The 144,179-nt window shown below is 40.5% G+C and overlaps 3 protein-coding genes and 1 long non-coding RNA gene across 8 annotated transcripts in view; 2 read left to right on the top strand and 2 right to left on the bottom strand.

Moving 5' to 3' along the window:
• AFG1L (AFG1 like ATPase) overlaps positions 1-49,053 on the bottom strand; it is a 64,556-nt gene extending 15,503 nt beyond the window's left edge. The window contains exons 1-10 of one of the 2 annotated variants that reach the window (XM_083371771.1): positions 48,940-49,053; positions 43,406-43,629; positions 37,556-37,607; positions 36,789-36,890; positions 35,172-35,302; positions 27,330-27,429; positions 22,465-22,523; positions 12,875-12,957; positions 8,444-8,514; positions 8,087-8,187 (exon numbers count right to left, since the gene is read on the bottom strand). In XM_083371771.1, coding sequence (XP_083227897.1) covers positions 8,087-8,187; positions 8,444-8,514; positions 12,875-12,957; positions 22,465-22,523; positions 27,330-27,429; positions 35,172-35,302; positions 36,789-36,890; positions 37,556-37,607; positions 43,406-43,629; positions 48,940-49,039 — 1,023 coding nt within the window. In that variant the 5' untranslated portion in view covers positions 49,040-49,053. Of the gene's footprint in view, positions 1-8,086; positions 8,188-8,443; positions 8,515-12,874; positions 12,958-22,464; positions 22,524-27,329; positions 27,430-35,171; positions 35,303-36,788; positions 36,891-37,555; positions 37,608-43,405; positions 43,630-47,931; positions 48,044-48,939 lie in introns of those variants that run through there. The other variant, XM_083371772.1, reaches the window with a different exon arrangement.
• Positions 49,054-58,980: 9,927 nt separating this feature from the next.
• SNX3 (sorting nexin 3) lies at positions 58,981-93,818 on the top strand. Of its 3 annotated transcripts, none has more exons than XM_083371804.1 (5): positions 58,981-59,367; positions 86,333-86,428; positions 86,798-86,922; positions 88,870-89,005; positions 93,675-93,818. In XM_083371804.1, the coding sequence occupies exons 1-4, from the start codon at positions 59,206-59,208 to the stop codon at positions 88,973-88,975; spliced, it is 489 nt and encodes a 162-aa protein (XP_083227930.1). In that variant the 5' UTR covers positions 58,981-59,205; the 3' UTR covers positions 88,976-89,005; positions 93,675-93,818. The 3 variants fall into 3 exon arrangements, with proteins under 3 accessions (XP_083227930.1, XP_083227929.1, XP_083227928.1); XM_083371803.1 differs by lacking the exon at positions 93,675-93,818 and adding an exon at positions 89,222-89,540; XM_083371802.1 differs by lacking the exon at positions 93,675-93,818 and having other exon boundaries at positions 88,870-89,540.
• NR2E1 (nuclear receptor subfamily 2 group E member 1) lies at positions 92,496-122,644 on the bottom strand (the record flags this gene model as incomplete). Its single annotated transcript, XM_083371787.1, has 9 exons — positions 92,496-92,658; positions 93,815-93,920; positions 94,757-94,906; positions 95,289-95,385; positions 100,369-100,515; positions 102,387-102,622; positions 104,865-104,952; positions 112,895-113,040; positions 122,620-122,644. The coding sequence occupies 9 exons, from the start codon at positions 122,642-122,644 to the stop codon at positions 92,496-92,498; spliced, it is 1,158 nt and encodes a 385-aa protein (XP_083227913.1).
• Positions 95,448-105,717, top strand: LOC310645813. Of its 2 annotated transcripts, XR_014493592.1 has the most exons (5): positions 95,448-95,637; positions 100,269-100,482; positions 102,217-102,501; positions 102,623-102,696; positions 105,456-105,717. It is a non-coding gene; the product is annotated as an uncharacterized lncRNA (long non-coding RNA). The 2 variants fall into 2 exon arrangements; XR_014493593.1 differs by lacking the exons at positions 95,448-95,637; positions 100,269-100,482 and having other exon boundaries at positions 102,499-102,696.
• Positions 122,645-144,179: the final 21,535 nt, after the last annotated feature.

Genomic DNA, 144,179 nt, shown 5'->3' with positions numbered 1-144,179 from the left:
GGAATCATGCTCCATTGATGTTAGACTTTTGTCTAATATTGTCCTTGTCCTTCCCAGTCCTTCCTTGCAATTCTCTGATCAAATTTGGAGAGCAGGCATCAGCCAGCCCCTATTTATATTTCACACTTAAATTAATTTTATGATGTTTTAACTTTTAGAAGGGACGCGGTGGCTCAGTGGGTTAAGACGCTGAGCTTGTCGATCAGAAGGTCGGCAGTTTGGCAGGTCGAATCCCGAGTGCCGTGTAACAGAGTGAGCGCCTGTTACTCGTCCCAGCTTCTGCCAACCTAGCAGTTCGAAAGCACGTAAAAATGCAAGTAGAAAAATAGGGACCACTATGGTGGGAAGGTAACAGCGTTCCATGCGCCTTTGGCGTCTAGTCATGCCGGCCACATGACCACGGAGACGTCCTCCGACAAGCGCTGGCTCTTCGGCTTTGAAACGGAGATGAGCACCGGACCCTAGAGTCGGAAACGACTAGCACACATGTGCGGGGGAACCTTTACCTTTACCTTTACCTTTTAGAAGTTAATAGAGAAAAGAAACTGTTGACTTTCCTGCAAGTAATAATAACTTTTGTGATTTACAAGTTGGTTTTCCGTCTTTTTGCTATCTTAGAAAAGATGGATGATGTGAGAGTTTCTACTGATAATCCTTAATGGAGGAGTTGTTGTTAGTTGTGAAGTCGTGTCTGACCCATTGCAACCCCATGGACAATGTTCCTCCAGGCCTTCCTGTCCTCTACTATCTTTTGGACTCCATTTAAGTTCACGCCTACTGCTTCAGTGACTCCATCCAACCACCTCATTCTCTGTCGTCCCCTTCTTCTCTTGCCCTCAAACTTTCCCAGCATTAGGCTCTTCTCCCAGTGAGTCCTTCCTTCTCATTAGGTGCCCAAAGTATTTCAGTTTCAACTTCAGGATCTGGCCTTCTAAAGAGCAGTCAGGGCTGATCTCTAGGACTAACCAGTTTGATCGCCTTGCAGTCCAGGGGACTCGCAGGAATTTTCTCCAGCACCATAGTTGAAAGGCCTCAATTCTTTGGCGCTCAGACTTTCTTATGGTTCAACTTTCACAGCCATACATTGCAACTGGGAAAACCATAGCCTTGACTATATGCACTTTTGTTGGCAGGGTGATGTCTCTGCTTTTTAGTATGGTGTTTAGATAAGTGCAATGGTGTGATAGTTTGAATATTCTTTGTCATTGCCTTTCTTTGGAATTAGAATGTAAACTGACCTTTTCCAATCCTGCAGCCACTGTTGAGTTTTCCATATTTGCTGGCAAATTGAGTGTAGCACTTTTACTGCATCGTCTTTTAAGGTTTTGAATAGCTCAGCTGGAATACTGTCACCTCCACTAGTTTTGTTGTTGCTCAGATTTCCTAAGGCCCATTTCACTTCACATTCTAGGATGTCTGGCTCAAGGTAAGTGATCACCCCATCGTGGTTATCAGAGATGCTAAACTTGTTCTTGTATAGTTCTGTGTAATTCTGCCACCTCTTCTTAATCTTTTCTGCCTCTGTTAGGTCCCTGCCATTTTGATCCTTTTTCATGCCCATCTTTGCATGAAACGTTCCCTTCATATCTCCAATTTTCTTGAAGAGATCTCTGGTCCTCCCTATTCTATTGTTTTCTTCTATTTCTTTGCACTGTTCATTTAAGAGGGCATTCTTATCTCTTCTAGCTATTCTCTGGAATTCTGCATTCAATTGGGTGTATCTCTCTTTTTCTCCCTTGCCTTTTGCTTCCCTCCTTTCCTCAGCTATTTGCAAAGCTTCCTCAGACAGCCATTTTGCTTTCTTGCATTTCTTTTTCTTTGGGATGGTTTTGGTTGCTATCTGTTGTACAATGTTGCGAACCTCTGTCCATAGTTCTTCAGGCACTCTATCAGATCTAATTCCTTAAATCTATTTGTCACCTCTACCGTATATTCAACAGGGATATGATTTAACTCATACCTGAGTGGCCTAGTGTTTTTCCCTACTTTCTTCAATTTAAGCCTAAATTTTGCAATGAGAAGCTCATGATCTGAGCCACAATCAGCTCCTGGTCTTATTTTTACTGACTGTATAGAGTTTCTCCATCTTTGACTGCAGAGCACAGAGTCAATCTGATTTCTGTGTTGACCATAGGGTGATGGCCATGTGTAAAGCCATTTCTTGGGTTGTTGGAAAAGAGTGTTTGCTATGAACATCGTATTCTCTTGACAAAATTCTATCAGTCTGTGCCCTGCTTCATTTTGTACTCCAAGGCCAAACTTACCTGTTATTCTGGTTATCTTTCCGCTTCCTACTTTAGCATTCCAATCCCCATGATGATAAGGACATCATTTTTGGAGTAGGATTTTACTAACATTAGGCTAGCTTCAAATTCATTCATGGCAATTCAACCTCATCTATCTGTTAGCCCATTTTAGTCTACAATCTAAGTGATTCCTTTTTCAATTTAACTGCCAAGTTAACAAAAGTACAACTGTCATTATCTCTGCTCAAGTTATTTTTAGAGGTATATATTAAAGCATTCTCAGAAATAATGAGCAATAGATATTTTTCTATTAGTGCCATATTCGGACGGTGATAGCTTTGAGTGTTTTTACATCTGAAGAAAGTGACAGCCTTCTCCTTTGCTGTGGAATTATTCATCAATAGCACTATCAGCTTAAAAAATTCATTATAAAAGAACAGAAAACTGAAGGAAGTACTACTATTTCTGAAATCTGTCCTGTGCCATTTATTTAGAGCTAAGAAAATGTACATCCAGACCTACTTATTGTTCTAATAGGCAAGACAATTATTGGCTTTAGCACTCTGGTGTTCCTTTATTTTATTTTGAATGGATTTCTGTTTTATTTATTTATTTAGAATTGATTACTTTTGTTAAGATGGCAATAATAAGGGTTAATTTGAATATTGCAAGCTGATTTTATAAGAAGCATCTCCAGCATCATCATTTGGACGGAGAATATAACCATGGAGGCAGTTGTGTTGATTTTGCAATAATAAACATTTTGCAATTATTGTCAACGATAAAAACATTCCTTGTAGAATCCTTTTTTAAAATTTACTGTAAGCACTTGCATAATTAGAGTGTTCTAATATCTCAGGGGCTGCCACAAAGAAGAGGGAGCCAAGCTATTCTCCAAAGCACCTGAAGGCAGGACAAGAAGCAACTGGTGGAAACTAATCATGGAGAGAAGCAACCTAGAACTAAGGAGAAATTTCCTGACTGTTAGAACATTTAGTCAGTGGAACAACCTGCCTCCAGAAACTGTGAATGCTCCAACACTGGAAGATTTTAAGAAGAGACTGGGCAGCCATTTGCCTGAAATGGTATAGGGTTTCCTGCCTGAGCAGGGGGTTGGACTAGATGACCTCCAAGGTCCCTTCCAACTCTTCTCTTCTCTTCTCTTCTAGTCCAGTCCAGTCCAGTCCAGTCCATGCCATTCCTATTCCTATTCCTATTCAGCTCTAGATGCATTTCTTAAGGTTGCTGGTGAACAATCCCTGTTTTCAGATTATGCACCTTCTTCAATACCAATAAAACAGCAAACAAAACAATAAAATATAGATCTCCAAAATTATAACCTTCACTTATAACGTATGCATATCCTGTTTTAGAATCATAACCTTGGAGGGAATCATTCAGGCCACAGAGTCCAATATCCTGCACAGTTTAGGAATCCAGATTAAAGCATCCCTGATAGATGACTGACAGGCATGAACTTTAAAAAACACCATACTCACTGAGGAGGAGCCCAGATTTGGCTGGGATTGATATTAGCTACTATTGGCTAATGCTCCCCACCATAAGTAACCATCTCTTTTCCATCCTATTCCTGATCTATGACTTACACACACACACACACACACACACACACACACACACACACACAATTTAACATATATACATATGGTTAGGTGCATGTCTTAATGTTTGTGCTTTTGTTTTTAAAACAAAACAAAACAAAAACTGTACAATTCCTTAGAGTAGTATTGTTAGAAGGAGCTTCTATAAATGGAAAAAAGGAAATGAACAGGTATTGGTTCCCCTTATACTTAAGACCATTACTAAGTGTGCACCGGTTCACTCTGTTCTTACTGCGATACTGTAATCTTTGCTCATACTTAATTATATCAAAAAGTTATTGCTACCATCAGAGGGCGTATTTGCTACACAGACATATAGTTTCAAGGGTTTTGCTGCTTAAAGAGATAGCTACAAAAGTATAGAGAAGGATGTTATTATCAAATTTTCTGGGCTTATTTAAAAACCATCTATATTTCAGATGGTAAATTTGTAATAAACATAGATTGGTAGCTTTAAGTTAAATTACACATACTAAAGAAAACCTTAAATCTATGGTCTGATAAGAAAACGCTAGTTTTCAGTGATCATAATAACTTAGCTGTTAAGTTGTTGCAAAAATGTAGTTACGAGCAAATAAACATTTATTATTATAATAAATATATACAGCCACATTCAGTCATCGCTTCCCACATAATTATTTGGAACTCCACAACTAATTATGTCAAGCCACTGTCAGCTTTGACCTCTTACGTTCAATTGTTTTCTATGAAATTAGGAATAAGATTTTTTAAAAAAACCCTCACCTATCAGAGATTCATAATTTTAATTTAAGTAACTGTGATTAGCTGTAACTATGATTGAGAGAAACAAACATAGAAATGCTGCTCTGACAAGCCCTTATGAAGAAATATTCCAAGTCAGAATTTGGTGGATAGAACTGAGATTTTAAAAAGTAGATGTTTTCATACTCCTTCGGGCATATAGGTGCAAAAAGACTAAAGCCTGATTCAGTTACTTCATGCTTGTCTAGTTCGTTTAAGGAGTCAGAATTCAATCACGTATTAACAGCCTAAGTTTCCACACATAATTATGAAGTAGAAATATAGCAGAAACTAAATATCAGCAGACTTAAGGGAAAGGACCACATTCTCACAAGGGAGAAAATCTGGCATATCATTAATATTAATCTCAATTTGTACTTTCAATTCTTATGTTTTCTAACACTTTACTTTTATTAAAAATAGTGTGTTTATGCTATTTTAAAGAAAAAGTCAGCCTCTGTTGCTGAGCTTACAGACACAATGCCCTGAAATGCAATGGACTTCATAAATACAAATCTTGAGCAAAAGGAATTACTCTTTTTTTAAAGAAAAATCTTTCTGAACCAGTCTTCTGAACAAATGAAAGGAACTAATGTCACAAGGAATTTTTCCCCTAAACAGTGAGGCAGCATTGGAGGAATACAAAAAGTCAACTTACATCCCGGTTGTTCACCAACCACTCAAAGTTACAACAGACTCCCTCCCAAAGAGATTTACGACCCAGTTCTGAAGTACCATTGTCACCTTCCCGCAGTCACCTGACCACATTTTGAGTGCTCAGCAAAATAAACCCATATTTACAGCTGTTTGCAACATCCCATGGTTACATGACTGCGATTTACAATGTTTTTGCCAGAAATCAGCATTTACTTCTAGTGTCTGGCAAAACCTGGCCCACAGTGAACAATGGGTTTAATGGCCATAGTGTTAGCCACTGCCACAAAAAAGTCATAAAATGGGTCTAGTCAGATGTGAGCTGCCTTACAAGTGTCGAAACTTAATTGACAGGCTCAATTATGGTTGTATGTTAAGGATAACCTCCACAGCGTTATATATTCTGATACTTATTTTCAATTTAAACATGTATTTTGACCATACTCTATGCAGTGTTGTAAGTCCAAGATAAAGCCCCTTTTTTCTGTAGGCACTTGAATGTCAAAAGCAGGACTGGGCGATATGATTCCTGCCTGTTGACTGTCCCTAACTTCTCTCATAGTCTCACTACTCATCAAGAGTGCTTCCCCAGGACCTATTTTTCAGTCAAAGCAACTTGTATACATACCATGGGCAGCAAGGAAGACAGACATGCCCTTTCTTTGCATGTCCAGAGCCTTCTTCAAAGAAGAGAAGAGAAGAAAGGTGGGCACTTGAAATTGCTATGTTGCAGCTAACCCTCCTAAATGTCATAAAAAGGGGGGATAAAGAAAAAAAACCTGACCTCCAGTAAATGTACTGGTTTGGCAGCACAAAATGATTTAGGGAGAAACAATTGCCAGAAGGGAGACCAAGATATGCGAACATGACTTGAAAGCAACTTTAGGAAGTGAGATGAGATTAGGAGTTTAGAAGTTCATCTACAGAGTTTAAACCAGAATTATTTTTGTTAGGCATAATTGTAGATAATTACAAGAAACAGTGTATATATTTAATTTTACATATATTTGGAAAAATGAAGATCTACCAGTGGAGGAAGTGTTAATTAAAAAAAATCCTAGAGTGTGCAGAAATGGACAGATTAACATTGAAAACGAAATAGAAAGAAGATTCAGTTTACTTTAGAACATGAGGTACTTGTTATAATTGGCTAGAAAAACGAGGTAGAGAGAAAGGAACTTAATATGTATTAGTAAACTAGAAGGAAAGTGCAAAAGTTGGGTTGAAACGTAACATTAAGAAAACCAAGATCATGGCATCCGGCCCTCTCAATTCCTGGCAAATAGATGGGGAAGAAATGGAGGTAGTGACAGATTTTATTTTCCTGGGCTCCAAGATCACCGCAGATAGGGACTGCAGCCAAGAAATTAAAAGACGGTTGCTCCTCGGGAGGAAAGCCATGGCAAATCTAGACAGCACACTAAAAAGCAGAGACATCACCCTATCAACAAAAGTGTGTATAGTCAAGGCTATGGTCTTCCCAGCTGCAATGCATGGCAGTGAAAGTTGGACCATAAGAAAGGCTGAGCGCCAAAGAATTGAGGCCTTTGAACTGTGGTGCTGGAGAAGACTCCAGCGAATCCCTTGGACTGCAAAGCGATCAAACCGGTCAGTCCTAGAGGAGATCAACCCTGACTGCTCTTTAGAAGGCCAGATCCTGAAGTTGAAACTCAAATACTTTGGCCACCTAATGAGAAGGAAGGACTCACTAGAGAAGAGCCTAATGCTGGGAAAGATTGAGGGCAATAGAAGAAGGGGATGACAGAGAATGAGGTGGCTGGATGGAGTCACTGAAGCAGTAGGCGTGAGCCTAAATGGACTCCAGAAGATGGTAGAGGACAGGAAGGCCTGGAGGAATGTTGTCCATGGGGTCGCGATGGGTCAGACACGACTTCGCAGCTAACAACAACAACAAACCAGACATTGAAACCCAGACAAGATGTTGCTGATAATATTTTAAGCACTTGTGATTATAAAAAAACATATATATAGTTGTTGTTGTTAGTTGCGAAGTCGTATCCGACCCATCGCGACCCCATGGACAACGTTCCTCCAGGCCTTCCTGTCCTCTACCATCTTCTGGAGTCCATATATATATATGAAATATGCCTCAGTTCAGACTAAGTCAGCTTGTTTTATTGAATAAGCTGTGGTTTACAAATCATAATTGCTAGGTTCATTAAACCACACAAGCTGTCTAGCATGATATGCAGGTCAGAAGAAGGGGTATTATTTGTATTGGCAAGGTTCAGTATAGATATAAATTATTTATTTTTCTGTTCTTTGGCTGTTTCATCAAAACATTATACTGTATGTTCAAACGATGTTTTTGCCTTTAGCTTCACCAATCTGGCTTTCCAAGAAGCAGAGATTTTGTTGTAGCATTTTGTGACTACCCACTGACCTTGACAACCAGTACATATTGTTCAAAACCCGGATGTTTTCATAAGCCAAAGAAGGTTCAAAACCCTTCCATCTTCTTGCAAAATATTGTCGCTTGCTGAAAACCAAATGCTCTAGGAGATATTTTGGTCCGATTCATGAAAACAGCTAAGTCCGAGGTATTAATACATCAACTGTTTCTTTTTTTTAAAAAAAGGCACTGACATTAAATATCACAGTTTACTTTGAAGAGAAACATCCTGTACCTGCTTTTTCATCTTGTTAAGTGTTTATAGTTCTACTCTGCAATTCAGTTGTGATGGTTGCTATAAACTCAAAGGAGATCTGAAGGCTTATTTGGAGCAGGGATATGATCAAAACAGACCTGAAAAGCCCAACCAGGCTTGATGGTGTACTCACTTTGTCACACAGCTCTTCAAATGTGAAGTCTGCAATGGTTCCACATGCTTTATTCACTCTCAGTCCTCTGCCTTGTACTTTTAAAATCCTTGGTCTAGTTACTATGGGAACATGAACAAAGACTCAATCTTGTCTGGATAATTACTATAAAACTCATCTCTTACAGATAGGAAATGCATAGCTTGATGAATAATAGCACATGATTCAACACATAAATTAGACAAAATGCTGATACAATGGCTGCCACTTGAGTGTGGCATCAACCCATACACAGCAGTAGAACTTATTAATTGGTCAGTGGAGATTGGGCATTGTGTTCTAAATGTATTCTCTTTCAAGAGAAATTAACTTACGTACAATCATTTTGTTTTTGAGCCAGCTCATCAAACAACTTATCCATGACAGCCTCCACATCAGCTTCACTTGTGCTACAGTGAAAAGAATAATAGAATATGAAATTAATAACACTTGAAGCCAACATCAAACAGCTGCCTGAGCTTGCTTAGCTTTCTGCCCATATAAGAGAGAGAGGGACACACACACACAGAGAGGATGAACAGGATGTTATGTTGTAAATACAAACATTAGATTTAGAATTCACTTAAAAAGCGGAGAACATTAACTCTCAGGTAGATAATTTCATTTTATTTACATTCATTGAAAGACTTCTATATTTAAAGCCGTCTCCATTAATATGACAATGCAAGCAAGGCCATCCATGCTGTAAATGCACACAATGAGACAGGCAGAGTTCTGTATCTTACAAAAAAGGTAAAAGCTGATTTGACATCTGAGGGGGAACCCTTTGGAATTAGGTGTATTCATAACACACACAACACTTGAAATAGATTGGAGTAAAACCAATCTCTCCTCTGTTAGCTACTGGAGTCCAGAATCAAGATTACAACCATAAGGCATTTTAGAACAGGGGTCCCCAACCACCAGTCCGTGGACCGGTACTGGGTCACGGCATGCCAGCAACCAGTTTGCACAAACAAGCAAAGCTCCATCCACGGGATGCAGGCAGCATACAAAACCATGCACCCTCCGGTCCGTGAAAAAAAGCTCTCTCCACGGAACCGGTCCCTGGTGCCCAAAAGGTCGGGGGCCTCTTTTTTAGAATATCTACAACTCTTCTGAATATAATTTAGTTGATATATTCAAGGAGTTTATCGAAAGAAGTCTTTTTTACTTTTAACCAAGTCACCCAATATTTACAGTTCCTTTTACCAATTAAAAAAATAAATTATGCAATACTTTGCCTAAAATTTAGAATGTGCTCAAAATTTAGAATGTAACAGCAGTTGCTGAAATTTCCAAATCAGATGCCTCTGGGATATCCATTGGTAGAACTAGAAGTTGTGTTTCAACCTTGCCATTATGCAAACTTAGACAGCTGTCCTGAGCTGGACTACCCTTTTTGCCATGTCAGTGTATATATTATTATATCCTTGTATTTTTTACTTCGTGGAAGTAGAGAACTATTCACTTCACAGGAAATTTTTATTTCCTCAACTGTCTATGAGGGGTCTTTGGTCTCCAAGGACTGGACACAACCACAGCCTGGAGTTTTTGAGGATGTGCTGATGTCTAGAGTCCCCCCCCCAAATCTTCTGAGCATCAATACTGCAAATGAGCATGGCTGCAGCCATTTTCCTTCTCATTTTAGGTTGCTACCTAGAACAGAGGGAGGGGGGTTGCCCAGGTGCTTTGCTAGTCAAAATAATCTTTTGTTCCATGGGAACCAAGGTCATCGGCTGCTCCCGAGACTAGGGACTGGGAATTTCATAAAAAGCCCAGCAAACAATCATATTGGGGAATGTAGCTGCTTACATAGCTTTTGTGGGTGGGACATTTAACTCTGTATTGGAAATTTGTTGCTTGTGTATCGAGACTTGGTTTCACTCTTGACCATGCCGATACTTTATAACTAATAAACATGTTCTTTGAGGAACTTGCAAGCCTCAGAGTTCTGCTTTATTCCTTTCTGTCTGTCGAAACCATGACATTGAGCTTAAAAAAAGAGAAATGTTAAAGACAGGATATATTATATCCTGGTTCAGCTGCGCTGGCCGGCATCTGTTCCAATTTCGCCGTTCTGCCTTCCCCCACCCGCCCCACCTGCCAATCATCTCTGTCTTGCAACGTGCGGCTGTCTGACGTCGTTGCCAGATCACTCCCACCCGCTGTCCTGCTTGGCCGCGCTGTCAACATGCCGTATAGTTACGCTAGTTGGTAACCCTCTGTGTTTGTTGCACCGGTCGCGTTGGGCTGTTGTCCCCTCCTTGATCTCATATTGGGTTCAGATCGTGGAGTGATCAAGCAACGACACTGGACAGCTGCGCACTGCAAGACAAAGATGATCGGCAAGCGGGGCAGGCGGGGGGAAGGCAGAAAGGCAAAATTGGAATGGATCCTGGCCAGCACAGCTGAACCAGGATCAATACAGTTAATTATGGGAGTGTGAGGGGTGGGTAGACCTATGACACGTTCAATGACTAGACCGTTAACATCTAAAGGGCTATAAGAATGAGTGCCGCCAGATACTAGCACACACTTTGATAACGTCAACAGTGGTTTGATGAAAGCTTAGTATTTAATAAAGTCTTTTTTTTTGTCCCGGAATTTAGTTGTTGTTGTGGAAAAATAGGAGGAGAAAAGTATATTGGGTATGCTTGCCACCTTGAGTTATTTGTAAAAATAATAAAGGCAGGTTACAAGTAAATATATAAATAAATCCCAACTTCACTTCCTCACACACTGCCACTTAGAAAAGGGTAGAAGAGAACAATTTTCTTCTTTTCTCTTCATCCTTAGATGGCAAAATATCTTGGCCGCTCCCTGATAACCAATACTGAGAGGTATAATTTTTATTTCTTTCATTAGATTTCCATTTCATCCTCCTTCAGGATTTCATGCAGCATATATACGATGCTCCCTCCTTCATTTTTCTCAAAAACCAAAACCTAATCACATTGACTGTTGAAAAAGGAAGTGAATGGCCCAAACTCATCCGGTAGCCTCTACTGTTGAGGGTAAACTGGACTGGGTATATCCTTTGTCTTAGTCCAACACTTTAGTCATTTGTCACATTGGTTCCTAGATGTTAAGAGTGGCATCACCTTCACGATTCCTTCCTATTGCAATCTTTCATGCCCGTACAAATTACGCTTGGTGACAACTATTATGTATTAGGCTGATAATGATAAAAATCATGCTTGCTGGGAATTGTAATCCCAACATATCTGGGACAAAATGCACATAAGAAACATTAAAATTAGCTTCCTATAATTCTTGCGTATGAACTGGCACGCAATGTCGTTTCATTGTATTCTTTCTCCCAAGCATCTACAGTATATATACTACACTGTAGTAAGATGCAATCTAGCCTCAGCATATCTTAAAATGACTCCTTCCCAAAATATGCTGTGGGAAATCCATTGGTGGGTTAGATGGTAATACAGTTTGTTTAGTGACTGTTTGAGGTTACAACGGCACTGGAAAAAGTGATTTGTGATCGTTTTTCACACTTATGACCATTGCAGAATCCCTATATTCATGTGATCAAAATTCAGATGCTTGGCAACTGACTCATATCTATGATCACTGCCATGTCCTAGGGCAGGGGTAGGCAACCTCGGCTCTTTTATGACTCATGGACTTCAACTCCCAGAATTCCTGAGTCAGCTATGCTGACTCAGGAATTCTGGGAGTTGGAGTCCATGAGTCATAAAAGAGCCGAGGTTGCCTACCCCTGTCCTAGGGTCATATGATCACTTTTGCAACCTTCTGACAAGCAAAGTCAATCGGTAAACCAGATTCACTTAGCAACCATTTTACTAACTTAACAATCGCAGTGATTCACTTAATAACTATGGCAAGAAAAGTTCTAAATGGGGCAAAACTCACTTAACAACTGTCTCGCTTTGCAACACAAATTTTGGGCTCAATTATGGTCATAAGTCAAGGACTACCTGTATTAAAGACACTTATTTATTGCTTACCATAAATATAGATTTGTAGAATATTTAAATAGTAGTATAGATAGTCCAAAGGAAAGAATACAGAGTTGGATTAAGAATGCTTTTTTTTTTGCTAGTGGAGAACAATTTTTTTTAAATCCTTAAAGTCATATAAAACAATACCATAATAAAAGCCAGAAGAAGATTTATTTTTCTATTGAGTTGATTAAAACCACTTTCCGTTTTAGATATTAGAACAACTTTATATCACATATACTTGTATTCCCAAATTGCTCCAAGGGTAAACTATCATTAGGGGAACAGAAATCATAGCTATACAGATAAATTGTACTGATGGTTCTATTATAGCTTCATTTTTATCATTATCAGAAATACAGAATTCTGAAGTCACTCAACACTCTAGATACAAGTAGATCATCTGTCAAAATAAGACAAAGTTTTGAATCCACAAATGTTAACACCAAATAGTAAATGAGTCCCTATTTGTATAAATAATTACTTTACTACAATAAGGATGCTCGTTTATTTATCAGGGAATTAAACACTCTTTGCAAGAGGATATTCACTGCTTTATAACCATCTGTCACTTCCATTCTGCAAGCACCACACCTCCCCCCCTTCTAATTAGTCTTAATTCAGTCACACATTTGAAAAAGATGTTACTGGAGATACTGGAAATATCTGATGGTATGAGCAATGTCTTTAGGGTTCATAGCAGTTGCCTACTTGGTCCAATTTTCCTCCCCGTCTAAAAGTTGCCGTGACTGTAATAAAATGCACCGAGCCAGTCTTAGTTTCTACCTACAGGTAATAAAGCTTTCCTGCAGCAGGCAGTGCACGCTTCCTGTAGTCTATTCCAGAATCCAGTTGGATGGTGTTACAGTGTTTCTGAGCAGAGAAACAAAAGAAAGGTGGCATTACTTCTCTTAAATCAGATGCTGCAGATGTTACTTTGCGCTTGTTGCGTTCTCCCCCCCCCCGCCAAAAAAAACACCTGTGCACAAAAATAAGCACTTAGGTAACATCACTGGCAAAGAAAAGCGCATCCGAGGCAATAACCTGTATAAATAAAACTTGAATGTCAGAAACTTGCTCACAAAAGCATATGTGCTTTTAAAAATAACAGCTGACACCGGGGCTCTACTACATTTATTACCAAAACAATAAAAGAAGTGCAATATGAAACATTATTTTCTAAATAAAAAGCGGATTATTTTCTTCAAAAGTTTAATCGGTGCCCCAATTTGCACTTCGTTATATACCTTCCTGCCATCTTTCCTTTTTTAACTTTTAAAAAAAATAATACATCCTACAGAAATAACACATGTATTAATTTGGTCTCTCTTTGGGTAACTGACTTCTCCATCATAGGACTGATTAAAGCCTACAGGCATGATTGCATTCCACACTCACTAATCACCATCAGGGATTCCTAATCAGCAGCTAAAGAACTTTTAACGGGAGTCTTTGTATTTTTGCCCTTAATTTTCAAAGCTACAATCCTAACAGTTGGTTTACATTAAAATCTTGACAAGATAAAAGCCTACTCTCGTCCCCTCTGAAGTGGTAGCATAGTCAAATGGTAGAGCTGCATGTAGTGCCAAAGAAAGAATTCAGTTTCAGATATGAATTATGACTTCTTACCTCATTTAGCCTCAATGCTATGAATTATTCAGCCATTCAAATTATGATGTGTTGGTTTATTACATATATATATATATACATATATATATATATATATATATATATATATATATATATATATATATATATATATATATATATATATAGCATAGCATGTTGTGTGTATCATTCAATCAATCCTTAAATTTAATTAGGATGGTAAAAAAGCTCTCTCTCACACACCAAGCATACAAAAAAGGTATTTTCTTTTGAAAGACAAAACATATTTGATAAAGCTTTCCCCTCAGCTTTAGAAAAGGTAGAACTAGTGTTATATGAGTAACAAACACAGTGGTGTTTAAGTTAATATTGCTAATAGTGCTATTGAACATATTTTTTTTCTCTATAAAATAGCAGTGAAACTCAAGGGACTACTTATTTTAAATGTCTTGGGACTTTAGTAGAAAATGAGTTAAGTCCCATCACAAAGTCCACATTCCTGCTTACACTAACCATGCAGAAACACAAACATCTTTCAAATATATCAAAAGAAAGCTTCTTCCTTTATGTTGCGATATATCAGATGTAGCAGTGCTGTAGTATAATGTCTTGAGTCATCAAACGAACAGGCTTGCTCTTGCTAGCCTTTAGATCAGGGGTATCAAACTGACGGCCTGCAGGCCGGATGCCTCACACACAGGACATGCCCACTCCAGCTCCGCAAAGGCAAAAAACATCGCAATACATCATGTGATGCGATCAAGCTGACACCTGTGCTCTAGACTGTGTCTGAGACTCTGCAATAAATATTCCCCAGGTTAATGTTTTTCCAACTTGGCAACTCTAAATATGTTGGACTTGCTGGGGGGGGGAATTCTGGGAATTGAAGTCTACATATCTTAAAGTTGCCAAGTTGGAAAAACACTGCTGCAGATGTTCCATGGTGAAAAGTGGGCAGAGTCAAGTTTTCCAGAAGCGAACCAGCACATGATAACAGTGCTAGCACAGCACTAGCACCTCTGCTGTATTTCTAGAGAAATCCAATAATGTTTTTACAGTTTTTGAAATACTCTCCAAAGAAGACTAGAAAACTTGTTTGTCAGTGATGCTGGATTTCTAAAAGTAGTAACAGAAAGTACAGATAATGCAATAAATCAAATAAGAATTTAATTTACATCTTGCAGTACGTTTTCCCATTAAACGCATACATCTGATTTGTCAAACTTCATTAAAAGAAAAGGAAAGGAAACCTAGTCCTCAACGGACATTTTAGATTGGCCTGGAGTTGTCCTAAGCTGTGACCATGAGCAATGTTAACTTGAACTTAATCCAAGATGTGAATCAACACAAGAAGGTTCAGAATATATGGGATACGCTGGAATTAAATGCCGTGGGGATAAATAAAATTTACTGAACAAGTATAATTTTGGTTTTGGTTGGGAAAACAGCATTTTGGGAGCTAATCCTAATCCTATTGATGTAGATGGGGGTCTGAGGCTCCTATGGTGGCACTTCCTCTTCCTTGTCTCCACTCTACTGTAGAGAAAACTATTTCCATTGAGGAGTTGCCAAACTACCCATGATTATAGTTTGTATAATGTACCAACACTATAGATTAAAATGGATGAAAATATACAGCAGAAAAATGTAAACAACTACCTGAATCTTAAGAGAGAGCAAGACATTGGTTTCAGAAACTTTGGTAAGTAACAATTTACATACAATACAGTAAAAGCGTTAGAAAAGACATTATGCTCAATTGTGATTCAAATAGCTATTAAATTTTAAATGCATTTGATTTTTACATTATAAAGGGCTGTTATTTAAGAAATTTTTGTTCAAATTTCCAGGATTCACTGTTGTAGCTCTAGTTATAAGATTGTGGTCTTGAAAGTATCTTGAGCAGAGTTATTTTTATATGATTTTAGAAAAGATTTCATGGGCCTTATAAAGTGTCGGCTTGATGACTGGATTAGACCCAGAGTTTAGAGATACCTCATTTTTGCTTCAGCGGCTAGATTTCTGGAACAGGGGAAATCCTGGAAAAAGTATTTTTATTAATGCTGTTTGACTGGGAAGTGACTGAAAGTTAATGGCCATACGATTGTCAAGAGATAAATTTTCCTCCGATTAACCAACCATTCCCAGATTCTTAACATAGTTTGGGGTAGAGAAAAATCCGTTTATTTTGTTACTGTTCTGTTCTGTTCTGACACTATATACACTGTCTTGAATATGGCTTATTGTATAAAAATAACATATAAACATTCAAATTAGCTGGTCAAACCATATCCAATTATACTTCCTGAGTTTTAAGTATTTCTGACCAAATTAGAAAAAAATCCAACAAAATTCTGTTGCAAACAAAAAAGTTCCTTCTAAGACTAGAATTGTTTAAATCAGGTAAGCCTTGGAATGGAGGTCTACTGAAGGAAGTGGGACTTGCAAATACTGTTCCTCCCTGTCTTTCACTAAGTAGTGCATTCTGAGTAAACTATTAAGTAGGATGATTTTCACAGTGCAATAAGACTCTGGATCCAGTTGATTCCTTCCTTTTCCCTTCATGTTTTGTGATACTAATCTAATCCACTGTTTGCCTCATTGTCTGTCCTTCATGTCTTTTACCAATTAATATGACTCCTGAGAATCTTCCTTAATTCTTCTCTTTCTTTTGGACTTAAAATACAACTGGTGATCACACACTTCTACACATAGCGTACGCTGTGCAAAAAAAGTGCACGTGAGTGTATGTTGGAAGGTAAATGCATCTTTTAATCTAATCAAGAGACCAAAGATTCTGATTTATGTGATAACCAATGTCACAGGAAAAAGATTATGTTATGCTTTGCTCATAACAAACAATAGGAGAGTAGCAATATATTGTTTCCTATTTATGTGTTTGACCTTGTGATGACTGTGATGGATATCATTAAGGTAAAAGTTCTTTAAAATAAAGATCTTTCCTTTCTCAGGAGAACATACATCTCTGTAACAAAAACAGAAAAAGAAGAATCATCCAGCATTTTGTGAAATAAAAAACTTGGTCAAACTATTGTTCAATGTGCACTTAGTCTTTGTCTTCATGTTCTGATGTTGTTCAAACAGCAGACTTAAAAGAAAATAATGTCAATGAATCCTCCCAGGCACTATACATGACCTCTAGGGTAATTAGCAATCACTGAAAAGCAACAAGACTAAAATGTTCTATTCTTTATTACTGTCAGCTCTTATCTTGATCAGCATTTTAATAAAGATGGTTCGTTCCTAAGACAGTTCTATGAATCAGTCATAATTACATCCTGACACACAGTGAATAGTAAAGCAATACTAAATATCACTTCATCAACCTTTCTAACCTTTATGCAAGTATTAACAGTAAATAATTTTTACACAATCCAACAACAGAAAATCTGCATATATCTTAGCTTTGTAGAGACTCTACCCCAAGTGAATTTCCTGTGACCTATATCAGCAAAAACACAATTGGGCATAATTATTCAAGCTTCAGAGATATTCAGGTGTTGCTTTTTTCAGAATGTACAACTTCAAGTACAAAAGGCTACTTGTTCTATATAATAAGCCCTCAAAGGGTTAAATTAAACACTCGTTTCCTTTTCCTAATAACAGCAACTCTAAAGCATGGTTAGCTCATGCTGAAAAACTCATGGCATTCCTTAACATAACTGTTTAATTCTATATTTTTGAATATCAGAAATCTAAAAAGACATCCTAAATGGATTAAATCTTTGAGCTAAGAAAGATCCACAGCAAGCTGATAATTCCATTTGCTAACTTGCAGAGTTTGATGACAAAATGAAAAAGATTGAGCCCTTTATGGCTAATTAAATCATATTAGCATTTCTTGAGATTTGCAGAAAGTTTTCAAATTGCTTGAACTATTGTTTAAACCATTGATTTATTTATTCCTTATATATTAAAATAATACAGATCTGTACAGAACGAAAAAGGTTTCTTTTACAAAACAGTATTGTTCTCTGGAATCTCAGCTGAATACATTTAGCTTCTGAATTAGTTTCTAATTCAAATTGGATACTTCGCTAATTGTTCCTCCATAGAAGCATATCCAAGACTCTAATAGCAATTAATATATTGACAAAGATTGTAAAATTTGCAAGGTAAAAAATAAAAAGTGCAACTATGAGGTCGTTTGTTTTTTCAAGGTTTCTTGGGACTTCTTTTTGTTCAGATACAACATGTAAATCAAATCTTGATCTTTCATGCGATATTTTGAATTATCCATAAAAGCATTCACATTTTTCACACAAGAAACAAATACAAATCTATTTTCAGATTTCTTAACATTATTCAAATAACTAGAAGTGAATACAGTCAACAGAATATGTTAGAATAAAACCGGCAGACATTAAAAGATATAAATACAGGTACGTAAATACACTATTCTGAGGTACTTCTACTTAGAATGAAATATGCTCACTAGATTTCCACTCTTTAAACCCGAATTTGCACTTTTCTGCATTTAGTCTTTCCTTCTGCCAAAGTTTCAAATAGGAAGGGTGGAAAAAAATATATGAAGAAAGACGTGTTGATTTTGGAAACTAGCTTTCCCACAATAAAAAAGTGATTAAGATCTAAGCAAAGGCTAAGGATGGCTTATGCCTAACTCTGATGAGGTCCAGTACCTCATTACCCACAACTGAAAACTTCTGCTGCATTTTGTTTCAAGGGAATCCAAAAGTCCTTGCTGTAAAGCAGACCGAGGGTGGGGGGGTGGGGGGGGTGTTTGCTGGGGGGTGGGTGGGTGCACATTGCATTCAGCCTTTCTGTATCACAACCATTATGAAAGAAGTATAAAACACTGCCTTTATGCTGCCAAGCCACAATGACTCCTCTTACATCAAAGCAGTTTTGCCACTTGGATTTGTTCCTTCCAAATTTATTCAAGCCAAGGGCAGGGAGACAACAATTCATACACACTAATTGTACCTAATTATCTATTCCTTCCCCCCCCACCTCCCTCAACTTTCAACCACCCTTATTTGCTATTTGGGTTTCTCACAACCTCTTCTTGCCCTGTCCATCCAGCTCCACAGTAAGCCTTTGAAGAAAACAGTTGTGGCTTTTTAAAATATTCACCGTGTAAGGTTCAAACTATTCCCATTATTCGGCACACAATTTAGCTGCTAAACGTGAAGACTTTTTCCTCAACCTGGCAAATGTCTAACAATTCTGCCTGAAGAAAACGGGTCAGTGATATGCTTCTCTTCTTCGGGAGCTTCTCTTCTCCTGATGCTTTCTTTTCATGAGCTCAATGAAATGTTTATTGGATTAATATTCCTCTCTGCGGACCTTCCATGAGCCCGTGATAAAAGCGCTTACAAACTTTATTAACTGGCCGAGACTTTGAGGAATGGGCCGGAGAGAGAGAAACGGGGGATCAGCTTTATTTCACACTGCACTACAAGCAAAGCCAAGTGCCATATGCTAATTAAGCAAACACATCCCAATACCTGAAGGAAACACTATGAGGTAGCCCTTCCAAAATGTGAGTTAACTTGTTTGAACCCAAGTGTTAATTTGCTGAAGAAGGATTAAAGGAGTCATTAATATTAAAATAAAAAGGGAAGAGAAGGGAAGAGTTTTGCTGCAATTATTTTAACATTAGGCGACCGTTTTGTTTTGAAAAATGAAGAACGGCCAAACGAGGACCCAGGAAAAAATAATTGGCACTTGCATACACATGCAAGGTACTCTTCTATAGTTTCAACCTAACTTCATTTAATCCAAAGGTTTGAAAAACTGTTGCCTGGTTCTTGAATACTTAATTTGTGTTGTGGTTCTAAAAGAGACAAAACGAATAGATGCATTCAGTGCGCTCTTGATTCCCCTTCTATAGGAAACCTTTTAGAGGAGCAAGTGAAAGACTCGAGTTCTAATTTTGCAGGCTAAAGCGTAGGTGCTTTCAAACAAAATGCTTAAGATGAGATCACATTAAAAGCAGTCACAGAGCAGGCTATGTAGTGATCGTGGATCTAAGTCATAACCTATCCTAGCATTTTATTATATTCATGAGTCTATGCCTGCATGTGTATAGACACACAGAGCCTCTTTTTTTATTATTATATTAAGCCCAGGGATTCCCAACAACGGAACTGCATTATATATCCCAAAAGTAATCCATTTAATTAATACAGAGAAAAGAGAAAGACAGAGTCTACAACTGCCACAGCTTGGGAAAGAAAGACTTCTATTGAACGCTTGCTTGGCTTCTCACTAAGAAAGAAATCAAAAGGCCTAACATCTTCAGCACTGAAAAAGTCAATAGATAAGTGAAGACATCACAATATCAAAGACTTAATCCCAGGAATTCTGACTCAGGTGACAGCTTAGCAGAGGTCAGGGTGCTGACACTGACCACAAAAGCAACTTTAAACTATTCAGTGTACTGAAAGCTACTAGACTATCGCCGCCTTAGAACAGAATTAACTGACAAATCAGTTTAATCACCAGAATGACTTTTTTAAAGAAATCAGAAGAAACAAATTTGTTCAGACTTACACAGGTGGCCTGACAAAGGCAGAACACATAATCAGAAACACTTTATATTTTCTCACTGGTGCTAAAAGATGCCATTTTGCCTTTAAATGGCTCAGAATTTGCCAGACTGTAGAAAGAACCATTCTTGACCCAACAGAATAGTAGTTAAATATACTTTATTATCACTTACAAGTTTGAGACTACAAAAATAATAATTTAATAAGGATAAAGCCAGCAGTGTTGCAAACAAGCCAATAAGCTAATCTAAGATTTATTCAAAGACAATTTTCATAAAATGAAATACAACTGATTTCCAGGGAAATGTGCAGCTGCATTACTATTACTTAAATGACGATAAGAGATGTAGAAGTTCAAGAATAAACAGAGCTCAAGTGAAATTAGGTCACTATACAGACCACAAATCATGAAATTTAAAGAAAAAAACAGTGTTTCTTTGGGTCCTACAAATGAAAGATGACAATTAACATAATATGTTAACTCAGAAAAAAGATGCCCCACTGATTTCAGCAATACAAAAGTGGTTGCATGTTTGCAGACTTTAGTATTTTCTAAAGCGATTTCATGAATTTATATCATCCATAGTAATCATTTGCTGCTGATTACTTTGACCGTATGAAAAGCTATGTACTTATTTTAAAATATTATCCCTTCAATCTCTTATTTTATATGGACATGATCCAACCAAATGAAGCATTTTAAAATCTCAGTAATTTTCAAAGAAAGGATTTAAATAAAATGTAATACCATTTCCTATTTAATTTTTGTATTGACCAAAATCATTGTACACATATATATACATACACACAGACAGACACACATATAGATAGATAGATAGATAGATAGATAGATAGATAGATAGATAGATAGATAGATAGACAGACAGATATATAGATATAAAAATATAAAAATATTTCAATGATTCCTATCTCATCAAAGTTAAAATAAAAAAGTGCATATTCAGTAATAGGCACATTACTGAGTATCAGAGGTGGGGAAAAAAATTTTTTTCCCATACCGTACTGAAATACTAGATTATTATAATAGGTACCAGCAATCAGTAACAAAAAAATCCAGTGCAAGGTCTCTTAAACCTCTGTGAGTCCCTGTTGAGTTTACACTGAATTTTTATGAACTGAATGTAGGTCGTTCTTGACTTGCAACCACAACTAAGCCCCAAGTTTCCATTGTTAAGTGAGTTTTTGCTCCATTTTTCCTTTCTTAACACAGTTGTTAAGTGAATCATTGCACTTGTTAAGTTCGTAACACGGTTGTTAAGTGAATCTGGCTTCCCCATTGACTTTGCTTGTCAGAAGGTCTCAAAAGGTGATCATATGACACCAGGATACTGCAACCGTCATAAATACATGCCAGTTGCCGAGCATCCAGATTTTGACCACATGACCATGGGAATGCTGCAATGGTCATAAACGTTTAAAATAGTTGCAAGTCACTTGTTTCAATGCCACTGTAACTTAGAACACTCACTAAAACAAATGATTGTAAGCTGAGAACTATCTGTAGCTGTTTCTGTTGTAGCCAATGAAATTTGAGAAGCCGCAATCTAGCCATGCATCAAACCAACCCCACAGTTACATAAATTCTTTCCCCTTTGCTTCTTTTGCATTTAACAAGAAAACATGGGTTCAGGGGACCATATTCACCATAGGAATTTTTTTAAAGTTAGTTCTCCAACAAAAAAAATGAGAAAGCAAAAACAAAGCTATGTTAACAAAAATAAATGCTTCAAGGGTATTATGTTATTTTTGCCAGAAAGATTGTCTGATCCCTTCAAAGGAAGAATGGCTTACTAAGTTATGGAAATACACATAGATGTCTAAATTAACGTTCCCATTTTAAAAGTAATACTTGGATTAATATCACATCAAAAATGTGGATTTCTCAATATATGAATTTATATTTTGGTTTTATAGTATATCAAATATAGAACAAATATTTAATAAAATGGTTGAAATTATAATTCATACTGGATCAAAATTTTGATATTTATTTTTGGTTTAAAGTTTAACAGTGATTTTTACTCTGTAAAATGATATAATACATACAATTATTTAGTAGTAATATTATACTTGAAAATTTTATTTCTATTATAGTTCCTCATTTATTTGTCTATATTTTACTTTTTATTCTTTCTTCTGGGTTTTTCATGCTTGCTATATATCTTCCCCAATGCTTAATAACTTTTTAAAAATATTTTTTTAAAAATTTATTTATTACCTTTAGTACAGCAATGAATGGCACAAAGTTAACTCTCTGAAGCCCATTTTTATAGAGATCTGAAAGAAAACATATTGCATTACCATTGCTGTGTCCTTTTCCCAAAATTCTGTTATATTGCTTATGTTCAAGTACCAAAAAGAGAAAAAAATACATTATTAATTTCACTCCTATCTAAAAATGATACAATTGACAGCAGAAGCATTATATCAATTTGAATACAATTGCTAATACTATAAACGTATCAGAGATTGATAGGGAGATACTGTAACATACAAGAAAATTAAAGTTATTGTTTCCATAAAATTCACAGCAACATTTTTTTAAAAAAAATAGAAAATGCAATTGTATTTGCTGTACATTTTTATCATTACCTATTTTGTAGCAATTTTTTTTCAAAAATGCTACAAACAAATAAATAATTAAAATGGCAGGCAACATTGTAATACCACGATCTTTGGCATTCAGAAAGCAAATCTTTTATGTCATTTTTTAAAAAAAATTATCAAATTTCAATTCCGCTGGAGTCATGGGTCCCAGATTTTGGACACATTCTGTAAGCAAGCCCATTTGAGGTGCCTTGGCTGAAAGGTTTTGCCCTGTGATGAACAGTTTCACACAGGTTTTAGTAGCACATAGAGCAGTATTGTCACTTGGCAGAAACGAAATACTAGAGTCACAATTAAAGGTAAAGGTAAAGGTTCCCCCGCACATGCGTGCTAGTCGTTTCCAACTCTAGGGGCTGGTGCTCATCTCCGTTTCAAAGCTGAAGAGCCAGCACTTGTCCGAGGACGTCTCCTTGGTCATGTGGCCGGCATGACTAGATGCCAAAGGTGCACGGAACGCTGTTACCTTCCCACCGTAGTGGTCCCTATTTTTCTACTTGCATTTTTACGTGCTTTCGAACTACTAGGTTGGCAGAAGCTGGGACGAGTAACAGGCGCTCACTCTGTTACGCGGCACTCAGGATTCAACCCACCAAACTGCTGACCATCTGATCGACAAGCTCAGCGTCCTAACCCACTGAGCCACTGCATCCCTATATAGTGTCACAATTACTGTACACCAATTCTTTAGCAACTAATCTGATCCCTGTTTATGTTCAAAGCACAATTCAATGTGTATAATTACACATATGTTATAATTCTTAGTACAGTTTGATGAAGTTAACACATCATTTTATTTTAATGAGTGGACTCAATTACTAAACTATGCTTTTAAGAATGGCATATAAATGTAAATGCAAATATTTCTAAGATTTTGAAACAGATCTAATTAAGATAGTAAGACTAAAAGGTAAAGGTAAAGGTTCCCCCGCACATGCATGCTAGTCGTTTCCGACTCTAGGGGCCGGTGCTCATCTCCGTTTCAAAGCCGAAGAGCCAGCGCTTGTCCGAGGACGTCTCCGTGGTCATGTGGCCGGCATGACTAGATGCCAAAGGCGCACGGAACACTGTTACCTTCCCACCGGAGCGGTCCCTATTTTTCTACTTGCATTTTTACGTGCTTTCGAACTGCTAGGTTGGCAGAAGCTGGGACGAGTAACAGGCGCTCACTCTGTTACGCGGCACTCGGGATTCGACCCGCCAAACTGCCGACCTTCTGATTGACAAGCTCAGCGTCTTAACCCACTGAGCCACCGCGTCCCTTAGTAAGACTATATAGGCTAAAAAAAAAGGCAGAATAACATACTACATAAAATCTGTTTGGCCAGCAGTTTTTTCATTCCAATCAATGATCCACAGCAGCTGTTGACTTACAAATATATTTAGCACTAGTGGTTGGCTTAGTTCTAGTTCGGGGCCAAGTCCTTCATATTCCATCAACCGGAATCAGCAAGATCAAAATTGAGGTACAGGTAGTCCTCACTTAACAATGGTAACTAGGACCAGAATTTCCATCACTAAGCAATGCAACCGTAAAATGTGACATCATGTAACCATATCACTTAGCGAAAGCCATCTCAGCACTCTTCATTGCCATTGTTAAGCAAGTATCATGAGTCACGAGAGGATCTGCTGGTTTCCAATGAGCAAAATCAATGGGAAAGCTAGCAGAAGTCACAATTCCAGGATAGCTTGCAAGCAGATCAGCAGACAGCTAAGTGCAGGCCATGGTACAGGCATGGCCAGGTGGGGACGGGGAGGGGTCACTGCTACTGAGCATGGGATGATGCACAGATGATCAATGCAGCCTGAGCACAGAGATGGCTACTTCCAGGTGGAGGAGAGAGCACAGGTGGGTGGTGCGGCACTGCACAAGCATAACAGGCCAGCCACGCTTGCATGACGGAGTGTGGACAGATGCATCGTACAAGGCATGAGATCCCTAGGATTGTGGGGATCATTGAAGTTGACAAAGAAGGTCAACAAATGGTGATCATGTGACCACAGGATGCTGCAACCATCCTGATTGATTGCCAAGCATCCAAACTGCAATCACATGACTGCAGGGGTTCTGGGATGGTTGGAACCTAGAAGACTGGTTATAACCACCACTCCTTCAGCACTGTTATAACTTCAAACGGTAGTTTGAAGGGGGGTGTGAGGTGTTACCCCCCGTCGATAGGGCGTCCTCCTGGATTCGCGGCTCAGTTTTGAAGACCATATAGGAGCCGTGACCAGGGGGGCCTATGCCCAGGTTCGCCTGGTGCGCCAGTTGCGGCCCTACCTGGACTGAGATGCCCTGCGCACAGTCACTCATGCACTCGTGACCTCCCGATTGGACTACTGCAATGCTGTCTACATGGGGCTGCCCTTGAGGACCACTCGGCGGCTTCAGCTGGTGCAAAATGCAGCTGCGCGGGTTGTGATGGGGTTTTCCCGATACTCCCATGTAACACCTCTGCTCCGTGAGCTGCATTGGCTTCCGGTTGCCCTCCGGGTGAGATTCAAGGTGCTGGTGATGACCTATAAAGCCCTAAATGGCTTGGGTTCGGGATATCTGAGGGTACACCTGCTGCCGGCATCAAGCTCCCTTCGTCCTGTGCGCTCCCACAGGGAGGGCCTTCTCAGGGTGCCGCCAGTAAAAGATTGCCGGCGGATAACACCCAGGAGGAGGGCCTTCTCTGTGGGTGCACCTGCCCTTTGGAACCAGCTGCCCGTAGAGCTTAGGACTGCCCCTGACCTTCGCTCATTCCGCCGGGACCTGAAGACTTGGCTCTTTGAGCTTTCTGGCCTGGACTGAGAGTATTAATTGGGGTTTTAATTGGATTTTAATTGGGGGTTTATATTTTTATATTTATTCAAGGTCTAAATATAATCATTTTAACTGTTCTTAATTTTTGTAATTGTTGTATTGTTATTTTAAAAACCTTGTGAACCGCCCTGAGTCCTACGGGAGAAGGGCGGTATATAAGTCTAATAAAGATAAAGAAAGAAAGATAAAGATAAAGTTGAATGAATAGTTGTTAACCAAGCGCTATCTGTATGCTGGAAATAGTATTTTAGCAATATTTGAAAGGTCCAGGTTCCCATCCCAGCCATCAGGACACTACTTTAAGATTATAGTTTTGTGCCATCTTAAACATTAAACATAGGCCGTGGCCTATTCGGAACCGGGCCATGCAAGCAGTGGGCTGGCATGCATGCACACAGCTCAACTTGCATGAGCAGTGGGCCAGCATGTGTGTGCATGAGCACACGGCTCAACTTGCACAAGTTGAGCTGTGCATGCATGTGTGTACATACTGGTGCACCATTCACACGGCCTGGTTCCCCTCTCTCTCCCCAGCCAGGATACCAAGCCGCAAATGTTGAGGACCGCTGGACTAGACCATTGGAAGCATAATCCGAAATGGAAAAAAAATACAAAATGCTTAAGTGGTGAATGGATTCTGTTATTATTGCCTCTTGCATTCTCACTGACTAGTATTGTGAATTGCCCAAGTAGCTTATATCTGTGATCTGAGGCAACTTACAAAAACATACCTAAATCAATATATAAATACCCACATATTTTGTGTCTTTCTGTGTACTTGCTTTGGAATAAATATTATTTACTTCAAATTAAATATTCTATAATACTTTGCATTCTCTGTGCTATTTTTCTACCATAATTTACTTTTTCCTATTTTATATTTATATTTTTTATTCCATCTGTCATTAAGGAGTTAGGGGAAATACACGCTTTCCCTCCCCCATTGTACAGGGAGAAGCTACATACCACTAACTCTGCTGAATGAATGAATGAATGAATGAACGAACCTTTATTGTCAAAGTACAACCATGTATACATTGAGATTGGCTGAGCCTCCCTTCGTGCCCCCCCCACAACTCACAGTGACAACAAACCCATCATCTTGTTACACCACGTGAGCTAATTGCACAACACACCGGCCTCGCAAGTCAGTCATACATAAAATTATAAAATTATTTCCCGTTCAAGAGCCTAACAGCCCATGTTAGTGGGTACATACCACTAACTCTGTTGTTCTTCCTGTAACTTCTCTGCCTGCTACTTCTGTTTCTTACCTTTTCCTTTCAAAGGGCAATTGTTTCTTCAATGCTTTAAGAAAAGAGTAGTTGAATCTACCCTTGATTACTCCAGGAAGGGACTGTTGTTCAGAAAAGGAGAACTGTGCTAACAAGAAAGCATCTTTCTGAGATGGCACTTCATCTATCCATAACTGATTACTTTAAATCCCACTCAATGTAGATAAATATCATTTATTTTTATGACTTTTAATAGAAACCAAGAAAGAATTTAATGGATGACATGAATTCGGTTTTAACATTAACACTTAAAAGTGCAAACATAGTAAAAGAAGATGGATGTTAATCAGAAACAGATCCCATGGACAATTTAAGGTATCCTAACTGTACTTTCGTTGAAAAAGCCAGGATCAACATATTATTCATTATTACCTTCTGGTGGCCTGTTTGATGTGGCTACAACGATGACACCGTTTTGGAACAGGTTTTCAAAAAGCTGTTTGAGAATCATAGCATCAGCAATATCTGTGACCTGAACAAGACAATACTATTATTGTCAAAAGCAGATCTTGACTTGTACAATTGACAAAGCTGCATCCAATTTGCTTTGAGTTTTTGTTTTGGGGGGGAGGGGTTGGTCTTGTTTTTAGTCAGAAGAGAGGTCTGTTGGTTCAGAGGGAAAAGATTCTATGTTGCCACTTGCAGAAAAAATGTGGGAGGGACAGGAAATAATAAGCAGGGAGTATGTAGCAATCTTTTCTCAAGACAAGTCTTTATTCCAAATTGCTAAACGATTCTGGTTCAACTTCCATTCTAAAGCTCCAGTTGGGGAAAAAGGAGATTTAAGATTAAAAAAAGCTCATTAGTCTGAAACACATACAAATACCCAAACCTGCCAGAAGATCAGAAAAAGAAAATACACACCAGCTGCTCTACATTTCTATTACCTTTCCAGAAAAGGTTCACAGAGGTGACTTTAAATGGCCATGGGACTTTTAGAAAATAGGACAAGTGGCCAAGTATACATCATCAGCTGCTGTTGAAAATAGAATGATATGACATAGATACTATTGTGCGATTGTTACACAAAACAATTCAACAGATGGCCCATCACAAAAAAATAAGCAATTTCATTGTTCTTTTTAAGTGCCTTCTATTACTGTCCATGAATAATCAAAAAGGCACTGCAGTCAGTTCCAGCACAGTCAGCCTCTTCTAACCTTCACAGACATAAATCATTCTCTCTCACACAGAGACACACACTCTCTCTCTTAAATGAAGAAGGGGAGCAACAATTCATGACAAAAACAAAAAACAAAAAACTTTTGTCTGAGGATTTTCACTTCCCCGCTAATTGTTCATCCAATTATTACAGCTGTGCTAAAGACACTAATTTTATTATATGCAGAACTTCACTTAAATATGTAAATTCAAAACAGATGAATGCTACTAATGTAAAAAAAGGACATGATAAAACAGGGTGAGGAAAAAAACATTCCTCACAACTATTCCCACCCTGAACCTAGCAGACTTCCACACAGAGTGTCGTTCTCGGCTTCTGCCTTTGGAAACTGCTGTACCTCAATCAAGTTATACATTTTTTAGGTCACGGGTGTCAAACCCGCGATGTCACGTGACGTGTTGTGACTTCCCCCCCCCATTGCCGGCGGATGGGGGTGGGCGCGGTTTTGGCGTGACGCCTCCGGCCCGCAGGCCAGCAGTTTGACACCCCTGCTTTAGGTAGTTGGCCTTGACTATTTTCTTAGAATGAGTAGGCAGATCACTGCAAGTATAGAGAGGCACTGAAGAAAAGTGCTATCTAGCAAATCAAAACTTGGCATCTTTGAGCCTGTCAATCAGAAACAAAACAAAATCAGAAAGGCATTAAGGTAGCCAAAAGCAAGTATCCATTTTGATGAGACCTCTGAAACGGGCAAAATAAGACCGGCAGAAGAAAAAGGAGTCTTCTGCTTGAGAAATAGAAAACTATACGCAACAGGACGTATTTAATTTCCCAAAGGAAAACTTCCCATAAAAGCATAGCCGCTTGGAACGTTGAACAGAGAAAGATTTATGACCGGAGAAAACACAATGAGGATATAGTTGGTGTTTAGCTCCTGCAGAATTTTAAATCTACTTGTCTGCCAAAACTGATTATTTTTTTAAGTTACATAATTAAAAAAAGCAAGAGTCATTTGGTATACTGGATGCCAATTTATGGCCTTTTGATCCTCTGTAGCTTTTTTGGGGGGGGGAGACAAACGTGAAAGCATCTGAAAAGCTCAGGTTCTGCCGTCTTCAGCATTCAGTGGGAATGGATGCTGAGCAAAAGGATGGATGTGAACAAAAGAAAAGAAATTACCAATAAGAGATGGGTGAGAATGGAGAGAATGGTGAAATTTCATTTGCATTTAAGGGGAAAGATTTGTATGACCCAGAGCTGCTTTCTTCTCACATAAGTTTTTTTTTTTAAAAAAATTCTAAATAAGGTGTGTGTCTAAGTACTTGAACCTCAGTTTTCCTCTGATTGGTACGATTTCTTGGGATGAATAGTAAATATAAGTATATATAGGTAATAGGCAGGGCTTTTTTTCTCATAGAACTCTCAGAACGGAGTTCCGGCACCTTTTTTGGATGGAACATTGTAGGGTAGGCAAGGCAGGTTGTATGACATGTGTGAGTTCCGGCACCTTTTTCTTTTACAAAAAAAGCACTGGTAATAGGTAATAATTAGCGTTATCACAAAAACAGGAGTGTAACAGTGCAATCTTAAAGACATGTTTTACTCAGAGGCCCCCCTGCATTTAATGAAACTTGTTCCTAGTAAGTATTTAAAATTGTTCTCTTCGCTTTTCTTACAAGCACTGCCTACAGTATGTAACAATGTTAATTTACTATTTGCAAGCGTCCTGGATCCCAAACCTAACCACTCTTTTCGTGCTATTGATATGAAAATAAAGCTATTTCATGTCTGGAATGCCTGCTGTTGTTTTTTTTAAAGTAGAGGTATAGACCGTGGCATCAGACTAAGGCCGTGTAACCAAAAGGAGGGCTCACAGCTAGTCCATAAGATGAGTTTGATTTCCTCAGTTTCACCTCTGAAATGACAGACGTGCATCGTGTGAACTGAAGGGTGCCACAGCCATTAGCCCCCACCACCTTGCAGGAAGGCTGTGTACCATTTTATCTTGAAAAGTGCCCGTGGGGGATTTCATGTGCTAAGCTAAATAAGAATTTGTTCTTCTTTTTGTTTCTTTAAAGGATTTCATGCGCTAAACCAAGAATTTGTTCTTCTTTTTGTTTCTTTAAAGTATTTCTTTTAGATTTTTTTAGATTTAGATTTTATTAGATTTATATACCCCCTTTCCCGAAGGACTCAGGGCAGTTTACAGGGCGTTTTAAAATCACATCAATATAAAATACAAAGTTAAAAGAGAATTAAAAGATTAAATTATCCCTGAAACTGTTGGGGATTGGGAAGAGAGAGAGAGAGAAGGAGAAAAACAGGGGCAGGCGGGGAAATGATATACCAAAAGCACCAGTCAGTCACATTTGTATATAAAAGGTTTCTGCTATAAAACTGCAGCTCTGCTTCTCTTTCTTGAATCTAGAGAGAGGGGCAAGTGTTTATGGAGATTTTCAGTCAACCAAGTCATGGTTGTCGCCAAAGTGCTTTCTTTCAAAAGGCAACTGGATTTTCTTGTCCAGTTCTCTTTTGAAACAAAGCACCTCAGAGAGGGGCAAGTATTTTTGGACTAACAACTATTTGGCATTACCACTTTACTCTAGACACTTTACAGTTGTCTTCAGCCCAAGCAAACTCAAGGCTCCAGACTTAGCAAAGGACAAATTTTAAGAAGAAATCCGCAGCAGGTCTCATTTTTTTTCTATGTTTTGAACCACCTAATATCATTTATTATTTATTTGATTTGTATACCGCCCTTCTCCCTAAGGACTCAGGGCGGTGAACAGTGACAAAAAAACAGAATGCACAAATATAGATATTGAAAACAAATTAAACCCTAATTTTGCCCAAATGCAGAAGATAGTTATCTAAAAACAATAATTAAAAAAAGAACCCGTCAGACCAGACCGGATTGCTTAAACAGATATGTTTTTAGGTCGCGTCGGAAGGAGCGAAGGTCGGGAGCCATCCGGAGCTCAACCGGTAAACGGTTCCATAGGTCAGGCACGCTCACAGACAACGCCCTCCCCCTGGGAGCCACCAGACGGCATTCTCCGAACGGCGGCACCCTGAGGAGGCCCTCTCTGTGGGAGCGCACTGGACGGAGGGACGTTGATGCTGGCCGCAGGTGATTCCTAAGGTACTCCGGACCCATGCCATGTAGGGCTTTGAAAACCATTACCAGCACCTTGAATCTTACCCGGAGGACAACTGTGAGCCAATGCAGTTCACGGAGTAGAGGTGTAACATGGGAGTATCGGGAGACTCCCAACACAACTCTCACGGCTGCATTCTGTACCAGTTGGAGCCTCCAAGTGGTCCTCAAGGGCAGCCCCATGTAAAGAGCATTGCAGTAGTCTAAACGAGAGGTCACGAGTGCATGAGTGACCGTACGTAGGGCATCTCGGTCTAGATATGGCCGTAATTGGCGAACCAGGCGAACCTGGGCAAAGGCTCCCCTAGTCACAGCTGTTATATGGTCTTCCAAGGAAAGCTGTGAATCTAAGAGGACTCCCAAGTTGCGAGCCCTAAAAGGAAGCCGAGCTTAACAAAGTTACCAACGGTTTCGTAAAACGTTAACAAACCACTAAATGAATACCCTACTGCTTTTAGTGCATTTTCAGAATGTCTCGCCAATATTCAGCGACAAGTACTTGAACTATGGAAAGTGAAGCATCGTGGTTTGTTCTTACACCAGTGAAAGGAAAGTATCAGGAGAATGCTAGTTTGCTGGGCTGCGGAATCTGAAAAGTGATGCAATACTCCACAGCTACGCAACTTCGAAGCACACAGTACATGGCATGACTGGGAAGACAGAGCAGCAGAGTTGTATCTGGTGCTACTTTTAAATAATGCAAAGGTTCATGAAGCTTCAGTTCGTAGGACAGGAATCTACTGCGCTATATCTTAAAAGAAAAGAAGAAATAGATGCATTGTGTGTCTGTGAAACTATGAGGAAAATAAAGAACATACACTAATAGGTTTGAGTAAAGGTGGTCTGTTCTTTTAAAGTGAAGTTTATGAATACACTCAAAGAAGTTAAGGGTGCATTTCATTATGAATGAAAGGGCTACACTGTATATATTTGAAGAATGAATTAATGTGATGTAAGTCGAGGTGAATGCATATGAAAGTAGGAAACCCTACTAGGTTGTTAGTAGTTGGAACTTACACTCCAATAAAAGTTGGTAAGGGAAAAATAGGGATAAGTTCTAGGAAAAAAATGTGCAACAGTATGGGTGAAGTGCAGATTTAGTGGAAAAATCGTTTTGTTGGGTAACCTGAATAGGGGAATGAAAATGAGATGGGAAAGTAAAAATGATTGGGCCATTCAGAGATGTAAGTAGCAATAAGAATGGATATTCCTTGGTGAACTCCAGGATCAGGTTCCGAATGTGAGACATGTGGTGGAGGAAGGAGAGCTGAGCTGAGCTGTGTTAAGCTGAGGAACTGGAAGAAAATGGCTGAAGGTTTTATGGGGGGAAAAAGTATAAGTAGATTAATTTAGCAACAAAATGAAGTGAATAAAGTGAATAAAAGGAAATAAAGTTAAAAGAATTGTGTTACCGAGTGCTACAGAAGTATCTGGATTTAAATTAATAGAACGTATGAAAAAATGCAGGGTGTAAGGATGAGGAATGAAAGCTGCTGTGGATGAGAAAAATACACAGAAGAGTTATTGCTAAAACGATGAGAGAGGTTCTACACTGTGTAGTGTGATAAAATCATTGTTGTAAGAAAGTAGTAAAAGAAGGCAATGAAAAGAGGCAAAGCATGCTAAGAATTTTATAAGAATAATTGTCTTGGACATGGGAAAAGAGGACTAAACAAGGAGTTTCTTCTAATGTAAATTCAACTATCAATAAAAGTGATAAAAAATATGGTGGATACCAAAGGGAAATTTACGGTAAAGTCTAGATTTCAAATTTTCACCTCCAAAACAAAATGTGAGAGAAAAGCTATTTTAAAATCAGACAATGAATCTTGATAGGCATTGTGGCATAAATTATTTTTTATCTTTGCATTTGTTAAGTACAAGATGAAATATTTTGCTCATATATTTCTTATAATAGATTTTTGTATAATAGAAATTGAATGTTGTTCCTGTTATTAGTATAGTTTACCCAAAATTCAGATCTACCATCACTACCTTTGAAATATCTACTCATCTATGTAATTCATTAAAACTGTGTTTCATTAAATTTCATTTTTGTGATACTCCATTAATACACACTGGCTATTCACTCTAAAGCTTAGCTCAGTTGCCCATTCAACAGTATCCAAGGCTTAAAGTCAAGGTATATTACAGATACTACATCTCTATAGCCCACTATGCCAGTTTTGTATCAAAGGAGGAAATTAGGCTAGACTGGTGTAATTTGCTTTTGGCTAATTCAAGCTACTTATCATATTCCCTATTCTCTACTGGTCATTTACAAGTGGCCTGTAGCTCAGTAGTAGAATATGCTAGGGACACAATGGGATTATAAGGACTTTAATGATGAACTCCTCAACAGATTTATCACCTGTCAGGAAACAAACACATTTGATTGCCTTGTGCCACCTTGATTACTATTAACCCAGGTGTGAATTTTCACATGCCAAGTGTGTGTGTGTGTGTGTGTGTGTGTGTGTGTAGTGATATATCATAGAACGGAAGTGGCAAGAGTAAGATTCCACATGATTACGTCCAATCAACAAAAAGGAAGTGCTGATCTGGGATTCTTAAACTTCCAAACTGAAACCAATTTGGATGACAACTATATAGTGTTCTTCTGTCAACTAAAAATTGCAGAAAATCCTGTTTTCAGCTTTAAAGCATAAATATGCACCCACAGAATAAAAAAGGCCTTTGTGGAATAAGGAAGTTATGAAATGAAAATGCTTCAGGAAGCCCAGAAAAAAAGAATGCACTTCGGTTCAGAAATACATTCACTGCTCCAAGCATAGCGATTTTGTTCTCCTTCCAAAAATAATCTATATACTGTTCTGTAACTGCAATGCAAGAAAATTACAAAGTAGCATCAGTACTGTCCATAATAACTGAGACACTAAGAAAATCAAAATACTGGATGTCATATTTCAATGGCAATGTTAAAAGAAGAGAATCGGTATGGTATAGAAACTAGGAAACTGTGAGTGCTAGCCCCATTTTAGGAAAAATACACCAGCTGGGTGACCTTGGGCCAGTCTTAACCTTAGGAAGAAGAGAACTGCAAACTACTTCTAGAGCTGAGACTAATCCAAGCATTTGCCAGGAGTCAGACAGAACATTCCCCAAAACTGGGACGTTAATATATCTGAAGCCAAGACATGAGGACGTGTTACAATGGGTGCTGCTTTATGATTTTAATTTCTAGATCTTGAAGGATTTAATTAACCTATTTTATTTTAAAAAGAAAACAAGTTAAAATAATATAAATAAATAACCTATGAATGTCTACTCGGAATGAAGTTTTGACTATTGAGAAGGCTACATGTACGTATTATACCTTTGCTTACACTGACAATTTTAATTTCGAGCAACATAGGCCATAATCTACGAGAATGTGGGTAAAGTATGGGTGGTAGAAGCTCAAATATTTCCAAAATATATAATTAAAGCAAAGACTCAATTGGACAACTCTTAATATGAATGGTGTGTGTATGTATGCATATATATGTGTATGTTCATATGTATGTGTATGCATAGAAATACATCCACATACTAATAATACAGAGACACACTTATTTAGATGTACAATACATATGTTGTGTGTGCAGAATGTATGATTAAATAATATTTTAGAATTGAATGTAAGTGTAATATAAACCAGACTGTGCATTTTCAAAAAAAGATTCCAGTTTAGCAAATAGCACTGATATAACCATACCAGCTACATGCATCTAAAATTTCATGTATTCAAGATCATATTAACTGTGACAAATTTTGCTTGTCCAAGCATACGAGTAAATAAATACTTCAATGAGAAAATATAAAAAAACACCTACAGCCTAGAAAGTTAACAGCAGTACAAAATATTGCTATCAGGCATGTTTTTCCCCAGGAAAAGAGGAATGTAAATCTCTTATAATATATTCTTACTTACCTGAAATTCATCAAAACACAAGAGACAAGCTTCCTCACTTATTTCATCAGCTATAGGAGCTATTGGATCATATGATTTAGCCATTAATCCAGCTCTTCGTTTTGGCAGACTCTGTTTAAGGCAATGTATTCCTGAAGTGAACATTTTGCAAGATACTTAGTAAACATGCTGGAAATAGACTCTCAAAACAACGATTATATTTACATGTTAACAGAAGTAAGTTTTGACATAGTAATTCTGTGCTAATTCCATTCGTTCAATTTTTGGAAAAGCAATGACAACTACAAGCATCCTCCCCCCCCCCCAGTGGGCATCCTTGATTCATGCAACATCCGTCAGCTTTTTGCCTCTTTGCAATATATACAGAATATCATAAAGGTGGTCAAGATAATACCCAACAAGGTATATTATTCAGTTTGTCTTTCTTCTCTGTATAACTATATATAAAAAGCACATTGTCTATGTTGATATTGCTGTATACTATTGAGAAACAAATGTTAAGTTCACAGACTAGAGCAAAAAACAGAGAAACGAGAACAAGGAAATAAAAGAGAAATCTGACAAAAGACTAGGAAGCTTTAAAGACTAAATGTTAATATAATGGAAAATAGAAGATCGTTGTATATTAAAATAGATAACTAAATCTTCACCTGTAGTTTCTAAATAAGTGAACAACGTGTACATTGTACCATCTATTTCATTTACTATATTAGGCAAAAAGCTGTATATTTGCAAAGAGGAGAGTTTATTATGGAAAAGGTTTTTTTTTCTGGCACTGAGAAGGACGAGTACATGTTTTGGCCCATGCTAACTTTCCCCTTGTTTAGGATCACAAATGCTGATATAAGAAGAATGGAAATATTCTTTGATATCACAAAAATTCAGCCACTAGTCAGAACAATGAGAATTCTAATCTATCATCTCTCTATCTCTCTATCATCTCTCTCTCTCTCTCTCTCTCTCTCTCTCTCTCTCTCTCTTTCTCTCTCTCTCTCTGTTTGTGTGTGTGTGTGTGTGTATACCTACAGCATTTGGTGGAAATCAGTTACTTTTTTCTATCCTGTTCCACCTTCAACTTGACATTTTATCTTTTTGCTATTCAACTTTTAAATGATGGCCTTATGGCAACTGAAAGACCAATAAATACTGTACATTATAACACTAGTTCACTCTTCACTTGCAGGGGACTATTATAAAAGGTTTAGGTATTTTCACAATATTGTTCAATCTCTCTCTATATAATTGTGGCAAGAGCACATATCACCACATTCCAGCAGATGCTCTGAATTTTTAATCGTGCAAATAAGTACAAATGAATTAAATAAGTGATTGACTGTCCACTGGTACTTACTCACTCAAGGGAAATGAACCTACTTCCTCAAATCCTCAATGTTTTCCCTCAATTAATTCCTAGGGGTGTTGCAAGACAGCTCTATTCTAACTGAAAAATCAAGTTGAAAATTTCCCCATACTGTCTACATTAATTCCTTTCTTTTCGGCTTTTAATTGACAGTCTTCCGGTGGGTGCCAGACAAAGAATTAAGAAGAAACAGGATGACAGATAACATGGAAGATACCTGTAACATACTGTATTGTACCAGAAAGATTTAAACTTACTTTTGTGCACATCAAGCATGAAGCCATGGAAATGGACTCTCTTTTTTCTTTCTACTTGTAGATGAGAATAAAATATGTCCATCACCATTGTCTTTCCTGTGCCTTCAAATAAAAACACACATAACCAACAGGTTGTTAATTTAAAACACTATGTACTGATTACAGTAATGACTGTTCATTAGCATTGAGCTAATGAAATCATAATCGTGATCTGAACAGTACAAAATCATTATCTTTGATGCAAGACTTCAACTAACATGGGCAGGATCATTTGTATTATATGAATCTAAAATATATCAAAATCAAAAAAATGCAATTATTGTTTCTATCTGAAATATACCGAGCATTATTCCCTAAAAATAAATGAGGACGCCTCAGTTCTTTTTTAAAATAGATTAGTCGTAAATACATCTTTTGGTCAGACCAAGTATTCACCTCAACTAACATCCCCCTTCCACATAACAAGGGCACCAAAACCAGTGCCCTTCCTGCCATATGCAATCAAGGCTCACATGGTCCAGGGATCCCAGATCACAAAGCACACTATGTTGATCCGTTTCATTACCTGACATTGCTCTGAGCTTTGATTTGCTCTGTAATGTCGAAGCAAACTAAATACAGGTCATTAGTGGCTCAGCCCAGGGTGCTTTGTTCTATTGCTCTCATTGGAAAAGAAAGTTGGCTTATTAGCTAGCTATAAATCTGGGAAAGTGTGCAGATATGCTTAAAAAAATTGGCCGTATTTCAGTTAAAATCTTTCAACTTACCAACATCACCATAGATATAAAGGCCTTTTGGAGGTTTACGTCTTGTAAAAAGCTGCAAGTTAAAAAAATGATTACATTTTATTCGCCTTGGACAACAGCAAAATAAGAAAACAACATGATATATTTATTGCAAAGTCAATATAGCTTGCAAACTCTCAATTCAGCTATTGCATTAAAAAGAACAAAGCCTGCTCTGCTGCTGAAAAGCTCAAATATTATTTTGGTTCATCAAGCACACAATAAGGGAAATTGGGAAGGACAAAAAACCTAAATATTCTTTTTAATATCTTTTCAAGCCCAGTAGGTTGAGCATTTCGAATAATTCTATAGTGAAAATTATAAACTACATGTAAACATTTCATTCACACACACACACACACACACACACACACACACGTATAATCACATTTTGCAGCTCTTGAAGGTTTGCAACAATGATAAAACATCACAGTGAAAATATCCACAGAAAATGCAATTAAAATTAGGTGAAATCAAAATAACACAACCCTCACAGTTCACTCAAAACCTCAAAGAGTAACCCAGTTTCAGCTAGCCTTCTGGAAGCTTATTATTGATGGAACCAATCTTACTCGCAAGGGGGTACCATTCCAGAGGAACAGGTTGTCGTGTAAAAACAATGTCTCCACACCCCCAACTTCAAGCACTACTAGCAGTTTCTCTTGAGAGAGACACCAGTTAAATCCAATTGGAGGAGACACTGCCGAAGGTGCTAGGCCATGTATAATTTTATAGGTTAAAACTAGCTTTTGAACTGATTCTGGAAGCCTACTGGCAACCAGTGCAAGGCACGTAGTACCACTATTGCGCAAACACACTATTCAGTATCTATGACACACAGGTCTCTACATCTTGCACAGCTACAGGTTCTAAGTGTTCTTCAAACCCCATGAGGTAATGCATCATGATGAGGGAATGATTCTCTGTAGCAACTGCTCTAGGTCACAACAGCCAGAATGGACAAAAGTCTTCTGGGCACAACCTGTACTTGCTCTCAGAGAAAACCAGAAGCACCCTTCCTGTAAGCCCCCCCCCCAAGTAACAGATTCGTTCTCTCAAGAGTAGTGCTACCTCTTTCAAGAAAGACTACTGAAAACAATAGAAGGTGATGGACAAAAAGCAACTGGTGTTCAATTTTAGACCATTTTCTCTCATCCAGACTCTGATAGCCTCTAGACAAAACCTTCCCAGCATTCCCCACTGGGCCAAGAGTAGTAATGTATAATTAAATATAATCAGCAAACTGACCATACCTCATCCCAAATCTCCATATGGCCCCACTCAGCATGTAAATATTAAAGGAGGGAGGGCAGCACCTCCCAAACCCATCTCTCATCTTCTCCCAACAAATACAACCACTTTCTGAAGGAGCAAAACCTTTGTCAAACAGTAGCTACAATTCTTGCAGATGCTTCAGAAAGATACCATCACTGATGGTATCAAAGGCTACTGGGAGGTCTGAAAGGACCAGGCGGTGCACTGCCCCTATCTAAATTTCAACAACGGTTATTGCCTCTGCGTATCACCATAGTCCATACTTGTGTTCAGTCATATTCATTTTTATTCTTCCTCCGCCAATGCTCTAGGAATTGCTTATGTGGCCTCATCTCCTGAAAATCCTCAGAAAACCAAGGAGCAACCCAGCATCACTTTTACAGAGAGAGATTGCTTAAGGGACAATTTCTTTTAGACCCCAGTCTCCTCCTAATGCCAAACAGGTAATTGCTAGATTACTGGGAAACTTCCCCAAGAGTCTTCTGGGAACTCTCCAGATCCATCAGTCATCTTCCGTTCTGCAGAGGTCTTAGGTGGCAGTTAATTTCACTTGGACCAGGAAGAAATTAAGACACACAACTTGGTAGAGGTACTGTCCTCCATCTTCAGATAGCCCCATAACTGCACCACCACAAGGAAACTACATACAGATAATAGATAATTCCACAACTGCCCTGAAACCCCAAAACTAGAAAAAGAAAAGATCCAGATAATAATTATCTGTTGGGCCAATGATTACTTGAGATAAGCCCATGAGGCAATGAACTTCATGGCTATATACCCATCTCTGTCACAAGTCACTGGAAGTTGGGCAGCATATAAATTAATACATTTATTTTTTTTTCTGTTCACAACAATGTCCCACAGGTGCTTCTCAAAAGACAATTGGACTTTCCCAGTTTCCTCCTTGAAAACCATTTCACTTCTCATCCAAGAACCTCCTCAGTTCAGAGTATAAAAGAAACATGGGGCTCTCTTCTTTCTTTTGGTCCAGTTACTTCTTCATTGTTCTCATTTTCTTTTTTTTGTCTCCTTCTCTGGAAAATTACTTTTTCTTCTTCCTCATCCCCGTCTGACTTCCCCCCTTTTTTCTTTTCTGCTGTACAGTATTTTCTGACAATTTGTAAAGCAATTTTTATGTTTAGGAATGGTTTGTAGATGCAGAGTAAGATCATGAATTTTATAATGAAATACCTTACATTAAAGGAAATTCAGTTTAGTAAGTTATTATTTTGGTCTAGTCTCCTTTTGTGAGGGAGAGAAAAATATCGAGGGTATGAATGCGTATTCATCTATGATACTTTTCAAGGGTTGAGTTAACTAAATATAAAAATAGAAGCTAATGTCCACAGTCAGCGAGGAATCTGGAGCTAAAAGGAGGCTGTATATTTCATTCAGGAAGAAAACAATATGAAACATGTTTCAAATCAACAAGAAATTATTTTGAGGGGAAAAAAGATAAAGGTTTTAGTGTGGCCTTCACAGTTCCCATCTGAATAGCACTGAAAATCTATGGGAGATCTCAAGGACAAATGTACATAAGCTCCAAGAATATTTCTGAATTAGCAGAATTTGTAAACAAGAGTGGGAAAAATGCCAAAAGCTAGAAAAGAAACATCAGATATGAGCTGTTTATTTCTGCTAAGGAAGTGTTAAAAAGTTCTAATTGAAAAGCTATCCAAGCTTTTTTTTTAATGTGCTATGTTCATTGTTTTCTTAATCTAAATCGGTAAATAATTCCACACAAATAATACATATCCATTCAAATTTCCAGAAAGATGTCACATTTAACTTTGTAGCACGGAGAGGTTATACTAGCTTCTAGTCACCTAAGAATTTGCTGAAATATACAATTTAGGGATGCCTAATATATTCAAAAAGGGTTCATTCTAGTTGTAAATTAAAATACACAACACAAGACACTTAGGATGCTTGGAGTTCTCCAGACTCTTGGATATGATCCTAAGAACCCCCTGGAAAAGTGCTATCAACCCATAATTTTTATGGAACAGAAATAGAAAAAATATTTAAAACTTAAGGGAGCAATTAGTGCAAATATACAGATAATCCTCAACTTACTACAATTGAGCCCAACATTTCTGTTGTTAAGTGAGACAGTTGTCAAGTGGGTTTTGCCCCATTTTATGATCTTTCTTGCAACAGTTGTTAAGTGAAACACTGCAGTTGTTAAGTTAGTAACTTGGTTGTTAAGTAAATCTGGCTTCCCTATTGACTTTGCTTGTCAGAAGGTTGCAAAAGGTGATCACATGACCCCCTGGGACACTGCAACCGTCATAAATCTGTGTCAGTTTCCTAAGCACCTGAATTTTGATCGCGTGACGGTGGGGATGCTACAACAGTCATGTGAAAAATGGTCATAACACTTCTTTCAGTGCCATTGTTACCTTTGAATGGTCACTAAGTGAAATCTTGTTAAGTCGAGAACTATATTACCTATATAAATTAAGTTTTATTAAATTTAGCTTGAAATCTTGCTCTGGACCACTTCTCTAACATTATCATCTCCTTTCCCATCTCCAACATGTCAGAGGAAAGACTTCAATCAGAAACAGCTTGTGTGTTCATGCTAAAAGGTTTTTGGTTGCCAGCAAGATGCTGGCTAAAAGTATCAGCTGAATTCCTTACCCATAGATAAGGTTGGAGGGGAGATTTCCACAGAAAAATTCCTTGAGGAAGTGAAGCTTTAATGATCTGTTTCCAAAACTGACCTGGGAGCAGGGGGAAGGAGATAATAAATCTCCCCTTAAAATAAACATCTCTGCCTTTTTTAAATAATACATACAAATTTGCATATTCCACTAGATCAAATATACTTGAAATGCTAAAAAACGTTAGCAGTATGGTATATATAAAATTGTGAGGGGCAAGCAAGCAGATCCAGATATAAAATGTTCAAGTTAACTATTGTATTCTATCTATAATTGAAGAATTTCTCCACATTGCTCACCCTCTCTTGGGTACACACAGATAAAGTCACATGACATCGGGAGGCGGGGCCATTCTAGGTCTCTTGCAGCTGTGCAATGACTCAAGGCTAACTCGCCGCTTGATCCCTCCCACTTGCCTGCTGCGGATTTCCCAACAAAACTAAATGATATACTTTTTCTAAAGTTTATGTCTTCAAAAATAATTCCTACAGTCAGGGCTTTTTTTCTCATAGAACGCTCAGAACGGAGTTCCGGCACCTTTTTTGGATGGAACCTTGTAGGATAGGCAAGGTGGGTTGTATGACATGTGTGAGTTCCGGCACCTTTTTCTTTTACAAAAAAAGCACTGCCTACAGTATTTACAGCGATTACATCTTTAAATGATATTTTACTAAAAATTAAAAAACACCAATATATTCTCCATTATACCACATTCTGATATGAAGAGATCTGTTTTTTTACAGAAGGACCTAGGAGTCAAACTGCAACTTATCCAAGAACTGCAATTTATCTAGCAATAAATATGAACAAGTCCTTAGCTGGGGGAAATACTGTTGTTTACTGTTTGGAATTGCTAAATAGACCATTGATCTAATAGGCCCCCTCATCACCATCTTTGTCTGCTGATTTCTACCCAATTCATTTAATCAATGTTGCCTGATATTCTTACTTCTTGGCTCATGTTCATTTCTTTCACATTATCCTATAGATTAATGTTTAATCAATAGGTATTAATCTGGATGAGGCTTCTGATGTTTTCCTCTGTCTAGTCTAGTACTAGGGGACAAAACTTGCAAGTTTTCACCAGAGTCCTGAAAAGAAATGTTAAAAGCAACTAGAATAAGTACAGCATAACACAAAAATTTGAACTATTTTCTTCAGATTACGGTATGACTCTGCCACCTTCTGGCAAAGACCTCTTTGTAGGTTCAGGATACTACCTTCCACACTACACATATTAAAGACAGAACAATCCCAAACATTCTGTAGAATCTGTACATTCTTGGGGACATAACAATGAACAGTGTAATACAGGTAATAGTAATACATCACTTAAGTATATTTCAAGTTGTAGAACAGTGACAGATGAGCTTTTTGTCTAGTAAATTGTTATTAGTAACTTTTTCCAAGTCATTTTTATTTAGGAACAGAATATAGGTTGCAGATCAATTTGGGATTGGAGTACTTCCCATGAAAATATCTCAATCAATAAAATTTTCTAAATTTAATTGCATTGGGGAGAATAAAAATATCAATGTTTCTTTTTATAACTTGAATATCATCAAGTAATCATTACTATTTCTGATACTCAGCCTTGTTTTGTCTTATCTTCTTAGTCTCAGCCTCTTAGGCAGGGGTGTCAAACTTGCAATGTCACATGATGTGTCGTGACATATCATGACTTTTTTTCCATTGCCGGCAATGGGGTGAGTGCAGTTTCGGCATGACCCATCTGGCCCGCAGGCCGGCAGTTTGACACCCCTGCTCTTAGGCATGAACTGGAATTATTAAATAACATAGTTTACAGAGCTGTTGCAATCAAGTTCAGAAAAATCACTTGAACCAGACACAAAAACTGCTACAGAAATGCTTAATGGCAGAACTTTACCTTTGAGAATATATGTTTTGGGCTGAGGTTGTACCCTTTAAGACTTTCATGTAGTTTCTGCAGGCACCGCATGACTTTCCGTTGCTGTTCATCATTCCTCAGCTGCTCCACTTTGGTAAGGAATTCATAATGTTCTAAAGGTCCATTGCAAACCAATAAGGCTTTCAAATTAGCATCTGCTAGACCACCAGCAGCAGCTTTCTCTGCTACCTGAACTGTATATGCTGTATGACATGAGATAAACATTTATTTACTTTAAAAAAGAAGAAGAACTAAGAGTCAATCTTATTCTTCTATAATTAGTTAGTGGGCTGAAATGAGAAACTCTGGTCGAATCCCTTGGACCACAAAGCTCACTGATTTATTTGTATCCCACCTTTATTATTTTTATAAATAACTTACAGTGGCAAACAAACTTACAATGCACTTTCCTTCTCCTATTTTGTCCACAACAATCCTGTGAGGTAGGTTGGGCTGAGAGAGAGTAACTGGCCTAAAGTCACCCAGTTGGTCTTCCTGCCAAAGGCAGGACTAGAATTCACAGTCTCCTGGTTTCTTGGCCAAGACCCTAATCACTACACCAAACTGGCTCTCTTAATGTCATCAGTGATGACTTTGGGCTAGTGATTATTTTTCCCAGTGCTTCTCAACCTTGGCCGCTTGAAGATGGGTGGACTTCAGTTCCCAGAATTCCCCAGCTGTGCTGGCTGGGGAATTCTGGGAGTTGAAGTCTACCCATCTTCAAGCGGCCAAGTTTGAGAAACACTATCTTCTTAGTCCAATTTACTCCCCATTAGCATATAATTTGTGAGCCTTCTGCAGCATTCAGAAGAACATGAGACATAAATAATAAAATTTATTATAAACTTTGTTTCTATTCCAAGACTCTACATATGACTTAAAACACATAGAACACCCATAACCTTCAATATGCGCAGTATAAAATAATACACAGTGATAGCATGGCCAGAAACTTCTGCACAGGTTTCTGATGTGTTTTCCACGAACACCACAAGCATGCAAAGCAAAAAGGGGTTTCAACGCTTCACATTACTAAATGCATGTTCAGCGCACTACAATTCATCAGTCTCACTTTGATTTCAGATCAACGTGTACAACTGTAGATCAATATATATATATATATAGATAGATAGATAGATAGATAGATAGATAGATAGATAGATAGATAGATATAGATATAGATATAGATATAGATATATAATGCATCCTTCATTGGGCCGTTGAGATGATAAATTCTAGGACAGACATGTCAAACACAAGGCCCGGGGGCCGGCCCGCGAAGTGGTTTCATGCGGCCCGCGAACCCATCCTGGAAACAGTGAGGGAACGGCCCCCACTGCCTTGGCCCTGGCCTAGAGAACCTCCTTCTGCCAGAGACCCTCAGATCTGTCCCACTCCTGCCCAGGCCCCCATAGGCACCCTTGATGCAAACGATGTAGAGCTGGCCACGCCCACCCAGTAGGCCACACGCACCCTGGCCACGCCCACCCTGGCCATGCCCACCCGGCCCCTTGAGGGCAACCGCAATGTTGATGCGGCCCTCAATGAAATTGAGTTTGATACCCCTGTTCTAGGACATCACAAAATAGGGATTAACACATAAATATCAATATTCTATATATTATTAGAAAACAAGAGTTGTTACTTTTTCATAGAAAAGTAAAGGTTTCCCCTGTCCAGTTCTGTCCAACTCTAGGGAGCAGCGCTCATCTCCCTTTCCTAGCCAAGGGAGCCAGCACTATCTGAAGACACTTCCGTGGTCTTGTGGCCAGCATGACTATATGCCAAGGCACACAGCATGCTTTTACCTTCCCACCAAAGTGGTATCTATTTATACACTTGCATTTGCATGCTTTGGAACTGCTAGTTGAGCAGGAGCTGGGGCAAGTAACAGGAGCTTACATTGTATGGGACTCATGTGTCAAACCCTGGCTGCCAGCTTTCCATTCTGGTTTTGTTGTTCTCTCTTCTATAGACAGAAAGGATGTAGAACACTACAGGAGCCCCAAAGTTCTTCAGATTCTTTTCTAGATCTTAAAAAGCCACAGCGCGCCTATTCCTTGCAGATTTCTTTTTTTTTTCTCTCCCAGTAAGAATGACCAGGAAAAATAAATGGCCTTTCTAAGCTTTGGCAGCTATTCCTCAACATCCATCTTTCTGGAAATAATGCTGCCAAGGTAAAAACCACTGGCTCCTTCGTATACTAGAGAAAATTGTCCTCTCACAAATCAGTGCATTACAAGTCCATAAAGAGAATGGCCCAAATATTCAGTGAATTGGAAAGGAAGGGGGGAAAAGCCTAGAACAATGTTCTCTACCTTTTCTTCATCACAGACCCCTTTAAATACCTTTTGTGGTCACGGACACCCAAGACTTAACTCAAGTTTTAAATCATAACATTTCTTCAAACCTTGTGACATCGTGGTCGCCCAGGGGCTCACAGACCACAGGTTGAGAACCACTGGCCTAGAATTTAAACTGAGTAGTATAAACTAATTATCATATGAGGACTTTGATTTCTGTATAATACAATGTTTATGTTCTGTATGCGTGCGGATTCCCTCATCTACAATAAAGAGGTTAATCTTGCTAACCATGCCTGTGCACCTCCTCATCAATAAGTAAATATCTGAATAAGGAGTTGAAAGCCTAGAGAGCTGAGATGATTAGCTATCTCTGTGTGCAGCATGACCTTAGTTGCATCATGTATGCTGTTCAAAATTCTACCTTCTTGCCTCCTTTTCAGTTGGGAACCTTGATGCTGCCTACTTCTCCTGCTAGAGACCGAAATAGTTATTCTTCCAGTGATTAAGTATCACTTCTGAATATCATACTCCTGATGGTCATTCTCATCCACTGGGTTGGTTCTGCTCCTAACAGACAGTTGCTTCCTGTACCAGCTATCTCTGCTATTTATGTCCCCCCCCCCCAAATTTCACTCCTTTGTACTAAAGTATAGCCATTTTTTAATCCTAATTCATTTCCTTTGAGCACTACTACAGCTTTTATTTCTTACATATATACAAGTATTTTTTCAAATTTTTAGTATGACAGATCTGTCCCTACTCTAGTAAGCAGCTAGTAAGAACAAAGGAGAGGGGAAAGGAATTGGTAGAAAAGGAGAGAATAATGAAGAGACAGGCACATGCTGAATAAATTAGATTATGGATTAGAATGACACTACCTTTGACTCTTGCTCTTCTCAGAATAAGAATGCATCTTATAATAATTGCCACTGAGGTATTAAGTTTGGCTGGCTGGGGAATTCTGGGAGTTGAAGTCCTCACATCTTAAACCTGCCAAGGTTGAAAAACACTGTACTAGATGTAAACTAATTCTGCAATTTCCCATATTCTTAAGCAAGAATGCATATTCTGAATTGGCTAACACTGACGCAGATACATCTGAAGTGTGAAAGATTCTGACATAGGCACCCTAATCTAGCTTTTATAAATTCCACATTATTTAACATGCATTCTTATTTTAAAACCTAGACTCTTATGAGCAAACAGATTATGTAGGATGGAATTCAGCCTGTCCAAAGTAGGCAAGAAAATGAATCTGTTATCTAAAAGGTTTCCCTGTGTGACAAGTTAAATATAATTTTGAAGATTTGTAAATAGTATTCTATGTTGGTACAAATTAAAATTAATCAATAGAAAAGCACACATTATCCAAGTCAGTTATAGGGCATCTATTTCCTAGAGCAGTATCTACTAGCAATACTAGTGTTAACTTCAAGACAAAAACATATATGCAGATACCAAAATGTTGTTTTCACTCCATAATCACAATATGCACTAACTGAATTATAGCACATAGGACTTATTGCTATGCATGCAAATTTATAACTTCCACGAAGTTTTTAGCATGCATCCCCTGCAACAAAAGATGCTTGAATATATGTATTTATCACTTGTGTATATAATCTGACAGCTGTTAACCTTGACAGTTCACCAAAACAGCTGCAAAGTACATCTATATTTTGTGAAAAAATGTTAATTGATAAGAGTATTTTTCTGTACATAATTTTTGTGACAGTAAGGTACAGGCTGCAGAATCCATCAGTGTAACGCTTTTCAGCATTGGCACCTTCCCATTTGTCAGTAAAAAGGTTTACTGATGAGTCTTCGGTGGAAGGGGTTATTTTTCCCCCCACATCTCAATCAATTCTGGGCCACACAGAATGAACAGTCTCTTGTACGGATACTCAGCCTTATTAGAGACAAACCAGCAGTTCCTGATGTTCAACCATCTACTCTTTTGCCATTAAGACAAGAGCTCCACAACTATAAACTATAAAAATAATCCACAAAGAGCTCTGCGTGTTCTGACATCAATGCTCAGTCCTTATTCTACTTCGTCACAAAACCAACATTATACAGCATATTAAAACATAATCGTTTGCTTGATCCTCCTGGTTTGTGTGTTAAACTTTGATTCACTGATGTTAACATAACTAAATTTGTATACCGCAGCATCTGGAAGAGCTTTGAAAAACCAACCTGAAGTAGGGTTTTCTCTTTGCCGGGAACCAAAGAAGGATACGTACAACATCCTATTGGCAAATTGTATATAAAGAGACACTTGTACACACTAACAAATGTTTAAGGTAAAGGTAAAGGTAAAGGTTCCCCTGCACATGCGTGCTAGTCGTTTCCAACTCTAGGGGCTGGTGCTCACCTCCGTTTCAAAGCCAAAGAGCCAGCGCTTGTCGGAGGACATCTCCGTGGTCATGTGGCTGGCATGACTAGACGCCAAAGGCGCACGGAACGCTGTTACCTTCCCACCGTAGTGGTCCCTATTTTTCTACTTGCATTTTTACGTGCTTTCGAACTGCTAGGTTGGCAGAAGCTGGGACGAGTAACAGGCGCTCACTCTGTTACGCGGCACTCGGGATTCGACCCGCCAAACTGCCGACCTTCTGATCGACAAGCTCAGCGTCCTTTATATTCTTTAAATCAGCTCTCCATTACAAATGAGAAATAAAATTGAAGAACATCCCTAAAAGGGCATAAAATCCTTAGGCCAGAGGTCTCCAACCTCGGCAACTTTTTAAGACTTGTGAACTTCAACTCCCAGAAATCCCCAGCCAGCTCTGCTGGCTAGGGAATTCTGGGAGTTGAAGTCCGCAAGTCTTAAAAGTTGCCGAGGTTGGAGACCCCTGCCTCAGGCCGTACGTTTTTAAAATGGAGAGAGCTAACAGAACGGCCTGCCTTTATTCTTAACTTTTTTTTTTTGCATTCACGGATATTCCAAAACTTTAAATAAAGACGCTAGACGTTCCTCTTCGAAACACGCGTCAAACTTCCCGAAAAGCCGATGCCGGGAGATTCAAGTGCAGGAAAGAAAGCCGAGCCGCTCGCTTTAACTCGCCACCCGCAGGGCTGGGAGTCACGACCAGGGCTTGAAAGGAAGGGAGCCGTTTGATAGTTGACCTTCCAGCTGAGCCCTAATCCTCCCTACAGATTTGCGAGCCAACTTCCTACGTCCTGGACCCAAATGCCACTAACCTTTCCGCGGGGCCCAGCAAGTTAGGACGAGAGCGGCGGGTCGAATGGCAGCTTTTATCAAGCGGCGCCCAGTAACCAAGGGCGACACGGGAGCCGCCATCTTGACGTGCTGCCTCTCCCCCTCCCCCCTTCTTTTTCGAAGATAACTTTATTGGCAGCAAATACAGCCGCTCCTCTCCGCCAAAGCCTTCTTTCTCAGCCTTGGCTGATTCCATTCACCTTCACCTTAAACCAGAGACTCTCCCTTTTAGGCGGACTACGAGCTCCAGAATGCAACACGTGACTCCGCTCGAAGAGACTGCAGGCGGCCGGATGCAAAAGGCATGCTGGGAAGTGTTGTATTTCTGCTGTCTTCAATTCGGCCGGCTGCGGTTCTGTGATTTTTGCCGGCTGTGTATTGGTTTGGTAAGAACCAGAACTGCATTGTTTTAATACGGCATTTTTATGATCAGCTATCCCTCTGAGTCCGTGAAAGAGCATAACGATTGAGGTTCTCACGATCCTTAACACGGGGTATAACTTGGCATGTATTGAATATTACGTGCGGATGTACTACGGTACTAACGAGTAATTCCAATATTTTATATCCGATTTACTCGAATAGAAAAATAATTTCTCTGGTGTGGCTTCAGCATCTAAACATGCCCTGCATGTTTCTTTTGTCAGTTAGACTTGTACACAGTGCTTGCATTTAACTTTATGTATGCAGGGACCAATCTATAACTCTTTGTTATACTGAAGTATTGCCGTGGGTGAACCTAGTTAGTGTGTACAATTCAGTGAATATGATGCAAAACAAGCCCTATATGTGAAATGAACTATACGATAAGTCTATATTTTTAAGGACCTTAAGACATGGTTTTGTCAACTGACCTGGGGACTCCATGATAGAGTGGAGCAGATGGTTATATGATGGTTAATTGGAATGCACTCTTTGTATTAGTTTTTTTTCTTGCCATATTTTTATCTTTTTAATTTAGTTTGGCTGTGTTTTAATTTGTTTTCATATATTAGGATTGTTTCATATGCTACTCAGCGTCACTATGTGAGATGGGCAGCAATATATACGAAATAAATAACCTTACTAATGTAAAACTCATGACTGTGTGTGTGTGTGTGTAATTGGCTGTGTTTTTATTCTGTTTTTATTCTTAATTGTTAGCTGCCTAGAGTTATATGTATAAGAAACCATATAAATGTATGTTTTTATTTAATAAACGGCCCATAGCATTCACAACACACCTTTATAATACCAAATCAGTTAAGCTAAAATGATAATATAGAACAGTGTGGTTTTCACCATCTCTATTTACATAAATAAAGACGTACAGTTGGCAAAACAAACTAGTTAACAGTCAACTAAAATGAAAAACTTTATGTTGTGAGTAGTTTTTTTCCCCTCCGTCATGTACCACTTGCTTCCCATTCTTGTATAGTGTTTCAGTATAATCCATCTTTCTTTTATGTTCTTTGAAGCGGTTGCTGTCTGTGCACTGGCAACTTTTAATGGTTTGGAATCTCCTTTTGAGTTCAGAGATCTTTTGGACCACTTTTCCTTTCCTGACTGTTTCCATCTGCAATAGCTTTACAGATCTTGTTGCAGTACTGCCTCATGAGTCTTCTGATGTGATGAAAAGTAGTAAGGAGATGGATTCCCAGGTGGTGCATTCCAGAGGAGTAAAAGGCAACTCAGTCTAGATGTTATGTGTGAAAGAAAGGAGATGAAGTCACAGACCTTCTCTAATAGTTTGCAGAATATATGGTAGATCAGGGGTATCAAACTGGCGGCCTGTAGGCCGGATGCCTCACACATAGGCCATGGCCACCCTGGCTCTGTGAAGGCAAAAAACATCACAATACGTCGCAGGACAGGATCGATTTTGACACCCAGGTGGTAGATGCAGATAGTAAAGTGCTCAGTTTGCCATGTTTTTGTCTACAGGTGTGAAACAATAACAGAATTGGTTTGGGGCCTGATATCAAGCAACTCTCTAAAACTCTTCCTTGAGGTCCTTCCTGAGATCTTTACCTTCCTTTGCTTTCCTTCTTTTCCTTTTCCTTCTCCTCCTCCTCCTCCTTCTCCTCCTCCTCCTCCTCCACCTTCCACTTTCCTGTTCCCCCCCCTCACTTAGTTTCTTTTCTTCTATCTCTTCATCTTCTGTCCCTTTTCACATTTATCTTTAGCTACTTCCTTAACTTCATTCCATACTTCAGGATTTCAATATGATTTGTGATTCCCCCCCCCACTCTTGAAAATGGAGGGTAGATGCTCAGAATCATAGTGGCTGGCTTTCTTATTTTGCTTTAGCTTCGTAGGAATTTACACATGAACAGTTTGTGATCTGTTCCACAGTCGGCAGCTGCCCATATCTTTGATGCTTTTACTAAACTCCTCCACGTAATTATAGCAATAATGTCAATTTGGTTTCTATGTGCAGTACTCCTCTGGTGGGTATCATTTTTTTTTCCTGTCTGGAGATGGTAACTATGAATAAATCATTAGAGTGGAAGAAGTTAATAAGTTAGCCTCCTGCTTTAGTTTTGTTTTCTAAGCCATACAGCTACATATTTGTCCTTAATATTTCTAACTTTGGCATTCAGTCTCCATTCACAAGCAACACATCTTGCTTGCATGTTCTGTCAATACTGTATATTATGTATCGTTTCCATTGATTGTATTAGTTAACAATGATGTACTTTTTAATTAGTGAATAGTGACTGTATTCTGTGAGTGTGATTTTAAAATTAAGAGCTTTACTATCTCGTTGATTTCACTGAAAATTAAATGCACTCTTAAATTCCTAATAAAACCAAGACATCTTAAGCCTGATTAATTTTGTGAACTCTGTTTTCCTATTCCTTTTCTCACATCACTTATTTATCTAGAAATGGAAAAAGGATATAACTGAAGCACATTAATAATCTAAATAAAATTTAGAACAATAGGATTCAGGATTATGTTACAAAACATAAAATGTATTGTATAAATGTACACACAGGTACTTCAATGAGACTTGCTTAAAAAGGTAGATATAAGATTGTACTGTTACTAATTGTATCAAATAACATTTTTATATGATTTAAAAATAGCTTTCTTTTTTGTGTCCTTTTTTGAGCTTTAATGAGTTAGCTCACTCTCAGATGTTAAATTCATCAACACCTGGACCCATTTAACAATGAACTCCAGTGTGCAAATCACTATGAATTGCACAGACATCTCAAAAAGACATTGCATATTTGCTAAAAACAATATTTTTAGATACTCAACAGAGAATAAACAACTTTGGCAAAAAGTGATTTAAATAACAAATAACTTCTCTCTATAAACAGCTTAGCTCCTTGAGAACAATGAATAAACAAGGAGACAAGAGTCTTTTTTCCTCTTTGGATTATTAACTCTCATCACGATATGAATGGGTGAAATGTCAGGAATAATTGGAGAAAATCACAGCATAATCTTCGGCAAAAACATCTGATTTATTTAAATTGTCACTACTCATTCTTAATAAATCCTTCCTTTAACCTTTTGATCTGCAATCCAGCAGGCTAAAAACTGAATGTTTGTGGTGTGATGCACATCTCCTGCTTTTCATACAACTGCATATTTTTGCATGCTGAATACAGAGTCCTTATTGTGAACTCCTTTGCTCAGGCATTGACATGACCCCTCTGTCATAGCTCCAATCACAGTGCTAGGGAATTCATATCAGACATGATACTGGCTAAATATAGAAATGAATCTAAAGAACAGACTGAGAATAAGTATGTCATCTTATCGACGTTTACTTTTTCTTCTGTACATGTTTTCACTGCAAGCACATTTTTAACTGTGCATCTGTGAGAATGATACACATGCATGATCCAGCTGTACCAAGTTTTTCCGCACCAAAGAAAATATTGTCAAGAGCATACAATTGAAATTCAAGGGGGAGGGGAGGTCACATTGTTTTTCAATGGCCTAGTGGCTACGTGTCCAGTGAATCCTAGGGAGACATATATATTCCAGTTTTTAAATTTATTATATATGTATGTATGTATGTAGATATAGATAGATAGATAGATAGATAGATAGATAGATAGATAGATACAAGATAGATAGATAGATCTTTGGTCATTCGGATTTTTTCCCACGTAGAATTGAAGGTATAAGAGCAACGTTTCGTCGAACGTTTCGTTGCTCTTATACCTTCAATTCTACGTGGGAAAAAACCCGAATGACCAAAGATCTACATACAAACACCATATATATATATATATATATATATATATATATATATATATATATATATATATATATATATATATATATATATATATATATATATAATGTGCCAGCTCATATTTGTGTAAATTTTTGGCTTGCTAACAAAGAATAAAGGGAGACTGATCTGATCATTTCAAACTTATTTGTTCTCATCAGTCAGCCATACCCTTCTGAGATTTGAACCTGGGCCGACTGCGTCTTAAGCAGTTGTTTTAACCCCTCAGGAGAGAGAGAGAGAGAGAGAGAGAGAGAGGGAGGGAGGGAGGGAGAGAGAGAGAGAGAGAGAGAGAGAGAGAGAGAGAGAGAGAGAGAGAGAGAGAGAGAGAGAGAGAGAGGGGCCTAGGGGTTAAAACAACTGCTTAAGACTCAGTCGGCCCAGGTTCGAATCTCAGAAGGGTATGGCTGACTGATGAGAACAAATAAGTTTGAAATGATCGTATCAGTCTCCCTTTATTCTTTGTTAGCAAGCCAAAAATTTACACACACACACACATACATACATACATACATACATACATACATATATATATATATATATATATATAAAATTTAAAAACTGGAATCCCAGGTGTAGAAGCGTCAAGCAGCTGCTAGGCGCGACTTTTAAAAATCAACCAGAGACCGGCCTTTTCCAACAAAGCCGGAACCACTGTGATTATACACGAGCGAGCTTGTCATGAGAAGGCCACACCCACATTCCACAATTTGACCGTTATTATTACCAAATAAGTGTATGTACTGACTCCCTTATCATTTAGCCCTTGCTCTGATGATGTCAACAGCTTGTTGATGAAAGCTCAGCAATAAAGAAGAATTTTTTCTTATATCCTGGAGTTCAATGTATATATATATATTCTATTGTATAATCTATTTTATATTGTAATTCTGCACATGGAAAGTAAATCCTAGGTGTAAATTTGTCAAATTTCATTTTTATTTCCAATCATTCTGTAGCGTATTTGATAGTGTCAGAGAAGTAGCATGTTACATTAGGGAGAGTTGTGAAATTTAGAAGACTAAGAATGCTATCATAAAATGGTATTGTAGATTGTAGTTCATTTGATAAGACACATTAAATATTATCCTAGCATATTTCTATATCCATGGTTGTGACCGTGGAGGGTAAACAGTAAACACTGCAGTCAAAAGGATACAAAATTGGATGATTTAGATTTAGATTTAGATTTTATTAGATTTATATACCGCCCTTTCCCGAAGGACTCAGGGCGGTTTACAGGGCATTTTAAAATCACATCAATATAAAATACAAAGTTAAAAGAGAATTAAAAGATTGAATTATCCCTGAAAATAAAACCCCAGTTAAAATTCTCAACCTGGGTCAGAGAGCTCAAAGAGCCAAGTCTTCAGGTCCCGGCAGAATGAGCGTAGGTCAGGGGCAGTCCTGAGCTCCACGGGCAGCTGGTTCCAGAGGGTAGGCGCACCCACAGAAAAGACCCTCTCCCTGGGTGTTATCCGCCGGCAATCTTTTACCGGCGGCACCCTGAGAAGACCCTCCCTCTGCGAGCGCACTGGACAAAGGGAACTTGATGCTGGCAGCAGGTGTTCCCTCAAATATCCCAGACCCAAGCCATTTAGGGCTTTATAGGTCATCACCAGCACTTTGAATCTCACCCAGAGGGCAACCGGAAGCCAATGCAGCTCACGGAGTAGAGGTGTTACATGGGAGTATCGGGAAACCCCCATCACAACTCGCGCGGCCGCATTCTGCACCAGTTGTAGTCTCCGAATGGTCCTCAAGGGCAGCCCCATGTAGAGAGCATTGCAATAGTCTAAACGGGAGGTCACGAGCGCATGAGTTACTGTGCGTAGGGCATCTCAGTCCAGGTAGGGTCGCAACTGGCAGACCAGGCGAACCTGGGCAAAAGCTCCCCTGGTCACGGTGAGACACTAATAATTATAGTTATGGCCTTTAATAAGACAGATGTTGAATACAAGATATATTCTTCCCAGCAATCTCATGAGGGCCCTATCAGGTTCCATTGTAGGTTGTATAAACAACTTACAAATTTGGCTATTTATGGTGATGCTTAACAGTGTGTGAACCCTTTTGAATTTTCAACATTTCTGTATAACTATGACCTAAGTTATATTGCCCACAAACGTTCTAAAACTAGATAAAGAGAACCCAATTAAACAAATGAATTAAAAACTTGATTTTTTTACTGAGAAAAATACAGGGTCTTTTCGATTGTAGCATGCAAATTGTGGAATCTCTGTCACAAGGAAGTTTCTCTCATCTTCTGTTCTTTTTAGATGTTAAAGTGACCAAGAAGATGTTAACGCAACTGGTTTTATATCGTAAATTATATGGTGTTAGTATGGCTTTGTTTTACTGCTAGTGACTTTTTAACTTCATAAGCAGCCAACTTTTTATAAAAGCTTTCAAATTAAACTTATTCAGATGAAATATACTGTGCAATAATGGTGAATATCTGTAGCTCGGGTGTAGGATGAGAATGGAGGTTCATTCTCTGAGCTTGTGGGGTGGTTTCCGAATGTTTTATTATCAGGCTAAGTAATGTCTTCAGCAGAATTTAGGGAAATATACTGTATTCTAATTGCACTGTCTATTAAAAGGAAAAATTCAAGATATATTTTGTTATTTCCTCTATTCTCAATATATGTGTATATGGATGTAGATACAAACATACCACTTTTTCTTGCATTTTGGTTGGCAGTAAACTGAAATGTATTTGAACCACAGATTTCAATACTACCAAGACTCATGAAAGTGCCTTTTTGTTTTTTTAATGTAAATATGGAAGAACATCTTTATTGTGGCCAACAGCCAAAACATAATACAACTCAATAAGCAAATCCTAAATACTAGAGGGAATTCTTAAGAACATTTAATTACACTTAAAACAATAGAATCACTTGGGAATAAAAGCAGTCTCAATGACTGGGAAATTTATTTAGATGTGGGGCTATGAATTCTGAATGTCTACCAGCATAAAATGGGCAATATAATAAGACATATATTATGATTTCAACAGCCCTTTTGCCACATGGCAAAACCTTAGCCCAAATGGGATGGCCTTCTATTTCCTTTCTAGGGTGGCTATAAGGCACAGTAAACAGCCAACATTTGCAGTACCTTTTTAAGCCAGAGTTAAGTAAGTAAAAAATACATTTTCCACATAGAGTTGAAATATGCTAATTTGAGGTAGGTGAGCAGTAGTAGTCATTCATTGCAATTAGAGCATTAATCACAGGACAAAGTTTTATTCCAGCTAAACTTCTATTAACAGGGATTTCATTGGCATCGTTTCCTTGGAATCTATATCTAACTTTTATGATAGACTGATCATGTTTATAGGTAAGCAGTAGCAATCTTCTCTATATAGAGGAGTTTGCATCATAGATTGAACCTAGAAATTAGATCAAAAGGTACATAAAGCAAAGTCCATGGTTTAAAAATTTACTTTTCTGCCAGATGTTGTAAAATTAGAGCATGAACAAAGAGGGTGTAGTCACTTCTAAGTCAAATTTTCTGAATTCATCCAATCCAGGAGCATAACAGATAAGATGCTCGATATTGCTAATGATGCTGAGGAGGCTGCTAGGCTGGTAGTTAAATTTCTGAACCCCTTTTTTAAAATATGGGAACTATCAAGGCAGGTCCCATTTAGGAATCAGCACTTTTCAGTGAATGAACCATGTTTCTTGAATGATAGTTTTTTCTTGTATTGAGTTAATTTCTTAGGATGTTTCCTCCTGGTGAGTATATCTTGATTCATGTGTAAAGAAAGATTATCTCTATGAGTAGTAAAACAAATATCCAACTCTCTTTGGCCTTCCAGCATTCTTGATCAAATGATGATTGGTGAATACAATTGCTTCTTTTTACAAGTTTATTTTTATGTGTTACAGTGAGAGCTGATGATAGAAGCTGAATCTGTCAGTTGTAAGCAGTAAAAATACCAGCTTTATTTTCACATTCTAAAATGGTGGTTCTAAGCTGTAGCACTTCTTCCACAGTAAATATATCACACATACTTTCTCTTTTTGCTGGGTCAGGCCCAACTCTGATTCATTTCTAGGAATCATGTTAGGCTCAAAATGAATATTTCAAAAGTTGCAATTTTAAGATACTCTGAAACTGCTCCTTCTCCAAATTGTATATGTAAAAACACTGATTCAGCCCTTTTTTTTCCTGAATTGTGATGAAAGACTTAACTAAATTTCCTTCCTCAAAATCCAAAGGATGCTGTATGAGCATGCTGAACTTAGCATTCTTTGAAGAGAGGTGTCATAGATGAACTGCGTTCTGTGGAAGTTAATTGTCTTGATAGCAGCTACTCAAAATTATTTTAACAGCAATCAGCATGTCACACTTCTGTTGATTTCCGTAAAAGATTTTTAAAGCAGATGGAAAAGAGTACAGTAGGAATCAATTGGCTAGATTCATAGATCAATCTAAAGCACTAACTTAGAATACCGGTAGTACATGAAATCAGGCACTGTTTTGCAGTGTGAGGCAATACAAGAACATTCATAAACTGGGCTGTGTAAATTATCCAGATGAATTTCTGAATCAAAAATAAACCTTACTGACTTCCAAGTGAGTGAATAATTCTGAACTGCTTCAGGCAATTATAGAGGTGATGATGGTATTTTATCATTTTTTCCAATCAGGTAAATCCCATTACTATATATTTACTGGATACTGCTGTTTAGTTACTGTATTTGAAATATACAAGTACTTTATATCATTCGATGACCATATATTAATTTTACAAATAGGTAGCAGAATTAGATTACCATATTGATTTCACATTTTTCCCATTTTTTAAAAATACTTTTAACAACAAACAGTAGGAATTGAACAAGGTATACATAACATGCATTCTTAACTGTGGTTACTCTAAACTACAGTCCAGCATAGCTCGGGCCTCCCTACAATAAACTTTGGGGGGCTGGGGGCTGTGCATCGCAAACTGGAGAATGTAGCCTTGTGCCAGGCAGAATTAGACACACCTAAAACCTGTGTCCCCTCTTCTGCATAGGACTAATCGCTGCTGCATTCTCTGCTGCACTTAACTGAGATTGGTAGGTTGACAATCCGACAGACCTTTCCACGTTCTATCCCAGGTTAATGACATCTCCATACATTACACTTACGGCTACAACCGAGACTTTTACGTTGCTCTGATTCAAAGCATCCTAGGGACAAAGTGAACAAGACAAAGTGACTTGGGAGGCCGGTGTGTGGTGTAGTTGGTTCACATAGTGTGGTGGGATGGAGGGTTTGTTGTCACTGTGTGTTGGGGGGGGAGAGAGCACAGGGGGAGGCTCAGCTAATCTCAATGTACACATGTTGTACTTTGACAATAAAGGTTTATTATTATTATTATTATTATTATTATTATTATTATTATTATTATTATTATTATTATTATTATTATTATTATTATTATTATTATTATTATTATTATTATAGCCTACTCCCTCACCCCCACCCCGTTCTCCCCGTGGCGTATTTCCAAATTTAGATGGGCATCCCCGAGATCGCTTCGGCTTCCGAGTCGTCCTTCCTTTTTGCCTCTCGGAGATTTCTAAAAAAAAAACAAGCCTTTTAGGTTTCTCTTGTACTCTTTGACTTTCGCTGGCCGGGACTAGAGAGCAGTTCGGGAATTATAGTTCGCGAGCTGCTCTCCGGACCTCGTCATTCAGGGTAACCCTGGGCAAAGGGAAAACTACAGGTTCCAGGATGCTTTGCGTACGCGCTGGGCTGCTCCCACCGGGCGCGGGCGGCGGCTGGGCCAGAGCGGGTGGCGGGGGCGCCGCGGCGGCAAGTCGCCCGTAAATAAGAAGGCGGGAGGGAGGGAGAGGGTGGGCGGTTGCGTTCCGGCGCCCGAGCGACCTTCTCTCCCTTCCTCGGCCCTGGACCCCGCCCTGGTCTCTCTTTCGGTGGTGGCTTGTCTCGGCCAGGCTCCGCTACGCCCGACGGGACAGACGCAGGCAGGAGGGCGAGGGAAATGGCTGAGACCGTGGCGGACACCAGGCGCCTGATAACCAAGCCGCAGAACCTCAACGATGCTTATGGGCCCCCGAGCAACTTCCTGGAGATCGACGTCACCAGCCCCCAGACGGTGGGGGTTGGGCGGGGGCGCTTTACCACCTACGAGGTCAGAGTCAAGGTGAGAGATCTCAGCGAGGCGGCTCTCTCGGAGGGCTGGAGAGAGGGGACTGGGCTGGTTTTTAGAGAGGGGAGACGACCCAACAAGGTCTCTGGTTTCTCCAGCTGGGATATCGATTCAGGTTTGCAAGGGGGTAGGGCCCGTTATTCTTCCCCTCCTTATACTGTCAATACACGACTTTCCTGGGGAAGATTCGCCTTAGCTCTCCTCTTTTTTTTTTCATTTTTATTGCCTGCTCCCAAGAAGGAAGGTTTGATGTGGTCTTTATGGGCTCAGCACTTTTCATGCAGGTTTGTAGATAAGTTGCCCCGTTTCCAAGTCCCCAATGGATTGCTCTCCCTTATCACACACTGGCATGCTTCATCGAGGCTAAGAGAGATTCCTTGTTGCAAAAGGTGACTGTGTGTGTGTGTCTGGGGGGGGGGGGAATATTTAATGTACACAGTTTAATGTCCTCAAAGTAATAGAATCCTACCTGAGTAGCTTTTAACTCCATGCCTTACTCTACCGTGCAAAATGAATTAGATAAAAGCCACATGTAGCAGGATTCTTACAGCTTAGTCAAGACCCCAGTTATTAATGAATTTTCAAATGCTTGAAATAAAAAAAAATGCATAGTTCAGTGTTTGTTATCTCTTCTGCCCCAAATGTAGTTTGCTTTGGCTTTGCATTTGTCTGTGCTGTAGCCATGTGCTGATCTGGCATAAGAATTATGCAAAGTAGAAACACAGCTGATTTCTTCAACTTCTGTGCAGTTTGCGCCCTTAACTGATTCTTCGATGCTTGGGTTACCCTCCGTAGGAGATTATCTTTCCGGGAGTTTTTAATTTGTTCTCCAAGGAAAAAAGAAAACTTATCACAAATTTACATGTTTGCATTCTAACTTCTATTTGTATGTAACATCCTCATACCTATCCACACTGTACTAAGGAATCCTGTGTATTTACTCAGAAAAATGTACAATTGTAAATGATTACAAATACAATTTTCTAAAAGTGAAATATTAGTCCATATTACTATAATACAACATTATACTAAAAAGGGTAATACAGACAACCTTGAGTGTGTTACATTATAACTATAATTAATGTTTATAAAACAGTAAAAATATTGAATGCTTTAGTAACGTATTGCTATTTTATGGCAGTCTTTCAGTAATCTTTATCCTTCACTTCAGGGAATAAAGTATTTTTGCCATTAAAAAAAGAATTTTCAGGGCCTTCAGTACTATTAGAAAATTTTAGGAAAGTTTTATAGTGGTGTGTCTGTTGTTTGACTATCTTGATATCATAACTTGTCAGGATTGCCTCTGATTATGGAAAGTTAGCTTTGTTTTTTCACTTCACTCTAGTGTGTCCATAGTTCCTTTTGTACCACAAAAGGAAGCCCAGCCTGACTTTGTTAAGGATGTGTGTTGTTCTAATGACTATCTCCTTTGAATGGTATTTCTCTGCTTGGCTGCCTGCATTTTTGTAAGTTAAAAACTAATCAGGAGAATGTATTCTGTTGTGTATTCTGTTCATCTTATCTCCATGATCATGAAGAGATAATTTCAAGGCTATTTGGTTTTTAAAGAGTGTGTCAACTCACTCTTGGTATGGAAAACTTATGACTTCAAAGAAATTAAATAACAGATAAGGACCTACACCTGGATCATACAGACTGCTTCTTAAATATGTTAGTAACTTGTTTTGATAACTTATTCTATACTTCACCTCCTAAACACCAAAGCTTTAGATCAGGGGTGTCAAGCTACTGGCCCATGGGCTGGATGCGTCATGGCGAAACAACGCCCACCCCATTGTCGGCAATGGAAAAAAAGTTGTGACACGTCATGTGAGATTGCGGGTTTCACACCCCTGCTTTAGATTATACATTTAACTATTTTAACATGCCATATGCCATCATGGAGAGTTGTACAGTTCCTTAAATTATAAAGTAAATGTATTTTTAGATGTTTACCTTTTTGTAGGTTTGATATGAAGCAAATATTGCTGGCATTGATCCCTGATCATTTCTACTCAATGCATTTCTAGAAAAGTTAAAGATGGTAACATAAGCCAAATCTGTTGACTGGTGTGCTTCTTTCCTGAAATTAGAAAGAACTTGGAATGTATCTTATCTCTGTATGTGAGTGGACAAAGGAGATTAATGTGTATACTTAAGGCATGCCTATATCAGCTGAGATAGGGTCATCTGACTCTGGACAAAGTGGCACTTCCCTGGATTGAGCTGGTGAGCAATTTGGGGGTCCTCGAGCAGTGGTAACTGTGCTTGAGGGGGCTTTGCACAGATTCATTTAGTGCACCAATTGCACCTTTTCTTGGACCAGGAGGCCTTACTCAGAGTCACTCGTGCGTTGATCACCTTCTATTTGGATTGCTGCAATCAGCTCTACATGGGCCTGCCCTTGAAGACCACTTGGAAACTTTAACTGGTCTAGAATGCAGCAGTGTACACAGCAATGGGGTCCCTACGGTTTGCCTATGTAATACCGTACTCTGAAATGTGAGCTGCATTGGCTTCCAGTTTCTTTCCAGGTGCAATTCAAGATGCTAGTCGCTACTTTTAAAGCCATCTAGTATTGATGTGTGGCCTGTCACCTTTGACACACACGTCACAGATTCACCATCTCTGCCCTAAGGACATCTACCTATGCTACTAGATCAGATAGGGTGGGCACACTTCTAGTCCCCCTAATTATTGCCATCTTGTGGGAACTTTCTCTGGCAGGCCCTACTTTATGGAACAGCCTCTCCCCTGAAATTCAGCAGGTCTCTACCCTCTTAGCCGTTTGAAAAGCACTGAATACCTACCTGGCTTTACTTCCAAGTGCTGGGATAAGATAAAGTAACTACACATCAGAAGTTTAACTTGGTTTTGCTTTTAACTTATTTAGTTTTTATAGTTTTAATATGCTGTTTTAACTTTTGATTGAGAGCCACCCATAGTTGGTTAAAAGAGGAGCAGTTATATTCAGGTACTCCTAAACTTACAACCGTTCAGGTTTGTGCCTGTTCAAAGTTGCAATGGCTCTTTAAAAATGTGGCTTATCATTTTTCACGCTTACGGTCATTGTAGCATCTCCCTAGTCTTGTGATCAAAATTTGAGTACTTGGCAACTAGCGTGTATTTATGATATTTGCACTGTCCTGGGACACGTGACCGCCATTTGTAACCTTCCCAACTGGTTTCCAACAAGCAAAGTTAATGGGGGGAAGCCTGTTTCATTTAACAATCACACGATTCACTTAACAACCTCAGTGGTTTGCTTGTGGGGAAAAAGTTTGTAAAAATGGGGTGCCACTTAAACAATTGTCTTACTTAGCAACAGAAATTTTGAGCTCAATTGTCACAAGTTGAGGACTACCTATAAATGTTTTAAATCTACAAGGATAGGGTGGTTGGGAAAACCCGTGTCTAACAACTTGAAAGAATTGCTTTGTGCTGACAATAGGCAATACTGCATGAGGTGAACCAAAACTATAATTTGCTCTAAGAGAATACAGCATGTTTATAACTTAACACGAGGAAATGCCAAGATGGCAATTTATGATGAAGCCTTGCCGTGCTTTCTTCTTAAACACTGCTACTGAGATATTTGGTCATACTTGTTCCAGGAAAACCTTTGATCTTAAACTAATCCGATAAATGATACTGTTCAACTTCTTCAAAAAATATTAACCCCATCAAAGTTTATTGTATTACTTTCAGAAAATACTTCGGGAACAATGTTGCAGGAACTGTGTTTTAATTGGTAAGTGCTATTTATATGAATTACTAATTAAGCATTCCAGCAGTTAATTTGGTGTGACAGATCAATGCCAGCCGCCAAATACCTGTACAATATGCCCTGGATTGCTACTGTTACAAATCCTGACATGATTAATAAGAACAAAAATGCAACTTTCAAAAGGAGCAGTCCTGAGTGTCACCACCATTAAGCAGCATTAAGCAAATCACTGTAGTCATAAAGTGAATCCATGGTCACTGAGTGGACCCATTGGTTGCTATGGGATGTTTTGCTGAAAACAAGTAAACTCCAGTTTTTGGCAAAACGTCATAGATTGCTGTCATGTGATTGTGGGAGGCTGTAAATGTGGGCTGGTTGCTGAGCGCCTGAAATGCAGTCTCATGATCCTGGGGAGGGACTTCAGGACTAGGTCCTACGTATCTTTTTTGCGGGGAATCTGTTGTAATTTTGGGGTTCCTAAGCAGCCGGTCATTAATTCGAGGACCACCTGTACTGTAGATCAGACATGTCAAACACAAGGCCCGGGGGCCAGATCCGGCCCACAAAGTGGTTTCATGCGGCCCGCGAAGCCATCCTGGAAACAGTGAGGGAATGGCCCCCCACTGCCTTGGCCCTGGCCCAGAGACCCTAAGATCTGTCCCACTCCTGCCCAGGCCCCCATAGGCACCCTTGATGCGAACGATGTAGAGCTGGCCACGCCCACCCAGTAGGCCATACACACTCTAGCCACGCCCACCCAGTAGGCCATGCCCACCCTGGCCACACCCACCTGGCCCCCTGAGGGCAACCGCAATGCTGATGCGGCCCTCAATGAAATTGAGTTTGACACCCCTGCTGTAGATGGACTGTGTAAATTACTGCATTGAAATCTTAGATTCTGCAAAAGCCAACATAACTTTTCTATAAAGTAGTGGTATATAAAAGCATGAGAAGTAATAAAGGTTGAAAAATTAACACAGCTGTAGAGAGACTTGAAGAATTCTCCAATTAAAGATTGAAGTTTATTTACAAGTAAGGCTTAATATTAATCTCTGAGGGAAATGTGTGTGTGTGTGTACATATGTAGCGGGGCTGGCTGAAAGGCTTTGCGGGAGCCTGCCTGGGGAGAGGAAAGCTCAGATAGCTGCTGCCGGTTTTGGGTTTTGGGCATGGCAGGCGTGGATCGGGCGGAAGGAAAGAAAACGGAGGAAAGAAAGGGGGGGAGTGGTTGCTGTTGCTGTTGTCAGGGAGAGACCAGGTGAAGCCGAAGTGGGATTTGAGGTTTTAGTTCATTCCTTTCTTTGAAGAAGAGGAAAGGAGAGAGTGAGAGAGAGTGAGAAGGTAGAATTTTATTGCTTTCTTTCGCAGGGGGGGATATCCTGAGCGGAGGCAAGACAGAAAGTGAGGAGAGAGAAAGCTGCTAGGGTTGCTAAATTCAGATTTTAACAATAAAGGAAAGGGGGGGAGGGGTTTTGATATCGACGAGACCTGAGGCTATGAGCGATGACAGAAGAGAAGGAGAGGCTGGTCGCTACTGCTTTGGAGACTAGGGCCATCCGAACTTTGATTACTGTTACTTGTGCAAGTGATAGATATTGTGGGGAGTTGCCCTTGCAGGACGAGCTGTTACTGCAGAGCGCTGACTACCTTTGTTCATGTTTCCATTGATGCCTGGAGCCAGGGTTTTCCCCACCCCCTTGTTTCCAAACGGTCGCTGTAAAATCATTGACTATTGCTGCTACGACGGCCTGGGGCTGTTAAACAGGGCTAGGGGCTGGTCATCTTTGTTCCGGAAATCCCCCCCCTGACGACCATCTTCCACTTCCTCACTTCGTGTGAGCTCCCGCTAGAAAAGACACTTTATTAACACCTTGAGAGTGCAGCTGCAGAGCGTGACGGAGGGGAGTGGGGCCGGGAGGGTGTGGGCTTTGGCAGCCTCTGAGGGGGTAATGCTACACGTGGGGGTTCATCCGGGATTCCCTGTCTACTCCCCCTTTAGTAAGGGAGGGTTGGTCTCGTGTAGGGATATGAGGATATGAGCCAGGTGAAAAAAATGGACTCTAATGCGGCTATCAGGTGGTGCGAAGAGCAGAATAGTGAAGTAAGGATGTGCGTAGTAATTGATGTTCCTGGCGATGTTTGGTCAGAGGAGTGAATTTTACAGATTTTGTGGGTTCTTATCCTGGATCAGAGGGTGTATGTGATAGATATGAGGGTGGATCGGGATTCCCCCCATTTTTATCTATTGCTGGAATGGGAGAAGAGTATTCTGGAGTGCTTTCAGGTTGAAAGTTTGCAACTGACAGAAGATGTCAGAGTAGGGGTGAATTTTCTGACAGTATGGGGCACACCTTCGGCCAAACCGCTAGGCCAGAAGAAAGAGAAGCGTGCTTCCTTATCCGCGGGGATAGCAGAAATAGGGTTCACACAGGCGGGCGGAAGTTTGACTGCCATCCAAAACCTGACGGGGGTTATTGCATAAGGGCTGGATATAGGAAATTACGTACTTTTTCGGGGATGCAACCGGTGCCAGAAGGGGAAGAGGAGTATGAAGCTTGGATGGAGCAGGCAATACAAGCAGTTGAGGAATGGGATATACCAGACACCCAGAAAAGGCAATGAGTTAAGAGTTTAAAGGGCCCTGCTGCAGAAGCTATTAGAAGTCTAACACTGAGCCGGGGACATTTTACTGTGCATGACTATCTCTCTTTGTTGCATGATGAATTTGGATCTGCCGAGATGGTCTCTAGCTTACTGTTTCACTTGGAACACATGTATCAGAAGAGGAGCAAGAAGCTGTCTGAATATAGGGGTCTGAATAGATTATTATATTAGGTTGTAGAGAGGGGGAGATTAGATTCAACCGAGGTGGAACAAGCCAGGATAGAACTACTCTCCCGGGGTGCTTTGGCTTTGGACCCTGTCGGGAGCCAAATAAAGGTCAAAGCTAGAGGGAATGTTTGGGGGTATATCACGAGCTTATAAGGAGAGTGCGGGCAAGTGAGGTAGTGGAGGAGGCTAAGGAGGCGGCAGCCGAGTTGCCAGTAGGACGGCTCTTAGGCCCAGGAGTGGGAAAGGCTAGGGAGGATGATGATCGGTTAACAACAATACAAGCCCAGATACTGGATTTAACTAAGATAATGGCTTCCTGTGGACAGTAATGGGTGGCCTGCCCCCGAACCGAGGTCGGGTTGGGCCAACTGATGGGGGGATGGGCCCATCTGCCCTGGTTAATAATTCAGTGGAACCAGTGGTTTGTTACAACTGTGGGGGTGTGGGGCATTATAGGTGTGCGTGTACAAAACCGTACAGAAGATCAGGGAACCCAGTGCAGTCGGGAAACTGTCAAGGGCCCCAGTGAGGGAGCTAGCTAGGTGCCCGGTGATATCAGTCAGCCCCGACGAGAGGGTTCCCTTGGAAACCCTCATCGAAAATGGGAGTGATGGGAGTACCCCCTTTAGTGGGAAATCTCCGTCCCCTTGAATTGACAGAAGCTGGAGCCACGCGGCCCCAGCAACAGTCTTTGGAGTATCAGGTGCGGGTCGTTGAACCAGACACTGGGTTTCCCACTACTGGGGCTCCCGTGCAGCTGGTGGGCCCTTCTCCAGTCGTGTCAGTGCAGGTGGAAGGTATTTACGCTAAGGCCCTTTTGGATTCGGGTGCGCAAGTCACATTATTATATAGGGATTTTTATGACAAATATTTGATGTATATGCCCATACTGGAACTGGGTAATATGAAGATCTATGGTATTGGGACTGAGAAATTTCCCTATGATGGATATTTACCCGTACGGCTGACGTTTGGGCCTTCTGTTGCCGGGTGTACGGAGACCTTTAATACTCTGGCTATTGTGTGCACTTGCCTGCCGGGAGCTAGTCAGGGTTTATTGGTTGTGGGGACTGGTTAGGCAGTTACTCACCCCAGTTGGGGAGCAGGGCTGGGAGGGCCTGGGCTTTGGCAGCCTCTGAGGGGGTAACGCTACACATATATAATTCCTCACTGAGTTTGCTTGCTCGTTAAGTGACTATTTGAAGTTATGATGGTGCTGAAGGAGATTTGCAAGCAGTTTTTAAGGTTGTGACCATAGCAGGCTCCTTGCTACTTGGATACACATTTATGATGGTTGCATTGTCCCATGGTCACATGATTGTTGTTTGTGACCTTCACAGTGGGCTTCCAATGAGCAAAATCCAGGGGGAAGTTGGCAAGAAGTTGTGAGTTGCAGTTGGACTTTAACAATTGTGGGTGATTTATTTAATGACCACAGCATATGTTGGGATGGTCATGTAATGTTTCACTTTGTGACCACATTGCTTAGTGACAGTTGCCAGTTCCAAATTTTTGTTGGTAAGTGAAGACTACCTGTAGATTACTTCCAGCTGTACAAATGTCTTTTTTTAAAAGAGAAATATTAAATATGGCTTTTTCAAACTCTCTATTTTATCTTAAAATGACATGATTTGATATTTCTTTTGTGATATTTTCAATGTTGATCACTGTGTAACAAAGGCAAGTTGAAACATAGTGTACAAGTGGATAAAATCTCAGCAAGAAAGCATGGGTTCATGTTATTTTGAAGTTGTAAGACTGTAAATAGAATGTGGAAGTTCATTTAATTAAATCAAGGATTTTTAACATCTACCTCAACAAATGGTGTGTAAAAGCTGTAGATACCCTGCTGTTAGAGCCACTGAGTTTCAGCATTTATATATCCTGATGATAATGTAAAAATAGTGTTTCATTATCAGATAGTTTGTTTCTAGTGTATGATTATCGTGCTATATTAATTTCAACTGGACAATTGCTTGTTTGTTCCCAGCTTGGTTATATACTTTAGATTTACATGTTACAATCTAGATGATGTCTGATTTCTTTTGAGGAAAAAGCTTATTTCCAGTTCAACATATATTGGCTGAATGTGAGAAACTGTTCCTCCTGAATTAAATATATCCTGCATTCCTATTTTTGTTGGGTTCACAGACCATTCCAAGTCATAATATGATTTAGTTAAGGTTTATCCTGTTGAGTAAGTCCAGCCATTGTGATTTGTAAGGCAGGATTGTGAAGCCACCCTGCTGATTATATTGCTGTCTATGCTGCCAAGCGTCTACGGATGAATGACTGCTGAATTTGCTCTTCCTCTTTCTTGAGTTATCAAACTGTCATTTTGTTCTTTCTTTGATGTCATCTATGACTAAAACTTGTGGGATACAAGTATCTTAGAATCCCAAGGCTAGAATTAATTTGTAGGCTACACTTGATTTCTGAGAGCATTGGAAGCTTTGTGAAAATAACTAGCATCAAGTACATGAATCTGTAGATAGCTTGAGTACATGTCTTTCACAAAGGACAAGGTCAGATATCTTTCCTTCATTTAACTAAAAGTTATCATTGAAACCTCTAATGGAACCTGCCTTTCTTTAGCAAGGCTTAGATCAGATACTCAAAAGCTATTAGGTATTATATTTAGCACTTCACGTATATTAACTTTAATATAAAGGAAATGGATTTACTCTTTCATGCTCAAATGTTTTTAAAAGGTAGTTACTGTCTTAATATGCCATCCAAAATATCTTCATTGATAAGTTGTTTTAGTACTCTTACCTGAACTCCTCTTACCCTTTTGGCTTCTTATTTTAAGGAGTCCTGGGGAGATAAAGAAATTAGCAATGCACTCCACTTGTACTTTAGAATTTTTAGCTGAAATGGAGAAGAGCTGAAACAAATTAAATAGCAGATGGTGACTAAAATAATAGTTCGTGCATTGCTTTGGGTTTCTGTTGTGATATAATAACTATGGCTTGCTTGCTTTCTAATGGAATTCTCCTTTTACAAGGTCATCATTTTAAAAATGGAGTTCCTGTTTTTTCAAAACCTTGGGATTACTAATGGAAAACTGGTGATATTTGCTAGTTAAGAGTCTTTACAACGGTAAACAGTTACAATTCTATATATAATTATTAATACAAAGATTGTGCATGCATGCGTACACATATACTGGTATATATAATATGCTTATATGTTCTTTTTTAATAATTTATATATTTTTGTGCTTTGTTCATTTTGTTTTTGTTGTTCTGTTATTAGTTTAAAAGCAACAATAAATAAAAAGGAATCTTTGTATTCTACCATCCAAAATTCAAAGTGGCAGAATGTTCTAGAGCAGGGGTCTTCAAACTTGGCCCTTTTATGACTTGTGGACTTCAACTCCTAGAATTCCTCAGCCAGGCATGCTGGCTGAGGAATTCTGGGAGTTGAAGTCCACAAGTCATAAAAGGGCCAAGTTTGAAGACCCCTGTTCTAGAGCATTTCAGATCCTAACAACCCATTGAATTTGGCTGTATATTCCATAGATGGACTGAAGTTTTGAAGGGAAGTTTTTGAAGTATATAGAGCCATTAACTCTCTTCCTCAGCTCTCTACAAAATATTTTTAAAGCCATGCAATCTTTCTAGTTTATAGAAGTACATATATTCATAAATGCAAATATTACAGTCTGTCTCACTTATTGGTAAAAATGATCAGATTGCACTGCAAGTCTATATTTGACTGAATGTCATCTTACTCTATTTCTGTTATTTCCAGCTGTAGCCAACAAAGCTACCTGAGCATATACAATCATAGACAAATAATGAATGGTACTATAAGAATTATTTGAATTACTAGTTATTTAACTCCAACAAATTGGGGTTAGCTGTTGTTAATAATAAATTAGAAGAAAATAACAGTTAATCATGTTAAAACTCATGGGCAAACACTTAAGATTGTGCGTTGCCATGTTTCCTGTCAAACTGAGCTTCATCAACCTCCTCCAATTTTGTGCTTTCCAGCTATATAGAAATGCATCCTGGTTAGCAATCTGGGGAAAAAGAAGTCCCTTAATTCTGAGGTGATTTCATGCTATTTGAATGTGAAATCTGTTCTTGTTTGCTTGTATCCTGCCTTCATTATTTTTACAAATAACTCAAGGCAGGGAACATGTCACACACACCTCCTGTTTTCCCCACAGCAACAACCCTGTGAGATGTGTTGGGTTGAGAGAGAGAGTAACCTAAGGCCAGTCACTCTCTCAACCCACCTCACATAGTTAGGTCACCCAGGTGGCTTTCATGCTAAAATGGAACTTGAACTCACAATCTCCTGTTTCTAGCCTGACACCTTAACCACTAGACCAAACTGGCCCAATCTGTGCTCATTCATCTACTTTATCAGTTATATTAAAAGACTAGCCTACAATTGAAAAGTTGGAAAATTAAGCGTTTCTCATCATTCTATTTGTTAATTTCCAAATTGAGCTCTAAAATTTGAAGGACAAATAGTTCCTGCTAGGTGATTGTCCCTGAACCAAGGCTGCTTCGTATTCTGTTTATGTGATTATTCATAACCACACCTGCTGAGGATATGTAACAGACCAGCAACTTACTAGGCTTGAATTGATGACAACGGTTATGCCCATTTCTCTTACCAAAAAAAAAAAAAAGAGAGAGAGAGAGATGATGGCTTTTATTAACTGATTTGATTACTACATACACTCTCTTGCTTGCAATTAGTCTTATTTGGAACCTACTTCAGTTAGTGATGGAAAGAAATGCAATTAGATAGAGGGTATTTCTGGCCAAGTATGGTTAGAGCAGGAATGGGGAACCAAATCCAACTGGACTAAAATGATGATGGGAGAGCAGAAATGTGGAATCAAGCAAATGCAGCGCCAAAGTGCTGACAGCATTTTGAAGTGTTTCCAGAGGAGGTGGGTATACTCACCTCTTGTTGTTTCTTGAATAACCTTGTCATGGTAGCTCATGGCTAAGAAAAATAGAAGTTTGGCTTTTAACATCCCTTCCTATGACCAACTCCTAATTAAATCATACCTTAAAGAAAGACCAAAACATATAGTAGTGGAAACTTCGGTTGTGTACAATTGAAATCTAATCTGGAATAAATGGTTATTGGATTTGAGAATTGAAAAAAATACTGTACTCTACATGAAATAATGCTGTTACGGAGGGGATGATCACATGTCTTTCTTCTATACGGATTTGTCACTATAGGGATAAGTGTACCTAACAATTGAGGCCATCTATGTCCAGCTTCGGCTGGGCAGCTAGGCTTAGATTGTCCTTGGATGAAGGTAGTCTGGCTTCAGTTATCTATGTCCTGATAAATTCTCTATTGAAATACTGCAGTGCATTCTATATTGAAGATGTTTTGGAAACAATAACAATAATAACAATAACCAAGTAGGGAAGCTAATTTGATTCATTTGGCAACCATAAAGTATTGTATTTGCTACTTGTGAATTCCTATGCCCAGTTGAGAGCGCTGATATTAATGTACAGACATTTGAATAATGTAAAACCCAACATGTATTTATGATGGTCAAGTTATGTCAGTCAAACTTTATCTCCTTTTATGACAGAGTTATTAGCCTGGTTGGTCGGGGAAATGCTGTGGACAATGTCTCACAGAGTATCCTTATTAACAAAATGATCAAATATGAATTTGACAGCTGGGTCCACAGCTGGCTCAAAGATCATACCTAAAGGGTAGTTATAAATGGCATCAAATCTACTCGGAAAGACGTCCCAAATGAAGTGAACACCACAAGGATCTGTCCAGAACCCAGCAGTTGTGTTCAGTATATTTATAAATATTGATGAGGAAATGCTGATCAGATTTGCAGATGATCAAAGCTAAGTGGGGTGGCTAAAAGGGAAAAAATAATGAAGATCTAAACAAGCTTGAACAATGGGCAAAAACAAATAGAATGAAATTTAACACAGAAATGTGAAAAGTTACGCATCTGGGTAAGAAAAATGAAATAAACATGTACAGGTTTGGGGAAATTTGGTTTAAAAGCAATACGGTATGTGTGAGAGGAACTTGGGTGTACTAGTGGATCACAACAAGCTCAGCCTATCCTGACAGGGTAATGCAGCTCTTGAGGAACATCAACAGCAACTCCACAGAAGGACTGTTAAGATGGTGAAAGAACTGAAAAATCCCATAAGGAACAGTTAAACACCTAGATATGTTTAGTTTACAGAAGAGAAGGTTGAGTGGGGAAATGATAGCTGTCTTCAAATACAGATCGCCCTCGACTTACAACAGTTCATGTAGTGACCATTTGAAGTTACAATGGCACTAAAAAAGTGACTTATGACCGTTTTTCACACTCACAACCGTTGCAGCATCCCCTCCAGGGTCACGTGATCAGAATTCAGGAGCTTGGCAACTGGTTCATGTTTATGATGATTGCAGTGTCCTGGGGACATGTGATCACCTTTTGCAATGTGATAAGCGAAGTCAGTGAGAGAGCCAGATCCACTTAACCGTGTTACTAACTGAACAAGTGCCATGATGCACTTAACAACTGTGTCAAGAAAGGTCATAAAATGGGGCAAAACTCACTTAGCAAATGTCTCGCTTCGCAATAGAAATGTCGGGTTCAGTCGAGGACTATCTGTATCTGAAGGGCTATTGCATTGTAGAGAAATTGGACTTATTCTCATTTGCTCCTACTGGAAAAATGTAACTTTAAGGAGGGAGACACAGACAAGACTTTAAGAAGAACTTCATGACAATAAGAGCTGTCACTCAGTGAAATGGGTTACCTAATGGAGTGGGTTTTTTCCACTTCATTAGAGGTTTTCAGACAAGCTGGACACTTATCAATCATGAGATGGTGTAATGCAGGGGTCCTCAACCTTGGCAACTTTAAGACTTATGGACTTTAACTCCCAGAATTTATTATTATTTATTTATTTATTAATTTAATTTATATACCGCCCTTCTCTCAAGAGACTCAGGGCGGTGAACAGGGCAATACATAAAAATAGGATACAAAAATTAAAATTATTAAAACATAATTAAACAATGCCCATAAATACCGGTAATACAGATTTAAAATTGAAGTAATAATAAAATCCCACCCCGTCCCTTTGCTTTGCTTTGCTGGCTGAGGAATTCTGGGAGTTGAAGTCCACAAGTCTTAAAGTTGCCAAGGCTGAGGACCCCTGGTGCAATAAATCCCTCAGTGTACACAGTGTGGGACTTGATGATTTTTAGGTCCAGTCCAAAACACACACACACACACACACACACACACACAGACACACACACGGTTCTTTCTGTGACTATCTGGTTATGGAATTCCCTCCTAGGGGAAGTTTGCTTAGTCTGTAGACTGTGGTTAGGTAACTATTTAAAAACATGTCTGTTCCTGCAGACCCTTGGTAGGTAATGTTGCTTTGGGAATAAGAATCTTTGGTGCTTGTTTCTGCAAATGGTTTTAGTTATACCGTGACTGACTTAACTTTCTCTTTCCATCGTCTGTACCGTCTAGTTTCTTCCCATGAACAGTTAATAAGTATGTTTAAGGTGTTTTTGTCTATTTTTATGCTAAAATAAAGGCTGAAGATCCAATTTAATTTCTTCAGGAAAATGCTGAGGTTTGTATCCCAATAGTATTAACCAAAAGGAATTAACCAGCAGGAGGCAGTAAAAGAACATTAATATACCTGCTTCATAATGTGTCTCTTAATGTGTTCCCCAAATGTGCTGTTTTGATTGTTCCATAGATTTTTCCTAATAGCATGACTTTACAAAGTTCTTGGAGTATTTTGTGAGTTGTTAGTAGTATCTACTTTCTCCTGCAATTGAGTTGCCAATAGAATTTACCATACTCTGTTTTTCAAATTGGTACTATGGTAACAGTGTCTTTGTTCAGCAAGACCTATTTGGGTGGGGGGTGGGGGGGTTGTTTTACTTGCAGGTGTGCTATAGACTTCAAGAAATTGCCCAAAAGGAGTACAGCTTTTCTGTAAAGTAAAATGAGAAGTCCACACAATGCAAGTGGCATATCAGATTCTTTTTCTTTGGACAGCAGTAGCCTGTGTGCTATATAGATCACTATAATTTTCCTGACTGTGGACCTTTTTCCATTCTGCTTTTGTAAATCGGTATCTTAATTGACAGTCCCATCATCTTCCTGGTTCATTGGTGTTTGGGGCCTCTTGTCAAAACATTGCATTTTGGCTTATGTTAGATAAAGGTAAAGGTTCCCCCGCACATGCGTGCTAGTCGTTTCTAACTCTATGGGCCAGTGCTCATCTCCGTTTCAACGCCAAAGAGCCAGCGCTTGTCCGAGGACGTCTCCGTGGTCATGTGGCTGGCATGACTAGATGCCAAAGGCGCACGGAACGCTGTTACCTTCCCACTGGAGTGGTCCCTATTTTTCTACTTGCATTTTTACGTGCTTTCGAACTGCTAGGTTGGCAGAAGCTGGGATGAGTAACAGGCGCTCACTCTGTTTCGCGGCACTCGGGGACAAAAAGTTACCTCAGAAAGTCAGGCGCTCATGTGATTGATTTAAAAATAAACTAATAAAAAAACAAACCCAGAAGTCTCTTATGGAGATCAGAGAATGAAATTATTAAAGAGACACATTTCTACAGATTCTCTGGGTACTGTGCTTTAACATTCCTCCTGTCGTTCCCAGTCCAGAGTTCAAGGTTTAATTTTGTGGGAGTGCTTTATTTTCAGTATAACAAATGGATCTATCCTAGCTTTTTATTAACAACTTGCATAATAACTCCGGTGGCCATCTAAGGAGGTAGAAGTCATTGGCGGAGGGGTTTGTGTCATCTTTCAGAAACACAGCTCAGCTCTGGTCAGGAAGCTGACAGAAGAACGATAGATTGTTCTGCCAGCATACTTACTAGGACAGGGGTCTCCAACTTCGACAACCTTAAGACTTATGGACTTCAACTTCAACAGCTTTGCTGGCTGAGGAATTCTGGGAGTTGAAGTCCACAAGTCTTAAAGTTGCCAAGGTTGAGGACCACTGTACTAGGATATTTTTGTTATTTGACCAAAGGACCAGCAGCCTGTTTCTAGGTAACTCTTAGAAGGATGGGATTTTCTATTGTGTGGCCAGCAGGAGTTATTTTTGTGCAGATTGTGGGCATTTGTGGGTTCATTTTAGAAGGCTGATGGACGTTTTGATGGGAAACAGACTAGCAAACTGCATAACTTTAGGCAGTTCAAGGAGATCGTTCAGTCAAGTTGTTGAAAGGAAGCAGGGAGGCCACAGTGACAGGCCACACAAGGCAGCTTGTTTTGGCTCTAGCATTGGCAGCTGAGCCAGTCATATCCATTCCCATCGGCAGCAATGTGAAAATGAAGGGGAGCAACAATGGATGTCACAGCTGACTGCTTCCTTTGCAAAAGCTAGTTAGAAGCATTGGTTGACAGGTAAATTATATTTAAGTTTTTAAACTTTCTGGCTTATTTCTTTTCATGTTGGTCACTGGAATAAAGAATTTCAAAATTTAATCCATCTTGAAAAAGTACTGCCTGATTTGGCAGGTATGTTGGGTGATTCTGTACATAGTATCAGCATTTAATTTTGAGAGATGCAAATGGAAAGAATTGGGGTGTAGATAAGCATTTGACCCTTTTATTTTTTAAAAAAAGTTATATTAAAGGATTTAAACTACTTTAAAAATAGTAGGCAAATCCTCAAGAGCAATTGTTGGCACTTTTATCTGTCTTAAATACATATTATGGGATAGATACCATTGCTGCATCTGAAGTTTCAGATTCTAGATCTTTTTGAAGAATCAGTTGAGATACCTCTCAGTAACCTGTTTTTATAGGAAACTGTAGGAAGGCAACATATATATATTATCAAACATTTTATACATACATACATATATATGTAAAAGGGACACGGTGGCTCAGTGGGTTAGGACACTGAGCTTGTCGATCAGAAGGTCGGCAGTTTGGCGGGTTGAATCCCAAGTGCCACATAACAGAGTGAGCACCTGTTACTCATCCCAGCTTCTGCTAACCTAGCAGTTCGAAAGCACGTAAAAATGCAAGTAGAAAAATAGGGACCACTACGGTGGGAAGGTAACAGCGTTCTGTGCGCCTTTGGCGTCTATTCGTGCCGGCCACATGACCATGGAGACGTCCTCGGACAAGCGCTGGCTTTTTGGCTTTGAAACGGAGATGAGCACCGGCCCCTAGAGTTGGAAATGACTAGCATGCGTGTGCGGGGGAACCTTTACCTTTACCTTACATATGTATGTATGTATGTATGTATGTATGTATGTGTATATGTATATGTGTGTGTATATGTGTGTGTGTGTGTGTGTGTGTGTGTGTGTGTGTGTGTGTGTGTGTTATTTTTATATTAAGATTGAGATTGATAGGACATTTTATTGTGTGCATGCTGGATGTTTCAGAGAATATTAAAAGCTGAATCACTTGCCTTGTTAGAGATGTACAGTCATGGCCAAAATTGTTGGCACCCCAGAAATTTTTCCAGAAAATCAAGTATTTCTCACAGAAAAGTATTGCAGGAACACATGTTTTGCTATACACAGGTATATTCCCTTTGTGTGTATTGGAACACAACAAAAAAAGGGAGGAAAAAAAGCAAATTGGACACAATGTCAAACAAAACTCCAAAAATGGGCCGGACAAAATTATTGGCACCCTTTCAAAATTGTGGGTAAACAAGATTGTTTCAAGCATGTAATGCTCCTTGAAACTCACCTGGGGCAAGTAACAGGTGTGGGCAATATAAATATCACACCTGAAAGCAGAAAAAAAGGAGAGAAGTCCACTTAGACTTTGCATTGTGTGTCTGTGTGTGCCACACTAAGCATGGAAAACAGACCGAGGAGAAGAGAACTGTCTGAGGACTTGAGAACCAAAACTGTGGACAAATATCACCAATCTCAAGGTTACAAGTCCATCTCCAGAGATCTAGATTTGCCTTTGTCCACAGTGCTCAACATTATCAAGAAGTTTGCAACCCATTGCACTGTAGCGAATCTCCCTGGTTGTGGATGGAAGAGAAAAATTGATGAAAGTTTGCAACGCAGGATAGTCCGGATGGTGGATAAGCGGCCCTAAACAAGTTCCAAAGGAATGCAAGCTGTCCTGCAGGCTCAGGGAGCATCAGTGTCAGAGTGAACTATCCGTCGACATTTAAATGAAATGAAACGCTATGGCAGGAGACCCAGGAGGACCCCACTGCTGACACAGAGACATAAAAAAGCAAGATTACAGTTTGCCAAAATGTACTCGAGTAAGCCAAAATCCTTCTGGGAAAATGTCTTGTGGACAGATGAGACCAAGATAGAGCTTTTTGGTAAAGCACATCATTCTACTGTTTACCGAAAATGAAATGAGGTGTACAAAGAAAAGAACACAGTACCTACAGTGAAATATGGTGGAGGTTCAATGATGTTTTGGGGTTGTTTTGCTGCCTCTGGCACTGGGTACCTTGAATGTGTGCAAGGCATCATGAAATCTGAGGATTACCAAAGGATTTTGGGTCGCACTGTAGAGCCCAGTGCCAGAAAGCTGGGTTTGCGTCCGAGATCTTGGGTCTTCCATCAGGACAATGACCCCAAACATACGTCAAAAAGCACCCAGAAATGGATGGGAAGAAAGCGCTGGAGAGTTCTGAAGTGGCCAGCAATGAGTCCAGATCTGAATCCCATTGAACATCTGTGGAGAGATCTTAAAATTGCTGTTGGGAAAAGGCGCCCTTCCAATAAGAGAGACCTGGAGCAGTTTGCAAAGGAAGAGTGGTCCAAAATTCCGGGTGAGAGGTGTAAGAAGCTTATTGATGGTTATAGGAAGCAACTGATTTCAGTTATTTTTTCCAAAGGGTGTGCAACCAAATATTAAGTTAAGGGTGCCAATAATTTTGTCCGGCCCATTTTTGGAGTTTTGTTTGACATTATGTCTAATTTGCTTTTTTTCCTCCCTTTTTTTGTTGTGTTCCAATACACACAAAGGGAATAAACCTGTGTATAGCAAAACATGTGTTCCTGCAATACTTTTCTGTGAGAAATACTTGATTTTCTGGAAAAATTTCTGGGGTGCCAACAATTTCGGCCATGACTGTAATTGAATTCTCTTATTAATTTTATGGGTCTAAAGTTGTCCAATTATTACCACATTTTGGGCCAAAATAATTGAATCACCAACATGATTTTAGGCAGACATTTGCAGATTAAAGATGCTTAGCTGTATCCCTAGTTATCAGTACCCATTAAGGGCACTAATTTCTTTGTACATCAGCATGTTGAAAAGTATTTGTTCTATTACAAGGAGAAGGATTTTCAAAGAGTTTGGTAACTTCCCTAAAATTACTATATTTGAAATGTTATTTCTCCAGGTTTTTCCTTCCTTTGCATTTTTAACTGATATTATATTGTCAAAATTCTGTAAATATGTGCATATTTTAATTAATACTATTTTAAAAAGTTTATATTGATATAGTTACTTGAACAATTCCTCTCTGCCTATTTTGAGTAACAGTCCAAAGCCTATTGGACTGTGCTCTGATTTCTTTAGAGCCTCTTCTCATATGATAAAAACATTTCTAAAATGTAATTTGGCAGCAGATCTTGATATGGTTTCATACAATCACCAACTCCTCTAGTTCTGTAGTATCTCTGAAAGCATTCATTTTCAATTAATCTCATGAATGAATGTATCCTTCTCTGACATCTTTTATCATTAGATCACGAAACTGAAAGTACCCTCAGAACCAGAAATGCATTCCAAAAAGGATGGAAATGTATTCTGTTTGCTTGTTCTTTTACTTTCCTTCCCTTCTCCTGTGTAGATATTTGGAATTATGCCTGACAGGTTGTTTTTTTTTTAAGTGTAGTCTCTGTCAAATTTCACCCCTTAAGGGTTCTCTTGTCCACATTTTTTCTGCATTCATATTCAGACTGTTGTTGTAAACTAATTCCATCCGTCTAAATCAGGGGTGTCAGACTGTCGGCCCATGGGCCGGTTGCATCATGCGGAGGCCACACCCACCCCAGCTCCGGCAATGCGAAAAAAGTCACGATGCATTGCGACACATCACATGACGCAGCGAGTTTGACACCCGTACTTTAAATCCTCTATTTGTTTATCATTCATTCATTTTGATAGCAGTGATGGAGAATAAAAGACATAAGCACTAAGGAACATGGTCATCCCTAATAGTAATGGTCAGAAAGTCTCAGACTGTAACTTGTTTCCTGGTAATTTCATAAATGAAGTGCACATAAGGTTTAATATGCCGTGTACTATTGTTATCAAACAATTCCTAAAATACTATTGGAATTTATTATCCACTGCAATATTTTTGAGCCGAATTCACTTTTTGTAAAACAAAGTGTATTTTAAAATCTGCTTTAAATTTTAAAAACAAATAATAGAAATATTTGAGGAGAGTATTAAAAAAAATCATAGTTGTTTCTTAGCCTCACTGTTGTTTAATTAGTTCCTTAGTGCAAGAACTGCTACTTCTTACTGCTGTTTTGCTTATTATTATTTTGGGTAATACTGACTTGTAAAACTACACTCTCTGCAATTGATGAACTTCTCTATGATCCATGAAGGCTTATACGGTAGTATATTGCTAGCCTTTAGGCTAATGTAATGTGTGTTTATTAAATAAAGTATGTTCTTTATCTGTCTTGTTTTAAAGTCTATTTGCATTACAGGAAATAGTGTACCATAAATTTCACAGATCCAGGTACTAGTATTAGCACAGTATTCCACGTTGTTTTTGCCTCTGCCTTTATATTAGAACACTCAAATACAGATGCTTTGCAAAGCTCAAGACTCGTATTCCTGCATCAGTAATATATGCACTTTTGTGCTCAAGTAGCATCAAAGAAAAGGCCACACAGGAACTATTGATCTAAAATGAGTGACAAATCTATCTTACCCATTTTTCAGGGTAAGATACAGACTTGTATGCTGTGGATATTGAATAAAAACTGGTAGGGCAATCTGTTATGTTTACATATGAAACTGATCCTGAATTGTCTTCTAATAACAGGGAGCTAAATTGTAGCTAGAAAAGCAGCATTGCAAAGATTCATTGGACATTATTACAGCTGGGGTGCACAGGGCTTGGTGTGCCTTCTAGATGCCATCACAATTGCCCCTGAATTATAATTTGTAAAGTGGAAAAAGTGGGAGATAAATTAGTAGGTATTCAGAGCACAACCTTCATTTGGTACTATTGACTTTATGTAATGTGGTCTTAAGCATGCTACTCAAAAATTAAATGCAATATTCCTCTTCAGAAAAAGCTGTAAGTCCTGTTATATAGGCTCCAAAAATAAACAGAATTTAGTCATGCAAACAGAGCATATTCTCTATTAGTTGTACCCAGTGCTTTTTTTGTAAAAGAAAAAGGTGCTGGAACACACACATGTCATACAACCCGCCTTGCCTATCCTACAAGGTTCCATCCAAAAAAGGTGCCGGAACTCCGTTCTGAGCGTTCTATGACAAAAAAAGCCCTGGGTGTACCCTGTAAAGTAGCAGTTGGTCTGCCAAACAATTAGTCAGAACAAATGTTATTTATGTATTTTTATCCCCTTTAAGGTTCTTGTCAATCATGCAGGCAACACCGTTTGACAGATACTTGAAGGTATCTGTCAGACTCCTAAATTGTACCATTTTAACTGCTTGGTTCTAGATTTCCACTTCCCATGGTTTTCACACTGGATTTTAAAATGCTATAAAAATTATTATTGGATTAATACAGCATCTTAATTCCCTTTCTCCCCAATAATATTGAATGAGGACTCTAATAAAGCAGAATCAGATGCAAAACAAAGATAATTAAAGACCTAATTGAGAAATATAATTAAAACAAATTCTGCTGGTTCTATAATGAACCTGTAATAAGTTTGGATGAATTTACAATCTGGTAGACGTAAATTTAAAATGTTAGGACAAAATCTCTCTCTCTCTCTCTCTCTCTCTCTCTCTCTGTGTGTGTGTGTGTGTGTGTGTGTGTGTGTGTGTGTGTGTTAACCTTTAGAGTTCAGAGAATTTCACATGTTTGCCTAGTGAAGTAGCTTGTATTTCAGAGGTAAACTATTTTGAAATAGCAAAAAAGTCAGATGTGTAGAGAATAATTCTGATTGTTTTGGGAGTTCAAAGGAAGAAAAATGGAGAGGTGCCAAGTTCCAATTCCACTTTTTTTAAAGCACTGTACCACTAAACCTTTATACCTTGCTTAGAGATTAACTTTTATGTGCTTCCGCACCAAGAAATAAGAGTTTCTGAGGCGCTCCTTTAAGGATTTATTCTTAACTTGCTGAATAAAAGAGCAGTTAACAAGAAGGATTAGGTAACCCGAGCAAATGGAATGTTAAAGGTAAAATCTCACCTGCAGAAAACATAAAACTGTACAGGCTTTACAGACTTACAATGACTTATTTTGGAGAGTTGAAATCTGCTAAGAAGCCAAAAGGTGAAATCAGAGTGCAGTAATCTGTTGTTTTTAATTTCTGGGAATCTTTCCCTTGAGCTCCAAAGGAACTGTATAGTGGTGATTCCTAACTGGGGTGAAAGTAGTTTCACAAAAGCAAGTATGACTTCTAACATAAAGGAGTTTCTTAAGTTTATATTTCTTGTGAGGCATGAGTACAATAAAACGTGTTGTACTTAGCTGGGAAAATGCAGGTGCCTTTTTAACTTGGCTTGGGTTTCATGCCTTGTACATACAGATGTTGCTGTATGTGATAATATGGGCTTTTCTTCTTAATATTTCACTTATCAGGCTTTTTAATGATAAGCCTTCTTATTAGCCACACATTTGGCTGGAGGTGAAAAATTAGGAAGTGTTATAATTCATTTTCATACATTTCCATTGCCCTAGGTAGCAAGTACTTATTTATTATTTATTTAATTCGATTTATATACCGTCCTTTTCCTGAAGGACTCAGGGTGGTTTACAGGGCAGATTAAAACAATACAATATATACAAGTTAAAATAAAAATTAAATTAGATAGCCCCAAAAAATAAAAAATAAAACCTTAAAAACTTTAAAAACCCTCAGTCCAGGCCGGCAAGCTCGAATAGCCAAGTCTTTAGGTCCCGGCGAAATGAGCGAAGGTCGGGGGCCATCCTGAGTTCCACCGGCAGCTGATTCCAAAGGGCAGGCGCGCCCACCGAGAATGCTCTCCCCCTGGGTGCCGCCAGCCGGCACTCCCTGACCAGTGGCACCCTGAGGAGACCCTCCCTGTGGGAGCGCACAGGACGATGGGAAATTGATGCTGGCTGCAGTAGCTCCCGAAGATAGTCCGGACCCGTGCCATTTAGGGCTTTATAGGTCATCACCAGCACCTTGAATCTCACCCGGAGGGCAACCGGAAGCCAATGCAGCTCACGGAGAAGAGGTGTTACATGGGAGTATCGAGAAACCCCCATCACAACTCGCGCAGCCGCATTCTGCACCATCTGAAGCCTCCGAGTGGTCCTCAAGGGCAGCCCCATGTAGAGAGCGTTGCAGTAGTCTATCCGGGAGGTCACAAGCGCATGAGTGACTGTACGTAGGCCATCTTGGTCCAGGTAGGGCCGCAGCTGATGCACCAGGCGAACCTGGGCAAAAGCCCCCCGGCCATGGCTCCTATATGATCTTCCAAACTGAGCCGTGAGTCCAGGAGGATGCCCAAGTTGCGGACCCTATCTACGGGGGGTAACACCTCACCCCCCATAATTAACGATGGAATAGAATGGTCAATCCGAGATGCCAGTATCCACAGCCACTCAGTCTTGGCAGAGTTAAGTCGAAGCCTGTTTCTCCCCAACCAGACCCAGACCGCCTCCAGGCAACGGGACATCACATCAAGGGCATCACTGGGTTGGTTCGGGGTGGAGAGAAAAAGCTGGATGTCATCAGCATACTGATGATACCCCGCCCCAAAACCACGAATGATCTTACCCAGCAGCTTCATATAGATGTTGAACAGGAGGGGAGAGAGGACTGACCTCTGAGGAACTCCACAAACGAGAGGCCTCGGGGCCGACCTCTGCCCTCCTGCCAACACCGACTGTGAGCGGCCCAGGAGGTAGGAGAACCACTGTAGAACAGTGCCCCCCACTCCCAACCCCCTGAGACGCCGCAACAAGATACCATGGTCGATGGTATTGAAAGCCACTGAGAGGTCTAATAGGACTAGGACAGAGGAACAACCCCTGTCCCGAGCCCGCCAGAGATCATTCACCAGCACGACCAGTGCCGTCTCTGTGCTGTACCCGGGCCTGAAGCCCGATTGGTACGGGTCCATATAATCAGTTTCCTCCAGGAACAGAGGGAGCTGATGTGCCACCACGCTCTCAACAACCTTCGCTACAAAGCGAAGTTTGGAGACAGGACGATAGTTGTTCAAAACAGCTGGATCCAGGACAGGCTTCTTGAGGAGGGGCCTCACCACCGCCTCCTTCAAGGCGGTAGGGAAGCTACCCTCCCTCAAAGAAGCAGTTATTACTGCATGGATCCAGCCTCGTGTCCCCTCCCGAGCTGCGTACACCAGCCAGGAGGGGCACAGGTCCAACAAACACGTGGTGGAACTTAGCCTCCGTATGATCCTGTCCACCTTTTCTGGAGTCACAGGATCGAATTCATCCCAGATAATATTTCCAAGACCGCTCGTCTCACCCCCGTCCAACTCTGCCCAGTCGGAGTCCAGACCAGCCCAAATCTGAGCGATTTTATCCATCAGATGTTGGCTAAACTCCTCGGCCCGCCCCTGCAAGGGCTCCTCCCTCACCTCCTGATTAAGGAGGGAGCGAGTGACCCTAAACAGGGCAGCTGGGCGATTATCTGCGGAAGCGATGAGGGTGGTGAAGTAGTCAGACTTCGCCGCCTCCATCGCAGCGAGATAAGACCTCGTTGAGGTTCTTAACCGCAATCGATCAGATTCAGACCGGCTGGATCTCCAACAGCTCTCCAGACCCCATCTCCTGCGCTTCATCTCCAGGAGCTCCACAGAAAACCATGGAGCCCAACGGGATCTGCGCCAGGTCAGGGGTCACAAGGGTACAACACAGTCGAGCGCCTGGTGGCTGCCCTTTCCCAGGCATCCACCAAGGCGTCGGCCGGGCTGTGAGTGAGGGAGATAGGTATAGACCCAAGCGCCGTCTGGAACTGTTCTGGATCCATTAGGCACCTGGGGCGGAACCACCTGGTCGACTCCGCAGCCCAGCGGTGAGGGGTGGCAAAGCGGAAGACCAGCCGCAGGAGATAATGATCGGTCCATGACAGGGGGACAATAGTTGGTGAACCCCTTCCCAGATCATCAAGCCACTGTCCAGATAAAAAGACAAGGTTGAGTGTGTGACCCCCTCCATGAGTCGGACCCTGAATTACTTGGGTCAGGTCCATGGCCGTCATGGAGGCCATGAACTCCCGAGCCAACTCTGACGACCCCCAAGGGAAGGCAGGTTAAAGTCCCCCATAACTATAAGTCTAGGAAACTCAACCGCCAACCCCAAGAGGGCATCGAGAAGCTTGGGTAGGGCCGTTGCCACGCAGCTGGGCGCCAGGTACGTCAGCAACAGGCCCAACTGAGCCCCAGGGCCACACCTCAGGAGGAGTGACTCACACCCGACTATCTGTACGATAGTGGCCTCCCGCGGACATAAGGTCTCCCGTATAACCACTGCCACCCCCGCGCCCCTGCCCTGAGCCCGAGGCCGGTGGTGCACACGGAAACCTGGAGGGCAAAGTTCAGTCAGAGGGACACCCCCCTCTGGGCCCAACCAGGTTTCTGTAATGCATGCCAGGTACATACAATACTGCTTTTTCTGCTTGAATATTGAGCACATGTGATTGATGGATCTTTAAACTACTTTTGGGATTTCTTGAGTAACTTGAAAGGGCTTTTCATTTTAAATCCAAACACGCTATGTAATTTTGGTGCAAAAATCCATTTTAGTAGCTGAGATTTGAATGCAGCTTCCTGTTAACATCTAGGGAAAATTGGCCATGTACAAAAGAAGCCGATAAGAGTCTGTCTGTCCTTGTGCCATCTTTGTACCAGCATGCAAGGACATGGTGGCCTCTCAGCCAAAGGAATGTGAAGAATTATTTATATTCATTCAAATTTGCTTATTTACCAGATTTATGACTTACCTTTATACAGGAGCTCAAGACAACATAGATAGTGCTCCCTCCTTCTATTTCGCGCGTGCGTGCGCACACACACACACACACACATACACTGTGAGATGGATTGAACTGAGTGACTAACTTGTAGTCACCCAACGAGCTTCGGAGGCTGAAGGCAGCCTGGGATTTGCATCTCCTGCTCCTGGTCCAACACCAGTCTTCACACTCTTGTACACAGTATTATAAGATTGGATTAAGAGAACGTAACTTTAGCAGTGTTCCTGCTAAATATTCAGATTTGAATATTGTATTGACTCTCTTAATCCATATGGAACCTGGTAGGCATGAGGTCTTGAGTCCTTCCTAGAGGATTGGTCTCAGAAGATAGTACAGTCTCCTGCCCTACCCTAGGGTCACTGTCATGTCCTCGATATTTTTAATATCCACAAGGGGACGTTATTTGAATATTTGAGCTGTTATTTCAACAGTATGCAAATAATATCTTTCCTGGATATAGTGACGAACGTTGATGTCAGAGCAAGCAACCAGGAACTTATTCCAGGTAAAACAGAGTTTCTGAGAGTGGGAAAATAAATTTTGGGACAGATAAATTACAGCTGATCCTAGAAAGACATGCTTTCTCCTTAAAGAGGCCAAGTAAACATAGAGCGGACAGTATAAATTCTTAAACACTTGGAAGACTTGAATCACAAGAACTGTTATTCAACATTTACTGAACTACAGTGAACAGGAGCTGAAATTCAGTAGCATGTACATGGCTACTCCTATCTTAGATACTTGCCTTCACTTCTTTGCCCTGCAGTTAAAGTAATTTTTTTTAATTAGGATCATTGTATAAAATGTGATGGCATCTTTGTGCTTTTCAGTCTTATTTGTTGCACACCTTCCTGGGAGGATTTACTCCAAAGGGCGACTTTATTATAAGTGTTTTGAATATCTAAGAAAGATGGACTTGTATTTTTTGTGGACAGCCACAAAAATGATGCTCTAATAATACAACTGTATTAATGTATTGCTTTCAGTTTGCTCACCTAACCTGAGGAATCCATTTGAAGTGTAATATCTAGATAAACACACGTTGTTTCCACATTGCCAAGCCCTCAGATGTCACAGCTGAATGATTTCTGAACCTTGGCAACTTTAAGAAGTGTGGGCCTCAACTCCCTGGATTCTCCAGCCAGCATTCTAGAAGTCGGAAGTCCCGGCTTCTTTAAAGTTGCTAACTTAAGTCAAGTGAATGGAGAGTGATGGGTCTTGTTTCTTTCAGACAAATCTTCCGATCTTCAAATTGAAGGAGTCTTGCGTCAGGAGACGATACAGTGATTTTGAATGGCTTCGAAGTGAGCTAGAAAGAGAAAGTAAGGTGAGGCCACCAAATTTTCTTGACGCTTGATGATAATTTAGCAGTCCAAAAGTTTGTTGGCAGGGAGGATTGCCAATTTATTCTGGTATTTTGTTATAATTAGGGCACGTACGCCATAAGCCATCTTGCATCCTAACAGCTGTGTTTAAGCCTGGAACATTTACGTATTTTCACCCTAAATCATCTTGGTGCCACATTCCTAAGGAAGGGGATGAATCTGAATTTCTTTCTACAGTGCTTAGTGAATTTTCAGAGCTCTTTGTGCAGCAGCAATAATGATGGTTATGGTGGTAGTGATGGCAATGTTGACGATGCTTTAATTTTTAGCATAACAGAGTTGGAATCTAAAATACCAATTGTTTTTTTTAGGTGGTTGTACCTCCTTTACCCGGAAAAGCCTTTCTTCGCCAATTGCCTTTCAGAGGAGATGATGGGATATTTGATGATTCCTTTATAGAAGAGAGGAAGCAGGGGCTTGAACAATTCATAAACAAGTAAGTGGGATATTCTATTTCTTGTGTTGCACAGAAACTTCAGTAATGAACAATATGCTGGTGCACTGGACTGAGTTCCGAGCAATGGTGTTAACATCCCAGTAGATTATATGTTACACCTACTGACATCTAACAGTGACCTGTTAAGTCTTTTCAAGACCAGTGAAGCTTGTGCTAATATAAAGAAATCTCAGTTTACATTCTTAAAGACTTCTGAACCACTTTCCAGCTTGAACCGCGAAGCAATTTCAATATCCAAGCTGAACGGTATGCAGCCACTTAACATGCTTGCTGCAAAAATTGAAGAATTTGTAGTGACCTGGGTTTTGTTTCTTAATGTATGCAAATTGCTCAGATTGCAGCATGTAAAGATAGCATCATACAAATAAGGCTGGGGGAGATAAATGTGCTCATCATTGAACAAACAATTTGGTTATAATTTCTGACTGCAAGTACGATCCCCAGTACAAATTTGTATGTTTGAATCTAGAGGATATTAAAGGTATATGAGTGCTGATTTGGCCTTCAGAAAAGAACCTTATAAACCTTCTAACTTGGAAATGAAACGGTTTGTGCTGTGTATTTATCAAGAACTTCCTTTTCCTACTGTCTGTAATTAAACAGCAACATTTTTGCTTTGGCACTTCATGGCTGAAGGAATTCATTCTTGCTGCAGCCAAATTCTCTTTCATAAACCTTTGGTTAAATAAGCCATGGTTGACTCATAGTACCTCACCCTATTTGATGTTGCCATCTCAGAAATTTATTCTTAGTGCTTTATGTGAATTCAAAAGAGGCAAAGATATGATAGCTTAAAAGCTGCCACGGAACGCAGTGCAATTTTGCAGAATTATGAACAAAAGACACTGCTATAAAATCAGTCTTTTTTTAAAATAAACTGGAATTTGGGGGTTAAATTGACTTTTGCTGAACTTATGTCTGTTTTCTGTTTATCCCCATCACAAATAGGTCAGTGGGCCTGTTCATTGATACTTTGCAGGAAATTTCACCTTCTGAATTAGTTTAGTTAGTTTAGTTTAGTTTTATTAAATTTTTATACCGCCCTTCTCCCGAAGGACTCAGGGCGGTGAACAGGACATATAATAAAAATACAAAAGTACAAAAGTTAAAAAAGAATTAAATTAATGCCCAAAATAAAACAGTAAGAATATACAAATAATTAAAACCCTAAATTGACTCCCCATCAGGCCAGGCCAGCTTGTTCGAATAAGTGGGTCTTTAACCCGCGCCGGAAGGAGCGGAGATCCGGTGCCCTCCGGACCTCAACCGGCAGTTGATTCCACAGAGCCGGGGCACCCACAGAGAAGGCCCTCCCCCTGGGGGCCACCAGCCGGCATTCTCTGACCGGAGGCACCCTGAGGAGGCCCTCTCTGTGGGAACGCACAGGGCGGAGGGGAGTTGATGCCGGCAGCAGGTGGTCCCCGAGATAGGGGATGGCACGGTGGGTCAGTGGTTAAGACGCTGGGCTTGCCAGCTGGAAAGCCAGGAGCCCAGGTTCAGGACCTGAGAGCCACATGACAGTATGAATTCCCATCCTCGCTCCAACTCCTGCCAACCCAGCAGTTCGAAAGAATGCAAATGCGAGTAGATAAGTAGGTGCCACTTCAGTGGGAAAGTTAACAGCATTCCGTGATGTCATGGTATTCCGCCTCATGATATCTTCGGACAGCGCTGACTCAGTGGCCATGAAACGAAGATGAGCGTGGCCCCCTGTAGTCAGCAACAACTAGCTGAGTAAAATTTGCAGGGACTCTTTGACTTAGTAACCCTACCTAGTTAAGTTAGAGAACTAGAACGCAGAATTTTAGGCTTTTAAAAAAATGTAGAATGCTTAGAAGCCAGTTGCTGACAAACTAAAGTATGTTGGGACTATTACAAGGCACACAGACACCTTTGAAGACTAACCTTTTAATTTTTAATTTTCAGAGTTGCAGGTCATCCTTTGGCTCAGAATGAACGTTGTCTTCATATGTTCTTGCAAGATGAAATAATAGATAAAAGCTACACACCATCGAAAATAAGACATGCTTGAATGCTGCACAACACTTTAACCGGCATAAATGTTAGTGATTAACTTACATGGTCCAAGATTTGTAGTTAAGGTTTTAGCATGCTCCAGACCAATTGGCACAAGAAACCTTTCGTATAGTAATGGCACTGCTTGGTCTTTGCATTCATTTTATGGCATTAAAGAAGTTTAGGTAAATCTGCTGTCAGATGTTTGATTAAATGGCTTTTAAAAATCTAAATACTTTGAACCTCTTTTCTTCCTTTTCAGTGACCTTGTGGGGATTCCTGACTTGGCCTTACTTGAACTTGCACTGTTCTGGTGTTGCACGTTCACTTTTATTTGATTAAAACACTAGAATATTTCTGTAAAATAAGTAGTATTGCACCTACAATTTGGTGGCTAACATTGTTTCATTATCCCCTTGTGTAAAATAAGCACTTCTGAGGTTGTATCCTTAGGTGGTAAAACAAATACCTTTGTACTGAGAAGCAGTGAGGAAACTATCTTTATATTGTGTAAAAAGAAATCAGATTTGTATACTAAGATCATTTGTCTAAAGTTGTTTTGAAATAAAAAGTGAAATGCATTTAGCATGCCTTTACTGCTGTGATGATGGGGAGGGAGGCAATTGGGCTGGATTACCCCAGATGAGCTGTTCTACATTGATACTCAGATTTTCGGAGTTCCCTGCTACGTTTCTTTTGGTTAGATTTTTAAAAGTGGCTTACAGTTGGTGAAACTGCCATTTATTACATCCTGAGTCAAGAGTGCAGTTCCACTTGCTTTTATTCCAGAGAGCAACTTTCATGTTAAGTTAATTCATTAGAACTCTGAGAAGCCCAGTTGATGTCAGGATTTGAAATTCCAAATGTTGTTTCCAGTAAAGACCGAATCAGATCCTTTAAAAAATTCAGTATATCATGGGTTTTTTTCAGCGAAGGGTTTTTGTAGGGTTGGTTGGCACCTTCTATTGCTGCTTTCAACATAGATATTAATAAGTCACAAATGTGGCAAAATCAGAGATGCACAATTTCCAACAGTACAAGAGTTAGACTAGACTTTGCACAATCCGTTAAGGGCCTCATTCTGTAGCTGCCAGAGGTGCCTGGGGGGAGGGATTTCAGGAATGTTTTGAGGTGAAATGGGGTCCTTAAACATCTGCAAAAAAAAGTGGGGGGGTCAAATGTTTGGCCACATTCAGCAATGAAGGGAGGAGACACTGGGGCCGTAAATGGGATTCTTATAAATGCTGCCAGTTGATCTTTGGGGATTGCTGTCACACCTACCATGCTCAGGCACTTTGAAAGTGTGCATACTTGGTTACAGAACCCTCACCATTGTGGGATTCCAATATTATGGCCCTGATCCATTTCAGGGACTGCACTGATTTCTGAGAATAATTTCTTCTGCCAGCTAGGATTTAACTGAATGTACTCTATATACTAAGTGGTCCTTTTTGTAGTGGGGGCAGACTTAAGAGATTTTTTAAAAATATACACAGTATTGCACACAGCACAACTTCCATAAATATTGGCTTACTACTGGAGTGTCAAATGCTGGGCCCAAGTAGTTTTATTTTTTAAATGTTGGAATTCTTTGATTTTGGAGACACAATTATACTGAATCAGACCCAGTGTTCATTTTGCTTACTGCTTTTATCTAGCCTGACTCTGGCTTGCTTGCACATTTCCCAATTTTTACTTTGCAAAGAGGCATGCATGTAAAATCCAATCTCAGTCCTGCTAACTGTATTCACTTGCTTACCCAAGAGCAACTTAAACATGAATAATCGATTGGCCCAATTTTCTCTGTTTTTATGGAATATAATCCATAAACTAAACTGAGTTAGATCTATACAGTTTATCAGGCTAAAATATAGTTGGCTAGTGTAATTCAGTTGTCAGGCCAATATTGCCTGCTTCTTCCTTTAAACACGCAGCATTCCCCTCCAATTCATCTGCCTCGGACGATATTGAATTGGGATATATCAAACCTGTTAGATTGTTCTGACCATAGTAGAATAAATACAGTACTGAATGGCATACACTCCCAGAACCTTGGAAGGTGTATGCTAAAGCCGATTGTTGTATTGAGAAACCAAAAAGCTAATCTAATATATTTTGGTTAATATAATAATATCAGGAACGTGCATATAGCATCAATGGGAAACAATTCTTAATAGTAGTTCCAGTTTAAATTTAATATATTTTTTATTCTTTGTAAATACAATGGTTACAACCTTAACTTCACAAATTAGTTAATTCACTTTTGTACAAGAGAAGTTTATTCATTCTATGATATTTCAAGTGCTGATTTTCCTTTCTCAGTGCTATTTCCTAAAACAAAAACCTTGAAAAAAAGTACAATGGTTATTTTCCCCTCCTACATTTTAATACTCTCATCAACTTAAGCAGCTCATAAATGTGCCTGGGGTGGTGAGGATTAGAAAGCATATGAGAAAGGTTTTAATGGACCTGGAGGTCCATTATTTATATTGTATATATAATCTACAACAGCCTTCCCCATCTTAACATTTAGTCCTAGCCAACATGACCCATAAGTGGAGTGATGTGTTTCCAAGTACAGTATCAAGCAGACTAGAGAGTCTCAAAGATAGTTACGTTTGTTGTATTGATCAACTGATTTTTCAATAATTCATAATATTTTCCATTCTTTTGTAAGATGGGTCCCTTCTTATGCATCTCATTAACAAAGAGTTTGGGCATCATTGCCTTTGGTTTCAGCCTTATGCCAGTGGAACAGCGATGAATTCACTGTGTCAGTCCTCTCCATTTTTTTATTTGGTTTTGCTGTTTAGTCTCTTAGTGTGTATTTTTCTAAAAAAAGGAAAACTCTTTTTAAAGCTCTTCTGTCTGACATATTAAACTGAAATGAAATGATGTCAAGATTTAGGCATGAAGTCCACCATTGGTTTAAAAAAACCTTAAATAGCAAGCCTGGCAAATAAGAATTCAAAAGGTAATTTGCCAGAGTACACCCTAAAAATTCATTGCAAAGGCCACTTTTATTATGTTATAACCGCCATAAATGTTTGGATAACCTAGTATTCGATATTACCTTTCATGTAAAAAGGGTTCACCAACAACTAGTTAAAAAAAAAACACATATACACAAATTGTTGAAGGCCACTTCATGACACAATACAACAGAACAACGTTTGGTTACCCAACTTTTCAGAGTATGGAATAAACAAACCCTAGAGATTCTTTTGCTTCACCTTGTCATCTCTCCCTGTTAAATTGTGGTTTTCCAAACTTGGATCTAAGAAAACAGTGGAACAGGCAGCATCAAGCTGCAACAGTGGGAACAGCTGTCAAGTTCAATTGAGCTCCATTTTAATATGTAACAATATTTTCTCCCAAACTTACAAAATGTTCTCTGTGGATTGATTTTGTGGTTGGATAAAATGTCTCCAGGATCCCATTTCTGGTAGAATTCTTTATCTGATGTTTGCTGTCCATTAGTTTAAAAAGTCTTTAGAAATGATCGCCTGGCTTGTCTTTGTTGCCTCATGTCAGTTCTATATGTCACTGGATTTATACATATCTGAAAGCAGTCTTGTAATTGGCACGTTCCCAATTGTTTTTTTGAAAAATACTTCTTCTATCGTTGAGGGACTAATTGAACGTAAAGCTGGCAACAGCAAGAGCAGTTTCCCAAAACGACACGGCTGGGTAGGATACCTAGAAACCAAATATGGAGGTTAATCCTACTAACAAATAACACTGATAACCACATTAAAGCTATATAGATCCTTTCGTTCGATACAGGCAGGCAAAATGCCATTTGTACAGCTTTATTGTGCTTTTGAACAGAAAAGGAAACAATGCCCTTGATTACTTATTTCTACATCCAGGGTCAGCATGTAGGCCTATATATCAGAGCAAGTTGCTCCAAAAGGCTTTAGCCAAAAAGATTAATTGCTCCGCTTTGGAGGAGAGGAGATTTTATTGTGTCAATTTATGTATATTGTGACTCTCCTGAGATTGTATTGTGACGGGTAACATTTTAAGTAAATGTATCCATTCCCCCCTCACCCCCCCAAGACAACATAAATATAAATTAAATGCGTAACGTTATAATTTAGAGTCCTGAAAGCCACCCAAATGCCAACAGAATTAAAATATAAAACTAAAGCAAAATCTCTTTCCCGAATCAAGGCCAATTGGCAGAGGCAGCCCACTTGGAAGCATTGAAGAAGCATCCTAAGGGCCAAAGCAATGCAACCTGCTTTCACAGGGTGCTTCTTCCTTTTGAGTCCCCCTTTCTTCTTCACAGGCTCCTCAACCTCTGCAACCAGGGCACATCCATTTCTTACAAAGATAGGACTAGGGCAGGGGTAGGCAACCTTGACTCTTTTATGACTCATGGACTTCAACTCCCAGAATTCCTGAGCCAGCATAGCTGGCTCAGGAATCCTGGAAGTTGAAGTCCACGAGTCATAAAAGACCCAAGGTTGCCTACCCCTGGACTAGGGTATCCTTAAAAGCTAAAGGTTCCCCCGCACATGCGTGCTAGTCGTTTCCGACTCTAGGGGCCAGTGCTCATCTCCGTTTCAAAGCCAAAGAGCCAGCGCTTGTCCAAGGACATCTAGACGCCGGCATGACTAGACGCCAAAAGCGCACGGAACGCTGTTACCTTCCCACCGTAGTGGTCCCTATTTTTCTACTTGCATTTTTATGTGCTTTCGAACTGCTAGGTTGGCAGAAGCTGGGACGAGTAACAGCCGCTCACTCTGCTATGTGGCACTCGAGATTCGACCCGCCAAACTGCCGACCTTCTGATCGACAAGCTCAGCGTCTTAACCCACTGAGTCACCGCGTCCCAGGGTATCCTTACCTCGTATGAATGTAGCTATTCAAGGTGAGCTGAGCTTCGTCTTGAAGAGCTGCAATGGCGGCAGCATTCCTAAAACTTCTCAGTTCAGAACCGCTGTGTGTAGGTACTGCAAGCAGACAGTACTTACTCAGAGACAGAACCACTCTTCGCATATTACCAGGACAATCAAGTCAATCTTGGCAGGATGGTTGCACTTCATTAGCTAGCAATTTCATAATAGCACTAAATTAATGGAGCCAGTTATCTTGGTTTGAGGGCACTGGCAGGATAACTTGCCGGGAAAACTGGGAGCAGTTTTAAGAAACAATTTTAGAAACAATTCTACTTATTTTCATTTAAGAAGTGCTACAGCTTGTTTGCAAAATTCCAGTTTTGAAACACCAACCAAACGGATTGTAAACTTGATACTACAAGATTCTGAAACTCTGACTTTAGCCAAGCTTGAGTAATTTCTGCATTATCCTGTCCTTCTGCTGAGCACCTATGCTATGTGAAGCAGGCAGCCCTGGGGTTATCACTGGGATGTAAAGAAATGGGATTTTTCAATACATCACAGATTGCAAGTTTCTAATTTCCTTTACTGCTTGCTGTACCCCTCAACAGGATTACTTGATTACGTTTAATGCGAAGGTGTTAGCATTGGTATAACTTTCCTGTTAATATAAACAGGAACTGATATTAATATGCTAAATTCTCCAACGCCTGTAATTTCTTCCTTAAAAAAGCAACCAGGTTGAAACTAAAGCAAAATTAAACTAGTAGCAAGGATGGGCACATTTTTTCACATTGGAATCTCTTTGCTGTCTCAGTTGGGGGGGGAATCTATTTGCTTTTGCAGCATGATAATTTTAAATGTTCTGCAATTAATATTGGAGGTAGGTCACCAAGCTACGGGACACAGCAGCTTGATACATGCTAGTAAGTCTTTCTTTATATTCTTACCTGCTTTGAAAGTGACAATACATTTGAGGCAGGCAAATTCTGTGGCATCTAACCGAAGCTGTCTAAATCTAGCCACCACCTCCTGTAATGCTTGTATTTCTGAGATAATCTTATTCAGCTTTTGAGAATCTGTGTTGTCACCATTCATGCCTGGAAAAAAAATGTGTGGAATGAATGCACTAATAAGTCATTTGAAGTACTTTGATAGATTGGTTTTTTAAAAGTATCAATAGACATGCCATTGTTACTTTCTCAGATCTGCTTCGACACAAAACTGACGATATTGTCGGAAAGTTAGTGTGAAATCTTTTCTTGGATGATAACAAACACAGTAATTTGCATTTAAATGACAATGCAAGCAGTCATGAATGCAACAAAACAACATTATTTGCATTTAAATATAGATTTATAAATGACAGGTATACTCTATTGTTTGGAACGGATTTGGTATTCTTTACATGTTGTCTTGTTTTCAATAATGTATTTTTATGGTAATTTCTATAACAAAGTCATTAAATTGTGCAATTCTTACCCGATACAGCCAGTAGAGTGTTAGCATCAACTGGAATGGCCCATTGTGCTATTCCTAGAACAAACAGTTCTCTCCAAGCATCTTCCAAAAGCATCAGCTGTCATACAATAGAGGTACGATATAACATGGTGTATAATTTATAGATTGGTAAACAATTTCAACATGTAAATTTCTGCGGTTTGAAAAAACTGGCTTTAAAATGCCCGTACTTACTCTTTCCCCACCCCACCCCTGCTTGGATTATTCTAGTGATCCTTTTATCATTTTCAGGAAGAAGAGTCTGTTAGCATCCAGAAATATTAGCAGATTTCCCCAGATTATGTAACTGTGTTGGGACGATGCTCTGAAGGTATCACTTCTTATGTAGGTACTTATGTATAAACAGCACCTCAGGACCTCACTCTTAAACAACTGGCCCATATCTTCATGCTTTATCTAAAATTGCAATCACCCTCCTTGCTTTCCCCCCCAGCCATTAATAATGCATTAGCGCCAAATACAACAGAGCATGATTTGTATTCTTGAAGCTGAGTTAACTTCAATCAATTATCTCTGCTTTTGCAATCCAGCTTTCTTGTGAAGTTGACCAAATTGGCTAAGCAAATTACTACTCTACAAATATTGTTGGCATCAGCGGGGAACCTCTTCTCTTTGGGCGGTAGCACCCTTCCTTTCCCAGGTTGCTCCCGGGTGCTGGATGACCACTGCTTTCTTCAATCCAAATTGGAAAAAGCTAATTCTAATTGTAAATCCATTGAAACCCCCCCCCCAATATCCAGTTTGCCCATTTGTTATACTCACTGGAAATAATGGAACATATTTCTCAAGCATAACTTATAGAAAGGTTGGAAGAGAGGGGAGACCCATGTGTGAGTGTGTGTGTGTGTGTGTGTAAATAAATAAATATCTAAATATCAGGGTCAATGCATCCTAATGCTGCTCCTCCCCACTGAATAATATGTTGCCTTGGAAACTTCCATGGATAATTATGTCATTTAACCACCAGATCATTGAAAAGCTGGATGAAATGGTTTTTAAAAAGTAAACTGACATGATGCTGCCCAAAATCCCTAGGAGTAAAAAACCTGAATATTTCTATGTTCTCATGACACCTTTATGGGTAACTGAATCATAGTTTACTCTATAATTCTTAAGTTAACACAGCACACTACGTTAACTACACAGGTTAGGTTTTTACCACCTCTTAGACTACAATGTGGTTGGAAAGTTTATAGTTTATTATACTAGACAAGTCCAGCCTCTTAGTCTTTGATTGGGCTGCTTCATCTAGGAATGCTTTCCTTTTGGCCTGTTTTTCACAGCAATTGTCCCCTTATGTTTGGGTCACAAAAATTGTGACTGTTGTCAAATCAACAGAAAGGGTATTCTTCCCAACTCCAGCCCCTCTGTTCTTTGTCCCTGTCTCATGGACAGAATTTTTTGAGCAGATTTAGCTAAAAAGGCAGAAAAGAGGGAGCTGCAAAGGAGGAATCTTTTTGCTTGTTTGGTGTTTATCATTTAATTTCTACCTTAGCTGTTATCTGCTTACAGCAAAAGTGTGCCCATATCTATCCAGACCTTTTTTAGGGCCTCCAGAACTTTATTTAACTCTACCACTTTAATGTTAGTTTCACATCTTTTTGGGAGGCTCAAACATTTTTTAAAAAAATATCCCAAACAACTAAATCCTGTCCTTGTTTGTGTCTATAATGTGGTCTCACTCGCTTTACATTTTCATAGCAGTTGTTGCTCTTCACAAAAACATTAAAGTGTGGCCTTCGAGCCCCAAAAGATGGGACATCCTTCTTTTGTGGGACTCAGAGATGGATGGTTGCCTTTTTGTTTGACTTTTAATTTGCTGCAATATTGCTATTCAAGGACAGATTTTTACCCCTCCAACACATGACAAGATGGTGTACTGTAGCGATCACCTTGCAAATATTTTGCTTTCTACAGATACATCTAGCAATTGTAATGTTATTCTGATAAGCATAGCTGTGCAGCTATAACTCTTGTTAAACTCAATAAATCTGCATCCTAGTGTAGGTGCAGAAGCTTGAGCTTTAAACAGCCCACTAGTGACAGCAGAAGAGTAACTCTGCCACTCTTTCTGTCTCCCTCATTATTGACTATAATTATTGAAACAAGAAGCTGCATTTAAGAGAAGTGGGAGAACAATAGAAGAAAAAAATGTTCCAATTGCAGTCTGTAATTCTCAATTTTGAGTAAGCCGAAACTTTGCATCTCATAGTCTGGTCTCAAAACCTAGAGGGGATAATGGCGCAGTTAATGAAATCCTTGGGCTTTAAAAGGGTGGATTAATTTCACGTAACAACTCATGAAACTCGCCTTTAATTTTGAGTGCTAAATATGCAGTCAGTTCATTTAAAATGACAGGATAATCTGATTCCTGACATGGATAATAGGCCTATTTCAAAGAGATCTGTTCAGTGATAAGTTTAATCTGCAGTAAGCCATTCCTAGTATATTGATAGGACCCTCATTTCTCAGAAATTCCCTAACATGCACATGCCAATACACAGGTATTTCTTAGTGGAAAAATTACACTGGAAGATGTTCTGATGCTGTCTACTTATTTGGATTTCAAAAACCATCTTTAAAGCTGGGAGATTTTGGAGAGTGAAACACCTGGAGAAGTCCAGATGGGAGAAAGGTTAATACTGGACTAGCATATTTGTGCTACAACAACCTGAACAGCCACCAGATGGCAGCAAAGTGATACATAAAACTCTTACCTCTGTGCTGCCATCTACTGATTGTTCTGATATTTGCAGCCCAGGTTTGATAGCCTAATAATAAGGAAGCAAATAAAATCACATACACATGCTAGGCCTTTCAATAATCTGCTGGGAATGTCATAGTATAGAATAAATGAGCTGGGGGTGAGAATGAAATATAATCTAGCGTTCATATGATTTTTTTCCATAACCCCGTATTTGCATTAAAAATACACAATGAAGATACGGGTTGATATTGGATCTGAATCTTCAGTTTAGATATCCTATATCTCACAGAAATCATCCATGTAAATGCAGTGTTACAAAAGGAAGCCTACAGAAGCATGGGGGAGGGGAGCTAATTTAATAAGGTATCTGCACGTTACTCTTAAGAAAGCAGAAATCAACAAAGATACTAGCAGTTGCTGATTAAAGCTGACAATGCTTAATATGCATAACAATTATTATTCATAGTAAATGGCTATCATTTAAACCAGGTCAAATTCAATGTGATTATTTGAAAAGATAAAAAAGAAAAAAAAAGACCTCCCACCCTGTAAAAACAGAGTTAACTTAATCAAATCCACTAGATTACCAGATCCACAGAAAGTTGACCTTGCCAACATTTTTGGTTGCAATCAATGGGAGACAGGAAAGAGACATAAGAGTCAATAAGAATTAAGCGCCATTTGACACCTGTTGAGATGCAGAGGGTCCAAATACGAATCATTTTGGGAAAGCCCGCCCCCCCCCCCCCCCCGTCGAACTCTTGATCCAATCAAAATGACATCAGCGGGATCAAGCTCAGATGTTGCTGGCTACTTTGTGAGTCTTTGTACTGTAGGAGGGAAAATAAACTGGGAGGAAAAGAAGTGGAACAGGATATGCAAACAGACTGTTCTGTTCTCCAATTTAGAGAAATTGCCTTATGGGGGAGGGGAGGATTTCCTCCAAAAAAGAACTGGTAGGAATTGCTGTTTTTCCTCCCGTTATCCGCTGCTGGAGGCCACTGCCCAAGTCTCAATCTGCTCCCTGGAGTAGATTTTTTTTTGTTAATGGACTTTGCTCTTTCCTTCTTCCTAAAAAGAGCCTTGGTGGAGTAGTGGGCTGATGCCTCCTTAAGTAACACCAGCTGCCTGCAATTAGTGCAGGTTCGAGTCCCACCAGGCTCAAAGGTTGACTCAGCCTTCCATCCTTCCGAGGTAGGTAAAATGAGGACCCAGATTGTTGGGGACAATTAAGCTGACTTTGTAATAATGCCGCTGGGGGGGGGGGGGCGAAAGCCCTAATAAGCAGGCATATTCATAGAATGAAGGCTACTGCTAAGCTTGTAAGCTGCCCTGAGTCTTCGGAGAAGGGCGGGATATAAATAGAATAAAAATTAAAATAAAATAAAATAAAAAAATCTGCTTGTCAGAATTTGCCCTTGAAGCCTTTCAGAAACCTACGCAATCCATATATTTATTGTATTCTGTATCCTTTAAAATAAATAAAAGTTGATTGGTGGGAGCTGATTGTTAGAAGCCTTGCCTTGCCATGGGAAATCAGGTGTAGAAATCTCAGTTTCAACAGGAGAATTCACAATTGAAATATAAAGCCAAATAACATCCAGCCTGATTTTCTATTGCAACACAGGTCTGTGGCAAACAGCTCTCAGTCAGCTACAAAGCTGAGCTGGCTCTCTGCGAAGGGAATCTTGTTGCACAATGCCAGATATTTCAAGCAGGCAGCCAGGCTCTCTGCTACGGAAGAAAGAGACTGATCTCAAGCAAGTTTTTCAGACTAGGTTTCACAGACTAAGGGAATCTCCCCACCCCCTGCCCAAATGTATTTAGCCCCCCCTCCCCCTCATTTCTGACTCATGCTACTCTTCCCCCCTCACTGGCTGTACGTGGCAGCATTTGCAAGGCTCCATGCCAGAGGCAATGGGTTACCTTTCTCTCGCCTCACCCGCCCCCCCAAAAAAAAACTATATTCCCTGCCTGCCCCAAACTCCCACAAACATTTCTCACCCTTCAGAACAAGTGCAGTGAGTTCCTCTCTTTGCACTTAATGCCCACCCTTTCAGTGTTTATCAAACCCATAGACACATCACCTTTGCCAGGCTTTTGGCTGTCCTATGATTTTATTGTTGATTTTGTTATTCATTTTTTTTAAAAAAAAAATCCTTTAGCTGGCTTGAATATTCGCCAAAGGAAAAGGTGAGGAACGAATCACACAAATTTCTTATTCACTTGGTTAGCAGAGCACCCCTGGTCCCAAAAGTAAATCAACCTGGAAGGATGAGTGAAGAAAAGAACACGGCCAGACGCCTCTTCCTCATCACCCTGTGTAAGGTTTACCTGATCTTGTAAGGAGAGAGTAGAAAAGGCCGGGACACTCTTGGCCCACTTGATGCTCATAAAGAGAAGCCTTGCTGCAGACTCACAGACGGATTCCGTGGCCACTTCATACAGGTACATGGGAGTACCGCTGACTTCATGTGGATACTAGTAATAATGTTTTGAAAAATTGATGGTTGGCAAAGGAGCACCCGTTTAAGCAAATACATTTCTTAATTATTTATCTATTTCTCAGAGAGATAAAGTCTGAGTAGGACAGAAGAAAAATGGAAAGGGGAGATTTGGTAACCAACCACAACCTTGTATTTCTATCCTTTGTCCGAACTCACTCTTTACCTACTATGAATATAGATGAGGTACTGGCTAAGGGGACTGTACGGTTTGTACCTTAAATGGCCATTCTTTCCCCGGAAAAAATACAGGCTAGAAGTTGATGCTGGATTGTGTTTCTTGCAGAAAGCTTATGCCCAGGCACATTCACATATAATACATATAGTGGTGCACAGTGCTTTTTTTGTAAAAGAAAAAGGTGCCGGAACTCACACATGTCATACAACCGGCCTTGCCTACCCTACAAGGTTCCATCCAAAAAAGGTGCTGGAACTCCGTTCTGAGCGTTCTATGACAAAAAAAGCCCTGGTGGTGCATATTGGTACATGTACACAGACACAGAGAGAAGCCAGATATGCACAAATAAGTAACACTGTGTTGGAGTACTGGGCCATCCTTAGCAATTTTTTTTAAAAAAGCTACACAGGTTCTGATTTAAATTCCACAGTAAAATCCAAGAGCTGTAAATTTGACTGGGAAGTTTTAAAAGTTGCAGAGGTAATGACAAACTATTTCCAGCTGGTTGCCAAGAAAACAACATGAGTGTATCTGTGTAGTAATCAAAAGTCAAGCTGAGGATGAGTGAGTTTACTTTATAGAGGCAGAAATAGAAGATGTGTTATCTCACTTTTTTCATGTTTGAGGAGAATTAAGGAGCAAAATGGGTAACTTAAGTTTCCAAGAGTTATACACTACAGTAATACCCATTTTGTACCTTAAAAGGCCTCCATTTCCCCAAATGTAAAAAAAGAGGAGCAAAACTTTTGGCCCTGCCCATTCCAGTATGGTCACATCACCAGTCATACCCCTTCACCTCGAGGGCCAAAGTTTTTTTTAACTTAGAAAAACTTAAGCCACCAGAAAGTTATCTATCCTTGCATTAAATGATAGACACTTTAAATAACAAAAGTGCACAAGATAGCACCAAGTTTATTAGGTTTGGTTACCATTCTATTGGATAATCCTTGCATTTCTGTTCCATTCTTCTACTGTCCCAGCTGTTGCTGGATGGAACCAAATATGTCAGAAGAGGTGCAGTGACAACTCATCTAAACACCATCCTAGACTGATGCAGCAGTGATCACTTGGGAGCACTTGCATCAGCACAATGCTAAGCATTGAAGAGGGCTGCTTTTCTTAGCAAACAGCCAACATAGAGAATAATAGCTGAGCCATTATTAACTTATCCACATAAAGCAAGCAGGATATGTCAACAAGTTAATCATCACAGTCATGTCTAACATTTAGTAGTCAAAATAAAATTTACTAGTCATTCAAGCTCAATATTAAATAGGTTTACTGGAGAGTAACCAATACAGGACTTGGTGGAATGAACTTCTGTGTTCTTCATTAACCCAAGCTTTTATACAGCAATTTTTCTTTGACAGTTAGGGAGCTTCTGGTTAGTTGGTTGTTTTGGATATATTGTTTTGGTATATGCTGAACCACCAGAGTCATTTGGAATTGGGCAGGATAAAATTAAATAAATAAATACACTTCTGTTGTTTATTTATTCAGGTGAGTCATGACACTGCAGCCCAGATAAAAGAAACTACTGCACAGGGACAAAATATTCAATTGAAGAACATCTTAAGTCTTTGTCCAGACTGCAGTCCCTGGTTTTTTTGTCTAGAGTTTGTTGGGACAAGGTTGCATTTCCCATAATAAAGAAGAATAAAGGAGCAAACCTTTGGAGTCGGCTGAGCTAAGCCAACTAGATTCTGCCTTTCAGACGCTGTAGAAACTGTGGCTAGTTCTAGATTGTGAGGTTCCAGCTGTGTGACTGCAGTGAAGAAAGCTGGAGTAGGTAGAGCTGCAGAGGAGAAGTGTGGTGTGCTTCCGTTATCTTGTTTATGCCCTCTGAAATATAGAGCTACTTGTTTCCTGATGGTAGATGTTCTTGGTCCCCTTTCATGTTGAACAGCTGGAGAAATGAGAAGGCAAAGGAGAAGGAGAAGATTAGGAGAAGACATAACCATTTTCAATCAATTTGCTGAGGTATATACATATCTTTTTAAGTTTGAACCTATCTGTGTAAAAACAAGTTTAACACTTACTATTGCCTTTTAAAGACCAATTGATAATTTGCTAACCTGTTGAAATATCATAAGATGTTTAGAAAAAAAAACTAATTTTTGACAGTGAAAGCATTAGCAACAGAATTTTAACATATGCTATAAGGGGGACCAAAAGAAGACCAGAAAGGAATATTTATTAATCTCTGTAGAAGAAATGAACAGATTGAGAGATAATGCTCTCTGCATCACAGACAAAGAACTTGTTTTGGACTGGTGGCAATGAACTAAATTTTTCAGATTGTATTAACCAAGTAGTTAAATCTCCAAAGATAACTGCACATGATTATATCTGAGAAGTAGTTCAAATATTCAGTGGATAGAATACAGAATATTAAGACAACTCTGTGCTGCCTACAAGCCTAAATAATTCATAAATTAAGAAGTCTCAGGGGTCTCAAGAGAAATGGAAAATAGATAACAATTGGAAAATAGTAAAAGAAATAGATTTGATTTATTATAAGCCTGATGGTAGCAGTAGGGAATCTCCTATTTGGATTAATTGGCCAGCACATTAAAAAAATAACATGATTGTGGATGTATTCATATAATGAGTTGTTGAAGATGATCACAAAAAAAGGAATCTGGTTTTGAAGCACCATGTTGATGGAAACAAAAAGTACTTTTAATATACATTGATGCTGTGACAATAAAAGTACTGTGTAGAAGCTCAATCAATCAATCAATCAATCAATCAGGTAATGCTTTTGATGATATTCTTTAGGTGTTCATGTATTGGATTTGTTCCCTATTTATGCCATAGAAATTGAATTAATTAATTAATTTTAAAAGTAAAATTAATTTTGCAATTTATCTTGTAAACCTGCAGCTACTTTCTGTTTATCCTTGCTCTACTATGCCATAATTGTAAACGGTTTGAGGTAATAGATAGATAGATAGATAGATAGATAGATAGATAGATAGATAGATAGATAGATGATAGATAGACAGATAGACAGACAGACAGATAGATGATAGATAGACAGATAGACAGATAGATGATAGATACAGACAGACAGACAGACAGACAGATAGACAGATAGATGATAGATAGATAGACAGTTAGACAGATAGACAGACAGACAGACAGATAGATAGATAGATGATAGATAGACAGATAGACAGACAGACAGACAGATAGATAGATGATAGACAGACAGATAGACAGATAGACAGACAGACAGACAGACAGACAGATAGATAGATAGATAGATAGATAGATAGATAGATAGATAGATAGATAGATAGATAGATGATAGACAGACAGACAGACAGACAGACAGATAGATAGATAGATAGATAGATAGATAGATAGTGGGGACAATATAAAAATGAATGGGAATTAAATTCTTTGGAGGTGGTAGTTCCTGAATCTTTGACAGAGGATAGCACAAGAGAAGTACATAAAGAGAAGGCACAGAGGTCAGAGAAGGAAAGCAGCACTTGTTTCTGATATAAAAACTAGTTGGATTGTGTGGGGCGTTATTAGCAATGATAGGGCTGCTGCACTATTTATAGGCTCAATCTGTGCTTCAAAAACCATGGACAGCCATAAAGAAATCAAATTCTTAAAGAGGAAGAAACTGTATTTGTTTCCTACTGACTACCTAAAATTCTGAGACAGTGTTGGGGGAGACGCTCAATGGAACAATAAGACAGAATGGGGTGGGGAGAGGTGGCAGTTGCAAAGCTGATGTCTGATTAATGGCATTCAGACCAATCTTAATGGGCAAGTCAGAAAAATCCCTGTCCTCCCCATCTCTTAGTATATAGTTTTGTTAAATTATCTTGATATTCCTCACACTTAGTGGAACCCTACGACTGAAAATAAATCCCAGTGAGTTCATTATCTGCCTATTGGGATTTCTGTTTAAATAGGCCATCTAATATGTAAACACTGGACTTGAATGGAGATCACCGTGGAAAGCTATTATTAAGCCAAATGTCTCAAAATAAGTTTAGATTAGGAAACAACCTACTGTTGCTTATAAAAAGACAGAGAGACAAAGACGTAGGAATACTAAATGCATAGCAAATGATCTGAGCAACAATTGGGGTGCGGGAAAGAATGTGAAAGGATGCAAAAAATACCGTCTTTATTCATGTTGACTTCCAAGCATTTCTTCAGCCGACATGCTCTGCATTGGTTCCTATGTGTCTTGTCCACTGGACAGCCTCCCTGAAACACAGATATTTAAGTAAAAGGGAGGGACAACAGTAAATCTCAACAACCAACTTATAGAACAGAAGGGTGCTTGATAATATGTCTCAATACACACAAATACTTGTATTATCCAGAATAGAGCTTCATTTTAGATTACTCCAGAAAAAGAAAATGGAAATCACCTAAGAAAAAACAACCCCCCCCACACACACATTATTCCCAATTATCTGGTGTTCTTTAGTTTTCTTAGCTACAATTCTCATTATTTATTTTTATTTATTTTAATTCCATTTATATCCCGCCCTTCTCCGAAGACTCAGGGCGGCTTACAAGCTTAGCAGTAGCCTTCATTCTATGTATATGCCTGCTTATTATTATGAACAATCAGCTCAAATAATATACGTTAACAGATATAACTAGCATATCAGAAGGCAAGTAATAGAAGAAGCTCTATGGATCAGCTTTTCCCAATCTGGTGCATCTCGGAAACATTATAATTTAACTTTTGTATTCCATAGCCGTTCTGACCAGTGTCCACAGGGTACTAGGAGAATGAGCTTCCTTCAGCACCCAAGACAGCTCCCTTCCAACCCTCTTGAAAGTCTGGTTTTCACCAGAGGTCTGAGTCATCCATCTGATATTGAACATCTTTCTATTACAGCCTACTCAAAGGTTCTCCTCATCTCCCCACCCCCTGTCTTCCTCCCAGTTTCTTATGTCTCCATAAGACTTTCCTCCTTGGTTTTTTTTTAAGGGGGGGGGATAAATTGATGAACTATATCAGGCTGCTGATAGAGTTGTTTTGGTTTGTATGGAGGCCTCCTCAAGCCTCCTGGACTGAGTGGGTGACTCCAGCCGGTCAATACCTCATTGGTTATTGGCAAGGAGACTACACTCTGTCAAGTAGAAATGCACAACACCCAAGCAAAACCAAATTATGGTGAAGCAATCACCAGCTGAATGTATTGGGTTAAGCGTCCATAGAACTCCACTAGCTGACAGAGAGGGACTCGGGAGAAAAATACAAAACAGATTTAGCTCTCTAACGGACAGCGAGACACTGATCACAAACCCCACGCATTCTCCATGCAAAGCAGTTGTGATGGAACCAACAAGCAAAGTTGAGATTACTTTGAGAGGGTATCTTAAAATTCAAACGTAAGGTAACAGAAACCAATCCCCGGGTGTAGGAAGACATGCATAAGCATCTACTTTCCTGCCTCTTTCTCTTCTAGTCTGTTCGACCGTAAACATGGTGGGACAACTTTTGGACAACTTCCTGGGAAGCGTGTCAAAGCCGCGGGTGGTGGGGCTGACTCGGGGGAAGGACGTGCCCCCCCTTCCCCGAGAAAGACCCAAGGCGAACTCCCTCTGCTACAGCTCATTGAGAAGCTGCTTGAGGATAAGCCTTGGGTCCAACTTTGGAGAAAGGAGAGGCGGCTTCGGGGGTCAGGAGACCCGCTCTGTGCCTAACCCCAACTTCGTAGGGTCGACGAGAGCTCCGAGGCTGGATGAACTGGGCGGAAACTCCGCTGCGCTGCGCGCACCGAACTTCGGCGTAGGTAATCGGGTGACACAGAGACTTGAACCTGGAGGGTTGAATCTTGAGGGGGCAGAAAAGTTCCCCCCCTCCCCGCCTCTGCTGCCCTCGGAATAAGCCTCCCTGAAATCACTTGGAGGCGTTTCCGAGCAGAGGTGGACAGATGGGCTTCGCTCCCATTGAAGGGCGACCGAAGCGCGGAGCCTGGGGTGCCCGGGCTTCGCTCTTCGGCAAAGCCTTCCGGCAGCCATTAGTAGTGGGGCATCAGCGGCAGAAGGGTGAAAGGGAGCTGGCTACAACCTTCCCGTCCCCCCCCCCCCCCGCTTTTCCGGAAGAGGGAAAGGGAATGGAGACTTTCTTCAGGGCTTAGTCTGCATTCGATTTAGCTTGCTGGATGAATCCAGCCGGTTTATGGCTAAGCCAGATCGTCCTCAAGAAATCAGAGCTTAGAACGGTGTGAATCCTGCCCTAAAAGCAGAGCCCGTTTCCAGCAATTCCTCTTTTATAACAAGGCAGCCTGGGGCTATTTCCCTCCCTGGCCCCCTCCTATAGCTGCCAAAAGAGCGGGAAGATAACCCAGCGATTCTAAGACGTGTCTGTTTTTGGAGTGAGTTTTCTCGCTGCAAAGGATTCCTAAACTGACTCACTCAACTCATCATCCCTCATCGGTCATGATTTATCACTTGTTCTTTGCGTGTTCTCGGAGTGCTTATGCACCGGAGACAAATTCCTTGTGCCCAATCACACTTGGCCAATAATTTCTATTCTATTCTATTCTATTCTATTCTATTCTATTCTATTCTATTCTATTCTATTCTATTCTATTCTATTCTATTCTATTCTATTCTTTTTTATTTTAATTCCATTTATATCCCGCCCTTCTCCGAAGACTCAGGGCGGCTTAGAAGCTTAGCAGTAGTAGCCTTCATTCTATGTATATGCCTGCTTATTAGGGCTTTCACACAGACCCCAAGCGGCATTATTACAAAGTCAGCTTATTGCCCCCAACAATCTGGGTCCTCATTTTACCTACCTGGGAAGGATGGAAGGCTGAGTCAACCTTGAGCCTGGTGGGATGCGAACCTGCACTAATTGCAGGCAGCTGGTGTTACTTAAGGAGGCATTAGCCCACTGCTCCACCAAGGCTCTATTCTATTCTATTCTATTCTATTCTATTCTATTCTATTCTATTCTATTCTATTCTATTCTATTCTATTCTATTCTATTCTATTCTATTCTATTCTATTCTATTCTATTCTATTCTATTCCATTCCATTCCATTCCATTCCATTCCATTCCATTCCATTCCATTCCATTCGTCCAAATAGCGGGCACACATTCCCGAAGAGCCCGTTGAGATCGGGAATTGCAAAGGGAATTCCGCTGAATTGCAGGCCCTGCTAACTGAACGGGGCGGGGCAAATGGCTGCTGCTTTTCTACGCCTGCAAGGACGCCCGCTTTGCCCTCGACGGCAGCGGGCAGAACTCGCTGGCGACGCTCTGAAGAACTGAAGCGCTGCGGACCTAGAGTCCTGCTGCGCCTGCGCACCATGGCTCCAAAGTTAGACGCTCGCGGCTCTGGGCTGGAAGAGAAGAGCGAAGTCACTCGACCACTTTGCCCGGAGAGCAGGCGCTGCAAGATCCGCTTAGCAGCCGGGGCTACTCCAGTGATGAAGAACAGATCCCGTCATCTTCACTGGCGGCAGATGGGAGCTGCATCTAATTAATATGTTGGAGGAGCACCTTATTGGAGAAGGTGGGTCTTTAACAGGAATGGCGAAACTGGGCTGACCCCAGACGGTGCTCGTTGGGGCTAACGGGAAATGAGCTTCAGCAACCTGTCTCAATATGTTTCCTGTCAGAGGAGACAAGAGCTGCACTTTTGATCTAGACTAGAGCAATCGTCCCCCAAGGCTTTCTCAAAATAAAATAAAATAAACATTAAAAAAAATGCCAACCTACGTTGACAAATAATACAACATTAAAACCTACCAAACAATTGTAAGACGCTGCAATGGAAGTAAATATGTCATTTTAAAATTTTAATATAAATATTAAAAGCTCTTTTGGAGTTTTCCATATATATATATTTTTTAAAAAAAAACAAAAACTGGTCTGGACAATGGTAGCGTTAGGAGCCTAATATTCTTAAGAGACCTGTCTGACTACGGAAGCAATTCTCATTTCACTCTTACTTTGGTTTCTTTCTATAAATTCCAAATGAACTGGAGCATTAATGAACTGGAGAAAAATTATTTAAGTCAGTTTCTCAGGTAAGAATTGGGGCAAAGGAGGGATGAGCAGTAGAGAATGAAATCATCCTTGGCCCCACACTGAGGAAGTGATGCAACAACACTCAATATTTTATAAATACCTTGATTTTGTAAAACTCAGATATATAGATGGCACTGGATATTTACAACTCCCAATTCTCAACTTTTCATTTTTCTCTGGTTCCCTAAAGATCTTTCTGCTTTATTCAGGCTACTTAACTTCCCTCAGGAAGTGAGTGGAAAACTTCAAATTAGGTTTAGGTTTTATCACTTTTAAAAACATTACTATGTTCTCAAACATTCTGGTTCTAAATGAGATGAACACACACACACACACACACCCTCCAAAGTTTCATGACAGTTAACTAAGCAGCAATGTGACTGGGAGGCAATAGGATGAAGAGAAACACAGTATGACAGGAGAAAAAAATAGGTTCAGAACAATTTTTTAAGTATAACAAATGGCAGAGACTCTTCAGTCAAGTGTGGGTCAGGTCCTACTTTAGAATGCAAGTAAAGATGTCTGCCCATTTTATGAAAAAAAAAATAAGTATAAGGTAACAATTGTGTCATATATTTCTCTTCAAGGATTTGTCTTTTTTAACCTGAGGAAAAGTTAAAAATTATAATCCTACCCGTACATCTGCCATTTAAAGTCTAACTAAGCGCATTGCTATGGACTTAAAAGATCCTGAGTATTTATTAGTACATCACCTCAAAAAAGAATTTGGTAGATCACATTCTGTAAAAGAGTTCAAAGCTGAAGTATACTAATCTACATAGAATTAGAAATAATGATTAGAAGGTCTTTAAATTTCACAGAAGGTAGCAGATTTTGATTCAAATAATCTCAATAAATTCTTCTGGATTTTCACCTCACTCCCCAGGTCATTTTATATACCGGTTCCTTTTCAATTAATTTATTTAAATACTGGTTCCTTTTCAATTAATTTATTACCATTTGGTTTTCATGAAATCAATTTAACTTCCATTTCATTAATCTCATTTATTATAACCCAATCACTTCTGGATTTCAGCAACAGAAATTTATTTTGGTGGGTGGCAGAAAGGTTAGAAAGTTGCATAACTTTTTGGAAAAAGAGGAGGAGGAGGAGGAAATAGCCCTATTTCTTCTCTTTTGTGAATTTATTGGTAAATTACAAGATATAAAACATTATTTTCTAAAAACAGGGAGGAAAAATCCCTGCCTTCCTTGACTTTTGCAGCTTTCCAGATGCTGCTTGTCTGGCCTTGTTTATTTCAAATGCTTATTAAAGATCTGGATTTTCCACCAATGAAGAAAATGTCTCTTTGTGGATCAGTTTCAGATATACCAGGATTCAATGTGTCTTTCCAACCATTATTCCAAATAAAATAACCTCCTACCCATGGCTCAAAGTGTTTAAAAAAGAAGACAAGGCTTTCTTTTATATGTTTTTGCATACAATTTGTAAGTTGGCCCCACAGAAATAGTCTTCAAATGCAAAAAAGGCTCACTATAGCTACATAAAATCATCTGTGCAAATAAGAAAATTTGGAAAGTAAGTTAAAGTGAAGTTTATGGCACTGGAAGAATTAACACAGATGAGAAGAATTACTTTCACAAAAGAGTTTCCTTGCACTTTTAATAGCCTTAAGAAAATAATTGTGGCAGAAACTATTCAACATGAAAAGAAATGAGAAAAGTTGGAGGTTGCACAATTCCATTTTCACACGACTTTGAAAAGTGTGAAGTATAAAGTGTAACTTTATTTGCATAGGAGTTTGAAGGGAGAGGAAGGGAGGAAGAGTACCTACATATGTTGCGTGTGTTAATAAAATGAAAAGGGAAAGGAAAAATTATAGGAAAATATGAATAAGGAGCATACATGGTTGGGGGGGGGAGGGAATGATCAAGAGAAGAGAATTATCAGTGGACATTTTCCCATTGGGAAAAACACAATTGCTCTTCCCAGCTGCTTGGCTCCAAATAACTGACTCAGAAGTTCACTGCTTTTAAAAAGGGAGGTGTTATTATTATTATGGGACAGGAAAATGACAGAAAACAGACAAAGGGAAACTAAGATCCCAGTTCTGCAAGGTATCTGATAAACCCATTATGAGAATGTAAAGGAAAAAAAACATGGGAAATTTTGAAAAGGGGAAAGAAAAGAAAGAAATGACCGGGATATTATGGGGACCAAGAACCTACTCTATTGTTTTCAGCCATCCTAGTGCTGTGCCCACTCCTGCTGCAATAGCAGCTGCTACCTAGTTACAAGAGAAGGACATCCTCAAGGCTCTTGCAGTAGGTCTACAAAGACCACTGAGGTGCTCCTGCCATGATTCCATGGACCAGAATCTGGGCCAAAGAGCAACTGCCCATTGATTGTTCAAGTGCCTAGCAATCAAATGCTAGGAAGAGGCAGGATGAGATTGAAATGCGGTGCATACGACCAAACTGAGGTAAAGGGAGTAGCAGATAACCTTCCCCGGGATATTTGAACAAGTGGAGCAGTTTTATAGTTCCAATGACCGTGGGCTGAATACTACATTGTAATAGTGTTATGTATGTGTACAGTGTTGTGTATGTGTACACTTTGAGAGAAAGCAGCTAAATTTCATTTTTAGTGTGTGCCATTGTGCCCATAGTAAAAAAAATGACAATAAAGATTATCCATCTATCTAAAACACTTTTTCCATTAATTGAAATGGAAAAAGTGCCCAAGTAGATTCTATCTGGGTTACACAAGCCATTTTGTGATAAAAGTCATACTTGCCTTTCTGATTTGCTATACTACTAAGCTAGGATTTAAAAAAAACACTCTGCAATGTATTAAATTAGATTAGAATGAATATGTCAATATTCCTTATCCATTTAGTACAGTAAATATCTCTATAATCAGATAGAGTGAACTTGGGGTTGGAGTACCCAGAGACCTTTGGAAGATTCAGCTTCTACATTTTTTCTTGGAATAACTGAGGTGTATTTTATTTCCTGGCCACAACTTCTAAGTTTCCTCAATGTCACCATGAGAGTAACTTTCACATTTCATGTTAATTTAGGAGATAACTATTTTCACTGAAATTGTGATTTCTATTCCCCCCCACACACACACACACAACTGCCTATCAATAAATATCTCACAGGACAATAATTCCTCCTGTCAGATTCCTAATATTTGAAACAATTGGCAAACTGGGACCAGGGAAAGGAAATAATTTTTAAAGGGACAATGAGTGATATTTACTCAGGACCGTTTAGGTAGGTCAATGAAGTGAAATATCCTGGTGCCTTTAACTCTACAGTTACAAAGTTCCATGGACTTATTTGGAGTATATCCGATTCTTATATACTGCAGCCATCTTCACCCAGCTCCTCAAAATTAAAAAACAACAACAAAAAACTACTTAGGCTGTGAATTTCAACCTTGCCTGATAAGTTTCCTTGCTTGAAATTTTACAGTACAAACGACCCGGTGTTGCAGCTTTATTTTAGAGTAAGCAATATTAAATTAAGCCAGATATGTTTCTAAATCAAAATGCATGGCATTGAGCTATACATTTTGCTAACTACATCAACTTTCCTTGCTGCTCATTGTGCACAGAATGGCAACTTTAAAGTACCCCAACTTTTACAGGACCTTAAGCTAAAAGCTTCAAGCAGAATCTATCCCACTCTTGCTGACTCCACAATTTATTTTAGGGGGGCAAGAGAAGCACTGAACTTTTATTTTCTATCTGCTTTGAAACATTCAGACTGTGAAATGCGTATTTAGAAGATATGCCTTTAAAATGTTGGGGTGACATACATATATTATATTATATTAATTTTATTTGTATACCACCCTTCTCCCGAAGGACTCAGGGTGGTGAACAGGGCAATATATGTTAAAAAGACAGAATACAAAAATTAAAAAAGATTAAACAAGTGCCCAGAGCTCCAGACATATATATTCAAACATATTATTGGATGCACCGCAAACTCTGATATGTTAATAGAAATTTGGTGCTCGCCTAAGTATACATCATTTTGAAAAATCAAGAGGACAAGGCTCCCCAGGTGACAGGAATTTCCACTATAATATTATTATATAATAATGCCCAAACCATGGGGAAACTGAGGGCAGGGAGGGATGACAAGAGGTTGTGCTATAAACAATACCTGGTTTCCAGACTTGCAGACATAAGTCCTATTCCTTCTGATGCTTCGTTTGAAAAACCCTGAGCATCCATCGCAGGCATAAACCCCATAGTGCTTGCCAGAACTGCGGTCACCACACACTTTACATGGGATATCTAAAATCCGGCCTGAAAAATGAAAGTGGCAGAGACAGATAGAAAAAAAAGTGAGCAACCTGATCTTTGGGAAGCAATAGGTACCAGAACTGGCGTCATGATAGCCATAACATTTTAGAGTGAAATAGGTTGTTTTGTTAATTGAACAAATCCATGGCTCGTAGAAATATAAATTGCTTTAGAGCAGGTTTAAGTCTGCTGTAGGACCTGAACAGGAAATGGCCCCACTTAATGCAAAGAACATACCTAGTGGAATAGGTTTAAAGCAGGTTTCTTTAATCCTCCACCTCTTGTTAGGCTACCTACCTGCCATTCTTATGCAAGGAGTAGATGATTATTAGTGTCAACAGGCTGGGAGAGCATCAGATTGGGAAGCTGGTTACGCTGATAATATAAAGACTCTTTCAAGGTGAGTTTGACTGGAGGTGTCTTCATGTTTCTTATATCATTAAGGCATCATTCTTGGTCCCAATATAGAAGTACTTTGTCACTGATTCCTTTTGGGGATTCCTCCCCCCTCCCTTTTCCCAATCTTAACTACTAAACCTGAGATTCCCCGTTAGTCTTCCATCCAAATACTAACCAAGCTCAATCCTCCTTCACTTTCACAGCTAAACAAAGTCAACCAGGTGCCAATAAGATATGCTGAGACTCCATAGCTACTCCACCTTGAGTTAATTTCCAGTCAGTTAAAGAGGTGTGCATATTTCCTCCTTTTCATCATTAACCCCTAAACATCCGGAGCTAGGCTAGGGACATAAGGATAATGATTTGTTCAAGATCACCAGAAAACGTTTTGGTGAGTAGTGATTTAAAGATGCATTTCTCCAAAGCTATTTCCACACCCCAACAACTGCATAAAAATTTGTCTGTGCAGCCCAATTTAACTCTCAATTACTACTGATTTCAGAGTGATTTATTTTGAAGTAGACTTCCTTAGGAACATGGCCATCTGTAAATGGAAAAGTTTAGTACTAACCTAAAAAGATGTATTTCTCACGAAAATAAAAATAATATCTAATACAATCCCTTGTACAGTATTTCTAAACACACGTGTTTGGTTAAACATTATGCTTTATTTGTTAGGAAAAGCTGCAATTTCTGTGTTTTATTTCTCAGCAAACATGAACCATCCTTTTAGCAGTATCACGAGTCTACACATCATCTAATCTGATCTTTTTGACTGTAGAAGTAACTGTTGCATGTGAGGCAGATAGCAGTTGGATTCTGCTTAAATACTTCTAGCAGAGCAGCAATGACTTCCTCCAACAAGGCTGGTCCTACCCTTAGATAAAATGAGATAGATGCTTTAAAGCCTTAGCAGACGTTCTTCTCCTGAAAAAGCCACAGTTATTCATTATATTTGCACCTTGCTTGCCAGAGAAGACGAGCTGCTAAGGTGTGAGATTTCCTACCTCAGGTGCCACCCTAGTTTCCCATGAACACATCTTCTTTTGGTTCATGCAGTGTATAGTTTGTTGGCACAACTTGCTTACCCATAGTGAACTTTGAACAAAGTGCTTGGAATGGCTTTTCCCCACACATGTTAGAAAGTGTTTGGCCAGGTTGTTCGATCAAGGCAGCACCATTTTGTCTTCTGCTAGGCTGCACACGCTGACCCTTCCAATGTCGGGCAGCATTTATCGAAATTGTGCCTTCATACCCTTACCAGACTGCACTCCTGGGAGTCATCTTTTGTTCTCATACCACATTGCCACCAAAATTTGGAGTTCTGGCATACCCCTTTTCTTAGTGAGGACACCCTGCCAGAAAGTTTCATGAAGTACAAATGGCCTTTATGGCTTAGTCACTAATTCAAAACAAACATGTGGAAACAGAGGACCCCTCCTACAGGAAACAGCTTTCAGCCTGCCTTCTTCAGGTCAGATTTGTTGGTATTTATTCTGGCACACTAAAAAGCAGAGACATCACCCTGTCAACAAAAGTGCATATAGTCAAGGTTATGGTCTTCCCAGTTGCAATGTATGGCAGTGAAAGTTGGATCATAAGAAAGGCTGAGCGCCAAAGAATTGAGGCCTTTGAACTATGGTGCTGGAGAAGACTCCTGCGAGTCCCTTGGACTGCAAGGCGATCAAACCGGTCAGTCCTAGAGGAGATCAACCCTGACTGCTCTTTAGAAGGCCAAATCCTGAAGCTAAAACTCAAATACTTTGGCCACCTAATGAGAAGGAAGGACTCACTGGAGAAGAGCCTAATGCTGGGAAAGGTTGAGGGTAAGAGAAGAAGGGGATGACAGAGAATGAGGTGGCTGGATGGAGACACTGAAGCAGTAGGCGTGAGCTTAAATGGACTCCAGAAGATGGTAGAGGACAGGAAGGCCTGGAGGAACATTGTCCATGGGGTTGCAATGGGTCAGACACGACTTTGCAGCTAACAACAACAATTCTGGTTATAGAATCAGCCTGCAATTGCCATCAAGATACTTCAGAAAGTTTACATGGGGAAAAGCATGTGGAATTTGATGGATTCAGCTGCCTAACATTTCTCACTTATTCTATTTGATGCCAAGATTAATCAGCTGAAAACCAAATGGCTGGGATCCAACAACTAGTTGTTTCCTCAAGAGTAACTGCTTCAAATTCCTTCCTCCTTTCCTCCCCGGACTTTTCCCCAGCCTTCGTCCTAAACCTGACAATCATTCTTCTGTTGTCTCTTACCTCCCAAGCTAATTTTGATGCTCACCAACCCTCTATAGAGCCTGCTTTTCCCAACGGAAGGCCCTCAATTCTCTGAAGGCTACAATTCTCATCCACCAAGGACCATGATATTTGGAGGCAAAGGGATGGGAACTCCATCGATGGCCATTGGGGTTTCAGAAGCTGCTCAAGGATGGGTTAATCTTGCTTTTCTGCCCTGCTTGTTTTCATCTCCCATGTGGATTCCTGCTAGCTGACAGCAGTTGCCTAAAAACCTTGGTCACTGCAAAGGATTGCCTTAGCCACCCGCCTCTTTAAGTAAGCAGTGTGCAGGCCATCTCCTTTCCCACAGAGTTGAGGGAAGGCCAAGTTCTTGGGGCTTCAACGTGAATTTTGCCCCCAATTCCAGTCTCCTTGTCATCAGTTCTGCTGGAAACTCTTGCAACTTCTCCGAGATGAAATGCAGTAATGAACGCACCTGGCTTACTCTCAACTTGGCCAAAGTGCCTGCAGTGAGGCTGGCAGACAGGTGAGGATCTGGCGGCATACTGTTGAAAGCATTGGCAGCTCCAAGACTGACAGAGCACGCTGCCTGTACTTCAAAGTAAGCCTGCACCAGCCAACCCTGTCCATCATATCCTGCCCAGGAATACCTAGAGCTCCGTCCCATTGCACAAAAAGAAAGTTGACTTGCGTAGAGAATACTGTGGCTGCAGTCAGGTGAAAGCACCCTGGGCGCTGTGTGTTCAGGATAAAGTGCCTCGGAGCAGGTCTGCTAAGCGAACTTGCTTTGTGAAACCAACCCTCTGTGCTTTAGGACTAAGAGGTCAAGAGGCTGACATTAAGTGATTGCCAAAGAAGCCACAAGGGAATGGGCCCAGAGACCGACCGCCCTGAGCTATAAGTCCCAGTTTGTAAACCGCAACTTAAGGTATTCCCACAACACTGGGTACCAAAACCAAACTAACCACATTGTGGCTTAGTGCCAAATGGGAACCCGGGCAGGGAAAGCGCTGAACACCAAGCTCGAAGATGACTTGGGAGGCACCTTCTTCTCACCCTCCTATATATTGACCGGGGTCCTGGGGGAAGGCAGGAAAGAATCCGAACCTCTCCGGAGCCGATTCGGTCACTGACGCTTCTTGAGCCGATGGGGGTCTCTGCGCAAGCCACCCGGAGGGGGGAAGGGGACGGGAAGTGACAAAAGCCCGGCTCTCGGGAGACTCTGAGAAGCCGAACTAGGCTCTGAAACGAGGCCTCCCTAGCAGACAATGGGGACATTAGATAAAGTGTTAAGTTAATGATCCCCCCCACCAATAGAAACTCATCTGACCGCCTCCAATCAACGCAAGCCGCCGACTTCTCCCCCAAATGAAACTCGACAGCTGCTCTTTGCAGCAATCCGGACTGGAGGAATGGGATTGGCGGGGGGGGGGAGGGGGCCGCCGGGGGTGGGGGGAAGACAGTCAGAAAAAGAGGAGGTGGCGATCGGGGTTGGGCCAGCCAAGCGAGGGGAGGGAGTCCTTGGGGAGGGGAATTGGTAGCTCTTCCCCCCCCCCTCCCGCCTAAAGTCGTGTCCTGTGGTAAGAGGGAGGGGTGACTGTGGAAGTAGGCGTTGTCCAGGAAAGTCGGGCCAAGCCAAGCTTGGCTTCTCAAGCGCTCTAATTACACGCCTTCCTTACCACCTGCCTATTGGGTCACCAGTGACCCGTCAAAAAGGGTAGCATGGGAATTCGGATTGCACACAAAGGCTCCGGAGGAGAGCGCTCGACTCGCGCCCCCCCTCTCCCTTCTCGCCCCGCCCCCTCTCCCTCCGCAGACTTTCCACACTCGGCGAAAGGGCGGGGGAGGAGAGAGCAAATCGGACATGCAACGGTGCCAGCCCCTGGTGTTGGGTGTCACCTCCGACAAACCGGGCCATTTCCTTATGCAAATCTCCGGCTCGCATTCTCGACTCGGTCTGCTTCGGATTCTCCCCTCCCGCCAGCCCGCCTCTCCCTTCCGAGGAGGACACGACACAATCCGATTTCAAAGGTTCACCCCACTGTGAACGCTACTTAAATCGAGGTAACTTTGGTCTGAGGTACGGGGGGGGAGGCCGTTTCCCCCTCCCCCGCCGCCAATCTTAACTTCGATTAGTTCTACTCGAAAGAAAGTAATCGCGGGTCGAATGGGACTTTTAGACCCGAATAAAATATCTGTAGCTAACTCCAAGTCTCTCTCTCTCTCTCTCTCTCTCTCTCTCTCTCTCTCTCTCTCTCTCTCTCTCTCTCTCTCTCTCTCTCTCTCTCTCTCTCTCTCTCTCTCTCTCTCTCTCTCTCTCTCTCTCTCTCTCTCCCCCGCCCCCCCCCGTCGATCCAGTTCAAATGCTGGAAGTCTATTTTAACATTGGATCCAAGCAAAGAAATATTTTGACACTTTCTCTGAGCAAAGGTAGAACGGAACTTTAAGTACACATACAGTAGTGGGAAGTACATGAATTGGAGATGAAATCAAAACACAAGCTTATTGCCAAATATTGTGGCGGGGCCTTTTCCCACTTTAAAAAAAAGTAACCTTTTCCGTGGATCCGGCGACCACCCGAACCAATGTACTATTTTATATTTTATTTTAATAGAAACATTCGGTAAGAACGTCACGGGCGACAATTCCGAAAACTCTTTTCTTGTGCCCCCCTCCTGTAACGTTTTATTTTTTTAAAAAAAACTCCCCATTTAGATCTGGATTAATTAAACGCACAGATAACCAAAACAGACGGCGTTGTTTAATTTTGGCTTGCGAACCGCCTTCAGAGGGGACAGGCCCAGTTCCTTGCAAAACCTCACCGGGTCTCCTCTGAAGTAAATCTCAAATTCCTCGTCGGCGGAAGCGCTCACTTCCCGGGGCAATTGGCGGCAGCCTCCCTGGCTCAAAAGATCACCTCGGAAAGAAGTTCTCAACAAGTCCAGGGCGGCCGGGGCTGGCTTCCCCAGCGCCCCCGGCTGAAGGAGACTGAGGAGCGAAGCCCCGGCACCGAGGATACAAGTTCCCGGGATCTTCTTTCTCCGAAGAGCCCAGAGGCTGGAGCTAAGGACAGCAAGCAAGGGCGGAATCACAGAAAACGCCTCTCGGAAAGAGACCTAAAGCCTCCACGTGGACGTCGGTTCCCGACTGACAAATCAGTGGCGGTTTTTACCTTCAATTTCGGGGACCCTCTCGCCTAGCCTACTACCCTGATCTGTTTTAATTAACCGGCATTAACTCTGTTTGTATTAAACAGGCGTCGCGGCCCTGATTGCCTCGACGCCCGCTGGGATTCTTCCAGACTCCTCCGGCGCTGCTTCCCGTCGAGCGCTCCGCGTTAGCTACTCCGACTTAATTGGGTGCTTGCTCTGCCTCACCCCCCCGAAGGTTATCGCCGCAGGCGGCGGCGTTTCAGAGGCCCGCCGTTTCTCTCTTGAATGAGCCTGTTGATTTCAGTGCCCTGCACAGGAGCGCACCACACCCCACCCCCCCACCCACCCGACTTTCGATGTGGGCTTTCCGAAGGCCCTTTTCCGCCGCCTCGCCGAACGTCGCGATGAATGCCAGATCCTTGCTGGGGAGGGAGTGGGGGCGGAGGGGGGAGTGGGAGTGGGAGTGTGTGTGGGGGGGCAATCCAGCCGGCCTTGACACCCTTCCAGACTCCCAGAGGGAGGACAGCACATGGATTTCTGCCTTAAAACCGGGCACCTTCCCCTCCCCTTCTCTAAATCTTAGCCCAATTCCACCACCCCCACTCCCACCCCACCACCCCACCACCCCGCGCGTCTGGTCGCCTGCTTCTCTCAGGAGGCTCTTTCGGGCTTTGGGATGGGAAGACCGGCTCTTGGGTCTCAGCAACGGAGGTTCTAAGGAAATATAAAACGACGGCGGCGGGGGGGGGGGAGGGAGAGTGTGGCAGCGAAGGAAACTCGGTTCCCTTCAAGCAGGGTCAGCCGAGCACCGCCAAACGCCGGGGAAAGGCCTGGCTCGGGGCTTGGAAGAGGCTCAGCGCATTCCTCGACGGGGCGTCCGGGAGGGGGCTTCTTTCTCCCCTCCACCCCCCCCCCCCCACTGGAGCCTGGCGTAAAGCTCCCTGGCATCTTCGATTACTGTAATTACCATCACAGGCTGCTGAAAGAAGTTAGGCGGCTCGAAGGGGACTCCGCGGCGGGGTCCCGTTACCACCCAAGCAGCGAGAGCCTCGCCGATGGCTCTCCAGTCCGGCGGAAGGGAAAGCGCAGCCACCCGCAGGCCCTCCACCCTGGGTTGCCGGGCAGAAGAGGGGGCTTCCTCCTTTGCCGGGGGGGGGGTCTCGCCTCTCCTCTTCGCGGCACGTCGGTCTTTCTGAGACCCAAAGCAGACGGAGAAGTGGCTCGGCCGCTCCGTCTGCCCCAGGAGGGCCACGCAACCAACGGTCTGAGGTCCGAAGCCTGGCCTTTCGCCGGGTCCCTGGAAGGCAGCCGCCTCCGTTTTTAAGGCATTAAGATCGGGCAACATCCAAACAGAGCTCAGCGCTGATTTCAGGGTGAGGCCGAGCGTCGTCGGTAGCCGAGGCTGATGGAGGAGGAAAGTTCGCGCGGGGTCTGGGGGGGGTGGGGGGGAGGTCAGCAAAGCTAGGATGCACCTTCGCGCCCGCCGTGCCATCAACTCCGAAGGGGCACCGAAGGGGCTTTCCACAGTGCCTAGTTCCGAAAAGACGGAATGGAAACCGCCCAGGCCCGCGTCTTTAACGGCGGAGGGAACGTCTCCAACCTACTTCACTGACCTTAAAAGGGGCCTTGGCCTCGAGGCTTACGGCGTTGCACCTCGTGGCACCCAGATCGCTTTCCTAAACCTTTGCAAAAGTTTCTAAGGGCTCGGGGAGGGGACGGGTGTGTGTGTGTGTGTGTGAAAAGGATGTTTACGACAAGTGGAATACGGAATGGCGTTCGTGGCGGGCTTCGAGTTGATGAGCCGGAGCCGGAGCCGTATCGACCCAGCTCAGCCCGTGCTCCGGCTTGCATTCAAGTTTCTCCCACGGATTCGCGCCTACCCAGTGGGGTGGGGGGTGGGTGGACCGCGTTCCCCACTCGCTTGGCTGGGCCTCTGGCGTCCAGCTGGCTGCGATTGCAATTCCCACCCGATCCGAGAGAAAAGAGAGTTCATCAAAAACCAGGCCCTTCTCGCCGGGCTGTCCTGACACCCCATGGCTGTGACCCCACCTGTTCACTTCCCTTCAGAGAAGCCGGAGCGCGTTCCGTGGGTTTAGGAACAGGGATTGCCTCCTTCTTCCGGTTTACTTTCCAGCATGTTTCCAAAACGTTCCCCGCGGCTGCCAGCAGCAGAAGCGGAGTAGGAGCATCCCGGGGCGGCTGGAGGCTTCTCTGCTTTTTCCAGGCCGAGCAGCTCAAGAACGAGTCCCCTTGTAGGCGGTGGAAACGTCCCTACGTTCGGCCCGGCGAAATGCAGACGGACCAGGGCCGAAAAAGGCCTGGGTTTCTCCACTCTTTCCCGAAACGTTTCCCCAGAAAGCGGGCCCTGCGCCCCGCACCCCGTTTTCTCTGTCAATTGTTACAACGTGGCCTCGATCCCTCTCCCCACTTAACAGATGGAACCGCTCTGGCCTTTCTTTGCTCGGAAAAAGGCTTCGCGAACGATCTGTCCCGTTTACCGCTTCCCGTTTTTCGTTTGGCCGGGACAAAATTTTGTTTAAGATACTTTTTTTAGGCGATTTTCAACACCTCGGTCAAAAAGGGCGATTTCAGTTTGTTTGTGACCCGCGACAAAAGTTCTGAATGCCACCTCGTTGCCGCCTAGAGATGCGGAAGAAATTCGAAAGAAAGTTTAAGCTAAACAGTAACTTTTGCAGAGAGACAGGCGTCCTGACAAGAAGGCGCGGGGATCAAGGGAGAAAGAAATCTGGAATTTTTTTAAAGCAGAACTGCACCGACGTGTTTCTGTTTTCCACCCTTTCCTTACTAGTAAAAAAATAAAAATACAATAAAATTATGGCCAGAGGAATTCCTTCTAAACCGGCTTCGCCCATCACCTGTCACAGCCCAAATTGGATTGTGCCTGCTGCTGGCTCCCTCCCGCATCATACTCGACTTCCAAAGTCTCTTCTTGAATTTCCAAAGTCTGAAGCCAACTTCTACCCACAGCAGTCAATCAGACTTAAATATATATATAGGTGTGTGTGGGGGAACCTTCAGTTATGAGTGTACCCGGACTGAGGATTAAGTGAAATGTGACTTTTAAATTGTTTCTGGTTCCCCGGTTTCCTCCCCCCCCCCAGGATTATTCACTAAGGCTGGAAATGGTGTGCAAAGTATTCCCGGTAAATCCTCTTCAGCAAAGCCCACCCCTCCTTGCCACTGTAGCTTTCAGCTACGGGTTGTTTAAACTTCTTATTAGATGTATTAATTGCAGAGAAGGGAAAATTCCTTCTTTCCTTTCCTTTCCTTTCCTCTTTTTTTTCCATTTCAACAACCCGTTCACATTTCAAGGGGGGAAAAGACGATCTAAAAAAAACCCGCCCCGAGATTCTTTTTCACACGGAAGACTTTTTTGACAGAGAGAGAGAGAGAGAGAGAGAGAGAGAGAGAGAGAGAGAGAGAGAGAGAGAGAGAGAGAGAGAGAGAGAGAGAGAGAGAGAGAGAGAGAGAGAGAGAGAGAGAGAGAGAGAGAGAGAGAGAGAGAGAGAGAGAGAGAGAGAGAGAGAGAGAGAGAGAGCACAACTATGTCTCAAGTTCATTTTAGGCCCGGGCGGCGCAGCCACTACAGTAGGTCCTTACAAATCAGCCAGCCCCCAGATCCCTGACCCTCCGCGCGTTTACTTGGGGGAAGGGGCATAGGAGAGCCAACGGATCCCAAGCTCAATGACCGAAACTGTTCAGCAGTGGCCCAACGCTCCCGCTTTCTCTGGAGGGAGACCCCGCCAAGCGTTACTCACTTGTTGATCCCGCCGGCTTGCTCATGCTGGGGTCCTCCGGGACGAGCGCCGCGGCGTCGCTGCCTTAGGGAGGCTCGCTCTGCGGAGGCTGCCTGCACTGGCTTGCGGAGGCTCCGCTCGCTCCCAGCTCTGCTCCGGACGGCGTGACAGGTGCTTTAGAGCCCCTTCCTCCAGGCCGAACCTGGCATCTTTGCTTCTTCCTTCTTCTTCTTCTCCTCCTCCTCCTCCTCGCAATCTTCTGCGAATGGCCGAGAGCGTGGGAGCGGAAACTTGGGCCGGTTTGCTGAAACGACGTTTCTTTTCTTTTTTCCCTGGCGAGGAAAGAGCCGAAGAAGGCGCTTGCACCGTCTTTTCCGAGCGTGAAATGAGGCAGTGGCTTTCCTCCACCCGGCGGGGATCCGATTAAGCTGGTAGCAGGCTGGGTGGCTGAGAGTGGGGGGGGGGGGGAAACGCGACGCCTGCAGAGAAGGCAGGATTTGAGAAGCAGAAACCGAGCTGAGAGCAGCTCACTGAGCCCAAACGCCGATCGGAGGCTGAAAAAAAGTAAGAAAATGCGTGCGGGAGGGGGGGGGGGAGTTCGGAGGAGGAGGAGGAGGAGGCAGGGTCTGGTTCCCAGAAAGTGAATGGCAGCGAAATCAAGAAAGACAGGAAAAGTGAAAGGGCGCCAGAAGTTCCTCGCCCTGGGTTGACTTGGCGCTTTGAGCCTCCAGTCTGAAGCGCCTGTAATATCCCCCCGGGAATTCTGACAAGCAGGCAGCCGGGGGAAAGGGGGGGAAGGGAAGTGAAGGGAGGGGGAGAGGGAGGGAGGGGAGGGGAAGGGAGGGGACGCTCCCCTTGGCTTCTCTTGCCCCCTCTCCGCCCCCGCACTCCAATTCTTGGAGAGGGCCGTGACGTCAGTCGAGGCTCTGCCGGAGCGGAGAGAGCGGAAAAACTCCGCAAATGAATGAACTTACCTGCCGCTTCTGAGCGGCGAGCTTTGGGGGGGGGGAGGGAGCCGATTTCGGAGCCCGGTCCTCCGAACGGCCACGAAGGCTCGGAAACAGGAGCGAGAGGAAGGCCAGTTCGGGGAGGGGTTCCCGGAGAGGGTCTCAGCGAGTTCGGTTCCCGCTCTCCCCCTCCCCCCCCCTCGGCGGGGCGATTAACTTGGTAAACGCCATTTGCATCATCGAGCAGCCTCCTTCCCTCGGGACTTAAAGCGACCGCCAAACGGCAAAGGCAACCGGTCGCTAGTACCGACCGCGAGGGGGGTGGGGGGGTTTAAGAGCCGAGGCAGTCCGAAGTCAAAGAACGGCGACCTGGGGCAAAGCGAGGCCCGCTGAATCCTGACTCGAGGGAGGGAGACTGAGGCAATGCGGTTTTCCCATAGGGCGGGGATAGGCAACCTCGGCTCTTTTATGATTCATGGACTTCAACTCCCAGAATTCCTGAGTCAGCATAGCTGACTCAGGAATTCTGGGAGTTGAAGTCCATGAGTCATAAAAGAGCCGAGGTTGCCTACCTGTGCCATAGGGGTTCAGGTCCCCGGGATGGGAGAGCCTACCGGATCCCAAATCCAGCCGCAAACGGAACCGTTAGCCTTCTCTACTTGGGCGCCCCGCTGCTTTGGTCTGGATTTTTGCAGCCCAGACTTGGTGGCCCTGCTTTCAGGAAGGGCAGGAGAAAGATGCACTGTCGTCTCCAAGCCTCCCTGTGACGGAGGGACACACTCTTTGCTCCACAGCTCAACGAGGACTGCTGCAAAAATGCTGAAAAACGTTTGCGAAGACGCTGGGCAGCTCTTCCCCTCGGCCCTGCTCCCTGGTTTTCAGAGCAGCAAGTGCCTAGGGGGCATTGGAGGAGAATCAGATGCCCCCTCTCTCTCTCTCTCTCTCTCTCTCTCTCTCTCTCTCTCTCTCCCTCCCTCTCTCCCTCCCTCCCTCCCTCCTTTTGGTTGCTGCTGTGCAAAGGAAAGCAAGTATGTAGGTAACCAAATTCAGGCAGGCCTGGCTGTAGTGTTGGTTGTAAGAATGGCTGAGATCCTGGGAAGGTTCTCCTAGCTCCCTAAGGCCATTTCTTCACCACCCGCACACAGCAGGTGGCAGCACCTAATTGCTGGTGGCTGATCTCGAAAAAGCTGGCCTTGGTTAGATTTGGATGGAAGACCAGCGGGAAAGACCACTGCTCTGGGGCCACGCTAGCAACTCGCAAGAAAACGCTTCTCTGCATTGCTGTGTGTGAGAGACTGGGTGATGGATAACTCCTTAGAGAAGAAACGTTTGTTTGACGTTAGGATTTCCGTGAGATCCTAAGACTGGTCACCCAGTCTCCCATGAGTCATTCAATCAAGAACTTGTCACTCGATGAAGGTTGAGCGGAGGTACATCGTGTTGCAGGAGTGTCTTCCTCAATTGTATCTGTAACATACACACATGGACATCTGGGTACCCAAAGTGCACACACAATTATATGAACAACTTTCTTTCCAATGCGTGTTTCTAGCGAATAAGTGAGACCTGATAATGTATTCAAAAAAAAACATATACTTTCTCAACTAATGACAAGGAGATAGCCAAAAGCTAGAAATCCCCTCTCTGGCCAGCATTAACTATGATGGTAGAACGTTAGAAACTGTAGTCCAGCATAAGGTGGTAATTTCACAAGCAAAATACTTTGTTCAAGTGAAGGACCCAATGAACGGCAGCGGTGCCTATTATTTAGAGCTGGGCGGTATAATCTACTCCTGAAACTCCTAGCAAAGGTTTCCAGAACTTCTCAAATTTTGTCTCCCGAAAGGTAATTTTGAAGGTGATCAGAGACAATTTAAAGGAAAGAAATCAGCCTCAGAATCCCTCCTCTCGACCCCAAACATCCTGATTAGGCTTACCTCAATTATAGCTCAACTCGAGCTGCAGCCTTCAGGGCGAACGGCCAGCGGACACCTGATCTCCGGACTCCACAGGAGTACGGTTGACTTGGAAAAGCAAGACCCGTGTATTCCCCCCCCCTTCCCCCCGTGTTCGTGCGTCTGCGAGCATCTCGTTTTGCATTCAGCTTCTGTTCCGCCACAGATAGAACAACTGAAACCTTCGCTCCGGACAGTGTCATTCCGTTTTTCAGAGAAATCACGGAAGAAACCAACCCCCCCCCCCACCCCCCCACCCGCAGCTCCAAAGGAAGTCACCAGTTCGGGATCTCGATTCCGGGCCCCGTAGGGAGGGCTGGCAACTCGTGACAACCTGCCAGGGAAAGACAAAAGGAGGCCACTGTGTGTGAAAGAAGAGCCACCCTTCTGAAATACAAGGCCCATCCTCCCCACCGTCCTTGCCCATCCGCTGGCCCTAGCAGAAGTTGCTCGCTTTCCTTCCTCTCTGACCGCGCGCTCTCTCTCTCTCCCCCCCAACCCCTTCCCGGATCTGGAGAGTCTGGCTAAAGAGAGCAAATTGCTCGGCCCCTGATCTTGAAGAGATTACTAAAGTCGAACTTTAAACCCAATCAGAGGCTCTGTCAGTCAAACAAGGGCTTATTAACCTCTCCCGGTGAAGGAGGCTTCTCTGGGGCTATTTTGCATCATTTAGTGGGGGGGGGAAGGGAACCATGGATTGGGGAAGAGCTGTAAAGAGAACTAGATGCCAGCCACTTTGCCTCAGATGCTGATCCAGGAGCACCAGGGAGCACCTCCTTGAATTCCTTAGGCTCTAGATTTCTCCAGAAGAGGGGAGATCCCAGGATCTTTATTGGTCTCTAGTCCAGGAGTACTTATGGCTTCAGAGACTTGCACTCAGTGTAATAAGAGAGAGGAGAGGGCCTCTTGTTTGGACCCCGGCTTTCCAAGATTCTTTGTTCAGCTCCCTACAATGTCCAGAGAAGGAAAGGTGTGGGGCTTTGCCACCTTAGAAGATCCCAGGAAGTTGGGCTTCAAAGATCTAAGACTACTTAGCAGCTCACAAGGCAACTTGGAGGCGAACTAACAGTGTTCACTGAATGAACCAGGAACATAGTGACTGAAGTTAAACAGTAATCTGTATTCTCATTTCATTTAAGAAAGCCGCCTCCTTTTTAATGCTGAGGGTAGTTTGGGTTACCACCATACTCTGTCTCAGTCTCACATTTCAGTCGTGGCCTAAACCATAATGTTTAGGCTCAGATCTCACAGTAAGGTACATATCATGATTTGTAGATTGCAGTGTCTTGGTTCACTTATCACCTTGAGCTGAACCCAAATAACTAAACAGTATGATGACAACCTAGTTTGTCTCCTCTGTGTGTGTGTGTGTGTGTGTGTGTGTGTGTGAAAGAAGAGAGAGAGAGAGAGAGAGAGAGAGAGAGAGAGAGAGAGAGAGAGAGAGAGAGAGAGAGAGAGAGAGAGAGAGAGAGAACAGACAGACAGACTGTCTCTTTGAACTCCATGAATTTTACACCTTTTTGATGTATGGTACAACTTCCACAATTCTTACCTATTAGCTATTGGTTGGGAATACTGGAAACTGCAGTCCTATAGACCTGGAGCAACAGATGTAGAAAAAGGCTATCACAAGTTTGTGAGCTGTCACAAATATACAATGTCTATACTGAAAGACTCCATTCAATAGTGTATTGCCAAGCAAAAGTGATTAAGACTTTATAATATAATATCCTGCAGATCAAGAGACCATAAAATTAAATTGATCTTCCCAATCAGGTGTGTATAATATTGCATCCAGATGATACATTTTGTGTCCAATTTATCATTGAAATTTGTATAAATTACATCCATCATTTTGAAATTTTGTTCGAAGAATTCTACAGCTATCTTTATCTATTATTTCAAGGAAGACTTTACAAATGAGGGTATGTGTGTTAAACTATGAATTTTTAAAAATGTGGATCTTAATGTTGCACACTGGCTAGAGTCACTATGCATGCATAGGGCATGTGTGTGTGTGTGTTAATAATAATAATAATAATAATAATAATAATAATAATAATAATAATAATAATAATAATAATAATAATAATAATTAATAATAATATAAAAATGCCAAATCCAGTCTAAACATCTGGCTGACTGTTGCATGAACAATAATAATATAGTTATTTTTCTTCAGTTTTCATTTGAGATTTCAAACTATTTCATCTAATAATTTAATAAATTAAAATAGTCCACTGCTAAGTAAATTGTGATCTGAGCTGCAGATGCACATTGTCTAGATTTGATGACTGACAGTTGAACGTCTGAATTGACTTTATTGAAAACTATTGTACTTGGGATGATTAGAGAATGTCAGTCCAAAATGCTTTTATCTGTGGTACCCACCCACATATGCAAATGATGCATTGACCAGCTAATAAATATGCATGTGTGAATTACTACACGTTAAATATTTGACTTAAATCCATGGAAAGTTGGTTCTGTTTGAAGTCAGATTATCTGAAATGTTGATCTCTGGTGTTGCACATATTCTTATTGTCCAGACTTGTAGACACTTCATGAATATGGAGGTAAGAATGAGACATCTAAAATTCTGCAGTTTCAAAAATGAATCTGAATATACAAATTGAAAACATAAATCTCTCCTCAAAGACACCAATATTTGAAAAAGTTGAATAGGTCACATATTAGTTGCTGGCTAATCGGAAAAGAACATTCTAGCCTCTTTTGACTTCAGTCCATCACGTTGCTTTTAACGGAAGAAGTGGTTGCCTGAAAGGCTGGCAAACATACCAGCTGTCAGAAGCTGTTTTTGCTGGTATTTCAGTAGTGAAGCTTCTTTTACCTAGGGATCATTTATACAATGAAAGGAAAATGGATATTTTGTGGGTAAGGAAGACCAATAGCTATTTCAAAATATTGGCAAGGTTGGGCTTAGCCAGTATTCACATGGGAAACTAGCCAGGAACTCGAGTAGGCTGTTCTCAGAGCAAGAACACAAAGCAACTGCAATAAAGAAATTGCTTGGAACGTTATTTTGTGATTAAACTTTGCTGTATGATTAAATAAGACAGTAGAATGTTGCTGTAGTCCAACAGGAATGGAATCCCTGTTCCTACTTGAAATTTACCACAACACAAACATGCTCACCCACAAGCCCATTCTTCTCCCTTGGTCACATGATGAGATCCTCATCTTATGTTCATCTGAAATAGCCCAGAATCGTTACTCCTGGCCCCCAACAAGATAACAGATCCCCAAGATTTTACTTGAGATACCTTATTAGCATAAGATACACGAGATATCTTGTTAGCATTATTCTATGTGAAGTAGTGCTTCCCCTCATTGCTGGTGCTGTTCAATCAGGCCTCTGTTGAGTATTTTCAGTTTCTCAGTACAGTATCGGTTAGTTTCTCTCATCTCCCTCTTGAAGGAAGACATGCTATTAGTCAGTTTCAGTCGTCATCCTACTCTGCAGGAACTTGCTAGATTCGTAATCATGTCAAATTCTGCTTCCTTCTTCTCTGAAGTTATTTTTGTCCTGGTATTCTCCCATAAGGGACGTGGTGGCTCAGTGGGTTAAGATGCTGAGCTTGTTGGTCAGAAGGTCGGCAGTTTGGTGGGTCGAATCCCATAACAGAGTGAGCGCCTGTTACTCGTCCCAGCTTCTGCCAACCTAGCAGTTCGAAAGCACGTAAAAATGCAAGTAGAAAAATAGGGACCACTACGGTGGGAAGGTAACAGCGTTCTGTGCGCCTTTGGCGTCTAGTCATGCAGGCCACATGACCACGGAGACATCCTCAGACAAGCGCTGGCTCTTCGGCTTTGAAACAGAGATGAGCACCGGCCCCTAGAGTTGGAAACGACTAGCACGCATGTGCGGGGGAACCTTTACCTTTATTCTCCCATAGGTATTTTATCTCGCATTAAGTCAACTTGGGAAATGATCGAGTGGTTGATGGGAAGAGAGGCAGGAAAAAAAAAAGAGGCACAGCTCAGGCAGTGCTGAATTCAAGCTCTCCTTTAGTCGTGCTACAGTACCCTGATTGGGGTACTGTACTTTTCCCTAACAGGGAAGGATATTCTGGAAGGAGCGGGCCCCAAAGCCAGTAGAGAAAAGTGTGCTAATATTACTTTGTAATGACTCAAGGATGGTTGGAAAGCATCCGAACTCAGCTGTGAAGGGGCCATAATTCATCAAATTCTGGAAGGCCTCTAGTAATGCAGGAATCAACAGGTCCTATATTAGAAAGAACCATTATATCAACCCAGGTCAGGTAGTTTTAAAGGCTATCAGGAGAATGAATGGCCAAGTGGCTCAGAAAGGTGAAAGGAAAAAATTCCAGGGTTTAAATCTGGGAGCATAGTCCTATACAAAGCCTTTGATTTCTACATCCTATTGTACCTAAATCTTATTTGTATCTATGTTAGCATTGAGCTGGACAAGACCAAGAATCAAAGACTGATGCTACTTTTATTGAGAGTGGCTACAGTAACAGAACCTTGCAAGTCTGATTTCCCCTTCTTATACCTATGTAAATTTGGGATGCGTTTTTCTGAGCTACTTTCATGTACTTTCTGCTATTTTGGTAATAGATCTGGCCTAGTCGAACATAGTCATTTGCCTTACTCTTTACAATTCATAACATTATTCATGTCTGCAGTAAAAGGACCAATCTTGCCAGATTGTTTCTATCAATCTTCTACCAAGTAAGGTGACTCCTAAAAAAGGGAGTTAAGAATCTGAAGAGTTGAGACCTACAGTACATCCATGCCTTTGAAGCCTGACACTTATCTATTCAATGGACCCATTCACTGGATCCAGAACTACAGTATAGGAAGGGCTCTTCTGCATTAATGATTTATAACATCTCATATAATCATCTAGCTAGTGTTATGGCAATATATCATCAGTGAAGACAATCTTTTGATTACAACATTAATGCTGAGTGGAGTTATAAAGTATAACAAATCACTAGTGCCAAAATGGCCTTAACTTTCAGTAGTGTAGAAATTGCTGTAATGTTGCACTTTATAGGCTGTCCCAAATTTAGGGCAAATAAAATAGTACTCTAAAATATGCTAACAAATGGTAGTATGTGTCTGTTTTTTCATCATAACATCTATTGAACTTGTGATTTCATGGCATTTCATTTACACACACACACACACACACACACACACACACACACACACACACACATATAGAGCAACAACCATTTAGGACCTCTGGTATGAGAACATGGGCAATGACTAGAGCTATGGCTACAACACATGGAACTATAGCAATTCATTTTGACAACAGATACCCAGAAACAACTACATCCCCCAAAAACGGATGTGCGACAACTCAAAGAAATACGGCTGACCTCAACAAACAGATCGGTGGTGCGCTCCATGAGCAGAGTGCAGACACCAACAGTATAAACGAGATCTCCCCACCCCAGCGTTTCCATCCTGAACAGTTGGCAATTAGCCAACGAAAGCTTGATCTTTTAGCAATAAAAACTGTTTTAGTTTTTCTTATTTCATCCCAGTGTTTGCTTAGTTTGTTTATACACACACACATACACACATACATATATACATTTTTATAAGATTAGGAATAGGGTTAGGGTTAGGATTTTTAAAATAACATTCTTAATATTTACCAAACAGCATGTTGTCTGGGTTCATGTATTTAAAAAACAATGAATAATAGGTAATTATCATAAATGATATGTTAATTAATTGCTCAATAGCCATCTTCTTACTAATATATATTCAATATCACATTTCCTTTCTAACTCATTTTTCTAGCCACTGATAAAAAATTATTCCATGTTCTAAAATTCGCTGAGTCTTCTTTTTCTTTAATGTCAATCTGTCCATTTTGCACTAAGATTTTCTTAATTCTTCTTCCGTTGGTAGATTTTCATTTTTCCAGTATTGGGCAAATACAATTCTTGGTGCAGTTACTACATGTAAAATTAAGTATACAGTCTTTCTCATAATTTGCTCCTATTATTCCTAACAAAAGTAGTTCTGGCTTGAAATCTATGTGGTTTTTTTAGTCATTTTCTCTAACCATAAATGTATTTTTGACCAAAATCTTTTAGCTTTAGGGCATGTCCACCAGATATGGTAGTAAGTACCTGTTTTTTTGTTTGCATTTCCAACACTTATTTGACATATTTTTAAACATTTTTTGCTAATCTCACTGGTGTTAAATGGCATTTTATTTTATTGCTGTGTGAAATGTACTTAGTAGTAAGTCAGCATCCTACTATTTGTATTTAACAAATAATTTACAAGATTCAAGCTACTTCACAAGATTAGATCTTAGTTGTATTTTTTTCTTTGTTGACCTTCCTATACTCGTATGGTGGCGCAGTGGCTCAGTGGGCTAGGACACTGAGCTTGTTGACCAGAAGGTCGGCAGTTTGGCAGGTCGAATCCCGAGTGCCGCGTAACAGAGTGAGCGCCTGTTACTCGTCCCAGCTTCTGCCAACCTAGCAGTTCGAAAGCACGTAAAAATGCAAGTAGAAAAATAGGGACCACTACGGTGGGAAGGTAACAGCGTTCTGTGCGCCTTTGGCGTCTAGTCATGCCGGCCACATGACCACGGAGACGTCCTCCGACAAGCGCTGGCTCTTCGGCTTTGAAACGGAGATGAGCACCGGCCCCTAGAGTCGTAAACAACTAGCACGCATGTGCGGGGGAACCTTTACCTTTACCTTTACCTATACTCATATATTTTACTGCATTTTTAATTGAAATTCAGTATACATATACATCAAATATTTCCTTTTGTCTGGGATCAGTATGAAGCTACAAACACTCATCTTTCTGGATTTTGTTCTTGAAAAACAGAAACAAGTATTAAGAGCTTTTGAATAAAAGATGTGGCAGCCTTGCTCATGGACAGGACTGTCAAGAGCACTCTCTCACTTTTTTTCCACACATCCTCCATCTGAATGGCTACATGCACATAAAAATAACTTGACTGAATTCCTGTCTGAGGAGAGCTTAGAATACTATTGCTAGTATTGTTTATTGTTAAATTCTGTGGAGGACTTTAGCTATTTACTGTAGGAAACAGAATGGTGGATGAGATGGATACCTGATCTGATCCAGCAGATCAATCAGTTATAATTTATTGTCGCAACCCATACATTACAACATAATAAACATTTATCATACCTGAGGTAAAATAGAAAACAATCAAAAATGCTGTAAATTTTATAGAACTAAATCAATAGCATTAAACACATTATTAAAAGAAGAAAAAATAATCTGTATTTAATGACACTATGGTGTATATATTGTTAAGCTGTTATTTGAGCAAAACCTGCCTGATCCAGTGTATAATTTCTTATGATCTCTGTGAGGTTTTTACTTGCTTTCTCTTCAAATGGTCCCACCCCCAGCTCAGCTGAATTGTCTTAGATTTACCAAATCCAGGGATTACATTTCTGTTATTCAACTGTATGAAAATATGAGTTAAAAATGCCAAAATGTATTATGTAGTTTATCAAGAAAAGGGAAAAGAAGAGATTCACATCTGAGGATGAAACAAAGTATTTTGGAATTACATTGTGGAATTACCGTACATTTGGAAGTACATGCTGCATAGGTTAAAGCTCATACAGTATTGTTGAGTTTCTAAGCAATATCATCTTGTGTTTTATGTATTAAGGCACCATAAAGCTCTCCCAAAATCCAAACAAAAAGAATACAAAGTTTTGGCTCTTCTTATTTGGGCAGATCCAGTCTGTAAGTGTATCATGGTTTAAAAAGACAAAACTACATAGGATCAAACTCATGATAGCTTTAAGACAAACGGGTAGGCCAGATAAGGTCAGAAAAGGGGAAAGAACCTACCAGAGCAAAACAAAGACGAAGGAGACCAAGGAAAAGAAACTAAATATAAAATAGCTTCTAATTGATCAAACTTGCCATATACTGTATTTACATAAATGGGCCTCCTTGGGAGGGGACCCTAAAAAAATTAGCCTGCAAAAAATTGAGCCATAAATCAGCTTACCGTAATTGCAATCTGGAAGGGTAAATTTTTTGATGCTGTACTGCATCTTCACTGCGAATCATAGGGAGCAATAAGTCCAGAGCTTAGACCTCTGCTACGCCAGGGGTAGGCAACCTTGGCTCTTTTATGACTCGTGGACTTCAACTCCAAGAATTCCTGAGCCAGTATGGAGTTGAAGTCCACGAGTCATAAAAGAGCCAAGGTTGCCTACCCCTGGTACGCGAACAAAAACTATCATCACCCGACTTCCGGTTTGCTGACACGGCTGCAGCAGCCGCTTGGAAAGTGAGCTCGTCCTCCACATCCGATTTTGCATCGCTGGGAGACCCGGGAAAGGATTGAAAGTCGCCCTCTAGGGGTGACCAGCAAGGAGGGGATCCCCACTGGATCGCAGGAGAGTGGTAGCTCTTCCGCTTGAACTGGCACAGCCCTCCAAACCAGCAGATGAAAGACCAGCCATAGTAATATGGCTTGTCACTAGGCTGCAGACAGCCGAAGTCACACTTACCACCAGGCACCTACAAAGCAGCGCGGAAGAGACTGGGTGAGATCTGAACATCTCTTCAATCCTAATTATTTTTTCTACCTGTATAAGCTGCCGAAAGTATTTTCCCCCCTATAGATAGGGAAGGGAAACTCTATCCCACCCTCTAATAGCGGCGACTGACTATCTAGGGGAGTTTAAACATTAAAAGAATAACCTGATTCTAACTGGACTTTTACTTTTCTAAAGCTTGAGGACTAAAAGATTCCTTATTTTTATTGAAGATTTGGTTTTTTATCTACAAAAAAGAAGTAAAATTGGGAAAAGGATTACAAAATTTGGACTTAATAAAAAAAATCTTAAATGGTATGGGTGACACCTTGTGGCTAAACCTGATATTACAACTTGTTATTGCCTAATAGAGACTTGGCTTGCAGCCCAGACTATAACAATGTTAAATTCAAATATTAATGGGAAACTAAAAATTGGGAAAACTAATTAGGACATTAATTGTCTATAAAGACTGAATGTTTAAATTACTAGGATATGTATAAGCTAAAAATTATTGATAAATGTAAGAATGTTATTTTTATGTAATTGACATAATAAGAATTGTATTAGTTTAAAAATGAGACAGTAAATACTAAGGGGAAAAGAGAATAAATATTTAATGTGGTGATTTGTATTAAAGATATCTGTATGTCATTGAATTATCGGTTAACTCAGCTGCCATGTTGCTTTTCAAATACTAAAATGTAAAATTAGAAAATCAATAAAACCTTTAAAAAAAAACAACTATCATCACCCGGTTCTTGTACTGCTTTAATTCAAAGGTTAAACTATGTCAACAATTCAGCTGTAGTTCGCTTGCAGAAACACCCCATAATCATATCTGCCTTTAGAAAAGCAAATGTGCAACTAAGCGTCTCACCAGATGTCCTCGGCCTTTCTTCAGTAATTTGGGAAGCAATTCCGTAAATATAATTATTAGCAAGAGATGAAGCTAATACCATGAAAGATACCATCCCATAAAATATAAAGTATTGATAATTGAAGATCAAACAACTATTACAGGTACAGCATCATCTTCCTCTTGGGTAAATCCTACTTATTGGATGTATTTTGGAAGGATTTTTTTAAAAATACTTGTTTATATCCCACAGTGGAATAGAGGTTTATGTATGTAGGGATTCTGAGGTCATTCTAATCCTAAAGTGAGACTTTAACTTCTATATCACGGTGCTCTCAAACAGTTGAGCTGAGAATGAAAACAAAGGGAATAGTTTTATTTGTACATGCAGTTAAAATAATTTGATAGCTGGTTGATCTGTGCAACTTTTTGGATTCAGTTCCCAAAAGATGCTTGGTATGCACAAAGACACAATCTAGCTGCTGCCATAACTCTTTAAAGCAGTCACATCTTTTCTTGGTTTGATATGGCTGCCTTCCACAGCGGCTATCCACATGTTTACTTTTAAAAGAAGAGATATTTGTAACTCAAGGTTGAACTGTGGAGTTGTTAGTGCTCTCTGAGGTGGTGGTTTGCTTGCAGACATTTCATTACCCAGCTAGGTAACATCATGTAGACAGAATGCCTTTGCCTTTGGAATTCCCAATGTGTAATATAGCATACAACACTGGGAGATCTATGGGAAGTGAATGAAGCCCAAGGATGCGTGTGAATTCTTTCCAGGGATACAGTCCTATGCTACGGTATCAACAAACATGTCTGTGGTTGATTCATACATCCTGCTTAATCAGAACATTTAAGAGTCCAATGGCTTAGAGGAGTCCATCTAGTGTGTGTGTTTCTGCTCATAAAAAAGATCACCTGTATATACTGGATTCAAAAAAATGATATAATAGAGGGCATGTCTTGGGTCCTATTTCAGAGTCTTTCTAAAAACTGCCACTGAGTGATCATTTTAATGTGATGGAAGGGGATTATTAAATAGGAGCAATCATGTTCCTTGGAGTATGTTTATTTTATTAAGTTTCAATTAACTCAAAGCACATTAGTTTCTATTTTGTCCTCCCCTCTTTTTTGCCTTAGTTCCATCTACTTTTTGGAGTATGCCTATTGTCCACTACCCAAAGGCTGGATGTGCTCTCCTTCAGGGCTTCAGAAAATGTTCACATATGTTCTGGTCATTATTTAGGTTATGGAAGGAAGCCTATTTGTGGTTCATTCCTTTCTGAACCCCAGTGTAGACTAAACTTAGAATGTCTACTCATACTTTTCAATGAGGCACATGTTGTCATGAACATTTTGCCTCAATTCTAAGTAAAATCTTTTGTGAAGGATTACTATGATGCAATGAAGCAGTTTGAAGACCAAAGCTACGACTGCAAAGGCATCTCACAGATTAGCATGCATTTTTCTAGTGTTGGTATTTAACCACTTTCCTACTCCAATAGTTGTTTAAATATTGTTGATACTTTGCATATAACACCATTGACAATAAGTGGTTTGAACTAGGGAGTACTTGTCAAAGACCTCCTGGGGTTCCGCTCTATATGACACTTAAGTATCCAATCACCTCATGGTTAAACACCAGGTCCTTGCCTTTCCGGTTTTCTCTCCTCTGTATGCAGATGTTAACATGATGCAGAAATACATTTGGTTTAGCCACCTGGAAGCAGATGCTACAGCATTAGTGGAACAGTACATGGTGCACCAAAGACTTCAGCAGAGAAAAGTATCCCGTATCACTACAGATTTTATTGGTCTATATTTATCATCATATACTGTATATAGACACTGTCAAGTTCTCCACACTCCTGACTTTGAAACTAAACTCGTGACAGGCTTCTGTGTATTATGATAAAATACATTCACATTTTAGAACTCTTGTTCTTTACAAATGGTGGAAAAGTTGTTGAGATGAGTGGCCCTACAAACTGAATCAACAGATAAATGAACAAACTGGGTATCTGAGTTTCAATTTCTGTTTGTAATTTGTTTCTGTTTGTAATTCCCAGATTACCTAGGTTAAATGTTGACAGTTCAAGCATTTTATATTTGCAGTTTTAAAATAAGTAAGAGGCATTGGACATGTACCTTTATGTGCACGTCCAAACTGAGGAACTCTTGGATCATTAGCAAGCCACCCCCACTCCATTGCTAGTGTGCTGCAGGGATTAAGGTGTTGGGCTAAGACTGGGGAGGCCCAGTTCAAGTCCACCCTTTTCCAAACCCACCGGTGGCTTTGGGCCAATCACACTCCGTTTTAGCCTAACATTTGGCAGAGCTGTTTTTGCAGGGTAAAAAGGAAGGTAATCCCATGTAAATTCCTTTGACTTCTTCTGAACAAAGGCATGAAATACAGCTAACAAATAAAAGAAATAAATATTTTGGCATATCCCCCCTCCCATGCAGCTCCAAAACTATCAGGAATCTCCTTGTCTTATGCTGAGTATATTTTCCAAACATAATCCCTACGCAATCATGGGTTAGCTGACTACATCAATGCCAATTTAGAGAAGTAACATTCTCCTCCCTCCCAACAATTCTTGTGAAGCATAGCCTCCCTACAAGCACTGGACTGCACCAGGGATCATTTGTGTGTCATTTCCCACCCTCCCAATCTGTCAAGCCTATTGTAAGGCCGTGTAGTAATCATGACAATTACATGTAAAGACTGTCAATCTCTCTGCCCTCCCCTGCCTGCAGGTTTCAGAAGTCAAAATAGCTTTGCCCCAGCAGTTTGCCTGGCACACCTGCCTGGAGATGGAGAACAGGCTCCACTATCCTACAGGCTCTTCTTTCTCTCCACAGCCAACATGATTTTAGGCTAGCATACAAAGAGAGGGAGATATAGAAATAATAATAATAATAATAATAATAATAATAATAATAATAATAATAATAATAATAATAATAATAATAATAATAATAATAATAGGGCCGCACTAAAAAAAACCACCCCAAAACAAAACAAAAAGTTGCTGCTGACTAATCTATCTATTTGGGGCAAATTGTCAGTGAGAAACTTCCGCTCGAACTCTTTGGGACAAAACTGGCTCTTTGAAAGGACAAATCCCATCGCATGAAGGCCTGAACAATGGCCAAATGTGTTGCTGTTGCCTCTGCTGCGGCTGGGGCTGGGGCTGGGCCTCTGACAAAGGGCGGATTAATTGGTGCCGTGGCTGACTGGTTCGAGATAGCTCCACTCAGAGAGCACCGCAGGGAGCCCCATTGACTGGGCCCCGAGTCCCACTTTTCACAAACTCCAAACAAAAGTCAATTTCTTTCTTATAAGGCTGGGGAGAAAGAGGGGAGGGGGAAATCGCTTGGTGTTTGAGCTGGGGAAGGTGACTTGTTGGATTAGAGGACGTCATGGTCTCCTTGGTTGTCGCTCTCATGCTTTAAAGTTGTGTCTCAAAGGAAACAAAAGTTAAGAGCGGGGCTGAGAGACCAAAAGTAAAGTAAAAGCAAGTGACTGGGTGATTTGGTGTGTACGGAGCAATCCTTGAGATACAGAAGTTAAACCTGGGATCCCACCTGGATAATGCAAAGGGCAAGAGAACAGCTGGAAAGCTGTGGGACGGATGGGCATCGTGTCAGCCCATTTATAATCAGAAATAAATCCCACTGAATTTAACAGGGTTTACAGCTTAGGAAGGGTGTTGAGAACTCTTTATGGTAGGATCATTTCTGGGAGTCTTTTAACAATGCTTTGATGGGCACTAAATGCTTCTTTTATTTTCATAAGATTTTCAGAGAGAATCTTGCTGTCTAATGATCCATACAGGATTACTGTAGATGTCTGTTATTATAAAGGATGCTCCTTAGATTTGCTATTCAGAATATGATGGCTACATAAGGCATAACCAATACCTTCTATCTCAGAGTCTGCCAGACAGCCAGGCTTCTGTGAAAAAGATAGCGCCTTCCTGTTTACAATGCCTTTTACTTACTTTGGATATTAGTTTTAAGTTCTATTTTATGTTGATATAACTATGTGATAGCATAACATAGCTGCAGATGTGTGCTTCTCCACTACGTTTGCTGTTATTTATTATGATTGGTCACATCGTCAACCAGATGTTTAGACTGGATCCGTATTTTTATCTATCTATTGAGTCATTTGCAAGGACCTGGGGTAGGCAGATGTTGCTAAAGGTATAGGGACAGAATGAAAGCTGTCCTAAGTAAAGCTGCCTTTGCAATTGACTGGTGGTGATTTTGTCAATGCCAGTGCTCCAGGTATTTTGGGATTGCACCCAAGTTGCCTATCACTCTGGATACTTTCTTTGCCTTTTTTTGCCATAGTTGTTCCACTTCTATTTGCAGGTATTTGTATTTTATGATTTTTTTTTCTGATTCTACCTCTTCTGTTCTGCTGTCTCCAGGTACTGCAACATCCAGTATCCAGAGGGTTGTGGGTTTTTTTTTTGTCTTTCTTATCGACAATTAAGTCTGGGGTGTTATGTGGCAAGTGCTAGTAGCCTTTTTGAATTGTAAAGTCCCAGAGCACTTTAGCTTCTTCAGTTCCTATTACTGTGTCTATTATGTGGTCCCATCAGTTCTTGCTTATAGGCAAATGATATTTCTTGCAGATATTTCAATGCACCATTGTTGCTACTTTGTCATGCCATTGTTTGTAGTCAGTCTCTGCAATCTTCTTGCAGCAACTAACTAGGTGGTCTGCTTTTTCTACAGCCTTCCCCCCCCAGTACAGCATTTGTTGTCTGTTGCTGTCTTCTCAATTCTGGCTTTGTATGCATTTGTTCTTAAGGCTTGATCTTGTGCAGCCAGAATTAACTTCTCTATCTTTTCTTCAAACTTCCTGATCTTAATTATTGCCTAGTCTTTTTATCTGCTTGTCCAGCAAGTGTTTTTATGTATTTGTCATGCCTTTGCCTTGCCATGTCTTTCTTTTATGCTTATTTTGCTCTTTCTTGTAGGCCAGTTTGCTCTCTTCAGTACTCAGTAAGCCTTCATGCTATAGTAGCTTCAGTGCACCTTCTTCACTGTCCTTCAGATATTCTTCTCATGTCTTTTCTTCTTCTTCAACTATCTTCAACTACTATAACATTCCACAACCACCCATGCTCCTTTGTAAATACAGTCTGTCAACATCATTGTATGGATGAAAAACATGATTCAATGTCATTATTTTTATGGTTTTCCTATCCAAGGTTTCTACTTCACCTTGACTCCAGTCCCTTATTCCAGTTGTATATCTAATGACTGGAATTTCCCAGGTATTAATTGCCTTGATGGTATTTCTGCTACTGAGTATGGACTTTAAGACTTCTTCACTCTCATGATTCTAACCTTCTTCTTGATTTCAGTGTGCTTAATGTTTTCAGTTTAAAGGATGCCAGGATATTTGTACTGATTGTCTTCATGCAGACTCTTGATGTTATTTCCACAGTCCATCTTGATTCCTTCAATCTTTACTATATTTCCCCTGTTGATGGTAAAGGTGGCACAGTCCAAACTCAGCTGCAATATCCACTTCAGATGGAGTTTTTCCATACAGCTTCAGTTTGTCCAGGTAAAGGAGGAGGGACAGCCTGGCAGATGTTTTTGAAGCTTGATAGTCATGACCTGACATATTCAGTATTGTTGACAGTGGAATCAATGCAATGACAAATGCTAGTCATCAGAGTGAGCCTCCTTGAAATATCCTCTCTTGATATTAACCTCTCCCAATCTATCAGCATTGATCAGAAACTGTGTCTTCCATTGTGGCATGAATCTTTGCACAAAGCTTTTGTTTCTACTTATTCCTGTTATTTCTAGGCACTTCATTATCCAATCATGTGACAGGGAGCTAAATGCTGTAAACAATCCAAGCTACATTCAAGTTTGTCTTTCTTCCCTTGCGTCTTCCAAAATCATTTTGTCAATTAGCAGCTGACCTTTTCTTCCTTTGCTGTTTTCTATTTAGATGGAAAGAGCTTGTTTTCAACTATATGCTGCTGGATAACATCAATTACCATACCAGTTAGGAATGTGAAAGTTGATAAGCAGATAATAGGCTTGTAATTGCCTTGTGCTATTCCTTTTTTTTGATCCTTCATTATCAGGTAGGTTTTGCCAGATGTTAATCAAACTTCAAGTATGTTGTTACTTGGCAATGAGTGGATGTAAACTAGTCAGATGTTTCAACCAAAAACTATGCAGTTCTTTTTCACCTGGTAGTGACAGTTCCTGATCTTCCTTGCTCTTTTCTCCATTTCTGTTGTTATTACAAGCTCTCTCATTTCAGCTTCATTTTTATTCTTATCCACCTCTTTTATCCAAGCTGCATTCTTGGTGTATTTCTTTGGATTGTCCTATAGCTGCATCCAGAATAGCACTATTTCTTCTTTGTCAGGTGTTGGCTGGTTCATTGCAGTATTTCCATTGATGGACTGGTAGAAACATTTTCTGTAGTATGCAATTCAAACTCTGTATCTACTGATTTTCGTGGCTGTATTTTGCTGCTTTATCATTTCTAGTACTTCCTTGATCTTCCTTGCAATAGTGATATTTTTTGATCAGGTATTTATTAGTCTTCTCCTTCTTCAGCTTCTTTTCTTTCATTTATTCTAGCTTGCTTGCATCTGATCTTAGCATGTTGATCTTATTTTCCAATCTGATCTATTTTGGCAATGCACGGTTTGGCTTTTTTGTTGTTGGTTTTGCATCCAAGGTATTCAATTACAACTGCAGCTGTGCTATACATCGTTTCTTGCAGTGAGCTGGTATTATATCACAGTATTGGCTTAATACCTGTGCTGGCTGATTTTTTGTACAAGCTTCAATGTAGACAGCCTTATTCTGCTGTTCTTGTGCTATTCTAGATACCGAGTTATTCGCTATTTCAATTCCTTTTGTTTTTTAGTCCCAGAACTTTGTTCTTTTTAAGCAGTGGGTGCCTGGTTTAAGAATGAGAAGGGTTCAGTGACAATGCTGGCTTCCTCTATCACCTCTACCACCAACTCCATCTGGTTTTTCTCTACTGTCTAAGCTACTTCTAGCAAGATTTTAATTCCTTTGCCCGAAGTAGACCTTTGCAATTCTTCCAGTTCTACTCATCTGAATACTTTGTTTTGGATAATGAATCAGTATTGATCTGCTAGCCTCTGTTCTGTTATTTTTGATTTTGAATGTTGTTCTTTCCATTGTTTTCAGATATCCTCTTCTCATTGGACTTCATTTGTAATAGCAAATCATAATGTCTTTCTTTTCAGTCTCTGTATTTTATTTATTCAGCTATTTATTTATTCAATTTCTACAGCCATCCAACTCAACCAAGTTTGGGCAGCTTACAATTCTAAAATTATAAAACAATTAAAAACATTAAAATAGTAAAAAAAATTCTACAAAATACAATATTTTTAATGAGTAAGCAATTCCCGCCCCCATAAATTTGGGTTGTTCTGTCAACACTCCCAAGCCCTGTAACCCAACCTGTCATCAGATATCCAGGAACTCCAACATGTAGCATAGTAGGATTCTCTAAGTCAGAGTCCTTCAAACTTGGCCCTTTGATGACTTGTGGACTTCAATTCCCAGAATTCCTTAGCCAGTGTGCGTGAATGGTTGAGGAATTCTGGGAGTTGAAGTCCACAAGTCATAAAAGGGCGAAGTTTGAAGACCCCTGCTCTAAGTTATAGCTCACCATATTGCATATGGGAGGACACTCTTCGTCTGACTCTTCTGATGAGACCTGTTCAGAACGGCTGAATTCTGGCACAGCTCTCATATTCCTCAGAGCACACAAGGACCTACAATACATCAAGGTAGTGCCTCCCTGGAGAGTTGGGGGAGTTGTTGTTGTTATTTCTTCATTCTGAAGCCCAAAAGAACTTTAGCTCTTAAAGAAAATGAATTAGTTAAGCAGCGGTAATTAAAAGAGAAAACAGAGAAATCAAATATGACTAGTTTCATGTGGATTTTGGTTTCCTGCAGTTTTTCAAGAGGCAAATTTTAGAATATTTCTTTTTGTGTGTCTACCACTTAATTATTTAATTCCACCATTACTATGATTGTATAATAACTGATTCTTTATTTTATCATATGAATTAGACCTTTAAAAACTTTGATTTTTACAAATCACGTTTAAAAAAAGACAAAAAACTATTCTGTGTTTGCAGAACCTTGAATTTCATTGCAAGATGGTAATAAATGTATTAGCATATGAAAGAACTAAACATTGCTTAAGTCATATTTTTACAAAAGTTGGTTTCCTCTCTATCCATAGCCTCCTGTGCAGATTTGATAATTTAACAGTTTTCTTTAGTCTCCTTATGTATACTGAATGAATTTATGTGAGGTAAATAATAAAAAATATAAATCTGATTCAGTTTCATGTAAGACTTCTTTAAATAGAAGTTAGATAGATAAATAAATACATAAAATATTGCTTAATATATATTTGGAATCCAAATTTTTCTTTTTAGATAAACGTTGCTATTCATCCCCAGGCGTGAGTCACCTCAGAACTGAAGTACCTCAGAGCATCACTTGGTTTGATCTTGAGGGTCCCTTTTCTCTTACAGATAGTCCTTGTTCAGGGGCTGCCTCATTTAGCTACTGTTCACAATTAGGATGGTGATAAAAATATAACTTTATGACCAGCCCTTGCATTTACAACCTTTGCAAGTCTGTAAAGGAAAGAAAAGCTGAAGTAAGATCGTAAGTACAGTTGCTGCTTTGTTTAGTGTTTGTTTCCTTCAACGGCCCCGTTTTGTTCCCAGTAATGGTTGCTAAATGAGGATTATCTGTATCATATATGGGTTGTATTCAAAGACGTGCGCATCTTGATCCAAGTTTTTAAAAATGCCTCCTCTATAATTATCCAACCTTTCCCTTAAGATTGGTTGGGGAAATTCTGCCCAGCATTTACTTGGACTAGAATCTTTTTGACAGTGGAGACTCTGCTATGGAAATCTCCAAGAAATCTCCCTCTGCCACTGAATTTCAAACAACAACTTAAAATATGTTTTTTAATCCAGACGTTTGCAAGAATGTGCTAAAACCTGGTTGCCTTTTAAGTTAACTTTGTTTTTAATTCTTACGTTGTCTTGTTTTGTGATTATATATTCACACAAACATACACACACATACACAGAGAGAGAGAGAGGCAGAGAAAGAGAGAGATCAGTACATTATTTTTGCCTTTGCTCTGTTTTCAGGTGGCCTCCTTGTTATAAATATAATG

Source organism: Vipera ursinii (genome assembly GCF_947247035.1).
Source record: "Vipera ursinii genome assembly, chromosome: 1".
Lineage (NCBI taxonomy): Eukaryota > Metazoa > Chordata > Lepidosauria > Squamata > Viperidae > Vipera > Vipera ursinii.
The sequence above is the reverse complement of the archived record's forward strand: the minus strand, read 5'-3'. Positions and strand labels throughout refer to the sequence as shown.

Coding starts and splice junctions, on each gene's coding strand:
- SNX3 (XM_083371804.1), top strand. CDS start 59,206: ATGGCTGAGACCGTGGCGGACACCAGGCGCCTGATAACCAAGCCGCAG. Junction 59,368..86,332: donor CCTACGAGGTCAGAGTCAAG/GTGAGAGATCTC, acceptor TGTTTCTTTCAG/ACAAATCTTCCGATCTTCAA. Junction 86,923..88,869: donor CTTGAACAATTCATAAACAA/GTAAGTGGGATA, acceptor TTTAATTTTCAG/AGTTGCAGGTCATCCTTTGG.